This window comes from Diadema antillarum, unplaced genomic scaffold (genome assembly GCF_040938485.1).
Source record: "Diadema antillarum isolate AM-2024a unplaced genomic scaffold, OU_Dant_1.0 seq00000998_RagTag, whole genome shotgun sequence".
Lineage (NCBI taxonomy): Eukaryota > Metazoa > Echinodermata > Echinoidea > Diadematoida > Diadematidae > Diadema > Diadema antillarum.
Genome location: NW_027271836.1, coordinates 2,288,217 through 2,432,395, shown reverse-complemented (window position 1 = coordinate 2,432,395; position 144,179 = coordinate 2,288,217). Strand labels below are relative to the sequence as shown.

Sequence of the window (144,179 nt, the reverse complement as noted above, 5' to 3'; positions counted from 1 at the left end):
TCCCTCAAAAAACCAGGTGGGTGTAGGGTTAAAGTTCTTTAACAGTCAATAATGAATATGCAAACAATGAAGTGATGTTGCCATACCATCACAACTTGCCATACAATTCAAATTTTGAATTTTCAGTTATTCATTCAAAGGCAAACATGCATCAGTCTAAAATCCTGATAGATCGACCTGATCATTGAAGTTATTTAATCAGGAATAACATCACTTCAATAACAGAAAATTGAATCTTTAATCACTTCAATAACAGAAAATTGAATCTTATCATTTCTTTGGACATGATCAATAGAGAATTGTAAGGTTATAGACAACATCAGCTCACTCATTTGCATATTCATGTCAAATACATGTACATAAAAATGTATAAAAACTGTTCTGCAGTCAACAGTTCTGCTTTCAAATGTTTGAAAACTGTTCTGCAAAAATTAGCAAAACTTCACAATTTCATAACTTCCCTATTTCACTATTTATCCAATTCTGATAAAAAAATTGTCACTGTTCTCCTCCCAAGTTTTTACTCTTATCATACTATACAGGTTGATTATACTGAGCATGTGAACCATTTGCAAAGGATGTAAATGTCAAAAAATGGCAAAGTCCAACATTCTGAAATTTTCACTTTCTTTTTTTATTTGTTGCGACAATGGCACTGAAAATAATTCTCATCATGTGTAACACACAGCTAAACATTTGTAAGTAGAAAAGCACTCTGAGAGCGCAGACCTCCGTCAAGCAGCTCCCATTTTCCACCGTGATCTTGCTCTTCCATAGAGATCAGTGATTTCCATCCACTGAAAAAATCGCCCGATTTCACAATATAGAAGCTTTTTTAACGTCGTAAACCCTCAGATGCGCGGCACGCCTCGCCCTAGCAAAGATTAGAGCGTGCACTTAAGTGCCTGCATGCAAACTTCAAATATGCGCAGCCTGACCTCCCAAGTTCATCGACCCTTCCTGCCAAAATATCAATAATCCTTCATAAATTCCCCCAAAATTCTTGGATCACTACAAAAAGTTAATTGTTTATTACTTGTGTCGTTCTCAACCTTTCCTGCAAGTTAATCCGTTAATCCCAATCCCAATCCGTTAACTACTTTTTGAGTTATTTTGCGCATGGACAAACTAACTACGTAACAAACAAACCAATGGTATAATGAAAACATAACCTCCTCCCTTGGCGGAGAGGTAGTGTAATAATGCCTCAAAAGGTATGTGAATAATTTGCAGATATGTTGTAAATGATCAGAAAAACTTCACAGATTTTGCTATTGACATACACGAGATATTCTACAAACTGTTGAGTTCCATAATATAGAAGTTCACGAAGTTTTCCAGAGCATTATGCACGTCTTGTGAAGGTTATATATGCACACATATGACAAGGCTTTAACACCCTTTTTCAGAGCAAATTATGAGCAGATCACAAACAAATGTGCAAATGCACAAGAAATTGTCCTATTTTTTTTTCAAAAACTAAAAGTGACACCCACAAATATTTCACAACACTTTCAATTCCCTGCTTAGGTTTTGCAATCATTTGCAAACTATTAAAAATGTGAATGTTGAAGTTTGCTAGTTTTTCATCCACATCCTTTGCCAGGTTTACAAGCTCTGAAATCAGCCCTTAATTTGCTTGAACCTGGAATGGAATTCCTGCTTAATAGCAAATGTTACAAAACAGTGTAACAAGGCACCAATATGTCATATGTGGTAGACTTACCATTATTATGTAGGACTTAAAGATTTGAATAGAAATAATATTGTAATTAATTAAGGATACTTGTAGAAAACTTCTCAAACAATTAGGAATCTAAGGAGCAAGCATTTTGTATTTTGTTTGTTTACATCTTTGTTTAGTCTCTGGCATCAGAGCAATGTTAAGCTTTAAGGGAAGAAATGAAAATGAAAATTAATGTAAGAATATGTTGCAGTACATTATTGTAAGCTTTACAGAGCAGCACACTGTTGCTTTGTGAAAGAATACATGCTGCAGTTTTTGCAGAACTCTCCTCCATACAAATTTTAACTCTTCCGATTTGTTCATTTCATTTGTAGGGTATCAGTTTGATGGATTCCAGCTTCACGCAACATCACCAACAAGCAGCATCAGTCCAAAGTTTGATGTAAATCCAGGGGCATAATGGTTGCACCTTCAAGTATCTGGTAGTTCAACAGATGCATCAGTTATCACAGAATGCATACTGGTGTGCCAAATGATTTAGGGTAGTACAGATCATTATAACATAAGAGTTTAAAAAATCTATGACTGTAACTTAAAGGACAAGTTCACCTTCATGGACATGTGGGTTGAGTGAATGCAGCAAAATAAAATAAGTAGAACATATCAGTGAGAGTTGGACGAAAATCAGACAATCCATTCAAAAGTTATGAATTTTGAAGTTTCTGCTCAGCCACAGCTGGATGAAAAAACAATAGCTTGTGATGTCACATGTGTACAACGATATAAAGAAAGAATAAAGAAAATTAAACATATTCCCATTTTTCTTGCATAACACAAGAACACTCAACTTCTCTCTTTCAGAAGACAGGGGGAATGATATTACCTTTAACATACTTCAGTAACAGGTCGAAGAAATGCGCACTTTATTCAAAAAGTCAAGTTTTGTGAAATTCTCTTTTTTATTTTCCTTCAATCGTTGTATGCAAGTGACATCATACACTGTAGCAGTCTTAACATCCAGCAGTGACTGTGCAGATACTTAAAAAATTTCATAACTTTTAAACAGATTGTCTGATTTTCCTCAAACTTTGTGTTCTACTAATACTGCTGCATTCTCTCAATCCTTATGAACATGAAGGAGACTTGTCCTTAATTGCCTTATCACAGAATGATACAAAGTGTGATTTATAAATCCAAGTAGGTTAAAAAGAATGGAGTCACGACCATCTCTAATATCCTTTGCCAGATGTTCGATGCTGCCACTCAAAAATATTTGAACCATGTGCCAAACAGGGTCTGCCGCGCAGATAGGTATACAATGGACTCGTGTCTCATTGTATCACCAGCCACTCTCTGGGGAAGATGTGTACATCTCTGTGATGGTAATTACTTTTTGCTATCCCTTCTTATTAAAGACAGGTGATATAATTATGATGGTTAAGACACAGGGATGCGCAAATAGAAATTAAAAAAAAAAGAAGAAAAGAAATAAAGATGAAAATTACCAGACTGCACAAGTGTCATCGAAACCAGATATAAAACTTTTTGTTAACATGTAACAGCGATTTTTAACGCCATACCCTAAATCCTAACTGTACTTGGTCTCGTTTTATGAAGAGTTAGAATTTATTACAGAATTGACTTCTATCATAAGTCTGTGGCAGCAATTTAAAATCAATTATATCTTTTGATTAAACAGGGTCCTAGACTATTTTGACCCATGGAGATACAAAGGTAGATGTACAAGACACCGTTTTTGTTAGTATCGCATAATGTGTTGCCATGGCAACGGCAAATTTTCATGAAAAATTATTGATTGACCTGACTTTCATTCTTTGAGCAATTAACCCCAAATGTGGCATGTGTAACTCCTATCAAAAGAAGATGTGCAAGACACTTTCTTCATTGGTATCGCCTGGTGCATTGCCATGACAACAGCAAATTTAAAAAAAGAATACAGAATGTTGTGGATGGAAGTACTCTTTCATTTTTTGAGTAATTGACCCGAAATTTGGCATGTGAGACCACTTTCAAAGGAAGATGTGCAAACGCTTTTTGTTAGTGTTGCATAATGCATTGCCATGGCAACAGCAAATTTTGACAAAATCTTATACATTGTGGTTGATCAAACTACTCATCAGTTTTACAGCAATTCAGTTGAAATTTTGGATATAAGATGCAGTCAATGTAAGGTGTAGTTGTGCAAGATGCTATTTATGTATGTGTGAACAAATATGTTGCCATGGCAACAGCAGTTTTTTGTACCAATCATACAAAAAAAGAGTGGATTGACCTAACTCCCTGTGTTTTTGGAGTACTTGACTTGAATTTCGGCACATTTATGACTACTGTGTGTAGAAGTGCAGAACACATCTGCTATCTAGACGTTTATCAATACGTTGCCATGGTAACAGCATTTTTTCACTAAAAGCATTACCTTTATATGCTTTTTAGCTAACTCCCTAAATCTTAAAGCATTTAGCTCGAAATTTTTAGCCCATGTGACTGCTATGATAGATGTGAAAACTTCATCTTTGGTTATTGTTGAATGATGCATTGCCATGGTAACAGCATATTTTGAATGAAAATCGTCCAAAATTAGTGTGGATTCAGTCAACTTCCTCAGTCTTTGAGCACTTGGCTTGAAATTTTGCATATGTGACCACTATACAGGCCCGTAGCCAGGATTTTTCAAGGGGGGGTGCGGTCACTAAAAAAACGGACCTTCGGTACCAATACCAATGATGACACACACACACACACACACACACACACAATTATATATATATATATATATATATATATATATATATATATATATATGTATATATATTCTTTGGACGACCGAACTACAAAAGTTGTATAAGAATTTGCGCGCGAAGCGCGCCGCAAATTGTGAATTTTGACTGTTTTAATGACGTTTTAAAGTCTCGAGGAAATTTGTATTTTTGTCTGTTGCATGCAATCGCGTTACGGTATTTCATCTAGGAAATAGTAAAAACTCATTTTGCCAGGAAGTTGCAAAGTTTAATTGTGTTCGAGACTCTGCGCGCGTAGCGCGCCGCAAAATTGAGAATAGTGATTTTCCTGGTGTTGTTTTAACTTTTATTTTTTCTATTGTATATACCCGCGTTAGCAGGCCTGAAGCCAGGATTTTTAAAGGAAGGGGGATTGCGTTAATTAACAAAACGGTCCTTTGATACTGTCCCGGGAGGGTAGCGACAATTAAAAGTTGGACACCATGCTCATACATGGACTTTCAAAATGGCCCCTAAACGAGTAATGATCATATGATTTTTTGGGGCCTTAAAAACAAGTATTCCTTAAATGTTTCCTTCACCCTAAAGAAGTACTTCATCATGATTGAACAATATACCATTTTCCCAAATTTCGGCCTTTTTGATACCCTTTGATTATATACGCTCGTACATCACACTTTCCATCTAATCCGTGAGAAAAAACGACCCCTATTACGCGTTTTCTTTAGCGAGTATGGTCACGGTGTCCACCTTTCAGTTGGAGTTTTCCATCCCATTGGATGCTGTTTGGAAGATGAAACATTCACTTTACTATACAGTATATCAGCCGTTGGTATGCGAGTTTGTCAAAAACGAAAATAAATAAGAAAATTTGTAAAACAAAATGAATTGTAAATGTGAACCATTTATATTTTGCCTCCTTGTGGTAGGATATTTCCAGCATTTCCGAACTTTCAAATAATCATTTTAGATTTAATAATATTAAAGGTAGTAGATCCGATTCGCAAACATCTCCAATATCAGTCAAATGTCATATTAACCATGCTAAGAAGGTTTTCTTTGTGAAATTTGGAGGTCAGTGAAATTCAAAAATTAAACATCCATTAGCCATTGGAAGAAGTATATAAGCGCCCGATTGCAGACAGCAGGTGGCAAGGTGACCGTTGCAACTACGTACATTATTACCACCTCCGAAGGAAATGCACCAGTCCGACTACAGCCATCATCGAAAAATGAGATGGAATGCGGAATGTATTTGGTCGTTTTTGCTCCCAAACTTAACAGTTATGTTGTCAATAAGGCTGCTACGTATCTAGATAATGTCTCACATATAACTGTATCTGGATATTGCGTTGAAAATGATATTTGGCGAGAAACAAAAGCTTGAAATCACAGGAATTCACACTGCTGACAACGGCAGACAGTGAAGGTCAACGGCTCAAATTTTCGTAGGTAGTCTCGTCACGTGATAGTTCTGTATGGATTGTACACGTTCCCTATGACAGCAATTGTGAATGGGTAGTCTAGCTTTACTGCAAATTTGCGTCAGGACTGCTCAACCAATGGACAAGATTCTTATGTCACAAAAATGGGCAGAACCTCTACTTTCTGAAACCGTGCGCCCCAAGTTTGTGCGATCTTCCGTTCTGGAGATATCCCGTCTGGAAGAATTGCAAGACGGCAAAATATGCTCAAATTCGTCAAATTTGGACTGTTCGCCATAGACAATTCTACTCATAAGGTACTTTTCTGATCTAATTTGCGTCACTGCTACAAATGTTACAATAAAGATATATACACATAAATAATCCCTAAAGTGTCCACTTTCAGAATCCGGGCGCCCCAAGTTTGCTTCTTAAACAGTTTAAAAGTTATGGCAGATTTTGTGGAAAAATGCGTCGATTTTTGACCCGTTTTACGTGTTGTAGCGTTCGCGCGGAAGCGCGGCTTCGCAGATGACCGAAAGTTTTCAATATGTAATAGCTCGCACAAATTGATACATAACATTTGTGTTTGTGTGCATGGGGACGATCCGATGGTTCATACAACAAAAGGGTTTCGTACAATTATTTTTAACATTGTTAAACGTACTCTTCCACATTTACGTAGCATATAATGTGTCTTTATATTTATTTGGATTGTTATCTTGAGAATTGCTAAAAACCGTTATTATGAAAAAGTGGACCTTTCAGAATTTGGGGGGGTGCGTACGCACCCGACGCACCCCCCCTGGCTACGGGCCTGCTATAGTACGTAGATATACAAACTTAATCTTTCATCATTGTTGAGCTATGCGTTGCCATGCTTACAACATTTTTTCATTAAAAAGCATACAAAAATACTGTGGATTCAGCCAACTCCCTCAGTCGTCTTTTAGCATTTAGTTTGAAATTTGGCCCATGTGACCACTGTGGTATGTACAAAATGTGGATGTGCAAACTTAATCTTTTGCTATTGTTGAACAATGAATTGCCACGGTAACAGCATATCTTGAATAAAAGTCCTACGAAAATACGAAAATACTGTGGAAACAGTTAACCGTAACTTCCCTAGTCTTAGAGCATTTAGCTTGAAATTTGGCACATGTGATTGCTGTAGTACAAAAATGTGCAAATTTAATCTTTTGTCATTGTTGAACTATGCATTACTAAGGTAAAAACATTTTCCCCTATAAAGCATACAAAATACTGTGGATTCAGCTTACTCCCTCAGTCTTTGAGCATTTAGATTGGAATTTGGCACATATGACTGCCATGCTACACAGATGTGCAAACTCAATCTTTGGTCATTGTTGAATAATGCGATGCCAATGGTAACAGCATAATATTTTCAATGGAAATCATGCAAAAATACTGTGGAAACCTCCCTGAGTCTTGAGCATTTAGGTTGAAATTTGGCACACGTGACTGCTATGTTATGTAGATGTGTGAACTTACAGGTGTTTTAAAGGTGAGTGAAATAATATTTCTACAGGGTCATTGGCACCTCCATGCCTTCAATTGTCCCTGATGTTGGGAACTTAATTAATAATTTCATGAATTTTTACATGCAAAAATAGATAAATAAATGAATAAAATGAATAAAACACTTAAAATATGAGAGAGAGCAAAGAAATCATTTGCAAAACTCATCAAATATTTTTGAATGAAAAAAAATGTATTCATTTTCCTCCATTTTTATTTGTTTTTGAGTGGTTCCCTTCTGTGTTTTATTGTTTTTCTATAAGTTTGTTGAGTAAGTCTCATAACCATGTGAAAGTATAAAAACAGCTAATTATCTCTATTTAGAAAGACTTACCACCTTTCTCAGAAGGAAACTTTTGTGAGGTAATTTTTTGTTTTGTTTTATCTGTTCAATCAATCAATGGGAGCAGTTTTATAAAATTTGTACAATTATTATTCATAAGGCCTGACTGTTAGTCATTGAAGCTATTTGAAAATTAACAATATGACATAATTTTGAATGAAATTGTGTATGTCTTTTATTTATCCTAAGTTTGTATCATCTGAGCGATTCATATCCAAGATGCCATAATGATTGCAGTGTTTTTGAAATGATGAGAAAGCACATGAAGCATCCTAGTATTTTGCATGAGTTCTGCCTGTAAATGTACATGTATATTGCCTAGATTTAACAACTGTCAGTATTCTTCTTTTCTGATACAGCATTTTTTTTTTTGTACGAATTCCCATGTGTATTACAAACACCACATATCAAGTACCAAACTGTAACACCCCCCCCCCCAAAAAAAAATGGAAATAAAGAAATTTATTTCAACAATAAACACAAATCTTACTATATCATTTATAATTACTTGGTATCTGTTGATAGATGTACTGAGATATGTTTTGTGGAGTAAAAAGGAGATAGAATGAAAGACAAAAAATTGAGTTGATGAGTGACTTGTCTTACCTTTGTCAGAAATCATGGAGAGTGAAAGCCTAAACATGTTTGAAATCCATCATATGAGACAAATTCATCGCATTTAGTTGACAATTACACACTAATATTGTCAATTTCAACAAACCAGAACATACGCATCATAAAAAAAATCATAAACATGATAATAGGTCCTACAATATGCACTCCAGCATCTGTCCAAAGGCCTACACTGTTGTATATAATTTTGCTGAAATTACAGCAAAATTTGGTCTGCATGGAAAGACCTGCACATACATCATGTTTCCTGAGCATTTGTGATGGTCCAAGAAATTTGCTGTAATTACAGCAAAACTTGTTCTGCTGATATCAGTACTCCAGAAGTACCCTCCTAGATGCACTCACCAAGTTTTGCTGAAATTGCAGCAAAACTGTTGATGCAAGTGGATTGTTGAGAATTGTGGAAAATCAAGGGGATTGTCATGTTTTGCTGTGTAATTTCAGCACTTTTCACCTCTTGGACAACCTGTAGCCATGTGGAGGATTCATGTGGTTTTTAAGGGAATTATGGGAAAACTTGACAATGCTTGCATTTGTCATTTCCAACCACACTCTGTTTTTTGTTGTTGTTGTTCTATGCATATTTTTTTCATTGCTATGCTGTATCTTGAGTGTATTTTTAATGTATTCATGGTCCTTTGTTAACAATGTCTGGTATTCAGCCTCCAGGTTGTGATGGATATTGATGAACAAAATTTCAATTAAATTCAATTCAAAGATATATAACATACATATGACTGCAAACGCCTGTCTATGTCATATTTTGCATGTACACCAATATTTACATTACTCATATTTCATAGGCACACGATTATTTTTGTGGAGGTGTAATGCATTCAAAGTTGAGAAAAATATCTGCTAGACTACTTACAAGTAAGATGCAGAGCTTTTAACTCTTTATGTGCCATGGTGGAAACCCCCTGAGTGCCACGTTATTCTGAGACACGAAGGTAGTCATTCTTTGAGAAAGAATTCTGTTTTTCCAATTTGTATAACTTCTACAAATTTCTGTTAAGATGGACATAATGGTAGGCAAAGTTAAAGAGGAATGCCAAGCTTTGTTTCGATATAAATTGTATGACGAATCTATTTTCAATTTTTCTTTTGAATCACTAGTTGCTCCATTACTGTAAAGACATGACTTTTGGACATAAAACCGTAACAGAAACTTAGATTATATGAGCAAATCTAGTTGGGAACACCACTTGATAGTCAATCACCACATAGAATGCAAGCCGTATATGAGAGGAACAAAAGCACGAGAAACGCTTTCATTGTGCCGCAGGATTAGCAGTGATTAGCGATTTATCGATCGGTTTTGGCGGCTTTGTTTGTTGAGCAGAATATGCGAAGTTGGCACGCCGTCGACTGAGTCGGACGTGCGAACGTGGCACATAAAGAGTTAAGATCGTCGGGTGCCCGTGCATTGGCCGCTAACGCAATACAAATTGTATTGCGTTAGCGGCCAATGCACGGGCACCCGACGAGATGGTGTAGCTGTATGAGTTCTCTGAACAAATGCAGACTAGCTATGGTAGATATGCCTAGCTCAGAGAGAAACTAAGTGTGAGATTATGTAATCATGTGTACTGCCAGAGGGAACAAAGCAACCAAGCAGGGAAGTAGGAGTAACCCCTCCACAGTAAGGACCTGAACATCTTTAAGGTCTAAATTGTGCAATCTGGTAAATACTAAATATGATTTTGGCTCATTTTGAAAGAAAAAAAAATATATCCCTCAAAATAAGTTCTGCAATAACAGTTTTATTCATCATATTTCTCTTATACCCACATCATCTTCATTAAATAAGACATCATAGACACCTCATTTGCTATGACTGGGTGTTCCTTGAATGTGCATAACAGCTGAGTCACAACAATTCTGCTATTGATGATGTCCTGTTTTGATGAAAAGAAGCCCCTGGAATAAGCAATGCTGAAATGTGAGCACTTTAAAAAACAAAAACATTAGACGATTGTTTGCGCAACCTACGAAGTTTATGATTAATTTCAGTCCATAGATACTACAGCAGTTTTTAATTCAGATACAAAGCCTGGAATCTAATGATATTCTCACAATGCATTCTCTTCTAGCACACACCTTCCCTGTAAATACAAAACAAAATAATGGGGATTATACTCTTTGACAAAACATATTTGCTTCATTTTGCAACATCTCATATTTTATCTTTCCTCACACTCAGTAGTACTGTGCATTCCAGGAATGCATTATGTATACAAGTGAGTTGTCATTGTAAAGAAAATTTATCAGGCTTTCTTTAATCTGATGTCACATTTAAATGAAATTATGTATCTATAAGAGAAATCTAATATATTAAGCTGGAATTGCATAACTTTTCTGAGGCCTGAAGTGTTTAATATTATTTCACAAAATGTGACTTTTATGGAATATTCACTTGTGTAATTCATATTGAAATCAAATCAGAAAAAAAAAGAGGAAAAGATGAAAAGAATCATACTAACTGGAGCAGTGCCTGCAAAGCCATCCTCTGCTGTGTTGACTGTAGGGAATTCCCCTTGCCAGATGTTGACTCTGTGCTTGTCGTTTGGCATCAACTTGTTGCCCCATGGAAAGAGCCTGAGATGGACATGGAAGTTAACTCTGTGAGCCCCTCAGGCAACAGACTTGTTTTAAAAGTCAACTGCACTTTGAGTTCTGGTCCAGAGGGGGTTAACAGCAGAGTAATTCAGCAACAGATGAAGAATTCAGAGTCTCTGATTCCATGTATATAGAGAATGTGAATTGTCTTATACTCAAACGAACAGCTGGAAAGAGGTTATACCATGATGCTGATAAACAAATACATGTATGTGCCTGTTGCTCCTGAATTCCATTATATTAGTTTGACATTTTTTATCTTATTTTATTATGATTTCCACTTCTATCTAATATGGAATACAGTGTATGCATTCCAGAGCCGACAGTGTCAAGATGATTATTCTCTAAAAGTTAATTCTTGCAAATGCACTCCCAAAAAGTTTAACGCAGCAAATGGCAATCAGATTCATAAATGTGTACAAATTGGAATGACTGATCGAACAATACCCAACTGGTTGTGACAATTTTTTCAACCAAGAATAGATTGAAAAAATATTTGCAGCCTTCTCTTGCATAATTGTGAAAGTGTACATCTGAATGTATAATTAAGTCCACTTATTCAGAAGTACATTGTATTTGACTTTCAAGAGGGTGTTATACTTCATAATTACCTGTTTTTCAATCCACCCCTGGCAGCATTCTCCCACTCGGCTTCAGTTGGTAGTCTCTTTCCAGCCCACTGGCAATAAGCTGTGGCATCATTCCAGGACACATGCACAACAGGATGATCCATTCTGGGGAACATGAGCAATATTTGGTATCGTTTAGATACTTCAGCTGAACTTCTAACAACAACAGAATTATACACTTCAAACAGGTCCACCTCTCCCCTCCCCCACCCCTCCAAAAAGAAGAAGAAGAAGAAGAAAAAGAAGAAGAAGAAGAAGAAGAAGAAGAAGAAGAAGAAATAGATAATTCAGGTATGATATATAGATAAATATAGATAAGCACAAATATCATATATTCAGATTTAATTCAGATACATCAAGTTACAGTATCATTACACTATGCATCCTGTGAAGCGCTGAGATTGGCAGTGAGTCACTGTGTCATTCACTATCAAAATTCCCAAAGAGCAGCATGAAAAATCAAATGAAGATATTATTTTTCACATCCCAAGCCACAGACATATGACTTTCAGCTTGTTTGATGACACACAGACATTGAGCAGTTTGAGTTTACACAGCTCTGCCATATGAAATTGCAATAAATTCTGCAAATGTGGCATTTTTAGTGCTTTAATTTATTGACTGACATAACAACCATAAAAAATAAGCAAACTTCTAAAGAAAGAGAAAAATATTCCCTACAGACTGATAAAAAAAATGAGAGAAATTGGATGAAAATAAGGAAGACATAACATTTTTAAATTTCACCTTTTTTCAGAAAACATTTCTTGACCAGTCTTTGGTCCCAGCACTCCCTTGCCCTGTGACCCCCATTACAGAATTCATGGATCCACCCCCCTGAATGGCACTAGTTGTTGGGACACTCTGAAGGTCCACAAGGGGAAAATTGTTGGGGGAAAAAAATAAAAGAGAGATTTTGGGAATATAGCTCCAGTTTTTCCCCTACCTGGAAAGAATTTCAGAATCTGGTCCCTCAGGATGTCTCCAGTCTGCACCTTTGACTGGAAGCCACCATGGGGCTGCTGCAACCTGTTGTGATATAAATTTGCTGTTTAGGGCAATCCAATCAAGTAAAGTGCAGGAATGTGCTGTGCATGGACACTGACCCCAACTACAAATGAAAAGTACCCTCCTGGGTTAGCTTTCTGAGACCACAAACCAGTCACTTGTGAATTGTTCACACATGAGCTTCAGGTCAGCGAGAGAAAAATAAGCAGTTCTCTCAGACCATTATGCATAAGAAGTCCTCACATTACCTTTCGAAGCTCTGCTGCCAGAACACCATTAATCAAGAAAAAAATAAAGCCTTGATCATCATCATTGCTACAATCATTGTGCTAATTTTATGTTATTTCTAGCTGTAGAGCTGAGCCCGCTCCATTGATCTAGGACATCCCTGTGTAACAGAAGAAATATCTATGAGAATGTGTCGTGGCCAAATTAAATACCCTTGGACTAAACAGTCAGAAAACTTATTTTTTTCTTCCCTTTCCTCCCCTGTTTTCGAGTGCTTGGTATCTCATTTTCAATTTAGCACAAAATTACCATTAACAGCACAGTGAGTATTAGAGTACAGAAGGAGCATTATCATAGATTACTGCCTAGAGAAATATAAATATCAATTGCACACAAAAAAACTCACCCAAACATACAAAGTGCATGAATACATAGCACTGCGCATAATTTCATCTTTTATCTGCATTGAATGACTTTCTGAATATTGTTAACTAAATATTCATTAATGATTCAAAATACTCACTGCTTGTTCAATTTCTTTTTTCACTTCTTCACTTATTCTTGCTTCCAATACAAACGAATCTCCAAATGTCTCTGCCTGGAAGGAAAATGTTATCATTCAAGACAATATTAAGTCATTTATCTCCTGGAAAGACACCACTTTTGGCTGCGTGAACGATGTCATTATATGCAGACTAACATGAACACTAAAATGCACCCATCAAGTCTTCTGACAAATTCTTGGGAACAATTCCCTAGATTCCCCGCCTCCTAATTTTGATATACCACTCTACACTACCCTACCTTCGTTAGAGTACACACACCGTATACAATACCCTAACACTCGTCAAAATAATGTGTATGCGTGTTACATGTACCCATTTTAATATGGGTAGGGTAGTGTAGAGTGGTATGGGAAATTAGTGAGGGGGATAAGGAACTCTTTCCACTTTTTTTGCTGGTTTCTCAAAATTCATAATGTAATGACAAAATTGCACTCTGCACTACACTCTAGGTTCACCAGTCCCATTATTATCAGTCTATGACCCGTGTCACACTATAGATGTAGGAATAGCAACCTTGAACCTTGAAGAGATACGTATTGTATTAAATCCCTGAAGCAGCTCTTTCCGAACTACACTGGGATGTGAACCATGAACAATTGCAGGGATGTGTGAAAGTAGCCAAAGTGAGAACCAAGTGGGAATTAGTTTCTCAACATACAAAAGACAAAAATGATGGTGCCAGAGAGATGAGCCCCAAGGGTGACGATAGCTATGTGCCGGAAAAGCTAGTGGTTGATAGTGATGTTGTGGAGGAGGTGGACTCGTGCTTTCAATTACTTAGGGGTGATAATTAACGATGAGAGCTATGCTAAGTTGCAAAGGCAGCATCTATCAGCCTGGTTCTTCTTTGGAACGATATAGGAGTATCCACCAGCAGACAAAGATACATCTTCTCTGGTCACAGGTGTATCCGACTACCACAGGGCTGCCAACACTTGAAACTGGTTGAGAGTGAGACTCCAATGGGCCAATGCTATAATTTAGGAGTCAAAATGCATGAGATCAATAGAAATGCATGCAAATGAAATAAAGTTTTAGAGTGAGAAAGGACCAAAATGCGTGAGTCTCACGCTCAATGCGTGAGAGTTGGCAGCCCTGCTACCACTTACCGGGAAGAGCCATGAGCACTAAAAATATCTGAATTGGAGAAACAATACAGAATTTTGAAAACTGGTCGTACCACAGAATGCTGGGAATCAGCTGGATAGAGAAGAAGACCAACAACTGAATGCAAAATATATTACAGATTGGCCACAGCAGGAAACCGATGAATTTCTGCAACAAACTGAAGCTGCAGTACTTTGGCCATGTCATGAGACTGAGAGTGGAGGGATTTGTGGCCGATTTCATCACAGGGGTGCTTTGGGGGACACAACACTACGGGCAAAGTCTATCAAAGATCTTTCTGAAGAACAACTCAAAACTCAATCCTGCCCCTGTGGAAGCCACAAAGTACCTCAGCACCACAATATGTAATATCCGATCAGAACTGGAATTGGAAGAAGCACGTTGACAATATTTGCAGAAAGGCTAACCGCAGCAGCGACCCCAACACGTACCGTATAGGGTGTTACTGGTTACAGCGCCCCGCACTGGGGTTACTGAAAGGCTAACAACACCTTGGCCTTCCTGAGAAGAAAATCTACAAACTGTGTACCTCGACTCACCAAAACTCACAGCCATCGCAGCATACAGAACACTGGTCAGACATCTAGTGTTGAATGGGGAACCCATTGACCAACAAATATGTCTAATTCCGCGAAAAACTTCTCATTTATAGTAATGACGTCGAGGATCTGCTGGGTCAGTTTTCGCAAAAACTGACCAAACAAATGTCATTTACTATAAATAAGAAGTTTTTCGCGGAATTAGACAATTGTCGGTCAAGGGAACCCACTCAAATCAATGAAGATCTATGATTGATTCTAAGTCCTATTTCTTGCGTATGTTCTCGCCTAGTCGCAGAGTGACCAACTCAGTAAATAATTTACAAATTTAGTCCACAACTTACTTACTTACTAATACTATTACTAGTAACTACTGGGCCCCGTCTTATAAAGCCTTCAAATCAATCACAAGTCCCCAAATCAATCGCAACTTGCACTGAAGCTCACATGAAACATGTGATTGATTTCTATCACAAGTCTTTATAAGACAGGCCCCTGGTAGTTTTCAAGGTTTATGTCTAAGTTCTACAAAACTCAAGCAATCAGCGCTGCGCGCTGGGGGTCGGGGAGAAACTTACCTCTGTCGCGTAACCAGTTGCATTAACAAATTTCGCGAATTCAGAGTTGCTCACTTCGAATACATCGAAGTAGTACGGTCTAAGAGTTACTCGCCTGGCCGGACCTTCCCCGTCTAGATAGATCTTCACCTCGTCCGTTCCCATTTGAAAAGTCCCGCCTTCAATGTAAATCATCTGGTTAGTCCGTGGGACAGAATCAGAAGCTAGTGGCTCAATCGGTTGGTTTGCCTCTCGAGAATACTTTGAAGCTGGTTTTTCTGCGTGACCGTCATCGTCGTGGTCGTAATCATGATGCAAAGTTGCTTGGTTGTCGTGATCGTGCTGCCTGTTCAACGCAGACGAACCGCAGCCGCAGCCTTCCTCGCTATCAGTAGTGTCATCAGCTTTTTCGCCGGGAGCGCTGCCGTATACAGTTGCTGAAGAGTCGATACGGTCTTCCCCTGAGCTCGGGCTTGTCGATTTATCCATTTCAGCACTGTTTGCATGGATAACCAGAACCACGATAAAAAATATCGATCCTGTAATGACATTCATAATGGGTATTTATTGAGCATTTAAAACTCTAACTTGGTAGTGTCGTCAAGAAGGCAGATATGTCACACTGGTACAGAACTTGCACTCTCTCTGGCCGCCTTCCTCGGCTCGAAACTCACATCGTAGACGCTGCTAGTCATGCGTACTTCCGTACACCTGGGAACGAGTACGTGTGCTGTGTTGACTGGATGGATGCGGTGTGTGTACGTGTGCATGCGATATACTGAGTAGTTTGCGGGCACAAACCCTTGTTTGTCGTAAAGGAGTCTGCGCCAAGATACTACATGTACCTCTCCAGCACTGTCCCATAATAGACCCTGTGTTGTAGCTTCTCGGAGAAGAGGCATGCAGTTTGAAGTTTGAAGTTTGATTTATTACTCAACGACCCTCATGGGGTATGGGAGTACAATGTCAATTGAAAATACACAAAATAGAAAAATTTCAAATAAGAATTAACACAATCATGTATAATACAAATATATACAAGATATCAACATACTTTTCAAATATAATTTGCATAAAAGTATGTTATAAATAATATACTATACAAAATGTAATAAATCACATGAATTACGAACGATGCAGGCACTGCCTGATGCAAATAATCATGCAAAGGTTATATAGAATAAACTAAATCAAACGAAATAATAAAGTGCAGTAACTAACTAAAAAAGGACATTATTACCTTACAAAACCTCGAAATGTTTGACAAAGTCTTTTTCTTAGTGGAATTGAACAATTGGTCATATTTAAATGTGTTAGGATACTTCCTATAATATTTTTCGAGAAATCTTTTACGTTCTGTCTTAAAGAAGGGACATACAAACAAATAATGAAATTCATCACCAATATCATTTTGAGAACAATAGGTACACAAACGTTCAATTCTTGGAATGTCTTTGTATTATAACGCCCAGACATAACACTATTGGAAGCTTATGATTAAGGCAACGAAAACGCCGGGTGTTAAAAATTTCCTATCATTTTCATTAAGACGAATCAGATACTTTTCAAAGCATTTTTGCTGCTTAAAAATTCTATAAACAGTGCATTGATTGTTTAACTCAACATCGCTGTGTCACTCCTGTTGACTCATATCTTTAATTTTTGTATCTATTATTCTTTTGAATGAAGATAAAGATAGATTACTTGCTTGACTCTTCCACACGTCACAAAGGCCTATGATAAGCTATCAAGAGTATGCTTTACTTTGAAAATCCAACCCATCTGATTTTTCCCCTTCAAAAAGAAGAAAAATTCAAAGCTATAAATGATGCTTGATAATTTAGCTGATTTCCCATTTACGAGACGATACCAGAACATTAGCATTCGACTAGTAACAATTTTTTTTTCTAATTTGTAGTGCCCAAGTTCACCGTAAGTCATGCAATTAGGAGTTCTCTTGTTCAGACCAAGCAATTCTTTACAGAACTTCAAATAAAACGTTTCAATTTGAATTACATTTTCAAAACCCCAAACCTCACATCCATAACAGAATTGGTAATATCAATTGATTAAATAGCTCAAGTTGAATATCAACGGGTAGACAAAGAGATGCAATTTTGCTCTTCATGGAGTACATAGCTCTTTGTGCTTGAGTTACTTGTTTATTTATAGCTTTTTTGAAGCTATTGTTATAGTTGAAAATTGTTCCTAAATACACATACTCATCAATTACACTTAAAAGTTCATTGGCAAAATAAAACTTTGGAATATTTTTAACTTTTCCTCTAGAAAAAATAACAACCTTCGTCTTTGTGGTATTAACAGTAAGATGCCACAATTGGAAATAATCAGAAAGAGCGTTAAGAGCATTTTGTAAATCATTCGCACTTTCAGCAAGTACAATAGTATCGTCAGCGTACAAAAGAGTGAATAAATTTATATAAACATCCATTTCATTCTCATAAAAGCAATCGTGAATTGATGTAGATAGAGAGCTCAGATCATTGTATCTCTCTTGTAAAAAAGATTCAAAATCATTCAGATACAGTGCAAATAAGATTGGAGACAAATTTTCACCTTGTCTTATACTCCTACGTTACTCTGAAAAAAAAATCGGATTTCTTACCACCATATGAAATACAAGATTTAGCGTTGTCGTATATTTTGACTATTATACACGCAATAATTTTCCATCAATCCCGTCCTTCAATAATTCAATCCAAAGCGAACTTCGATCAACTAAATCAAAAGCTTTTTTATAATCCACAAAAGCACAATACAATTTTTTCTTTTTTTTTTTGTAAATGCTAATCAACAATTGCGTGCAATGAAAAAATATGATCCATCGTAGAATAACCTGACCGGAAACCGGCTTGAACTTCACCAAGTAGATCATAAGAGTCAATGAACAAAGTAAAGCGTTCATTTAGAATAGCAGTGAATAGCTTACCAACACAACTTAAGAGGGTGATACCCCTGTAGTTATCAGCAGCATCAGGTGAGCCTTTTATACCTTACTGAACAAAGGTTTAATCAAGCCTACCACCCAGCTTGAGGGTATTATACCTGTGTCAAGCACTACATTAAACACTTTGGTAACAAGTTTCAAAAGAGATTTAGAACTATTCTTTAACAATTCGTTTAGAATCATATCATCCCCATCACAGGAGCCTTGTCGTGGACGTTTAAGCTGCTGTATCACTTCAGACTCCTCAATTCTTCGATTCAATTCATAATTCATATCAATGCCATAATCAAGTTCTACGACATCAGTATTCGAAGCTTGATTGTTTAAGCTTTTAAAGTGTTCAAAGAAATCTTCTATTGAAATGTTCGAAGGCGCTGTAGTTCCTTTTTTGTTTCTACTTATAATATTCCAGTAATCTTTGGGGTTTTTATTTTTCAAACTCCTTATGTTAGTATGTAAGTCAGCAAAGTATTTTCTTCTCTTTGATCGTACAAAGTTTTTATAACTCTTGCCAATTGTTCTATTTTCATCCATATAATCTGATCTATTTTCTCGACATTTGTTCTTAATTTGCATGAATTTTTTCCTATGTTCTTTGCACTCTTTATCAAACCATGGCTGTGAGCTAGAAAGAGTCGTTTTGCTAATATGCGATTTACTCTTCATCTCGTGCAGCATTCCAGATGAAGAAGCCGCATTAACATACACTTCTTGCAATAGATTGATCGCTTTGTCGATGTCCTCTTGACCAACATTATCAACATTAAATGGACTCGATAAAGGAATCTAATTCGGATATAGCAAAAGCGTTCAAACCATTTTACAAACTCAGACTTCCTATCGTTATTCCATTTAATCCTTCACATTTTTGTGTTATAATTGTTATCATCCTTTTCGGAATTACTGGCCGTTTTGTCAACACTTTTCAAACAAGGAACAGCTGATGACGTTTTTGCATGGATACTTAAGACGATCGGGCAATGTTGGTCGGACAAGAGTTCATCAAACATAGGGCCTATCCACATAAAATTTACTGAGGTTCATAAATAGTTCAGATGAGGCTATTGCGCAGTCAATGGTGCTAACATCTGCACATGTAACGCTACCTTTACCTTTATCATCACCAACTCTACCGTTAACAATATGCATATCTAAACATTTACACAGTTCTATCAATTTAAATCCCTTGTTATTGGTTATGTGGTCCATATTGTATCTGCCGGTGCAAATACCAAGAGACTCAAGCTCATTTCTTGCATTAAAAATCGAATCATTCATAAAATGCAAACCAGTTTCATTTTGAATTTCATCCTCAATAGTAACAAAATCTTGGAGACAAGCCGTCCTAGAATTAAAATCACCAACCAACAGCAAAGGAATGTCGTACTTCGCTTGGATATTGATGCAATCTCGTACTTCGCTTGGATATTGATGCAATCATTTCTAATGGTATCAAATGAAGGGGTCGGTGCATTATAGTGTTAACCCACACTTTGGTGAAAAATGAGTTACATGCATTTACACCATCCTGAATCACTGCTCTATAATCCCTAAAAATATCATTTTGAAATTTAAGCAATAAATGGGTTTTTAATGCAGGCATCTTTTTGCCCCGAAAATTAATCACATCTTAGGCAGGAATATAATGCTAAGCCACACTTTTCAAGATGGCGACCTCCATGGTAGCAGACGGAAGGGTGTCATAAAAATTTCTAAATCTGAACAGTGAGGAAACTTTTTTCATCTACTAAAATGAGTGATTCTGATTCATATCATAACTTGTACTCTTCTGCCAGTTATGAAAATGGAGATGAGATAAACATTAATGAAATTTTAAGCATTTAATGAGTATTTTTTTTTGTACTGTTGGGGTTAGCACTATTTTCATGCTAATTCTACTAATCATGACATTTTTCGCCAGTTTTTTTTTAACTTATCAGGAAAATACCACAATCACTGGTTTTAGGAGTATTTTAGCATTGTGCATTATGACCTATAAGAAAATTAATCAACATTCATGGTCTGTCCCAGCACCTTAAAGTTTCATTTGTGGGTTAGCACTTTATTCATGCTGACATTTCGCTTCAAAAGGAAAGCTTCCTCAAAATTAATCAGTAGTTAAATAACTGATGAAATATATTCAAAATATAAATCTTCATTTGCTATGTGTGTTTTTTTCATCGAAATGGCTTACCAGTGTATTGTCTCTAAATAAAGGTTATGATTTTTTTCCCGATGCAAGTGTGATCTGAAAACGTTCATATGGGTAAAAAAAATGTACGGATAGCTGGATGTTTGGACATGTGCCTTAGGCCTATAGTATAATTCTTACAGAGTTAGATCACTAGTGAAACAACATTTGAAATTGTCATTGATTAATTTGTAACTTCTTTTGAATAAATTGCAATTTTGCTATGCTTTCATATAGGAGATTAGCTATAGACAGTAGAAAATGGATGAAAACAAAATGCATTTTTAATATCGATTATTTTACCTCAAATTTTAAAAAAAAATTCCTGCCGCTGTCAATACAGCTGTGCTTCCCTGTAGTTTCTTACATGTAACAATAACCGAGACACGATACTTACATGTATAACATCCTTGGAAAGGATGTTACATCACCGCTTTGAGAGCTTTCAGCGTTTATTGATTTAAATTGAGAAACCGTATAGAGGTATCAACAACGTGGAACTATGAATTTTATACGACAGCGTTAGATTTGAAAAATAATGTTTGCAGTTATATCATAAATTTTATGATATAACTGCAAACATCATTTTTCAAATCTAACGCTGTCGTATAAAATTCGTAGTTCCACGCTGTTGATACCTCTATACGGTTTCTCAATTTAAATCAATAAACGCTGAAAGCAATCAAAGCGGAATTTAAAGCATCAATGCTGATACTGAGTAGTATAGTGTTTTTTTTTTAACGTAATTTAATTGTGAGTCAATAGCTCCCTTTTTTCCACTACTGAATTTACCCTTTAAACTCGGTATTTATCATGCATTTTTATGAAGAAGTCTCCATGTTGGAAAGAAAATGTATTTGCTGTATTCTGTTACAAATTTCACAGTTATTTTTTTTCACAGGGTTGTTTTCAAGATTAATTTGCAGAAAAGTTTCCTTCAAATTAATTTGGAGATTTGTGATTGATAAAACTATTGAAAGCATATAGATTTTTCACTTTTTCGTGTATGTTTTTGTCACCGTAACAGCTTTTACATGAGAACATTTTTTTCTTGTTCCTATCAAAATGATATTCATGATCCAAATGTAGTCTGAAAACGTGCATATAGGGTAAAATGTATGTGCATAAACACACCAACTCGGTATGATACGTAAACTATTTTAGTCTTATTCGGTACATTGTATTTCAGCGTGTATGGTCTATCCGAATATACGAAATCTATAAGTGTTTAGACTTCCAAAGAGATTTTTTCCCAGTTTTTTAAAATGTTCTTTTCATGGATTTTTGGCCATTAAGAGTTAGTCATTCATTTTGTGATAAGAACTTTCCTGCATAATTTCACACAGCCTGCATTTACCAACGAACATGGAGGAGGAGGATTCATTGAGGCATGTACAGTCATAATTCTCATGCAACACTATTTTTTGGTAAATTCGTTGTCATACAAAGAAGGATTTTAGAGTACTATTGGTGATTTTGATACCCTAAACAAGAAAACCAATATAGCTAAACAAGGCCTTAATATCTACTTTATGGTATTTTATTCCCTTTAACAAAAGACATGATAATCTCTGGAATAATGTTGATATGTACCATTTTACTTTATTTTCTCTGATCTAGATACTCTAAATCTAAAATGCGTTATTTATGCATAATGCTGAAGAAGGGACTCTTTCCCTGCGCATGCTTTTAGGTACACAGATGTATAAAAATCCTCAATGAGATATAACCCCCCCCCCACAAATCATATTATTACTTTGTATGACACTGAATGCTTTGTCTTTTAAAACTTGAATTGTTGAAATTGTTTAATATCCACATTTCAAGATGTCTTTATGCGTAAAAAAATGACAGACCGATTGATTCTGTGCGCGTGTGTGCGTCTGAAATATATGCAAAGTTTGTCTTCATAATTCACACAGATTATACAATATACAGACAGTTAAAAACAAGTATATCTTATTTTAATTTCACGTCACAAAGGAGGGAAACTCAAATATTACATTAATTTTCCATTTTCCAAGAGATATTGATATTTTGTGAGTTTTCAAAATATAAAGAGTATTTGTATACACGACGGATTGGCTGCAAATAAAATGCTAAGCCAAAAATACAAAATGTGACTTGAAAAATCCTCTTGAATCCACCAAAATATCAGTGTAGTAAATTTCCCCAAGACACTGTTTAATCTTGAGTATGTAAAGGTCCATATACGAAAAAATTGGCCTTCTCGAGTCATTAACCTGATTTATGGATTTTTTTCAAACTTTCAAAAGCGATTATCTCAAAATGAACATTGTGTGGGTTAGCACTATAATGCACCGACCCCTTCAAATGCATCACTATCAAAATATTTTGAACCTTCATGCGGAACATAAACTGCCCCTATTAGAGCTGAAAAAACAGGTAAAACAAGTTTTATCCATAAAACTGAATCTGAATTTGTTTCATCCAATATCTCATAATTACTTTTATACTTATCTGAAATGATTATTGCGAGACCATGAACACCACCAAGAGCATGGGAACTTTTCAAATTCTTTTTCTTTGCAGTTATACAGTGAAAGTCGGGGAAGTACAAACCGGATCAATGGAGTCAGTTTTAGTTTCGGATAAACACACTATATCAAAATTCTTGATGTATTCTGTAAAAATTCCGTGATCACACTTTTTCTTGAGACCGCATAAGTTCAGGCCTATATTTTAAGATTGATTTTGCAGTGAGGTGTGATGCGTGTAATAGTCTTGGTGCACGCAGACTCTATTACGACTAACAAGGGTTTGTGCCTAGCCTGCAAACTCCTGTGTGACGAGTGCGATCTTTGATCGAGCAGGAGATTACGGTCGTGCAGCTAGCTAGCTGGCCGGCTGGGCATGCACTGCTGGCTACATGTGGCTTATGTGCCGGTACTTCGTTTCGAAAGGTAGGAAGTCATTTTAGTTTTCCTTAATCCTAACTCGTAACGTCACAATTTGAACAAGACTTTCAGGGCATTTTAATGTTTAGCAGGGCTCTCATAGTCTGTAACGTCATTCATGCGTTGTTGTTGCAGCTGCAGTGTGTGTACTATTAAAATGTAACGTTAGAATTCTTCGCTCGTGACCGGTGTGGTCCCATGCATTGGAATAAGAGTAGGCCCTAACATATACAGAGCGTATCAAAAAAAAAAGGTAATCCAACTTCGGAGGGCTGCCATTTCTTAATTGTCAGTTATGAAGAGCACAATGTTGGTTGTAAGGAAAGAGGAACTTTTCCTCTTTCCATTGATAAATAATTATGTTGACAATTGTCATGCATGACCAAGCACATGGACTTTATTAGACAACAATGTAATGACAAATTGCACTTTTTCCAAGTTTGCGCGTTATTGTGAAGGAGCAATGCATGTCTGATTGCATGGATTAGATCTGTCAATGAAAGTGGTCAAATCATCAGGCCAGCCTGCACGACTGCAGATTTGAGTTTTAGGGTTTCTTCTAACGTTTTATGGTTAATAACCCTCAACATGGCCACATTGTCGATATTTGGTCCTTCCCATCAAGGCGAAACCATTTAAAGTTTATCCATTTTAGTCTCTGACTCTTCATATCCATGACATGGTTTTCCACTGGGAGGCAGTGGGAGCTATGTGTTGAATTAATCCCGTCGCGGGGCGTTATACGTATTTGTCCGTATGGGGTCGCTGCTGCGGTTAGTGTTGAATGTGAACAGAGAAAAATGGATTGTGTGGGTTGGCCTCTGTGGGAGCTACCAAGTTTTCAGACAAAAGGCCATGTTAAAGGATATGGACCATCAAAAATGTTTATAGGAGAAAACCTAAACAACCCCTAAACACAAAACCTAAACACAAACCAGCATTTGTACAGGCTGGCCTATTTGGCAACTTTCATTGACAGATCTCATCCATGCTAAGAGACATGCATTGTTCCTTCACAATAACACGCAAACTTGGAAAAAGTGCAATTCATCATTGTTGTCTTTAAAGTCCATGTGCTCAGTCATGCATGACAATTGTCAACATAATTAGGTATCAATTTAAAGAGGAAGAGTTCCCCTTTCATTACAACCAACATTGTGCTCTTCATAACTGACAATTAAGAAATGGCAGCCCTCCAAATTTGGATTACCTTTTTTTGATACGCTCTGTATTAATACTTTAATAAATAGGCCTAAAACCTCTCGTAGTAGGCCTATATACTATAGACTCTAGTACGGTATATTTGGCATTCGTGTGGTTGAGTGTAAATTACACTACAATTTACACTGCACTTTACTTAACTACACTGTACTATTTGACAAGTGTTTCTTTCGTTGCTTGATTAGCAGTACACTAGCAGACAGACGGAGTTGGATAGAACTTAAATTTACAGGATAATTTTACTAATACTAACTGTTACTAAGGCCTATTATATTTTGGATCAAAAATTTGTCTTCCATTGATTGGTTAAAAGAGCTTCACGTGATTATAGGTATTTTGAACTATTTTAGAGTGTTGGTGTGTTTGACACTCCATGAAGTACTATTGGCAAAATGACGTCACTTTTATGAACACATTTTGCAATTAGTATACTATTTGCAAAATGATGTCACAATCACCCTTCTTTACAATCAAGTGTACCTGTCCGCATCTGGTCCTGAATTCTAGTGTTCACTAGTTTGCAGCGGCCATAAGAGCGCTTGGATACATGCGACGGGCAACTCTGGTGGTGCCACGGCTAAACTACGTTTTTCAATTTCCGATCTCTCGCACTGTTGCGTATTGCAGGCGCGCTGCCGCCGCAGTGCGGCTAAGCCTATAGACGGTCTAATGATTTTCACTTTTTATTCAAATTTTTGATCCAAAATATAAAACAAATATACTTTGCCTAGTTTCGAGTTTCTTGTTAAAACTATGGGCCTCGGTGACTCCAAACTAAACTTACTATTCACTTCGGGGCGCACAAGAAACTCTCAAGGCCAAGTATATTTGTATACTATACATAATAACCGCAGGTGCAGCAGTGACCCCAACACGTACCATACTTCTAATAGGGTTACATCCAGCACCCCATGCGGGGGTTAGATACTACATCGACCGAAAGATCGGTCTGTATCTGGTCGTCAGGGAATGTTCCGCAGAGACTGCGTCTGGCTTCACGGATCCCCTCCTTATACATGTCTACGGAGGAGAGCGATAATGTCAAAAAAATAAAAGACTCTTCCCCTCCGGACAGACGGATCTTTCTGTCTAGATACTACATAGCCATATACCCCCATAGGTCGAGAATGACACAAGTAACACTAACTAGAACAGATAATTTTTGGTAATGATGCGGGGATATTTTTGGATTTTATAAAGGATTTTTGATATTTTGTCAGGTAGGGCAGGGGCAATGTCAATGACAATGAACATGGAAGTTCAAGGCAAGCTGCGCATATTGCCTGCACGCACGATATAAAGTACAGTTTTCTAGTTTCTACTAGGGCTGTGAAGGGCGAGGCGCCACACATTTAGCTGAAGTTGATGACATAGCAAAAGGCTTTTATTTTGGGAAAATGAGCTATTTTTAAGCATGCATGACATTGTAAATATTTGTATGACTATATGTGACCCACTACAACAAAAAGGTCCTAAAGTCACGCACGGTCAAAGCCGTGAAAATCGAGTTTGAAGTCAGAGCATTAAAATTGGTCAAAACTTACGATTTTCTGATTTTGAAATATTATTGGAGTCTAACATGTCTTCTATCATCTGTCGAAATTTTGAAGCAAAATGATCAAAGGAAAGACCAAAAAAATAGCGTTTTTCTGAGCCATGTTTTCTTGGCGTTTCAACGAAGCAGAAACTGGTTCAAAAATTTGGATTGAGCGCCACAGATAGATTCCGCCCCTGACAACGACCAGAGTGATCTCATTGGTCAGTTTGCTGCTTGCTGTTAACTGAAGCGTGAAGCTCGCACACTGCCCAGTCGACTGGTGCGTGCGGGCGGGGTGCGCTATGCTCAGCCGCTTCTCACATCCTGGTCACTGATTGGTTGGTGAGGAGACCGCCGACGCTGATGTGCTTGAATGAACTCTTCGGGGTTGCTAGGGCTTACCTTCTATTGTCCAGAGGTGAAAACTGACTTACATGTCCCTTGATCGCGATTGCGTCGAAAGGAAGACTTTTAGGGCGCTTTTCTCGAAACAGTGATTTTCCAGACGTCTCGACATGCTCTCTTTTAAACATCGATATCTCCGCGGCCGATTATCTTTATAAAATGTGTTATATATCAATTTAAAGCAGAAAGATGAGGGGATTATATCATGCAATTTTCAAGTAATCGACCTTGCCCGACTTTAGGATCATTTTGTTGTAGCGGGTCACATATAATACACTTTGAATATAGGCGCGGTCAGACTGGCAAAGATCAACAAGTTTAACATCACAATCTTTCAGATCTTGAAGTTTTGCCAGTGTCACCACAAACTTCCTGCGAAATTTCCCACAAAACTTCTCACAAAACTTCCCACTACAACTAGTCTAGATCTAGGGATATTTCCCTCACTCAGCTCTGTCAAACTTCTCAATCTGTTTGCGGGTGGTGTCTCCGAAACGCAAAGCCATTGTCATGTACAGATGTGCATATAATACATCACAATCACTAGCCGTCGGACCACATGTTTTTTTTTCTTTCTTTCTTGCGGGCGCGTACAGGTAACAATGACCAAACTTGATCCAAGTTTGGCTGCCAGTGTGATGACATGACAAAAGATTGCGATGTTCAACTTCTCAGTCTGACCACGGCTTATGAATGGAAATCACTGATCTCTATGGAAGAGCATGATCAGCAGTGGAAATATCTGCTTGGTGGAGGTCTGCGCTCTCAGAGTGCTTTTCTCTTTTTTTTCCTTTTTTTTGTACAGCAAATAAACCTATATTTTCGACAATATTGATAGACAAAAAGGTACATGTAGATCTGGGATCATGGTAATACTATGCAATCCCTGACATCCATAAGATTTCATTCCATTTATGTGCTTGTCGGTGCCTTTTCTTTGTCTCTGGCAGATTTGTCCAAGGGTTGCTCCCCTGTGCAATACCATCCCCAGGTCACCTCTCATGTGCAATGCTACTGATCACCAAGGACTGGGCTGCATACATGGTCATCGGCTGAAAAGAATCACCTTCATCACGGACTGTGTCTTTCGACTGCTTCAAGCACAACCATGGCATACAGTATCACTGTCTACCTGGCCATGGCCGCAGTGTTTGTGGGCTGTGGGGCCAACGTCTTCTTCCTGGAACTTATTGTCAAGTGAGAATTGGGGAGCGGCTGATAGCTAGGAATGGAAGCACTAGTAATGGAATTTTTATATTTATGCAACTTATATTTTGCCAAATCCATTCAATGAGATACTCCAGGTGCACTCAAAGTTGTTCAAAGGGACCACAAGCATAGCAGAGTCAGATGACTGAAGAGATTGAATGGGGCTGTGTTCATTTTTAATGATGCATTCTGCTGAGGGGCATGGTCTGAAATACACATTGGAAAACAGAACATAAGATTTTGAATTTAGTTTGTGATTCTGTATTGAATAATCTAATGATTTAATTCATAAATTCTGGTATTCATTGTAATTCATTGTAAATTTTTAGTTTAGTTCACCTTGGCAAGTCGGATTGTAGGTAACTGTATTCCCCGAACAGAGTTGGGAGGATACTATGGATTTGGCCTCGTTGCGCCGCGTCCGCATCCGCCGCAGAGATTTTCTTGTGAGCGCTCTACTGGCTGCAGTTCTTCTTCGATCATCTTCAAATTTGGCATGAAGGTGTATTATGGTAAGATGAAGAAGCCTATTGTTTTTGGTGATGGCGCCCTCGCTTCTTCCGTCTTTATACATGAAAAGGTAAATTTAACAGAGTCTGCTTGTGTGTGCGACGCTGGCCTTTTTCTTGACCGATTTTTTCAAATTTGGTATGTAAATGTATCATAGTCAAATCTATACATCTATACTTATTGATAATGCTGCCCTCACTGTTCCACCTTTTACAGGGTCAAAGGTCACCCTGATCATCAAAATTTGCAGAAGTGCTTATTTATGCAATAACTTGATTGTTACTCAATGGATTTTATTAAGACTTGCTAAAGAGATGTAGAGTGGTCATTCTACGTGAAGGACACAACAGTTTGTGATGACGGCGCCCTCAGTGTTCCGACTAGGATGCCAATGCACATTTCTTGTTCGTGCTGTATCAGCCACATTTCTTATCATATTTTCTTCAAATTTGGCAGAAAGGTGCATTATAGTGAAATGAAGATGTCTTTATTATTTTTAGTGGTGGTGCCCTTGCTTGTTCCATCTTTATACATGAAAAGGTAAATTTAACAGGGTCTGCTTGTGTGTGTGAAACTGGCCTTGTTTCTCGACCGATTTTTTTTTTTCAAATTTGGTATGTAAATGTATCATAGTCAAATCTATACACATTTACCTATTGATAATGCTGCCCTCACTGTTCCACCTTTTACAGGGTCAAAGGTCACCCTGATCATGTCAAAATTTGCAAAAATGCATGCTCTTTAAGGCAATAACTTGATTGTTACTGGATTTTACTCAGACTTGCTTGTATGGGTGGTCATTCTACATGAAGGACACAACAGTTTGTGGTGACGGCGCCCTCAGTGTTCCGACTTGGAGGCCATGTCACATTTCTTGTATATGCTGTATACTTGTAAGCCACTTTTCTTGTCAGATTTTATTCAAACTTGCTATGGAGGTTTATGGGGAGTTATTCTAGGTAACAAAAGTTTTCATTGCCAGCGCTCTCATTGTTCAAACTTTTGTAGGATGACATGTCATATTCCTTGTATGTGCTATAAACTAGCCTCATTTCTCGTCGGATTTTATTGTATCCTGCAACAGTTGCCATATTATACAACATTCTGGCCTAAAAAGTAATCAAGATGGGGTATGGGAGATGAGTTCGGGGGATACATGTGCTCGATTGCGAGTGCTCTTCTAGTTACATTATATATTTAAACTGAGGTAGCCTGAACTGGCTTTATATTCTCTTATTTGCAGAGATTTTCCTGGCAGTGGAAATATCATCACATTTACACAGTTTCTGTTCATCGCAGTGGAAGGTTTCATCTTCACAACTCAATTTGGGACCAAGAAGAATGTAATTCCCATTAAGTAAGTAGTTCTGCAATATAAATGAATATAAAAAACACTTTGTGATAAAAAAGAAAACACACACACACACACACACACACACATACACACACATACACACAGACAAACCAAACACTGCCTGGCAACAAAAAGTTGCCAGACATGGATTTTAAGCAAAATGCAGATTTCTGAAAGAGCAGGCTTTAAAATGACATAAGGTAACTCAATACAGTGGACTTTAAACCCATCCAAATAGTGGAAAGAAAGTACACTCTCTTGAAAAGTGTTTCCTGAGGAAAGAAGCTTTGATGTATAGGGACTATCAATGAATGGGACAAAAACAGGATATAAAATGCCACAATCACCACAATGAAGGGATTAAAGGATTTTGGATGCAGGGTCACAAATGCTGTAGGCCCTACAGGTCTGCTTGTGTCACACAGAATCGTGTGATGTGCATGATGGAACTATGGAATGTTTAATCCACAGGGCAAAGCCAAATAGGTTTAAACTAGATTCCATGATTACTGCATGCACTCTCTTCCACCTGATGTATGAAAAGACATTGATGTTCAGCATCTGTTTTATAGCACTGTGGACAAATTTTTGCAGCAATCCATATTTTGTTTGTGTCTCAATCGCCAGTGTAGCCCCACTCATTACATTCCTGGGTTGTCCATCCATCAGTAAAATTTTGTGGACAAAGTAACATAAAAATCATTTGAGGTATCCAAATAAATCTTAGCATAAATTTATGAGTGCCTATCACTTTTGGACGCACACACTCAAGATTATAGGTCAAGTCCATAATAATGCTAAAATTTCATTTTTCTCCCTGTATCTCTGCAATGTGTGAATGTGTACTTATCATGTAAACTCTGAGCATACTTGATGTTTTTATTCCAATTGGAATTCTCTTAGGAGAGTTTTAGGCCAAAATTACGGGTTGTAAGAGGTCAAAGACCAACTGAAAATGCTTAAATGTCACATTTCGTCTATGTCTGTGAAATGGTTCAAAGTACTGACTACAGGCATCTCCATGAAACTTAGTACATGCACAGTACAAGACTTATCTGACATTGATTCTCGTTTGAAGTTTTTGGTCACTAGCTCAAAGGTCCAGATGAAATGCTGAAATAACACTACTTTCTCCGTATCATGGAAATGACTGAATGTATGTAGTGTAATTAAACATGGTATCACTGCACTGTGATTACTGCTGTGTAGGAAAAGTTTGGGGTATTGGGATCAAAGGTCAAGTGAAAATGCAAAAATTTCACTTGTCTTCCATATTCAGAAAGTGACTCAAAATGTCATGAAAATCAGTGTATAATTACCATGATAATTTGCCACTCATGTGAGATTTTCTTTTCACATTGGCAATATGTCCTATAGACCTATTTGGTGAAGGACAGAGGCATGCCAGTCACCATCGTGACATTTCTAGTTTAATCATTTTACTCATTTCTCTAATGATTAACCCTAAAAAGACTGGGGGGAGCTTTTTGGGCCCCCCCCCTCATCATTTTTCACAATTAATCTGTAACGCAAAAAATCTCGCGCGCAACGTTGTATGACTTTTTTCTTTTATGTCTTGGGCAACTTTTGAGACCAAATTCGTGACGCCCGGGTATGCGGTTCTGAAGTTACGCACTATTTTGTAGGTGCATGTCAGACCCGAAATTGCTCAAAAACGTGATTTCATGTGCAAATCCAATGCAAATTCCGTTTCTGACCAAAATTCATAAATGTATCATTATTTTTACTTTTACTCTTCAAAATCAATTAATTTCATGTTGTGTATGATCGGAAAAGTGTTGCCAATGATGTCCATCAAAAAAAAAAATGAAAAAACAAGTAAAAAAACAACTAAATACATAATAAATGTTAAAAACAATAAAATACATCATAAGAAAACAATTTTGATACTGCCGTTTTTTTAATGTACATTCAATTAGAATCCTACAAAGAGTACCTAGACCAAAGATTAGCAGTTTTGGACCATTAATTACAGATTTACAGCTAATTTTTTTAAAATTTCATGCATAAATTAGCATAATTAATTTATTAAAAATAAATTTGAATAGTTTTGAAATAATTACTGAAACATCCAAAAACAAAGTAAAACAAAGCGATCGTAATAAAAGGTGCGTCCCACACTTCATTAGAATCGCTCTGTTTTGAATATCTCAGCCATTTCAAAACCAATTTTCATCAAATAAATGTTGAATTCCTCATGGAATTACATGCTCTTTCATATTTCATAAGAGGTTTCTCAGTATCTCACCAAAAAATGTTAGAAACTTGAAATTAGGTCTCAACCAAAACTATACGATCCCTTTAAGTAATGCACATTTCTTGACCACACCAATTCATTTGTTCACGTATTATGTGATTAATTCAATGCCTCAACATGTGGTAGTTACAATAGCAATGTATGGTTTTCTCTTTTGTTTTTGAGAGCCTTCTATGCATATGTATGGATCTGTTTCTTTGTACGGGGAGGGGATTATGTTAAGTGTGAATAGCTTGTCAATGACAATAAAAGTTGAAAACACATCAGAGTTTGTAATTAAGAGTTTGAGTGTCATACAGCAAGTGAATATTCATAGAAAATGTTAACTTTTGCTTGCAAAAGTGTAGTACTGTATAACAGTTGTTATTTTTGTGCCTTGCAAAAAGTCTCATTTTTAAAATGTAATTTCTTGTTTGTTTAAGTGTAATACTGTATATTCGTAATTTTCATGCCAAAAGTAGAACTAACACAAAATGTGGTAATTTCTTAAATGCAAAACTACATGGCATGGCTGTGTTGATTTGTAATTTGCATACATGTAATTACATTGTACACTCATGCTCTGCACATTTCTCTTTTGTCTCCAGGAACTATGTCGTCATGGTGCTGTTCTTTTTCACAACCAGTGTAGTCAACAACTATGCTCTGAACTTCAAGATATCTGTCCCTCTTCATACCATCTTCAGAAGTGTAAGATACAGAATATTGATTTGTTTTATTTACATGATAAGTGTGTTATCATATGGTTTGCATGTGGATATTCATGACATCTTTTTCATTCTGAATGCATTCAGGAATAAACTTACTTTTACTGCATACAGTAATATGATTTGACTTTCTTCCTCCTAGGGGCACTGTTTAAAGACCCAGTAGTGTGGGAATTCATGGATTGGCTGATTCATTTGTTGCTTACGGTGATAAGTTAGATAACCAATAGCACCAGTCAGCGAATATGTGCATCGAAGTGTACGCTCGTCGGTGACAGTCGACTCCCATCAAGAATCTTCAGCTGTGTGTGTACCTATTGACCGATTCTGTGACGCGCTATGTGTATTTTTGGCATGGGCAGCGCCATTACGCGGTGTCTCAGCCGACTCAGCCGGCTGGGACACCGCATGGCTGCGCCCAGTGCCACAAATTGTCTGCCGCCCTCAACGAACCCGAATCGGTCAATACAGAGATCAGTGATAAAGCTGTGCACAATATATGAAAAGGATTCTTGAATATAATACCTGAGCTGGGCCAGCCTTCTCACTCCATGGTATCCCCAGGCTCAACATTGTTTTGCAATAATAGGCATATCAATGATGGTTTAAATGCATTTAGAGAAATATTAAAGGGTGTGTACAGTTCTGGTCGAGGTGAGGATTTAGCTTTTAACGTTTTGTGAGATATTCAGAAACCACTCTTTGAAATGTCAAAGAGCATGTAATTCTAAGGGGTATCAACAGTTTATTTGATGAAATCGGTTTTGAAATGGCTGAGATTTTCAAAAACAATGTGAAACAAAGAGATCCTTTTAAAAGGCGTGGCCTGTCGCCTTTTATTATTATCACTTTTTGGTATATCTCAGCCATTTGAAAACCAATTTTCATCAAATAAACGTTGAATCCTTCTTTCATATTTCATAAGAGTTTTCATAAGAGGTTTCTCATTATCTCACTTTGGAATGTTCAAAACATGAATTCCCACCTCAACCAGTACTGTACAGTCCCTTTAAGTGATATTAAGGAATGTGAGCAAAATTTACTTTTAGGGCTTCATGTGGTGCTGAATAAAATCCAAAGTGATCTTAAATTTTGTTGAGTGAAGTGGAGTGTATGAAAAAAGAGGGCCATTGGCAGATGAGAAAATGGAAGCCATGCAGCATAATGGAAGAGAAAAAGAAAAGCTTCATCTTTCAATCTACAGTGCTTCAATATCTGGATTGAATGGAAACTATGTATGTACACTTGAGAGAAAAACAATGAGGCATAAAGAAAGAAAAGAAAAGAAGAGAAATGAGAGAGTCTAAATTAGATACAATACTAGTCAATTTCTGTTTTGGTTGTGAAATTTTGTGTAATATTGTAGAGACTGCAATTATTAGAATTATCATCTTTTCATTGTTTTGCAATGAGAAACTGTTTTTAGTAATTTTCATTACCTTTTTGTTCTTTTAGTTCTTTGTTTTGTGCTGTTTTCTTTGCTGTTACTCGCCATTTGTAAGGGGTTATGCTCAGTCTACATTATCATGAGCACCAATTGACAATAATAGTGGTGCATAATAGTACAGATCGAGCACACAGTCTTATTCATGGAGGGCAACAGAAAAAAAGAAACTCTATAACTTCTTACTACACTCATGCTGCAAAATAAAACAAAAATTCCTTTCATTCTGATAAGTGTTTTTTTAATTATCATTATTATTTTCATACATTTAGGGATCACTTATAGCAAACATGGCCTTGGGTATCATCCTTTTGCATAAAACGTAAGTATTTCTTTCCAAGTCATGAAAATGTTGGATATCTCACAGTAAAGTCTACAATCTCATAGCCCACCTTCGCTTTGCCCTTCCGCTGAAACCATCCTTTTGCAAAATGGCAGATGGGCTGTAAGATCTCATGCCATAGATACTTCTGTGTGTGATTGCTAAAAATTGTTTGTAACCATATTTGGTCCAGTGTATCGAAATATTTTTTTTTTTCCTGGGGGTTTGGAAGTACCCCCAGGTTTGCACAAGCAGTCATGGGTTCTCCATGCATCAAAACTGGCACATGTCTGGATTGATAATGAGGAGAAAGTTTGTGGCATGCTTACTTCAATGTTATGTTTTGTTTTGTACCAATTTATTGATCATGCAATATGTACAGTTTCTTTGTTTGTTTTGGGAAATTTTTGCAATGCATCAAAATTTTCTATTTTTAATCTCATTTCACACAAGTGCATGCAATTTGGTTTTCTTTCAAAAAGTGACAAATTATGTAAAAGAAATCGTACTTGTTGATGTGAAACACTTACTCATCACATTGTTTATCTTTTTACCAAGAAATGTAGATTGATAAAGGTTTCATTCCACAAACATCAAGAGAGTTAAGCTATCATAAAGCATTAAATATCTTGTCTTCCTAGAACTGTGATATTCTTCAAAGCCACATGCATTGCAATTAGATTAGATGATAATCTCCTGCATGTCTTGCTTCTGCATTAAAATCTTCACAAGTTTTTCTCTTTTTTTTTTTTTTTACCTGCATCCAACAACAAGAAATAACACCCTTTAGATTAAATTGTTAGAAGGTTGTAACTACTCATCAGTCATGACTCTGAAAAGATTAGAGGGGAAGGGGATGTACAAAAGTTATTGTATTTTGGTGTATATACACATATTTGTAAGTCACAGTGGCAGTGACGTCACATTTTCAGACTTATATTAAAAATACTACTGAATAAATTTTAGTGGGTTTTTTTTTCTTGTTTTGTTTACCTGATTCTACTTTTCATTGTAAAGCCAACAATAACACAGGATGGAGTCTTCTTCTAGGTAATTACAACACACATCCATTGAACAATGTATAACTTGTCACACAGACATTTAAACCATGTTGATTGTGGTACTTGTTTTCATTTCCTGCAAGCTTTTATATCTCTTTTATTGCACAGATTGTAATCCCAATATTTTTGTCATTGAAAATCAAAAGGCCTTTAAAGTGCAAACCATACTTGTACTTGTAGATTATGTGTTCAAACTGTAGGGCATTTTAATTGAGAATAAAGTATCTTTTAAATATCTAATGATAGTAGTCTAGAATTTTTGCATACAGAGCAAAATGATTTGAAAATGTGAACATCTGAAATTGCCAGTTCAGTTATTTTCATGCCTTTTTACTTTCCATAGATACACACCGTCAAAGTACCTTGGAGTTTTCTCGATATCTGTTGGTATCTGTCTTTGCACATTAATGTCCGCCAAGGCTGTGGTAAGCTATTGATGCAATACTGACACATCCTAATTGAGAGCATCTAAATCGCTAAAAGAGCGTCCAACTTTAGTCCTTTAACGTGGTGATTGTACCACTTCTGTAATTTTTATTGATATTGCTTTAGTTGTCCTAGAGGCTCAATTGTTTGTTGAACATTTCTTTTATTTAGTCTAATTTTTTGTAATATGTCAAGCCTAATTATGCAAATATGTGCATCTAAGTCTTTTGCTCCTGTAAATGATTGTGCAGTGTATATGTGTATTTATATGTATTTGCAACCTAGATGATTTAGGGGGGAACTGAACTTTTGTGAATACTTCTGAAAACACAGAAATTTGGTGTGTTCATAATTTCACTGTTTGATTTATATTTGCTAGCTGTAATGCAATATTGACATAAATGTGTGCTGCTATTTTCTGTGCATGTGTTACATATCTGTAGTTCTACAGTTTCTTGCTGGTATAAATCATTTACTTCAGTGTACACCATGGCCCTGTCACCTTTGTCTTTTGTAACATCATCTCTACTTCTTTTTTATTCTTCTTTTTTTCCCCCATTCAGGGTGATGAAAATCAACCAAAGACAGAAGGATTTGACTCAATGTCAGACTTCATGCTGTGGGTGATAGGTAAGAAATCAATTCTTTCCATGGACTGGTAAACAAGAAAGTAGTCAAGTGATGAAGGCATTATTCTTACAAAGAGTGTGCTGCTGTATGCTACAGTTGTTCCGTTTATTCCGTCTTTCCATGATGTATCTTGATCATTGATAGTTTCAGGGGTAAAAATGTGATCAAGGGTATGACATCCATAACATGGATAAGATAACAAATACCTTCGGCCTTTTGTTATTTGCAGGTGTATGTATGTTGACCTTTGCCCTCTTCATGTCGGCTCGCATGGGCATCTTCCAGGAGACATTGTATAAGAAGTTTGGCAAGCATCCCAGAGAAGCTCTCTTCTACTCGGTGAGAACCCATGGTTTTTTCTTTCTTTCTTTCTTTCTTTTTTATTTACTCCATGTTGTTTGTTTGTTCTTCTTTTTTTTTTTGGTGTTTTTTGTGTTATAATTGAATTTCTTGAGAACTTATTGACATTGCTGCAGTGTGACAATTGTGTTTTACTTTTACATTAAGTGACTGAATATTTAACTTCATTTAAATAATGCTGCTTGATTTGTATACATGCAGGGAATTTGTACCAATAACAATGACAAAAATATTAATGACCAGTAACATCTTGTGCCAGTACCTCGCCCGTATGTAAAGTGTGGCATTGAAACAACTGTTGACTATTTCTTTTGTACTTTGTTTTTGTGTTTGTTACATTCAGCATGCGTTACCTCTACCGGCCTTTCTATTGTTTGCCAGCGACATCTACAACCACTGTGTCATGTACAGTGCAACAGGTAGGAGTTGTCTCTGATAGCAGGCAATATTTATATTCTTATTGGATGGCAATGAATGGCATACCGGGGAATATTGCTCAATTTAGTGTGTTTGAGGGGATGGAGTGTAGTGTAATTGTTTCATCTGATGAAAGTAGATGTGGTAATGAAGACATGTGAACAGAATTTTGTTGTTCATGAATTGCACTGATGGGCACTTTTATATTAATAAAAACTTACAACAAATTATTCATGTTTGTATACCATACCAGACTCAAGTCCATCATTCTTGTTTTCTTATTTTCACCTTTATCATTGGTTTCATTTACTAAAGCCTTGCTTGGCATTTTTTTTTTTCTTTTTCATATTCTCGGAGAGGGGTATCTTTCTCAAGACTCTGTGTAGTTTTAAAACATGATCACAGAAAAAAAAAAATCTCTGCTGAAGTTATTCCTCTGGAAGACAGTTAAAACATGGAAGAATCTGTAAGCTTCCTGCTAGTGTCATTATTATCCATAGGCAATTGTGTGATTGTGTGTGTTGCATGATCTTATTGCTTATTTTTACTTATTTTATTTTTACATTTTTATGCCTCCGCCACGAAGTGGTGCCGGAGGCATTATGTTTTCGGGTTGTCCGTCCGTCCGTCCGACCGTCCGTCCGTCCGTCCTTCCGTCCATCCGTAATGAATTTTGTGGACAGCGTAACTAAAAAACCTTTGGAGGTATCCTAATGAAATTTGGCATGTGAGTGTATTAGGGGGTGAAGTTGTGCCTATCAACTTTTGAGTGCACATGCTCAAGGTCAAAGGTCGAAAGGTCAAGGTCAAATGCTTAATAAAATTTCACAATTTTCCCCATATCTGTGCAGTGCCTGAAGATATTTTCTTGAAACTTAGTGTATACATGTATTACCCGATTAAGATTCTCTGATGAAAGTTTGGGGTCATGAGGTCAAAGGTCAAGTAAAATGTTACAATTTCACTTTTTTCTCTGTATCTTGGAAATTGTTCAAGGTATCTCCATGGAACATAGTATATATGCATGTACTGACTAGCAGTGGTTATCTAGGGAATTTGGGGTTCATGGGGTCAAAGGTCAAGGGCAATACTTCAAAATTTTACTATTTTCCTTATATTTATGCAATGCCAGCAAGATTATTTTTTTTAACTTGATGTATGCATGTATAACCCAATAGAGATTCTCTGGATTTTTTTTTTTGCCAAGAAGGTCAAAGGTCAAAAGGTCAAAGATCAAGTGAAAGTGCTGAACTTATTTCTTTCTCCATATCTTGGAAGTGGCTCAAGTTATCTTGAAACTTAGTACATATTATGTATGTTCTGCCTGACAGTGATTCTCTTATAAATCAAAGGCCAGATGAAAATGATAACAATTAACTGTTCAATACAGAAATTGCAATTTTTCTCCATACCTTGAAAATTACTCAGTGCATAAACTTATGACAGGGTCAAAGTCAAGTTAAAGTTCTTAAATCCCCAAATACATGCTCTCCTATTCATCCAATTAAACATAGGTCAAGGAAGGTGAACATTCAATACATTTGTGACAAACATGTCATTTTAATATTTTGCCAATTTTGTGAAAATGTAGTCACACATTGTCCACATGTACTATAGACCTATTAGGAGAATCATGCATTATGGCGGAGGCATACCAGTCGCCATAGCGTCATTTCTAGTTTTATCTGATTTGATGGCATTTTCTCAATTTCAGAACCTGTGGCCATTGGTCTGGGCATCACCCTGCCTAAGATGTGGCTCTATCTGCTGGGCAACCTTCTTACGCAATATCCTTTACTGTGAACGGGCATTGTGAGAAATGAGATAGTGGCCTGCAACATTTGCTAATGCTGCATGTACACCATGTTCCCAGCAGCCATGTGACTGCCGTGGACAAAACAGGATGGACGGGAGATGATGCGATGGGGCGGGACGGGCAAATTTGACAGGTCATGATTGTCGTGGATGCTGCGTCAGATTTTTTAACTGTCAAAAAATTTGCCACAGCAGTCCTAGTGCTATTGAGAAATCTCATAAGCCATGATAAAATGGGATAAACTCAACATGACAGAACATACTCCAATACTAGTACACCTGAACAAAACTTAGAAGTGGTCTGTGGTGCAACGCAGCAGAAATTATTGTATAGTCTAGCCTGACCAGATGCCATGAAAACGTCATCTGATAGCTACATGTTCATCATAATGAGAACTGGAAGAAACGAGACTAGAATGTTGGAGGGGAAATATAGGAGAATATCCCATCTACCCATTGTGTGCCATGTTTCGGCAAACAGGGCTGCAGTGGTCACTGGGAACGTGGTGTAAACGTTGCATAAAGTCTGATTCTTCACCATGTTCAAGTTGGCCCTTCTGAATACCAAAAATCTCGATGGAAGGTTCGAAGTTTGACACAAATTTTGACTTCTCTATGTTTTTCATGAATCTGGTTTCATATACTTGGTAGATGTTGACCAAAGTTATCATTTTCCCCATGTTTTAATGAATTTTTGGAAGGAATGGTATGTGTTTCATTAAAATTTTGAGTTTGCCGTGTCTTCATGAATCTGTAATGTATTTTTGACTGCTTATTGAGGCTCAAAGAGATGATGATGTTATCACCTTGCAAGTTCCAATTAAACTGACATTAATGTGCGGTGAAAACATGAGAAAATGTAAAGTTCCATGAATTTCTTGCTGGAACAAATGGAAGGGATAGAAATTGTCCTGTATTGTATACACTGTATTGTATACAGGTGAAGTGGGATATCTATGGTTTATTTAACTGTGGATGCTCATCCTGAACACTAAAAATACAGCAAAGGAAAAAAACAGGAGAACAGGTATTTCACAATTGGATTTATATCCCTTACACTGACGACAGATACACTAGAAAATATGAAAGTCTGTGTACAATATATTTGCAAGAAATTGTGTTGCAAAAGTATAAAGATTGCAATGTAGCATTATCTTTTAATTTGTGGTTGTAATATTGTACCTTGACCAATGGTCTGCCATGCACATTTGTCTGCATCCGAAGCGTCTTCGTGTTGACCACGGAGTGCCCGTCACTGGTGGTCACGCTGGTGGTCACGCTGCGTAAGTTCCTCAGCCTCGTGCTTTCCATCTTCTACTTCAAGAACCCCTTCACCACCTGGCACTGGCTGGGCACTGCCATGGTCTTCGGCGGCACGCTCCTCTTCACTGGCGTCCTCCACCAGCTGTGGGGCGCCCTCGTGGGTCCTCCGGTGTCCAGGGAAAAAAAGGCGGAGTAGATTTGGGGGAGTATCATGATGCACAGCTCCGAGTTCTGGTCATGTTTTTCATTTCTTGATACTGAGCTGTCATGGTTCCTCTGGCGTTTAGGAAGATTTGCGTATAAATTGCGCACAAAATTTGTTTATATTCACTAAACATCCACAATATTTGTGAAACATGTTTATATGAGTTGGACAACATCCACACACGTCCACAATTATCCAGAGAGGCACTTTGTCTGTTGCCAGGATTTTTGAACTGCAAAAGATTTCGGTTGCGGATGTTAGCGAATATAAACAATTTTGTGCGCAGTTCATACGCAAATCTTCCTAAACGCCAGTGGGACCGGGCCCTAGAAATTATTTGCCACATTTAAGACTTTAACTCCTAGCAATTGTAGTGTCTCACTCGAAAATTACCTACCAACAGGGATAAGTATATATGGGCATGCACATTTAGGCTCTAAATGTGTGAAAATGTGTTTTTCTTTGTCTGGCTCATAAGTTTCTTGTATTACCCATCTGTGGCATTAATCGACGCTGATGTGCAAACAATTTTCTGAACTGGAATTATTATGTACAATTGAAGGGATGATCCATGATCAGATTATGAGCAGAGACATTAGTCTTGGCTCAGCCAATACAGCCTCTTATCCCTAGAGGGTGCAGTGGATCATATGCTAGTATCAGGATAAAACAAATTGATAAATTCCACACTGCAATGCTGACAATAATTACTATCATAATACATGAGTGTTTGTAAATGCAGCTCAATTATGTTTCTGATTGCTGTAGATACTGAAATTTCTGAATGCCATGAAATTAAGTGCAAATAATTCAAACAAAGCATGTTTACCTCAGATCTTGGTAAGTATGGTAAACTCATGGGTCAACTCAACAGATGGGTTTGACATCTTGATAGTCAACTGTAATAGGTGCTGAAGTGTAGCAGTATTTTCAAGAGAACTTCTTGTGTTTTGACATTAAAGGACAAGTTCACCTTCATAAACATAAGGATTGAGAGAATGTAGCAATATTAGTACAACACATCATTGAAAGTTTGAGGAAAATTGGACAGTCCGTTCAAAAGTTATGAATTTTTGAAGTTTTTGTGCAGTAACCGCTGGATGAGAAGACTACTGCAGTGTGTGAATAACTTAGATGTCACATGCGTACAACAATATAAGGAAAATATAAAGAGAATTTCAAAAATTTCATCTTTTGCAAAAAGTACACATTCCCCCGACTCGTTACCGACAAATGTTATGGGTAATATTATTCCCCCTGCCTTTAGAAAGAGTCAAGTCAAGTGCTCTTTTATTATGCGAAAAAAGTGAAAATATGTTGAATTTTCTTTACATTTTCTTTATACTGTTGTACGCATATGACTCACAAGCTGTAGTAGTCTCCTCATCCAGCGGTTCCAAAACAAAAATTTTAAAAATTCATAACTTTTGCATCGATTGTCCAATTTTCCTCAAACTTTCACTGATGTGTTCTACTAATATTGTTGCATTCTCTCAATCCTTATGTTTATGAAGGTGAACTTGTCCTTTAATATGAGTATTGTATCTTTGAAGGGTTGCTTGTTTGTGCTTCTTACTTTGTGCAAGTGGGGTGCAGGTGCAAGCAAGCTAAATCAGGGCATTTGTAATTTAAATCATATGGTAGTAGCAGAGGCAAAGCAGTGTGTATACTTAGGATATGAGAATATCTGATGAAAGATTTTCTATAACTGAAAAGTGATAATCACTTGATTGTACTCCATCCCTTACTAAGAAATGTGTGTACAGATATTTCTTTTCTAGTTTTATATTGAGAAGCATAGTGGAGTCAACCTTGAGTTGTGTGTAATGACATCATTTCAAGTTATAGACTGAGAAAGTCTGGGCATTGTGGCTCATGGTTTGTTCTGATAGATAACAAATCAAATGTAACGTTGGTGTATACACTGTGTCCTTGATCTTTTACCTCAGATCATTACAATATGTCACCTTAGATCAAAACCTTGCAGTTACAGAGTCTTGATTGAAATAAATACATTGTATGTGGGGGGGGGGGGGTATAAACATGAGGCAGTGCAGTGTTGTGACTTTGACCTTATATTACAATTTTGTAATGTATTTAGATGTTATATGTCGTGCAGGCACAAATTTGCTTGATGTACTGCAGTACACAGCATGAACCAATTGAACTACCTATTTGTAGGCATCGTCACTATCTGTTGGGGGTTACTGTTTGCTTGCATTTCCCCTTTTTTGTTTCATTCAAAGGGCTGCAGCCCTTTCAGCCTTTCGGTTTACTACACTCAGTCAAGAACTGACAATCATCTCATGCTATTTGTGGCTGTCACACTGATTAAAGGAGATTATTATGTAAAATGGAGAGAGGACATGGAGAAATTGAAGTCTCTTATTTCTCGAGCACCAATTAATGCACATTTGCTGGACATGGTAGCAAGTTTACCTACATTTAATGTGAATGGTCACTTGTCTCAACTTGCCATGGAGCAAAGTGTTGAGTGCAATGTGCAGGATGATGCATCTTTACAAAAATTAATGTATAATTCGGATTCAAGTTGAAATTGATGCGAGCACACCATAGACAGTCAATGTGTATTCAGATACCCCGGTGTGGTTCTTTCTCTTTGCAAAGAGAGATTGAGTGAGGTATCTTCAAGATCCCTGCACATCTTGATGCTCAAAGATTAATATGTAATCATTAGTAATCAACTGTAAATGATGTTGTATATGTTTGAGTTGAGTTTATTTGACCACAGAAAGCACATGAATACAGTGAAAACAATACATAATTAATCATGACCCTGTAAGAAGCAAATCTGCTATTGATTTTGGCCTTGTTACAATAAAGATAACTTGCCACAATGACTGCTGTCTGATCCAAATGCACAGTTGGCTGGAGAGCTTACGTAGAACCTGCAGGGAGGGTCATCTCTCTTTGTTGCTTTTTCCATCCATTTTTTTTTTTTTTTTTTTGGTTTATTTTTGGTGGGTTCCTCATGTTTTCTGTGGTGGTTCATTAATTGATGACTGTATGTGTCAATCTACCAATTAATGCTGCACTCAAAGAAAGTCATTAAAGGAAAGTGTCTACTTAATCAGTTCACCATTATTATCTTGGTGTATGGGTATGAGTGAAAATGACTATTCATTTGATATGATGTGTGCACTTAACTGTGCCAAACAAATTTGCAATTGAATGCCACCTCCTCTCAAAAATGTAGTAACGTATTATACATAAATATATATAATATGTTATACCCAGCCATGTTCAGAGAGGTTGCACTGCCCTTCATCAACAAGATGCAACCTCCTGCTGGGTTCCACATGCTGTAGAAAGGGACCAATGTTTTTAATTGCACAGACACTCTCGCTTTTATTGTACATAAGAGAGACTCAGAGACATGCACAACCTTGTCACTTTGGCACATGACACGATTTGCATCCCAGTATAGCTTCTTTGGAGCTGCGATTGGGATTACTGCAACAAGTAACAAGTAACAAGTGTGTCCCATGAGGAGGGATTTATCCTGCCTAGGAACTGTGGAACTTTACTGGTGATGATTTACATTGTTCAAAATTTGTTTCTGGTACATATGTATGTGATGGAAGAGGAAAATAACTGGTAATCTTCATGATGGAGGGTATCGTTTTTCTTCAGTCTTGAGAGGCAATGGAGATGTCTCATCTATAAATCAAGTTTCCTTTCTAATGGGTTGCACTGCACATTAAACCGTGCCATTTTTTTTTTTTGCTTTGTATATTACAGGTGTTGTACATGTATGTACTTCTCGATCTCACCTGGCTGGCCGTGGGATTTGCTTATTCTTGGGACTCTGCGTGGTTGTTGGATATTTTTTATAATTACATGTATGTATACGTGTTATGGGTCTCTTTGCTGGTCAGCTGGGATCGAGAAGTCCATTCATAATGGGCCCCACTCACAAGCTCTGCTTCTTTGGGACTCGTATCCATTTGCTTTGTGTTCATTCATTACTGTGACTATGTCTGATTTTCAATAAATTGAAATTGAATTGAATTGAAAAATACATTACACTTAAAAATCTTTAGTACCAACATCACATACAGGGTACTGTGTGCCAAAGTATAGCCAGTACATTGCATAGGGACTTCTGCTGTAAGTCAGACTAAATTAATGGTGAAAGGTAACTGTACTGCACCTAGACACTTTAAAGTACAATAATATGGTAGATTGAGCCTGAGGAATACATGTACTTTCACAAGTTATAGAACAGTAATCTCAAACTCATTATACATTTAAGACAAGTCGCACTTTGGCTCATGGTTATGGAAATGATACTTTAGAAAGCAAACTCCAGAACAAATGGTACAGTATTAGGTGGGTGTAAATTGCCATTAATGAATGTAAGTGTGTGTGCATATATTCTTGTACATGTATTGGGGTAAATTTAGCGCCCCAGCGGTATTTTAACTTTATTAAAGTGCCTTTACTGGATCTTGTCTTCACCAGTCAACATCTGTGGCAAGTCTCCGTGAATCTAAAAGCATTGAAGTATATTTTGACTTTGATATGATATTTAGAGTAACTAACTGCTTTAATAACTACATTGTTGATTGATATGCTGATATTAGTAGAAATAAATATTGTGGCAGGTACATCTGCATTGTCATCATTAACTGCAAGTAGAATGTTTGTACTCCTTTGTTATTGCACAGATCTTCTTTTTTTTTCTCCGAAAAGCTGCCATCAGCGTATTTCACAACATGGCCAAAGAGAAGACAACATGGAATAAAAACTCATTAACGGGATGGTACCGGTATACAATGTATTTTCTGTTTAGATGGGACTTGAGATTTCCAGCGTTAATTGTTTGTTTGTTTTGTTTTGTGTTGGTTTTTGTTTGTTTGTTTGTTGATGATTCTTTTGAGATAATGAGAAACTCTTATGAAATATGACAAAACATATAATTCTTAGAGAAATTCAAGGTTTATTTGATGAAAATTTGTTTTGAATGGTCGATATATCCAAAGTTTTAGTTTTCTTTTTGACATATTAGCCATTTCAATTCTCACCTCATCCAAGACTTTCCTGTCCATTTGTGCATGATATCACGGTTATTTGACGTGGTTGGTTGTAATTTACATCTGAAAAAGGATAGATTGTAAACCTTCGTGTAGTAAGTCATAAATATTCCAGTTAGAGTTCTTATTTAACCTAATATATGTGTATATTTATACTACTATTATATCAAGGCTTGACATTAGCTGTGGCCCAGGGCAACCAAAATTAGATGTTTTGTTATATTATGATGTTATATTTTTAGTGTCCCAATGTGGGCTACCAAAAATTTGTGATGTCTACATTATTTTTTATGTCTTTGTGTGTGTGTGTGTGTGTGTGTGTGTTTGTAGTTGTTTTTATCATCCAGAAAAGCAAAGAATTACTTGCAGTACATCACAGTAGGCCTACATGGTATTTCACACTCTTTATGATACATCCCCAATTTCATGTAACTACTAGTATTATGGCATATGATTGTTTTGATGTTTTATATTCCGTTTTAACAGGGGTTTTTTTTTTTCTCTCTCTCTCTCTCTCTCTCTCACCGCAACGGTAGTTGGTATCTGAAGCACTTTTTCTTGCCTGCCATTTTTCACATAATTGTAATATGGTTTATTGAATTCATGTTATACATGTATTACATGATTTAATTTCCCTGTTTCTCAGGCCTCCAAATTTCATTTGCCAGACTACTATAAGTGATACAGTACTTGATGATTTTGTTGGTCTGTAAGGGCTGCCAAGAAGAAATTAGTATTGAGCCTTGTACATATGTATACAATAAGATTACTAATAATGAGAATGGAATTAGCTTTGCTTACTCACTTTTCAGTGTCATTCTTATATGGAGCAATAAATAATGAGATGGTATAGCGATTGTCTTGGATATACTCTTATTGGCTTCATGTCTTGTTGACTTGTCCTTTTCTTTGTAATTGACTCACATATAATAAATCCAAACAAAGTCCTACTGCATTCTATCAAGATATTAGTAGATAGGCAATAATTCATAATTCACCATATTCTATGCAAGAAAAGAACAGAACTGGGGGACGTTAATCACTTAGAAAGTAACTTGTAAGCGATAGTGTGAGCAATAGTTATAATAACATTGTTTCTGCAATAAACCATCAACAGTTGTGGTTTATTGAGAAAAATAGTAATATCTCCTTTCATTGTAGGCTTTTTCGCTAAATTTTTATATGGTAGGATGTTTGTGATACAACTGACCTACACATATGCATCAAATTGATAACTCCCAACATTTTTATGAATCACTGCTACGAATGATAAAACTAACATTTTATAAGGTTACGAGGAGATTCTTCCCGCCAGAACAAAAAGAAAGGGGGGGGGGGGGGGGGGTGAGGGATGGGGTTTACAGGTTTTGTGCCATATGGACCCTTGACCCATCATCGGTGCGCAGCAGCCCCCCCCCCCCCCATCACACACACACACACACACACACACACACACACACACACGCACACACACACAATGTACTGCAGCCCCTGTTGCATAAGTAGCTAGGTCCTATACGTATAAGTTATTGTACTGAGCGTAACCCAATTATTTAACCGTTTAATTACCATTATTATTATTATTATTATTACTATTATTACTATCATCATCACCATCATTATTATCATCATTATTATAATTATTATTATTATTATTATTACAGTACTCTCCGCATAATCGGGTAGGCTTGAACAGAGCGTTTCTTACCCGATTAAGCGGAGTACCCGTTTAACAGAAGAACACATCTCATTCACAATTGACACACACAATGTGTATGTATGCATTGTACACTGCACCAAACACCTACACTATATGCTTGCTCTGCACATTATACATACGTGTTGTACCTTACACTTGCTCAGTCACGAGCAATAATTTACACTCTTTTTATGGACATACAATCTTCAGAAAACTTTGTCGTTTGACTATAGACTCCTCGCCTTTATGCAGGCGTTTTCCGAAATGAACACGCCTCTTTGTGTGCACTAGTCACGTGGAACGTCGGGTTACTTTTCGAGAAGTTACTGGAGAAAAGCAAAATTATGGATCTGGTGCATGGCCTGATTTTCGTTGCAAACTTCTCGTAAAGTGAATGTTGTTAGGAGCAAGGGAGGTAGCGCAAGTGTGTTCAACTCCAGCCTGTCTACGCAATTGTGAGTGCCAGCTACATGTTTAATGTTCGTTTACGTGAGGCAAGTTTGTAATGGTACATGTGTTTTCATGTTTAATCACTCTTTGCAAATTAAGCAGAGAATGCGATTAGCCGTGGAAAATTTAGCATTCATAATTTCTTAAAGTGTTATTTGCGATAAAATGTGGGTAAAAATTAGATTAGAAGAAAATTATTTCCCCATTTATGTGGAGAGGCAACCCGATTATCAGGTAATTTTAATGTGCATTGGAACTGATTTTGACATTACTACCCAATTCAACGGAGTACCAGTTTAAGCGATACCCGATTACGCGGAGAGTACTGTATTATTATTGAAAGGGGATTTTCAAGAAATCTCCAGTTGTAAGTCCATGCTTGTAAGAACTATTTGCTCACTCTTGGTTTATGCGTGGTGTTTTGAATGACACATGTCAATAGTCAGGTGAGGTACCCAACAGGTCACAGAAAATCTATTGTGTCTTATTCAACACTAACGTGATCACTGCAGTTAATCAGTTAAATAATCGACCATACGCATTAATATTTTGCATTTACTTATTGACTATCCCTCAAACTACGACGAAAAAGAAAAAAAAATAGGAGCACTTGAGTTAAAGGACAAGTTCACCCTTATAAACATAAGGATTGAGAGAATGCAGCAATATTAGTAGAACACATCAGTGAAAGTTTGAGGAAAATTGGACAATCGATGCAAAAGTTATGAATTTTTCAAATGTTTGTGTTGGAACCGCTGTATGAGGAGACTACTATAGCTTATGAGTCATATGCGTACAACAGTATAAAGAAAATGTAAAGAAAATTTAACATATTTTCACTTTTTTCGCATAATAAAAGAGCACTTGACTTGCCCTTTTCTAAAGGGCAGGGGGAATAATATTACCCATAACATATGTCGGTAACGAGTCAAGGGAATGTGTACTTTTTTCAAAAGAAGAAATTTTGTGAAAATCTCTTTATATTTTCCTTATATTGTTGTACGCATGTGACATCTAAGTTATCCAGCGGTTACTGCACAAAAACTTCAAAAATTCATAACTTTTGAACGGATTGTCCGATTTTCCTCAAACTTTCAATGATGTGTTCTACTAATATTGCTACATTCTCTCAATCCTTATGTTTATGAAGGTGAACTTGTCCTTTAAAGATGTAATACAACCGCGTTTTACAGACTTGAATCAAATAATGTACAGTGTATATGGTAATCATGTATAGCGTGTGTGTGTGTTTGTGTGTCTGTGTGTCGGTGGCTGCCGCTCTGTTGTCGCCACGAATCTCCTGCCTTGCTGGCCTCGATCGGGGACATCACCGTCAATCATCACGATCATCTCGTTCGCGATGTAGGCCTAGTTGTAGTTTCAGACTTTCTCTCTGATCTCTCAGCCGTCCTAAGTTTATACACCAGTATCAATCATATTAATCATCTATGCGTAAGCCGAGTATCAGGTCTATTTTGATATATATTTAATTTGTTATTAATATCTGATGATATGCAAGATTAATGCATAACACGTGGGGGGGGGGGGGTACATGGACTGCGGAATGTTTTTAGCGCGTGCATGTGTGTTTGTGTGGATAGGTGGGGGGGGGGGGGTTCAAGAGGAAGTAGTATTCGAGTATAGGTGGTACTTTGCATAGGGCCAACACCCCTACCACCTCACCCCCAACCCCACCCCCCTCCCCGGGTTTTAGTCAAGTGAAGTTTTGTTCCTGTCTTTTATTTTTCTTTTGTCCTTATCTTTTTTTTTACATTAATTCATTTGTATATAGGGCCAACACCTCTACCACCACCCCCAAACCCACCCCCCTCCCCGGGTTTTAGTCAAGCGAAGTTTTGTTCCTGTCTTTTATTTTTCTTTTGTACTTTAACAAACTGTGATATTAAAGAGATTTTTTGTAGGTTTGTTTGTTTGTTTGTTTGTTTGCTTGCTTCCTTGGTTGTTATTATTTGCTATATGTGTATGTGTACACGTATGTGTTTGCGTGCTTTCCGCTCTCGTGTTTGTGTAAAAATCTATTGTTCTTGTAAACTTTGGAGCCATAGAGAAGCACTCACCACTGAAACTGTAATGAAATCGGTGATAGTGCTTTACATCTTAAACGACTCAAATGAGTCCCGGGCTGTTGATATACAATATTGAAGAACACACAAGCAGTCACAGAGAGTGATTTTTTTTTTCGCCGTTCTTCGTTACGGGAGGCGTATGATAGAGGAGTTGCCACGAGCTTATACAGTTCATCAAAGTACCACCAATGTATAATAACACCCGCACTCCCTTCTTTATCAATTGGTTACTGGTACTTATTTGTTCAAGTAGCTTTTGAGTTTTGTCATCCAATTTACATAATGCAATTACACAAACTGAATTATACCTACTGTATTTTGTCTGATAGAGAACAGAGAATAAATCAGTCAATCAGCAATCAACTGAGTAATTCAAGAGAATTGATGTAGGCCTATACATTCCTCGCATCAATGCGAAATGTACATCGAATAGAATAATGTTATAAAACAACAACAACCCCTCCACCTCTCCCTGCATGATAATCATTCCTTACACTGCCCCTTTCTTCTTAGAAACCCGTATCGCATGATTCTTAAATCATCCCCATCCCCATCCCCAATCCCCATGTTTCCGTGCTCGCTTCAAAATATGTAATACACACACACATACACACACACAAATAAAACACTCTTTGAAAATATCTTGTGCTGCGATGAATATAATTTTGATCGATTGCAAGAGGGGTCTGCTCACTCTACCACAATGTATAAATATCTAGGAAATACCTTGAGATTTAAAAAAAAAAATAAATACCAATTTTTGATGTTTTAACGGTCTTCACCGACGAAACAACATATCTGCCACATATAGAAAAAAAAAGTCAAAACTAAGTCTATATCCCTACTTTGAATATTTGCATTTCATTACAGTTCATGTAATTTCCCCAGCGCTTTAGCTAATTAATATAGCCTATATGTTAATATATTAATATGTAATTACGTTAAAGGGATGGTACAGTATTGGTGGGGATTATAATTTGGCTCTTAACTTTTTGTGAGATACCAAGAAAACAGTTATGAAATAGTACAGAGCAGACCATTTTAAGAGGAATTCAAAGTTTATTTGATGAAAATCAGGTTTGGCATGACTGAAACATCCAAAAACAAAGTAAAGCAAAGCGATGTTAAAAAAATCTGTGGGTCCCACACTTATTAGAATCACTCTGTTTTGGATATCTCCGCCTTTTCGAAACCAATTTTCATGTTGAATTTCTCATAGAATTACATGTTCTTTCATATTTCATAAGAGGTTTCTCATCATCTCACCAAAAAATGTTAGAAACCTAAGATTACGTCTCAATCAAAACTATACGCTCCCTTTAATATATAATTTTGGTTAATTTATCGAAAAATGACAAAAGAATAAGAAAATCTGTACTTGATTATCATGATGTATTTAAACATCAAAGAATTGACAAATATCGTTCGTAATGAAGTTAGCTGTATACCAAGATTGTGTAATATATCAAATTCATATTTCTAATTTTGTCACATCATAACAAACATCAAAAGCATGTGATTATCTTTAATTTCCTTGCATTACAAAAAAAAGTTTAAATACAAAATATTATTTGATATTCTCGGCAAAAGGAGCAAAGCATTACAACAAAGTTGAAATACAGCATATTGATATTCTCGGCAAATATAACTTAGAGCAAAACTTCTATTCGATAAAACCAAAATTTCAAAATTGTATTTTGGTGCAAATGACACCATGCAATAATAAACGTTGAAATCAACACATTGCATGCACATCCATTTAATTCATACATATGCTACACAATATACAGTTAATGGTCCTTGTCTCTTGCCTCTCTTCTGTCTTTGCTTCCCTTTTTCACCCTTTTTGCATCACCTCGCCGCTCCCTTTACACGACCTTGACTTTCTCCGTAGGTTCTTTCATGGGGAATGGTAGAGTGAATACAAGTAAGGCCTATAAACGAGGAGCTGTGTGACGCCACAGTTTAGACTATCGGCTGAGCTACCAGGCCAGCTGTCAGGGTAGGATTTCACGTCGAGAATTCCATGGATGCGCGAGATTGGTAACCATTTCTCGGCTTTAAGCGACGGGCTGTAGTTGTATACCAGACGGTACAGGTCTATATTTTTTCGCCTACGTCTCCCTTTGTCGCGATAGTGAGGATTATCAAAATCTGAATAGAGTCAAATATGAATGTTCACATCTTTACTCTGACGGCATAGGTCCTACATGCACAGACACACACACAAAAAAAAAAAAATCTCACGCTGTGATACTTATGTGCTGAGAAATTGACTTTTCGTGCGAGTTTGTTTTGTATGTGGTTGTGATTTATGAATACGTGGGGTCGATTTGTGTGTGAATGTGTGTGCGTGCGCATTTGTGTGTGTGTTGTGTGTGTATGTTAGTGTTTTGTGTACTTATGAAAGTAGCCCCGTCGCTCGATGGCATACATCACGGAAGTTGCATTGGAGGGCGCGGCTGTTCCCATACCGACCCATCAGTTGGACGGAAACGACTTCCGTCCCCATCGTTATGCATGTCAAAGCCAGACGCCTAATGCTCCCCACAGCCAATGAAGAAGTCAACAGTAACGACATCCACACGCTCATCTGCCTGCCAAGCGAACGTTACCATAGATACGCATCTTCCTACTTTTTTGTTTCCCGTTGGACATTAATGCTCTGTTGTTGTTATTGAGGATGCTTCTCTTGGCTGATTCACTCTCTTGAAACCACGTTGAGATCATTTCTTCGCGGTGCTTCTTCTATTTCTTCTTTCTACTCATATATAGATTTTTATTTGAGGAAACAATATGGCTATTATGCAAAAGTGTTGTTGCTGGAGCCTGAGAAGTGGATCAGTGTTAAGCGCAGTTTACAGCCTGGTAAGTCTTTTCTTCTCTCCCGGACCCGCCGGCCCTCCCTCTAACACACACACACACACACACACACACACACACACACACGCATTTTTTGTTTTATGATATTCTTTAGTTGAATTTCATTCAATATCAGGCCCATGTTAACAAAGAAATTAAAATGAACAAAAATATGCAGCTGCATTCTTCTCTCTTGTGCTGCTAAAACACATAATAATACACACGCACACACACACACACACACACACACACACACATACACAAACACAGACACAATCACACACACACACTTTTATTTTGGATCTTGACATGTTATCCAGTAGCGTTATCGTTTCGTCAAACTACCATAATAATGTAAACTTAAATACTTTAGATATAGCTTCGTCAGTGATCGCCAGTTATTGATTGTCCCGCAAATACCACGACGCATTTTCCGTACACTGGGGAAAATTGGTACAAAGAGAAGAGCTATCACTCGCAATGACCTTGAAGTATTACTGTTTTTTCATTAGATATGCATCATACACGGGAGTAAATAAACAAACATATCGACACATAAGTGCGCCTATACGTAACAACTATGTGGGTTAGAATGTGAATGATTGTGCTTGTACGTATTGTGTCCTTATACACACACGTATGTTTGTATGCATTGCAGAAATTTAAAGTTATTAACCATTTTCTCTCCACTCCCGTATTAGCGACAAGTGAATATGTCACATGGCTATATGATGGCCTGACTGCCACTCACATTTTAGTCTAACTTTCATCAGGGCGTACATTGTTATTTTTGCTGCTGATAATGAGAGCTTTTGAAATAAGATTATTCTTAAAGGGAATGGCTAGTAACTGATCAGTGGGAATCAGTGGATATGCTGGAAGATGATTGTTCCAATCCTTGTGGGATTCATTTAAGAGTACATTATATATCTATTGTTGTGTGAAAATTATTTGCTTCAGAATGGTCTCATATTCAAGAAATATGCAGTTTAATGTTTCCAGGTTAGTGTGCCTGGTCAGTGACGGGGCATTAATCTGCACATTACTTGAATATGAGACCGTTCTGAAGCGAATAATTTTCACACAACAGTAGATATATAATGTACTCTTAAATGAATCCCACAAGGATTGGAACAATCATCCCTCAGCATTCCCACTGATCGGTTACTAGCCATCCCCTTTAATGACGGAAAGATGACGAGGTTGACTGAGATAGAGATGTTGTGATGGGGGGGGGGGGGGGGGGCTAGAAATGCTATTAAGGGGGATTAGCCGCCACACCAAGTATGCCCAAACAATCGTATGATTTGAGGGTGGGAGGAGTAGGCCTAGCAAAATTAATTCGTTTCGGCGACTGGTTTGACGAGGACAATGTGAAAACGATATGGTAGAGCTGGACGGTAGAATCACAAGACAGACGAAGATCTGAAACGAGTGGGTGGATATCTGGACAAGAACAGGTCAAGGATAAATCGGGAGACAAGAATGACGCGCAAATACACACGCACACACACTTTATCATATATGTATATATATTGCATATATACATGTATGTGCGTACATACATATATACATACATACATACATACATACACATACATAAATGTGTGCATGTGTGTAGTGTATATGTTTTGGTGTCTATTACGAAAATACATTCAGCAAAAAAAGAAGTAAAAACTTTTTCAAGTTCATGATTTTCATAGAATATTTTGATGAAAATCAATGTATTATATATCATATTAAGGGTAATTTAATTGGCTATCAAACTAGTAGGTCAATATAAAGGAAGATTTAATGCGTGATTTGTTTTTGTCCTCCAAGGCACAAAAGTAAACATTGCACAAATTGACATATTGTCTTTTATTTGTAAATGCCCTTTAAGATAACAATGATAACAAAAAACCAGTTTAACACAATGAGAGACATGAATGAAATAGCAAAAATAAGTTTTCGTTCTCTTCATCTCTTTATAACCTCAAACAAAATCAAAGTGGGAAAATTAAGGGGGGAAAAAGAATTTTGTGTCAGCTCAAACTTCAAATGAAATATGGAATAAAGGCACAAAAATGATTGAATGAACAGAATATCTTCATTCATTCATTCATTCATTCATTCATTTAGTTTAGTAATGTAAGAATTCATTAGAAAAATCAAGAACCAAATATAATTTACAATTTTCTCTGATTTGAGGAATCAATTCAAACTTCCTATAATATTGCTTCTTCTCTCGTTTTATTTGGATGTGACAGAAAATTCTTCATTTTCCTCCATTATTTCAGCCTTTATTGATCATTTGATCTTTAAAGATATAATAGGGATCATAGGTATATATTTGCCTCTGACTTTGTTAAATTTGTCTTTCGTTCTTATTGTTACACGGAAGAGCATTTACGCATGAATGACAACTTGTTCATTTTTGCACTTTTTACTATTATGCCTTGGACAAATGTTGGAAGAGAAAAACAAAAATGTTCACTTATTTGTTAGGTCCCCCTTTGTATTGACTTACCAAGTTGATAAAATTACCTTTCATAACTATGGTATCGATACTTTTGATATTTAGCCCCCCAAAAATCTATGAGAAATATAAACTTGAAAAAGTGTTTATTTTCTTTTTTTTTCTTTTTTTTTTCCTGAGTGTAGATAGGCCTAAAATATTATGTCCGACCAAAAAAAAAAAAAAAGTACTTGTCCTCGTCATGTTCATATCTGACGAAGACTACAGTGTATAGGGCCTACCGCTCCGCTGTAGCACAGTTGAGTACAGTGCAGTACTTGGACTTGTACCAAGGGCACATTGGCCAAATTCCTGGGCGATGTTTGTTCAGCCTCCCGCGCGAAAATAGCAGCTCTGTTGCTGACTTGATTTTTGTTGGGGCACATGGGCGGGACTGATAAAAGAACGGAAATGGGGAAGTGAGGAAACGATAGGGTAGTACAAATTGTACATTTCATGTGCACTCGCGCAACTGATGTATGTGTGTGTGTGTGTGTGTGTGTGTGTGTGTGTGTGTGTGTGTGTGTGTGTGTGTGTTTGTGCGTATTGTGTGTATACATATTTATAAGCGTAGATCATGGCAGATGACAAGGCGGAATTAAAGGGACACTCGTCTTTATGTTTTACAACCATTAATAAAACGAGCAAAGTCAAATTGAACAATGAATTCAAAGTTTGATTAACATGAATGAAAATATGAGAAAGTTATTCAATCTTGAAATTGGATTTCAAATTTTTCTCACATTTCACAACAATCAGATACATATCACTGCAGGATAGAACAATATCAATAATACAAAATACAATTCCAAACAGAATCTAGCCACAAAAGTAAATGCAGTGATATATGAGCAGGTAAATAATACAAGGCTATCATACTTCTAAATGCATGAGGAACCAAAGCTCGAGTTCATAATGATTATATGACTGTGAAATATATATATATATATATATATATATATATATATATATATATATATTTATATTTATATATATATACATTACTAATATATAGCTAAATAATACAATGCTACGTGTAAATGCATGAGGAACCAAAGCTCAAGTTCAGAATTATTATAGGACTGTGAAATATGACGGAAACAACTACAAGCAATGATTGAAGTAGACCTATTAGTGGTTCGAAAGATGCAATTAATTTGTTTTTGTTGGTTTGCTTTCAGAGTATATAATTTTGTGACTACTTTCCCGTTGTCAGCGGGAGACTATTGGGGAAGTGATATATATATATATATATATATAGAGGGTGTATATGTATATATATATATATATATATATATATATGTGTGTGTGTGTGTGTGTGTGTGTGTGTATGTATATATATATATATATATATATATATATATATATATATATGTGTGTGTGTGTGTGTGTATATGTATATATATATATATATATATATATATATATATATATGTGTGTGTGTGTGTGTGTGTGTGTATATATAAGTCATTTCATGAAATTGTATGACTAATGATATCGTCTTGATTGTGAAAACACCGACATAATAATCCAGAAACCCATGTGTATTGTCCTACTCTAATAAATCCTCCGCAATTGGGACTGATTAAATTGTGCCTTTCTATTAAGTTGGAATTGTGTTTCGGACGGCTTTGTTTTGTATTGATGCGATTGCCTTCTGTTGATTGGTTTCTGTATCTTAATAACTACTCCAGGAATACCGGAACAATAATGACGTGAAATACCGAGCCATTAGATAACTTAGAAGGCCTACATAGTTAAAGCAGAACTTCGCGTGCCTGCAACCCTTATTAATGTTGAACTATACGCGTTCGAAGTGAGAAGTTTCCCTTTAAATTCATCGACTCATGCGGCGACCGAAATTTGAGGCGACTCAGCCGAAGGGCAGGCAGGGGTAGGCGAGGAATCTTCCAGTGACGGAGTGGGAACTGGAGAGGGAGTTTATAGAAAAGATAGAGCGCTAAGTGGATCCGTCCCAGGCCGAATGTCAAAACGTCAGATGTCACAAACTGTCACGATAATGAAGGAGAGAGGGACCTGATGTAGACAAAACTGGGCGAGGGGCGGGAGGGGAGAGAGAAAGATGAGGAGGAGAGAAAAGGTGAGGAAAGGATCGCTGGGAAGGGGAGAGAACAGGGAGGAAGGCGAAGTGGCGAAAATAATTGAGAGAGGGGGAGATCGAGACAAAGACCACAAGCAGTGGCGCACACAGAGGGGGGCGCAACCGGCGTATACCTCCCCCTTTATTTTTCGTTAAAAACAAAAGAAATGAAAAGGAAATATATGAAATCCCGGAAGTGTCTTTGGAAATGTTAGTTGCGTTCCCCCCCCCCCTTTTTTTTGTTGTTGTTGTTGTTGTTGTTGTTGTTGTACAGAATTCCTGGATCCGCCCCTGATGAGGGATAATGAGGGACAGGCCAGAGACTTAGGGATGCGGGGGACGGAGAGTGTGTGTGTGCGTGCGTGTGAGCTGTGTGTGTGTGTGTGTGTGTGTGTGTGTGTGTGTGTGTGCGATTTCATATCCAAATCAATGTCTACGTTTAACAAAGCCTACATTGTGGACATGATGATGGTATCAGTAACAGGGACACGCAAATTAGTAACGAAAAAGTCGTCACATTTTACTCAAAATCTAACAATTAAATTTAGGTTAAGCATTTAATTTGCAGTCCATAATGAGACTGATGAGGATAATGATGTAGGTGGTGGTGATGATGATGATGATGGAGATGATGTTAATAGTGTAAATTGTCGATGGAGAGCTGAAATTGAATTGACTTGAGTCGATGTGTTTTACGTGGCTGACAAGGAGTCAATGGAAGCCCAGTAGTAAATGGACTGACCATTTTAATTTCTCTCCGAGGAATAGGCGATGAAGTGATTTGCCAATAGGAGAGTAAAGCAATGCGATAAAGCGTGTTTATGTATTATATGATACGAGGGTTGTGGTTAAAACGATGATGACGTTGAAAATGTTGTATTGATAATGATAATATATACCAAGAACAGTAACAACACAACTTTTTACAGTGGTGATGGAAGTGAATCAAAAGAATCACAGTGCCGAATAATGTACATTATTTTACTGCGCGCCATACTATCAAATGCCGATCTCATAAAACTTCACTATTTAGTTATAGCTGGTCATAAACGGAGCTGCTCTTCGATGTCTCGGCAAACTACGACCCTACCTCACGAAGAAGATCACTCACACTTTAGTTCACGCTTTTGTTATTAGTGGGTTAGATAATTGTAACAGTCTGTTGATTAATCTTCCCAAATCGGATTGTTATCATCTTCAAATGATTCAGAACACTGCTGCCCGCATCATTGAAAAGCTCCCCAAGTATAGTGAAATCTCACATACTTTTACTCAACTTCACTGGCTCCCCATTGAAAAGCGTCTCATATTCAAGATTCTCCTGTTAGTTCACAAATTTCAAAATGAAATTAGTCCACAATATCTTAAGGAATTGATCATATCACCTGTTTCCACACGTAGTCGGAGATCACAACATCAATCCCTTCTCCGCATACCTAAAGTTAAAGGGTGTGTACAGTTCTGGTCGAGGTGTAGATTTAGCTGTTAACATTTTGCGAGATATTCAGAAACCACTCTATGAGATGTCAAAGAGCATGCAGTTCTAAGGGGTATCGAAAGTTTATTTGATGAAAATCGGTTTTGAAATGGCTGAGATATCAAAAAACAAGGTGAAACAAAAAGATCCTAATAAAGTTGGGGCATGTCGCCTTTTATTATTAGCACTTTTTTGTATATCTCAGCCATTTGAAAACCAATTTTCATCAAATAAACGTTGAATCCTTCTTAGAATTACATGCTCTTTCATATTTCATGAGAGGCTTTTCATTATCTCACTTAGGAATGTTCAAAACATGAATCCCTACCTCAACCAGTACTGTACAGTCCCTTTAATACAAAGTTTTATGGTGACAGGTCTTTTTCAGTTGTTGCCCCAAGATTGTGGAATTCACTACCACAACATATCTGTCAGTCAGCTTCATTGGTCTCATTCAAATCTTCTTTGAAGACTTATCTATTTGTGAGTTGATATTTTCTTTTTTCTTTGTAAATGTATGTTTGTATTGAAAGTAAATTGTTAAGTACAGTATGTTTTGTGATGAGATTGTAAAGCGCATAGGGAACATTCATTTGTTATATGCGCTAGAAAAATGTCATTATTATTATTATTATTGTCTGTCTTCACTTTTTTTGGGGGGGTGGGGGTGGGGGGAATCACGTGGATACATTATCACAATCCTACTTAGGATTATTTACTAATGTTCGGTCCAGCACGTTTTTCGCTTGGGTTTTTTTTTTTTTTTTTTTTTTAAATTTAACCCTGTCTTCCCAGATTCGAATATATTCACATGATTGAGTATCGTGTTTCTTTAAACTTCCTTAACTAACGATATAAGTGTCCCACTTAATACTCGACCGTCACGTAGATATTTTCTGACTCCTCGCATTGTATACAGCATACATTGTACCCATGATACTGGGGGCCCCAACTGTGGAATGTATGCACTTGTATGCGATACAAAATACATGATGACTATAGTAAATGTTGATAATATATCATTCACTTACAACAACAAAAAAGAAAAAGAAAAGAAGAACCTGATACTTGAGGAAGAGCACTAAATATTCTGGATGGCATCCGGGGATCTTTGTCGGCCAATGAAGGATGAATAATGTTCGTGACATTTATGTTGACATTTATGTTAGCTTGTTAGCTGCTGCTTGTACACCCAAGGTGTCATCAATATGTTCCTGCTGGCGGGGCCACAGTTTACATAAAGGGACCGAACAATGCTGTTCAAGTGAACTACTACAATCATAATTCATCCTCAAATTCCACAATGGGCACGTATGTTCGTGACTCGTTATCTTCTATTAAAAAGTCAATGCATGGCACATGCGCTTTTGTAGCATGTATTATCATAATGGTTTCACATTCAATAATGAAAACTAGCCCTGGGCTGAGTGTTCCACTTCATTAGTGGAAAATAAAACTCGAATCTAATTTAATTTGATTTAATTCAATTTAATTTAATTTAATTTAATTTGATTTAATTTAATTCAATTTAATTTGATTTAATTTAATTTAATTTGATTACTCCTCCTCCTCCTCCTCCTCCTCCTTCTTTTTCTTCTTCAGATATACGCGGCTATCTCTCTTGCACTGGCGGCCTACATGCTCTACATTGAGGACAATGTAGGTGAGTGTACTGACAATGGCTTCTGTAGTGGTGATTATGTCTTTTATAGTCGTTACTGCCCGTTTTCATTTTCGAAATATGGACTGCATCTTCAAGTTGATGCACAAATTTCGTCATTTTGATCTTCCCACTTTACCCTAGACTGACTTACATACAAGTCTTGCTAAATTTCCTCGTTCGAACATAAATTGCATCATTTGCCTGTTTGGATCACATCATACGAAAGTCGAACAAAGTGTCCAATTACATGGAGCAAGAAAGACCTAAATTTCTTGTGTATTATACCAATCGGATTTTTATCAAGACTAAGACAAAATTTGACATCAACGTATCTCATGTCCACATTTATATGGAATTATATATAATGAACATTAAAGTTACACTTCTCTTAAAGTTATTCATCTGATTTCAATGAAACTTTCAATGTTGTTGTGCTTGACTTGGCGTTTAATCTACGTCCTCATGAACACTGAGTGGCATCTTCCTTTTAACTCTTTGTGTACATTAAGTTCCGATTGGCACAGGAAAGTTCATGGCATTGTACACACTGTCCAAAGTCCCTGTCAGGGGAAGGGTTAAGCTGACAGTAAGTGACGTAATCATTGCAGTCTTACTTTGGCCTATATTCTCATCTATCATTATTTTGGGCCTACACTAAGTCTTGTATAAACGAGCTTTCTCCGTGATAGACATTTATAATATATAATAATAAGGCCTTATTTACCCAGGGTAGCCTCTTCAGTGTTGCCACTGTTCTACCAGAGGGCCCTACCATTATTATTACCCTATAGCGTTGCCAGGTACCCATTTATACACCTGGGTCGAGAGGGACATGGTGGGCAAAATATCTTGTCCAAGGACGTCAGGACTGGGCGGGATTCGAACTCGGGTCCTCCGATCGGGAGTCGAGAGTCTTATCCACTGTGCCACAGCGCCCCCATTTCATAACTTCTTTGAAAACATCACCTGACATGCAGTATAGTCATCATCAAATTCTGATGGGGGAAAAGAGACAGAAAACGTATACAATTTTTGTCATATTTTCTTTCTGATATGGTCATGCTTATAGGCAAGGTCGAAGTCAGTGTACATGGATATCAAGTAATCGGTGCGTGATCAGCTCGGTTATCCTGGATGTAAAATCCTGGGGGCATTTCATGAAGCCTTTTGTCCAACAAGGATTATTGTGGGACAAAGTGTTGTGGGACAATTTTGCTCTCAGCCAATCACATGCAAGGATTTCAGTAGCTTAGCATAACAGTTTGTCAGAAATAATATCTGACAAAACACTTCATGAAATGCTCCCCTGAGTATCGCAAGGAGTCTTCTTTGTACATAATTATTAGTTAACGACCCTTCAATATTCTTCTGTTGGCTCGTTGTTTGTTTGTTTGTTTGTTTATTTGTTTGTTTGTTTGTTTTTCCTAGTTGCAAGCAAGAACAGAATCATATTCGTGTCTAGCGCCATCGTCATACTGGTGTTCGTCGCTATTCTGATCTGTTCCATCATCCTCCTCTTCTCCATACCTCGGGTGAGTTCATCCGAAGGACATCCAAGGCCCCAATACTTGACGCTATAATAATATAATTGTTTTGGGGTTAAAGCCACTGTTTACAACAGAGAGCAGTGATTTCAAAGATATAATTGAGCTATCACATTTGATGTATATGTGTAGGTCAGTTGCATCAAAACATCGTACCGTATAAAGATTTTTGCACACAAAAAACACATAAATTATAAAGAGATATTTCTATAACTGTAGACGGTTTATTAGAGAAACAATTTCAATCAAACTATATTGTTCACATTTTTTATATTATTTTAACAATACTTAACATTGATTATACTGTAAGCTTTCTGTCAGCAATCGGTCAGACATGATCGGCATTAGCTTTAAAAGGGTATCAACAGAGGTGGTAGTGAGATAAGCAAAGATATGCATTTTATAATAGAATATACAAATGCTCAATATTACTCGGCTTCCGTAATATATATTATCATCACAAGTATAGACACGCAGATAGAGTCGGGGAATTACTATCAAAGGTGAAGTAAAACGGAATTCGAAAAGATCGAAAGTGATGCGTTATTTTATGGTAGATAAACGACACATTTTCATGCGATTCTGACAAATAGTGTTGCATTATACATTGTGATGTCTGCCACATACGAGTATCTCACCGCGACGCTAATGTGGATGTCTCGCCCTCTTGCTGCACTCGATTTACTTTGCAGACAAAGCAAAGAATTCAAGTGTATTTGATATTTTCCTTGTGCTCTGAAGCATTCATGGGAATTATCTCTAAAATTAATTAACATCTGAATCACTCTGCCTTTTCCTCTCACACAAAATTTCTTTCTTCTCTTCCTTTCTCTATTACATTTTTGTTTATCTATAATGTAGGAAAAGCACCGTCTGTTTGTGCCGTATATTATCGTCATGGCTATCTATGTTATGATCGAGATATTCATGCTCATCGCTTCTCTGGTCCAGCTGGTAAGCTAGAATCACTCTTTTTTTCACTTCCTTCTTTAACATTCCACATTTCATACAATTTTACATCCCACGTAATTTCAAGTGAGAAGTACTGTTCAAAAAAGTAAATTTCAGATAGAAATAAACAAGCAAATACGAATAATGTGTAATAATAATGAGAAATTTACAAAGGAAAGCAGAAGCTTGTAGAATGTAGACTCCATAGAAATGATATAAGCGTTTAGTACAATGTATCAATGACGAAAAGTGACGAAAAAATACGAGGAAGCAAAATGTCGATAATGCAATAAAGCTACGTACAAAGTCAAGCACAAAAGTAACATACAGTGTTTTTAAAATTAACCCTTAGAGTAACAACGCTTAGTAACAATTTAGTCAAACAAATTTAGTCACCCAGGCGAGACTTCGGTGTGAGAATACAAAGATATTTCCAGGTGATCAGGATAGAACAATCGTGGGATTTTAAGAAATTATCGTTTAGATTTAGCTTAAAGGAACTTAAACAACTTGATTGGAACACAACGGCATATAAATTCCAAGAAGTTATCAACACCTTGATAGTTTGTTCCAAATAAAGGGTTTGTATGTGAAACTGTACTAACTTAATCGTTTGATATGGGTACATGCCGACCAGAGATCGGTTCGATGGTGTGTACAGCCATGATGACAAATAAAGGTCACTGCAAGACACGCCAGTCGCTTGTCTTAGGTTGGCTTGAGATTTTGCGCAATCTACTTCTGCATATGAAGTTCACTAATTAATGATGATGATAACACCAATAATAATGATAAGATTGTACTTAACGGGGATAGCACCCACCAGAATGGAGAACTGCATTCCCTACTTGTGAGGGCGCTATCAGGATCGCTAACACAGCTCTGATGATGACAGGCACAATTTAAAATACGTGGGCAAAGATCAATGCAGAGGGGCAAAATCTTGCCAAAGGACGTTAATATATTTGTTGTTGTTTTAAAAGAAAAGAAGAGAAAAAAAAACGTTACCCTGTTAAAATATTATATGATATATGCTGAAATAATAAATACCCCGGGCAAGCTTGACAGAGAGGAAAATCTGTTTGTATCACTGTAATGATTGTCAGAGTGTATTTGATTGTCTACAGATACGGACGTTCACCGGAATGGGATTTTTCTACGTATTGTTCAACATACTCTGCGTAGCATTGAACGTAAGTTACAGTTGCTTTCTTTCTTTATTATTTTTTTTTTTGCTTACTTTCATTTTTCTGTTTCACCTACATTTCAATTCGTTTATTTCATTTCCAACAAACTATAATTACAGCATAACATTTGCAAATAAAAATTATACGTAATCGAAGATGCTTTTGATATGGGCATGGATTCCTCGTGTAGCAGTGTAACAAAAAGAGTTTTTCAATCCCAAGTCTTATTCGCTTCACTTAATTTGATAAAGGAAAAGAATATTTCTTGGAGACAGGTTGTCAGTCATGGTGACTGATTTAGGTTGAAATTAGCTGACTGAGCTGGATAACATCTGGATTAAAGGTATTAGCCCACATTTGCAAACCCACGAAAATCAAAACTGCATAAAACAGGTCCAAGATGACTTCAAGTACAAGTTATAACAGTAACATACCTCACCTGTTGCTCTTTGTCTATACCATTCGATAAAAGAGAGAAAATCATCGTCTTAAAATCAATTTTCAAACCGGGTCAACCCGACCCAAAATCGAATTACGAGCGCGGGCTAGCTACGTACATGTAACTTACACATGTATCGCATGCATGTAGTACGTACGTGGACCGGAGCTAGCGAGCGTTATACGCATGCATACGGTGCATTTTCATTTATTTTTATGAAAGTAGTGGACTAATTGGAACGAAATTTTGCACAGGTGTTACTGCAATCATACCCAAACTCCATGCTAACTATGAGACCAATTGCTGCAGGTTTAGAAATGTGGGCTAATACCTTTAAAAAATAATAATCAAGTAAACAAACGTTTTGAATTAATGTTGTCACTATCATCACCATGCAAATGGTGTATTCTGTAAAACACTATCAAGATTCATGATTCAAATCTATTTTCATTTCCATCAAATAAACAGAGAAATTACATACAATGTATGAGCTATAAATATGGTTATGGGGACAATCAAACAGGGTAAAAAAATCAAACATGGTACAAAATCGCTCATTTGCATAGTATACATTTACCGTTTTTGAAGCATGTAAAAATCACTTCTCAACTACATTCCCTTATATTTTCACTCTATAAGAGGGACACTGGTATCATGTAGAATCATACAGTTCATGCAGCCTATAGGCCATGCTATTCAGTTCCAGTTTTTTTTTTTTGTGTGTTTTTTTTTTAGTGAGATTTGTTACACCTTATTACATTCTCTAGTTATCACTTAGATCTCTTCATAACAATATTCATTTCTTAATTGGGAATAGAAATGTGTCATCCCGCATACAGTCTTAATAATTTAAACACGTGCTATCAATTCTTGCGACTGCAATAACAACTCAAGCAGAATGTTAAAAAAAATGCTACAATGAAGCAATGTTAATTTAACAACATTCAAAACCGAAGTGCAATTAAAACAAAAATAGACATGTGTTTAGTTCTCCTGGTCACGGTGGTGGTCAGCTACCCCCTCCCCCTCCCCACATTTCTCTCCTTACGTAACATTTTTACTTGATAAAAAATATGTCTTTATTCTCTATTTCTTTGGCGGGAACAGAGAGTATGTAGAAATTACAAATCATAGATTACATGACCATCACCTGACCTTCGTTTTTCTTCCTCTCAAAAAAACAAGAATGAAAATTAATGTAAAATCCGCGTTTCGTTTGCGTGTTATCCGTTTGTTTTCCTGTAGGGTGGATGGAAGTTTCAATAAACTTCCTATTACTTATCCCAAACTTCCCTCAAGCTAGTCCGGAATAGTAAAATTGAATATAGTATGTTATCTAGTCCTCCTCAGAGGAATGATAATGTCAAATGGGACAGGTTTATTATGATCACGTGTTGCAAAACACGTTAAAAGAGAAAAGAGATATTTGTCTTTATCCTGCGGTCTAAGTAAGATATGAAAGTCACGATGAGAAGCATGTCTAAGCACGTGGCCATGTTTCTAAAATTCTTGCTATGGCGCCTCCTCTTCCAGATCACGTGCATTCTGTGTGTGACGTCATACTACCAGGTTATTCGAGACAGCCTGGACACAACCGCGCCGGCAACAAACTACGCCTGAAATTAGCACCGAATATTATGAAATATATATCTTGACAAGGTTATCATAATAATAATGTAATCATGCTATGATATCAACAAAGTACTGAGTGTAATCATTTATAATGAATGTTTGTGTATTTTTCAATGTATAAGGAAGGTAGAAAAATTAAATAAAACTATACATTGGTACATGAAAGCAAGTAGGCCCCTGTAAGATACCGCTGGATTTTCCAGTATTGGGATATGAGGCCACAGGGCCCCGTTTTATCAAAAGATAAAATTAATTTTAAGTCAAGATAATCAATGATTAACCTCTCAAATCAACTCTAAGTCCATACACCTGACATGCCTGATGCTGTGTAAACATAATGTGTGACTGCTCAGGTTTACCTTCACTGACGCCTTGTTTGATTATGTAATGTAATTATGTGAATTGCTACCAAAAACACTTGGATATATTATAAATCAAGAAAAATCGCATCGGGCTTACTGTCGACTACTGTATCAACACTGTCACCATTTTAGGCCTTCTCTTCTGCAATAAATGTCTCATGAGATTTATCGAATCGACAAAATGATGATTAGATATATCAATACTTTGAAACCGTAACCAGTGTGGCTAGGAAAGCAGGGGACTACATGCAATTCCCGTGAAGTGCAAGTCTGATTTTCCCAGAATATCCTCCCCGCACGGTGTATGGAAAGCGCGATAGTCTTGTAGAGGGCACTGCTGCCATTTTATAATTGAGGCAACTATGCCACGCACCCTGATTATGTCATCTTATATATGGTTATGTGTAACATGTTCAGTCACTATATGAGATGATGGCATCACATCATGAACTGCGAACGACTTTCCATTGCTTTGTTCCAAATTTATTCTTCTAGCTTGCTTGAGTGATGCTGTGTGTCCGATGTGACAATACATGTAAAAGCCATACAATTATACACACCAAGTTGCAGTACTTCCTTTGAGAATGACCTCTCTTTATAAGCAAACTGTTGTGTCCCTTGGTTGGTTAGACATTCTATCTATTAATTTCTAGTGAAGTTAGTTTTACACTTCACTTCGCGTTACTTCACTTCACTTAACTTCACTTCACTTCACTTCACTTCACTTCACTTCTGAGCGTGAACAAGTTTATCAAAACAAGAAAATGTACAAAGAGAATACGATTTCAAAAACTGCTAAAAGAACCAGTGTGATTATAAAAAACACACTACTGAGAGAGAATATAGGAATTAACCGTATAGACATTTTAGAGATGTGGAATGGATGAATATGAAGAAAACCCCGTGCTTTTAAGGCATCAGATTGCTTGTTTTCAAATGAAAATAATATTTTCTCATATACTGCAATAGTGTTTACACCGTACGTACTGGCACTAAATCATCAGATCTCAGTAAATGAAGGCAATCGATTTATTATCTTACTTCATCTTCATTAGTGGTCACGCGACTTTTTCATGAACAGAAGATTTAAAGAGAAAATTTATGCTCGATATGGCAGTATGAGGGCAGATTTTGACATCATGATACAACATGAGATAGGCAATATAAATTGTGCTTTCCGGTGTTTTTTATGTTTGACGGGGAATACATGGGTTGACGTCTGTGCATTCTTGATTTTTTTCTCTCATTTTTTATTCCAATGTTCTTTCATGGCTGTAGGTTAACTCATAGTTCCAAAATGTTGTCTTCCAGCTAAATGTTAACATATCTTACAATATAATGTTCTGAAAAAGTACTTCTTTCATGCTCTGTCATAAGTGTCCTTGAATAAGCTGATTGCCTTTAATGCTACCAGCGCTAATTATATACCTTCACGTTCTTAACCATTTATTACCGCCCAACTATACATCTTGCTAATAAAATCATCTATAAACCAAAAGATGGCTATATGTCTATATGGCTAGACTGGTCCTATACGTATTTTGTTGTTGTTTCCTCCTTATTTTGTTCATTGTAAGTCACATTTTGATTGACAATTGTGAGACTTTGCAAAGTACTGTATTTGCATTATCAAAATATTATGATATATATGTATAATATATTATATGTTATCATATATATATATATATATGTATATATATATATATATATATATATATATATAATACACTCTACAAATTCATTACTGTATACATGACTCATGAGTGTGTTCATTCTTGAATATTCGCCTACATACTATATACGTGTTAGTTTTTTGTGTGGCAGCGTCATGGTACGAATGCATTAACCTTTTTTTAAAGATGAAGAATGTTGATGATGATAGAAATTAACATTTTTCAGGAAAGGGGTTTGATTTGTTGTGTCATTTCAAAAGTCTGTGGAAGAATGTCCACATTATTTTGTTTGTCTGCTAATGTCTTTGCTGGTCTTCAACATTTTTTTTTTCCACTGAGTAATCAATTTTCTCGCTTGCGTTACGAACAAGAGTTTTCACACATGTTCCCCTACACCTTCATATAATTCCAAGATAGACATTAATCTATTAACGACTGTTAACTTCATAGTAGATTGCCTCGACCTAGAAATTCGGAATCTTGCTTTCATAGGTTATAATTTTAAAGAGCTAAAAATTGACGATATATATAATATTCAGGTACATGCATCTATATGCAATAACTCTTTTGGAAGCCCTCGTTACCTCTCAGTGAATATTACCACACGCTGGATATACATTATACAGATCTTTGCCAAACAAAATTACTGTCCATGATATTGTCAACCTGAATTTCTGAATGCCTTCATGATTAAAGATAATGAAAAAAAGCTTCATGGTCCTCCATTTCTCACCACACAGTTTTCCAGCTACTAGTATTCGGCATGTCATTGAAAATAACCAGAGACAAAGTTGTCCAAGAACTTTATACAGCAATGCAAGAAGAGCCTTTTAGCCTGTATCGCATACCTCCCTCATAACAAAACATAAATAAACAATAACAAGGAAATCCAAGGCCATTAGCTATACCCCTCAAACAAAGTGGTATAGGTGGTGGTACAAAAGGCGCCGGGAAGTTTTCGTAAACTGCATGGCACTCTGTTCATCAAGAAGATTAGGTCTATACAGCTTCGACGCCATGTCTGCGTGTTGTTATCTGTCTGCTGACGTAATTTGCATATTACGAGCCTTATCCAACTCCACCGAAAGAACTCCTCTCCTCATCTGACCACTGATCCGTTCTTCCACAACAATGGTGCCAAAGACCTATTCACTATAGAACGATACGCAGTGCGGTCACCACACTTGTATTTACAGCATAGAGATCAGTGGGTCACCTCAAGGGAGGGGTACATAGGGTTCGTGGGCTACAGGTAGGATTAGTCTTTTACAGCTGTAGATCAACTAGACCAATACAAATCATGGGGGAAAGGACAGGCTGATTTTCTCCTCACATTCTCAACATCCCGTGCGTAGATGACGTCATCCGAGGAAATCTACAGCGCTGTAAACATTTCGCCGTTACGGTTCATGTATTCATCTAAAAAACATATAGCTTATTGCGTTGCAAACTTCAAATCAAGATTGTCAAGCCCTTGGGACATCACTTCTGACATTATACTGCCCTAGTCGATACCCAACGACACGTTTCAACAGGGAATGATGGTGGTAAGGATATTACTTGCCATCCTCGTTGTCTGCCTGTGGGGCCGTGAAGCTGCGTCGTCACATTCGTCTGAATCAGGTAAAGCTTTCTATATTGTGACAAATCCGGTGGGTACACGTGACAGTTGTCACTAAGTCATATTCTAATATACCTTGTATTTATTTATATACACATGTAGTAAGGTCAATTTTCAGGCGTGGTGTGGTGCTTACAGATCTATACAGTGCAAAATACCGTATGCCCACCCCACTTCCCCCCCCCCCACCCCCACCCCAAAAAAATACAACGGGACCCTCCGCAACTATTACTTAAAAAGATAGTGAATCAATGCAAATACAATTTCAGGTTATGAAACTATAGTGAAAACTTACATTGTATTACCCACGTCTTACAGTAAACCCCATCGCATTTGCTTCAGTGGTCGAATAAAAATGAGGATTTTTGTAGAGCATTACAGGAATCCCTTCCCTCCAAGTTTTGTCTATTGTGTTCACACATTGATAGGTAGTTCCAAGACTATCTAAGCACTAAACTTGTAAGAAACAGACCCATGACAAGCTTTCTGTGACTACTTAACCGAATTGAATTGAGTTTTCTGCCGTTATAGGTGAGATATTATGTTTTTAGACATTGCATTAGCATTCAGGTTGTTTAATCATTTTGAAAGTTTTTTGGGGGGGACATATTGCACACTGAATGGTCTAGCGATCTGAACTTGATAGTGACAAAAAAACAGAATTATTGATGTTGATCATAAGTACACGTACCTCAGCATAGGCATGATAAGAGAGCAAGACATGTACATTTGCAACTTATAAATGCAAGACAAGGAGACTGATATCTGGTATGGAAGGATTCCAATATGAAACATGCATTAGGCACTATCTGAATGATTACATGTTTATTATTTTCTATTTTATGCTGACTAGTAGGCCTATCACCATCAAATCTGTGATCATCAATTCATTCTCAAAGTAGTAAATCATCATACAATGTAATATACTAGAAGACAGCAAGTGATTCAAGATGGTTAAATCAATTTCTCATTCGGGAAAAATCTGTCACGCCTTTCTCATGCGCAGCGTGTGTGAGTGCACAAAAGAGTAATGCATTTATGCAGGAAGGTGAGTGGCGCCTCCCTGATGTGCCAAGAAAAAAATGTATATGCATTATTATCTTGACTCCGGAAAATAAAGGCTGAAGTTGACTACAGTAATTCATCACAATTACAACAATATTTGTTCTCTCTCTGTCTGTATAACATCATATTTAAATTACATAATGATTAGGGGCGTCCGTACATGTACATAGCGTTTGTACAAGTATCATTTGGCTCGGAAAAATATGTTCCTAGAAAACTGTGTTTTCAATGGCCTACAAAGCGATGACCAAATAATCACATGTTAAATATGCGAAAAAAAGTTATGTACGTGTACTTTCATCATGCGACTTCGACGCTCCATGCACACTGATACCTCATAACTACAAATTATGTTTGTAGTTAAAACACAAGAAAGGCGTTTTGTCATTTTGCATACATAGATTTATTTTTCTTTAATCTAATACGTTAGGTAATTAATGAAAGTAATTACAAGTGTATGTTAATTCCCATGAATATCATGAATATCTCTGTTTCAAAGCCATAAACTGCTTTATGATCTATTCTGTCATTTTGTAGGTTATCATGATTCATGGCCCTCAGACAACTCATTTTCGTCCATATCACATCATTCGGATAGTGACTCAAGCTGGTGGAGTAGTCAAGATAGTAGCTATTTCCAAGAGTGTCCAGAGCGAGAAAACCCGTGTGAAAACGACGCCCATTGCTACCAATTCATGGGAGAAGTATGGTGCGTCTGTCCTATAGATACAACCGGTGAATTCTGCGAAACAGGTAAATGAAATGTTTGTTTTTTCAAAACAATTTTCACCTTTTGTGATCAATGAGATTATTAGTGTATACACAATTTTGAAAATGATGACCACGCATTATTGTCACTGTATGTAGTTGAAAATGGCATCCATTGCAATTTACAATTACAGCTGAACATGCTCCCGAAAACATTATATCTTAGCAGGGGGCATTTTCATGTTCTAAATACTATTCTATCATTTGTTGGGATGGAACCTGAAACTAACTATGAAAACGTAAGTCAAGAGCGCCGTCATTAAACTGAGATTTGTGTATCTTAAATATGACATGATTCGTATGGTTGCTGATGTATTAGACACAAATTGAAGGGTCTGTATAGGTTAGGTTGAGACCTAACTTTAGGTTTCTAACATTGTGTGTGTGTGTGTGTGTGTGTGTGTGTGTGCGTGTGTGTGTGTGTGCGTGCGTGTGTGTGTGTGATAATGGGAAACCTCTTATGAAATATATGAAAGAGCATGTAAATTGTAATTTCAAGACGGATTCAACGTTTACTTGATATAGTTTTTTAAAGATTGATTTTCAAGTGGTTGAGATTTCCAAAACTGAGCAGTCCTAAATAGGTGGAACCCACATTTGATTAGGATCGCAGCGACTTCGTTTTGCTTGTTCTTAGATGTCTTAGCCATTCCAAAACCGATTTTCATCATATGATTATAAACTTTGAATTCCTCTTAAGGATGTCGGAATGCTCTGTATTATTTCATGTGGTTTCTTGGTATCTCGCTGAAAGTTAAAGCTCCACTAATACTATGCCATCTTTTTAACATATGAGTTGAATTTCTTTATATTCAGGCATCTCTCTTTACTGCAGAAGGTAACCAGAAAGACTCATGTCCGTATTCATCAACTTGGATCTTATTCTTTTTTCGCCCTACTTCAAATGTTTTTCTCTCTATTTCTTGAAGCCGTATTTTTTTTACCATAAAAGAAATACGTAAAAAGATATTGATACACTTTTATTTAAACAGTATATCAGCACAATGCATTTCCTTTTTTTTAATCCCGCCTTGATCTCCATTCAGCCAAACTGAAACTGCAACTTTAAGTCAAAATCTCCTGATATTCTTCCCACTGTCTAATGTAGAGTACGATTTCTGTATCGAGGAGGAGCCGTGCCTTAATGGAGGAACGTGTGTCACCACGTACGACTTTTACGAATGCGAGTGCCCAGATGGTTTTCACGGATACAGCTGTGGTAGGTAAAGTTTGTGAATTTCGGAAAATAAGTGAAGGACGACTAGTATTTTTTTGTCTTTTGTCGCCGTTCTACCATCGAAGCTGACCATTAAGTGAGTGCATTTTGCTTCGTCAGTGTGCAAGCAAATACCTCATATGGTTCTGTTACTCGTTCATGATGCTCGTTCTGGGGGAAAATTAGGTTTGCTTGCAGTAACACTATGAGTGCAATAAGTGCAATACCCAGTGACGGATCCAGAGGGGGGCGCAACCGGCGCACGCCCCCTTTATTTTTCGTGAAAAACAAAAGAAATAAAAAGAAAAAAATATGAAATGAACCCCGGAAGTGCCACCAGAAATATTAGTCACGCCCCCCCCCCCCCCCCCCCTTTGCAGAATTCCTGGATCCGCCCCTGATACCTCATATAGTTCTGTGATTTCATGATACTCGTTCTTGGGGCAAATTAGGTTTGCTTGCAACAGCACTAAAAGTGCAAAAACGTATTTTAAAAATATAGTAGAAACGGGTGGTGGGAGCCATGTTGGAAAATGTATGTTACTTGTTTTCAATAACACCAAATTGTTTCCACACTTTTAGTGTCATACTGTAGTAACGAATGATAAAATACAAATGTGTATTAGTGACTGATGTATGAAGCACATACTCAAGCGCGGACACAACACCGACTGTGCTAAACCTGTAAGCTCACACGCACGCATGCATGCAATTGAATAAGCTTGTTGGCATAGCAGCTCTGGGCATGATTGCCGTTTCCATTTCTGTCAATGTTTTCCCGCTGCAGAGTTTGAAGACTGTCCTGAGGAAGTATGTGAGAACGATGGCTACTGCGAAGTCAATAGCTACGGCGAGAAGTTTTGCGAGTGTCAGATTGGTTACAGCGGCTCTTACTGTGGTAACTGATTCTTCATTCATGTTTTCACGCCGTATCATTGTACACGCCCATTTTTGTGAATTCATAAAATAGATTAGAATCATTAATGGAATAATGTAAAACTCCTTGCCAAAATAAAGCTTACTGCCATGTCATTAAATGTTCTGTTTTTACCACGAAATGTCAATAATTCAATAATATTTGGCATGTGACGGTGAGGTAAACTAGTGTTCTTTTCTTTTTCTATGTTAGCAAAGAGTTAACATCCTTTCAATACGGTTAGCACGTAGGTTCAATGTTTATGAATATTGATTATATATATATTTATTTATTTATTTATTTATTTATTTATTTATTCATTTATTCATTTATTCATTTATTATATAAACAATATATATATATATATATATATATATATATATATATATATACTGTTCACAAAGGCTACTCTTTTCCCAACCACCATTCCATTCAATTAAAAACCTCATGGAGTCGATGATTAATGCCTTCATCTTTGGCGAACTCAGACGATTTCGTTCGATTCCCTAGATTTGCTTCACAAGTCAACAAGATGTACAACTGTATGACAGACGTGCATCTTTTTCTCGCATGTTGTATATGATATGCTTCTTCAAATCTACTATATTACCTTCAGAGATTGAAGCTTGTCCAAACATTGGCGACGAGTGTGGGGTGCACGGCTACTGTGAAGAAGATAACAATGGCGAACTCTACTGCGAGTGCGACGCTGGCTATACTGGAACATATTGTGGTAAATACAGTGCGGAAGTTTGAATCATTCTAATCGTTTCAACCCCCTTGCCGTTTTAAAATTTGATCATAATTATTCTGTCCTCTGTAACGTATCTTAATGATCAGAATAGACAATTCTGCCACTGGAAAGGTATATGTAACTGTTATCTATGGTCCATTTTAAAAAAGGACATTTCTACAAGTCATTTTGATCATATTTCTTGATGAAAATTAATGGTTATGCCGCATTCCTTGTGTAGATGTCTGCTTTCGCGTGATTTTTGTTTGTCAGGACAGTGTGATCACTGTATCATCATGACAATTTCACTCTGTCTTAGGTTCTGATAAAGTATTTATTGCTCCACCAATCGATTTGCTATCATAATGTGCAATAACAGGCGAACAAGTAAGACAGTACAGTACTAACCAATACAAGTATTTAACAGAAAAAATAGATTTTATAGTGCTATATGAAAAAAATTAATTCGCTAATGACCCACACATTTCCAACCTTATAGATAAGTCTTAAGATAATGTCTCTTTTTATTAAGTTTAGGTAGGTTTGAACTCTAAGAACAAGGGAGACACAAGTTGGTCGGACATGATTGGCAGCATAGTATTTCACATTGGCAATGAATCTTTCATTTTTTATCTCTCTTGCGAGTTCTGTCTCCACAGTAATAGTGATCGGTTATATTTCAAAGCCTTCTCGAATGACTTTGAGAAAACTTTTGTTCTTTCGTTGCGTACTTCTTTCCAAGATGAAGTCGACGTATGTTCTGACAACATCTGCAATAACGGTGACTGCATAACATCAATCTCGGACCAGTCTGCAGCGTCCTACTGCCTGTGCGACGTTGGATGGTCTGGCGCCTTCTGCGGTATAATGTGACACAAGTTTTATGAAACTTTTGTGAAACTTTTAACGAATAATGGGACGTGATTGCGGAATTTATCATCAAGCCCCCCCCCCCCCCCCGTCTGTCAGTCTTTATGTTTGTCTGTCTGTCTCTCCCTCCCAGCCTAGCTCTCTCTTCTCTCTCTCTCTCTCTCTCTCTCTCTTTCTTTCTCTCGTAATAGTACTTCATAAATAAGTCTGTAGAGATCATGGTTTCTTTTTCTTTTATCTTGAAACTTTTTGAAGGCCATTTAAACTCATCCTATGTTTAGCCTAGTACAAAAGGAGAGATCTTATCAAACGCATTACCAAGCACTAAATTTTTCAATCACAAGATCTTTAACATAATACCTCTAATTCCTTTAGTTATTAAGGCTATAAAGTCATCATTGGTGTTACTTTTATATATGTACGTATGTATGTATGTATAGTACCTGAAAGAGAAGAGAAAAAAATACTGTGATGAAAAGAAAAGTATATGCATAAAGAAAAGTAGCTGAAAGTAACAAAGTGCTCTCAAAAGCTCCCAGTTCACTGTTTCATACTACGGGAAATTACAATTTCTTGAATCTCACCACCTTTTCATTCACAGATATATCCATTGGTCTTCAGATCTGTTACAACACAACTTGTGAACTGTCTGGCAGTTGCCTGATGGATTACAGCGAACCTTTATTGTACTACTGCCTATGTGACAACGGTTGGACGGGCGAGCATTGTGGTAAGTCACACCTCTTCCAACCCCCCCCCCCCCGCTCCCTTCCTCTCAATGTATGTATGTATGTATGTATGTATGTATGTATGTATGTATGTATGTATCTATCTATCTATCTATCTACTAGTATTTCTCCCTCACGCGCTCTCTCCCTCTTTCTTTTATCCTATCTCTATCTACTCCCTTCTCCCATCTTTACTATCTCCTTCCCTCACTCGACACCCCTCCCCATCCAACCTCTCTCCCTCCTTCCCAGCCCTTTTCTATTATTTTCCTCTCTTTCTTTCTGTTTGTTTGTTTCGATGTTGTCGTTATATTTTGCAGGGAAGGTCTCTTTGTGACGTTTGTTGAAAGTAAAATACTACATACTGTAGTGGTTGAAAATTCCGACCTGAATCTCACAGTCATGAGAACTGGATCATTTTGCAGAAACTTTGACGTATTCACAGGAACTTTATATTCCTTAACTGGAGTTACATGAATTGTTGAACCTGGGCAGCCTAGCAAAACTTGACAGACATAAACGATATAGTTGTAGTTGATTTGGCGTTCTTCTTTTTTCTATTGTAGAATTAAGCTGATGCGGGAAATAAATAATGCCTATAACACAAAGAAACTGGAAAAATGAAGTTTACATTTATGCTCATGTAGGGAAATGAACAATGGAAAACTGCTGACTTCATGTGATTACACAAAAAGTGACATTTATATAGACGTATGGAATGTCACAAGCTCTTCTTTTTAAACGAGATATCACCCAAAAAAATGCAAACTTTAAGCTAAATCATGAGTAATTGTGCTTTATATTCACCTATGTCTTAGAGTTATACCTGTTAACCATGTCATCATCATTGACAACTTTATTGTTATCGATGTCTATGGAAATATATAGAGGGGTAAGTTGAGAATTTATTTGACACACATGAACAGCTGTGCCACGGGCACAGCAAGGTGGCTTTCTATTTGTAAGACTAATCGCTTGGCAAGACACAAGCGATATAGTTTCCCTTGCCCTGCTGCATTCTCAACCACTATCGAATAAGTCCATGGCGCGTTGTATAATCTAAAACCTTACCCCGGAGGCTATGTCAAAGGCTACAAGAAAAGCGAGGTTAATTATTATTAAGTAATCACAAACATACATCAATGTTTGCAAATACAGTCTAAGTACTCCGAGGTTGTAGGACTTTGTTTCTATTTTTTTTTTCTTCGGATTTCTAGGAAACAAGTAATTCACGTTCCTTAATTCTGTCAAATATTGTATTTTCGTCGATAAAAGTGGGGAACTCATTTTTTATTTCCTTTCATCTACAAAGTATGCCATGCTGTTTGTTAGTATATCTTTGTTTGTCTGATGCGCTAATGACAACAGAAACGGCGATATCTACAGTGTGCGACACACAAGACCCGTGTCTGAATGGGGGCTCATGTGTTAACGTTGGCGTGAGTGATTTCTTCTGCTCATGTCCTTCCGTATGGTCTGGAGAACGCTGTGATATATCTTGTGAGTATCATTCAACCCTCCCTTTCAACCTTTCAAGTTCTGGGAGGGGGTAATTTTTGCTGCAAATATCGCCATCTTGTCCTAATTAAGCTGAGAACCCTTGAATAATTATCATTGCATATCTTATTTGAGAAATAGACTGCAGGAACTAAATACATTGTACCTTAAATCTGTACAAAGTCAGACACCACTCCCGCCCTCTCCCTCCTAAAAAAAGGGAATAAGATTGCGTGTATTTTTGTCAATTCGAGAAAGACAGGAACTTACATTTTCTCAGATCTGTTAGCAATTTGAAGGGATGGTATAGAATTGGTTGAGGTGAGGATTGGCCTTTTTACTTATTTGTGAGATACCAAGAAACTACTCTATATGAAATAGAACAGAGCATACCATTCTAAGAGGAATTCAAAGTTTCTTTGATGCAAATCGGTTTTGGAATGGCTGAGACGTCCAAAAACGAAGTAAAACAAAATCATCATAATAAAAAGTGGGTCCCACCTTTTATTCAGATCACTCTGTTTTGGGTATCTCAGAACCAATTTTCATCAAGTAAACTTTATTTCTTTTTTAGAATTGCAGGCTCTTTCATATTTCATAAGAGGGTTCTCATTATCTCACACACACCAAAAAAAAAAATGTTAGAAACCTGAAGTTAGGTCTTAACCAAACTATGCGATCCCTTTAAGTACCAGTGAGCTATGAATTAATCACTTGAGAGAATTTCGAAAAATAAGTTTGCATAGCAGTAAAGGGCTCCGAATGATTTTTTTTTAACTAATGAAACTTTAGAAATGAATCATCAGATTCACAATGAAAGACACTGTACCAAATCGATTAAAAATGATTTCTGAGACTTTATGCGTTAGAATAACAGTATACATAGATTCAGTTACTTGCAATAACAAACTCGGCTCACGCTAACTGCTAATTAACCGTTGCCACAAATCATCCTAAGAAAGCAAAAGAAACTGCTTTATTTGCTGACGTTATTAACAGAATCATATCAACAGGTTCAGTAGCTCTTAATGTTCCTGCTACCTAATACTCCCACCAATTCACTCTGAAAATCATTACAGAGCCTGATCATTTTTTTTTCTGGTGAAAAAGCAACTATACGGAGCCAGATCTGAAAATATTAAACTGCGATTTTTGTTCTATTTTTGTTTTGTTTTTTGTTTTGTTTTTTGAGAGGAGGAGATGGAAAATGCATCATGAAACGATTTTTTCTTCAAACGTTTAATTTCATTTGCAGTAATAAACGACCCATGCGACCAGGACCCTTGTGAAAATGGAGGCACTTGTGTATATCTTGGCGCCTCGTATAATTCAAACTTCGTGTGCTACTGCCTAGACGGGTTTACGGGATCCCAATGTGAATCAGGTATTACTATATTTTGGGTTCGACTTTTAGCTTAAGCATCATATTGGGTTATCATGCAGAAATGAAAATCTGTAGAGACATTCTGTATGAAATTACTCTTTTCTCCAAAGGAGAGAAACGTTTATTATTTTATTATTTATTATCCCTTTCCTGTTGTTTCCCAACAGGAACTCACCTGGGGTAAAGCAATGGTTATGGGAGCAAAGTAATGAACCCTGACATTTTGCAGTAAAAAAAACTGCAGTAATACGCCAGAATGATAAGAAATAATCTTCCCTACACCTGCTTTTCTTTCCCTTTTATACGAAGTGATTGTAGATCTGTGTCAGATATGAAATGACCTTCCACAAATCGATCGTCTCCAAAAAAAAGTATCTTTTTAAGAAGTCCCTAGACGAGTTCTATGAGCTGCATTTTTCCTCAGCATGATTGTGTGTGACAAGGAATCACGAACTTCCGATCGTGTGTGTGTGTGCGTGGGTTTCTTGTTTTGTTTTGTTTTGTTTTATTACAAATTGCTGGTCACTCTAAATCGACTCTTATCTAATTTTATGAAGTCTAATACTATTGTAGGGCCTACAAATATTAGTTGAAATCAAACTACGCTTTAGGCTATTGTTTTTATTCCCCTTTACATACTACGATACATCTCTCAGAGGTCCAGAACCCGTGTTCACAGCATTATTGCCTTAACGACGGAACGTGCATCGAGAGTGGAGGTACCGCCTTTTGCATCTGCACAGACTATTTCACTGGAGAATTCTGTAATATCTGTGAGTAAAAATGAAATGTAATTATATGTAAATTGGGTGAAATTGCGCAGCTACAATGATTTATCTTCTAAGGAAAGATGCAAGTATTTTCCTGCAAGTGATGAACATAATGATAAACGACCATGGTTCTGATTCACTTAGCAATGTTCACGCTGGTGATGTTGAATGCCTTCTATTCTGATGCCATTGATGGAAGAAACTTGCTGTCTTTTTCACCTACTGTATTATCTTAATAGTAAACATCAGTCTTGTAGCCTTGATCTGCCATTTACGAATTTAATCATCTGCATGGGGGCATTGTATCAAACTTTCCTTTGTGACCATGCAACAACAATGACTGAAGGAACTTATAAGGAAGAGATCCACAATCAAACGTATGTTTGGATTGAATATTATTTAGTGCATCAAAATCAAACAAAATTGCATGTGACTTTCAAATCATTGTGACGGACTTGAGTTTTGTTATTAGACACACGATTAAAGCGTTCTGATGCTTGATTTCCTTGCTCTGATTGTTCGGTAGTTTAATTCGGAAGCAAACATTTATAAGTAATATCTTACATGCGTGCATGCATATTAAGTCCAAAAAAAATATTATGTATAACCATATGTCACCACTATCCCTTTAACAAAGTTGCAGTCATTGGAGCCGAGAAAATCTCAAAATTACAGTGCTAATGACTTTCTCCCCTCTTCATTGGCAAGCTTTTTGGGAAACAGAATTTGCCAAATCATAAAATAAGAAAATTCAGTGTGTGGAAAGTCGAAAAGTGACAAATTCACAAACTTGACGTTGTTTTAAACAAATGAATATATGCACAGTACTAGTATCATGCACGCATATTCATTTAATTCAATGTGTTTATATGTGACACTTTACCAGCTTCAAGCTCTTCGAACAATTTGTGTGCCAGCAATCCATGCCTAAACAACGGTGTCTGCGTATCAACGGAAAATGCCTTCTACTGCGTCTGCCTATCCGACTGGACCGGCGATCTTTGCGGTGAGAATGGCGGTCTCAGTTTTTTTTTCCCCGCAAGAGCTCCTTTGTACAAGTACTTATATATATATATATATATATATATATATATATATATATATATATATATATATATATATATATATTCATACACTCAATTCCATTTCGAAAATAAGACAAAAATAGCTATTGGCTGTCCGAAAGCCCGCCCAGCCCACCCGACATAGCAACGACGAGTGCAAACACGCCAAATAAGTACCGCATGATCATTGCAATGTACAGGCTGATAAAAGAAAATTCGTCAATACTAATAGGCCCTATAGGAAGAAACATTTAAAAATTAGCCTACCACATGTACCTGCCATCTTCACGTCCGGGTAGGCCTCCAGCAAGCCATCGGGTCGTCAAGGATATACCCTGCCCGACAAGCATACATAAATTTATTTACACCATAAAAGAAAAAGAAAACTACAGTAACGATTGCATATAGACCCGCTTAATAAATTCATGCATACAGTTCCAACAAAGGTTGCCGGCGGTAACCCCCACTCCCCCCCCCCAAAAAAAAAAAAAAAAAATCCTCCTTTGTCCGCCCGTTGTAGCAATCAATAATGCATGCAAGGCGGAATCTAAGGTTTGAATTCAAGATGCACTGTCATTATCTAAACGTGAATTTGAGTGTGTTTTTCTCCAGTATTTAATTTATCTGTCATACTTTTTTTTTCTAATATTATCAATCCTTAAAAATTTCTCGTCACAAATAACGGCATGGATAGATAAAACAAACAGATGACAAAGACATTATAGTAAGACGAGAAAAAAATAAGGTATTAGAATATTTTAACGTTTTCGTAAGTGTATTTCGTATGATACGTAGTGCTTTTTTGTTTTGACTCTCACACCAACTTTGAATCAAAGTCCCTCAACGCATTTAATGGATGAATCCTCTCTACAGATAAACTGAGTTACACTGTAAAGTTTTATTTATTCGTCAGAAAGAACTTTATATATATATATATATATATATATATATATATATATATATGTATATATATATATATATATATATATATATATATATATGTTGTTATAGCTACTTTCTATATTTTGCATGTACTTTGAAACTCCATCCTCATGACACCTTGCCCTCTTTTCCTTGATGTAAAAAAAAAAGCAGATAAGGAAGCGGTGAATTTCTGCGTCACCGATCCCTGTCAGAATGAGGCGGTCTGTATGTCGTACCCAAACGGGCACGTCTGCGTGTGCAAAGTCGGCTGGATTGGTGACTATTGTGGTAAGAAAGGAAATGAAGGAACTAGGTCCAGCAAAGTTGGCAGAGCACTGCGGAATGTTGGGCAGTGTGTTGGGAGGACCCCTTTTCAGTCTAGCAGGCATTGCCGACCTACCAACAAATCAGAATGCTCCTTTATAGCGTAGGCGACTGATGGCTAAGTCAGTGCTCACAAGATTTCTCACATCCATTGTGATGTCTACAGACTTTGGTGTTTATCGAACATAAGGCTATCAAATGTAAAAACTATGTTTTGTAATGCACACTTTGTATCAAAATCATCTCAAGGAGCTATTACAATTCTTAGAGTAATGGATTGACATATGTAAAAAGATGAATTTTATGATGAAATCACAATGTATGATAATGGTTTTGTTTGTAACAAAGAGAGTAATCAGGTGCAAGTTTCTTCACTTTGTCTCCCTCTACAACTTAATATATATGAATAATATCTTTCTTTCAGACAGGGTAATATTGGGAAGGCGTAATACGTTCTCCAGATTGGTACTATTATTTTCTCATGATTGGACACAATGTATGCATGCGAGTTTGAGAGTTAGTTTTATAGAAATATAATAATATACCTTGTCATCTGCACTCCACATTCGTATGTTTACACAGAAATAGCACTGTCTCAGGCGTGCGAGAATCTGGATCCCTGTGACAACGGGGCCGAGTGTCACAACTACGGGCTCGATGGCTACTGGTGTGAATGCACGGACGACTGGGAGGGCACCAATTGCGAAACCGGTGACTAATTTCTGGCTTTTGTTTCTGTCGAGAACAGGTCTAATGTTTTCTAAAAACAGGTTTCACGTATTAATAACGATTATGACAAGAACGCTACAGGTGTAACAATGCAATGAATGTTACCTTCTAAAGAGACAGCGGACGTAGTATTCCTTTTGAATGGATACAGTCAGAGCTAGTTTACAGAATTCTCAAGAGAAGTCTAAGCCATTTTCTTAAGTTAAATGAAACAGAACATTCTCATGCTTGCCTGCATGTGAGTCAGCACATTGCCTATCCATATTTCCGAGGTTCGGTGCTGAATCTGTTATAATGATTTATTGTAAGTCAAACCTGTCTATAGCGGCCACCCAAGGGAAAGAAAAAAAGATGGCTATCATAAACATGGTCGTTGACACGTTATTTTTTTTTCTCTCGGAGGGAATCGTTTTTAGTGGCCGTTTACGGCAGGTGGCCGCTATGGCAGGTTTGACTGTAGTTATTATCATTCTTTCATAAGGCTGCCACGTTAGCTCCAGAGTCTTCCTGTAAATCATTTGTTTCGGTTGCAGATTTTCAAACGCCTCGTTTTTGATAGAGTGACACGACAATAATTGCTCCTGCGATAATTGCCCTGGTCTCATTTTCTCCGAGGACGAAGGGTTCTGGTTTTGGGTTGGAGAGGATTACAGGTTTAGTTTGATGTGAGAGTTAGGATTAGGGAGATATTAATGTTTGTTGGTATAGAATCTACGTTTGGTTTTATAGCGTGCAGATACGGGAGCAATAGTCGCCAAGAGCAAATGTCGTGGAACCATTTGTTAGATGTTTAATAGATACAGATTCACTTATTTCGTACACATCGTGTATCAGGTTAAAGGAACATGGTCGGAATAGATTTCATTGTAAGTTGCCACGACTGAAAAAAAATGAAAAATGACATTTAGACATTCAACTTCCTCTTAACAATTTATCATGCAGATTTTGACGAATGCCTGTATGACGATATCGACTGTAACGAAGGAGATTGTGTCAACACTGAGGGTTCCTTCTACTGCGATTGTCCACGAAACTGGGCAGGCTACCACTGCGGTATGAATGTGACTGGAGTACACGGTCCTTTCGTCGTCATATTCTAAAAGCACGCCCTTTTAAACACTCTTCACGAGCAATTGCATATGGCCATTTTTACAATCAGTGGTGTAAAACACGGTTTTGGCACTAATTGGTGTATAACTTTCTTATACACAGACAGATATGCATTATTTTTTCTCATAAACTTACCACCCACAGTGTCTACCTTGGGTACCTTAATGAACTTTCCTCTCTTTTTCTTTCAGATGTGGCATGCACTTACATGCTTGAAATCCAACACTTTTGGTGTATGCACTCTGACATGGCTTTTTTGTCAGACCTAGCATATTAAATTGTTTATTCCTTTTCATTATTTTTGTTGTTGTGGTGATAGACAGGTATCCAACATTAAGAACTATTATGTTTACCAGGTTCTGCTTTGTCTTCTTTAAAGACTGAAATTGTCCAAACTTTATGTTTCGGAGGTGACATTTTCCGTTAACAATTAACCCCTCTTTTGAGTTAGCTCTTGCTCACAATTATAAAATTCAACTTTGCTAATTTCCATCAAAACAGAATAGTAATCAATCTGACTTAACTTCGATCCAAAGATTATTTGATTCAAATAGCTTATCATTTTTTGGTGAGTGTTTATAAATTTAGGCAACTTTTCCGTTAACTTTTCTGTCACCTCCGAGACAACAGATTTATGTATTTGATTTTTTTATTCTTGACATCAGTTAAACATTACATCTACAAAAATGTAACATATCCCCTCACATTATCTCTGAAGGAAGGTAGTAGAAATATAGCCTGTTGTTTTCATTTCGGAGCAATTTACAATTTTCCGTTAACACTTGTCACCTCCGAAACAATCGTCACCTCCGAAACACCAAGCGTATTATATTTGATAATTTCTCAAAGACAAAGCAATTTTGTTTGATTCTGTCCAATTGACAGGAATCTCTTTTGGATGAAAATAGTAATATGGCAACAGGAAGTAAGAATTTTCTAGATATTAATAAAAGATCTAATAAAAACTAAAAATTACTGTTTCGGAGGTGATAAAACACTGTTAACAAGAGTTTTTGCTCATTTCTATTGAAGAGAAACCATATTATGTACACCAATGGTTTCATTTATTTTAGTAACGTAAGTCTCAAAGTGGAGAAATCAACTAACACACTCTCACTCTTATCTTTATTACTATACTGTACGTTTTAGGGCAAATTTACATTTTTTCACTGTTTTAACAAAGAGAATGCACAAAATACACCCATCTGTTGTATATATAATATTGTAATCAAGATCAATTCTCCTGCTTTAGTTAAGTAAACATATACATGCTTTCATCTTAGAAGCTTGCTTTCCAATTTAAGCAATTTAGTTGTGAAGATTTACCAATCACAGCTTTCCATGTAGGTTGCTTTTTCTTGTGTTTCGGAGGTGATATTGTTTGTTAACATTGTTTGTTATCACCATATTGTTATGATAGTGAAAGGCAAGACTTCAGTTCCTTTTCACTATCTATCAACATTTTCAAATACATTTAATATCTACAAAATCATCACAATAGAAGTGACTTTTGTATACCTAGCTCACCAGAATTCCCTTGATACCAAAGTGATACATGTGGCAGTTCATGCATGCCCTAGTCCACAATCTTAAAAAAATCATAAAATAATCAAACTCCACAAAAAGGCCACATGCCTATAGCTGGTGTACAACTTGTTCTTGAATTCTTAGTTGTTGTTTTTCCATGTACAACGTGGTAATCATAAACAAAATTATGTGATTTTTTTTTTTTAATATGACAATAATTATTACATTTTCCAAGTTGAGCCAACTGTTTATGACATTGTATTTTTTAAGATTATTAAAGTTATCTGACAACTAAAGTGATCAGAGGAACAAGTGACCAGGACTGGAAAGGGAAAGATCCAAAAACAAGATTTGTAGTTCTATCTCAATATAATTTTAATGACGTGTTAACCTTGTTTTGTTATTATGTTTTATCTTAGAATTTGGCTTTAAGTACTGGAATTTCAAGGAAAAGAAAATGGTTTCTTAAAGGACAAGTCCACCTTCATATACATGTGGATTGAGTAAATGCAACAACATTAGTAGAACACATCATTGAAAGTTTGGGAAATTGGACAAGCCATTCAAAAGTTATGGGTTTTTTTAAGTATCTATGCAATCACTGCTGGATGAGACGACTACGACAGTGTATGATGTCACGTGCATACAACGATATAAAGAAAATATAAGTGAATTTCACAAAACTTTACTTTTTGAAAAAAGTGCACATTTCTTCAACTTGCTACTGATGTATGTTAGGGCAATATTATTCACCCTGCCTTCCAAAAGAGAGAAGTCAAGTGTTCTTTTGTTATGCAAGAAAAGTGAAAATATGTTGAATTTTCTTGATACTTTCTCTATATCCTTGTACACGTGTGACATCACAAGCTATAGAAGTCTTCTCATTCAGCTTTGACTGAGCAGAAACTTCAAAAATCCATAACTCTGGAACGGATTGCCTTATTTTCCACAAACTCTCACTGATGTGTTTTACTACTATTGCCGTATTTACTCAACCCTCATGTCTATTGAGGTGAACTTGTCCTTTTTCGGTCCCTTATAGGGTTATTTGAGACCAGTTTGTGTCCGGGACTTTCTGTGAAGTTGATGGGGAAAATTATTGAACAAAAAAAAAATCCCCATAAGTTCACACAAAAGCATTATGCTGCTCTCTTCAGCTGGGAAACACAAATTGTTGTCTTAACCAAACTGTAAAAACTTGCTAAAGATTAGTATGAATTACAATCTAAAACAAAATATGAGCTGGTATCCACTTTCATGAAAGAGAATAACTAAACAAAATAACAAGTAAGAACTGAAAGAAAGAGCTTATATTTGAAAATCAAAGCCATGAGGAAAGACATGAATGTTCACAATATATTATTTAAATAGTTAACACCTGAGAAGTTGGGTTGTCTCTGTGTTGTGTCACCTCCAAAACAATAAAATAATTTTTTCTTATCTTATACTTTTTACTCTCAAAAGTGACTAATATATATGATTTGTAGGTAATTTTCAATCAATTCAGAAAGATACATAAAATATATTTTGGTAATGTCAACAGTTTAAATGAATCTGGTATATAGAAAATTTATCCCAGATGAACCAAACACCTTTCACCAGTATTATAACATTTGTATGGTGGCTATCAAGAATGATGAAGAATTCATGAACATCCTTGAATTAATCTATTTATCATACTATGTGCAAACAAAAACATAATACAAGTCAAATAAGAATTTTTGCTTTTGGCATTCATAACCTATGTCCCCACCAAAAAATTACAATGGTACCCTCCGCAACGATAACTTTAAAGATAGTGAATCAAGGATCTAAAATACAATTTGAGGGATTGAAACTATAACTCATTGCCCACACCTTACAGAAAACCCCATTCAATTTGCTTCAGAGGTCAAAGAGAAATAAGGATGTTTGTAGAGCATGTCAGGAATCCCTTCCCTCCTAGTTCTGTGTGTTCACACATTAATATGCAGTTCCAAGAGCATCCAAGTGCTAAACTTGGAAGAATCAGACTCCTGACATCCTTTATAACAATCCACATTTCTTTGAGACCACTTAACCAAATTGACTGGGGCTTTCTGCAAAATAGAGCTATGATGTTATGATTTAAGACCCCAAAGTAGATTTTAGCTGATTTAATCATATTTGATGCTATCAATGAAAAAGTCTAATTGTAATTTTTTTTTTTTTGGGGGGGGGGGGACATACTATATGAATACTTGAACACAATGTTAACATTGAATGTCACCTCCGAAACAAAGTTATTCTTCCCTGGTGTTGTGGAATAAAATGTTCTGAGAGCAAAGAAACATTACTAAAATGATCTTACACCCTCATTTCAGTTTAAGGTAGAAAATGGAATGCCATGTTTCTTCAGATTACAATATCTAGCTTATGTCCGTCATATTCTTACTGTAAATGAATATTTCAACACAATGTTAACATTGAATGTCACCTCCGAAACGAAGTGATTCTTCCCTGGTGATGTGGAATAAAATGTTCTGAGAGCAAAGAAACATTACTAAAATGATCTCACACCCTTATCTCAATTTAAGGTAGAAAATGGAATGCCATGTTTCTTCAGATTACAATATTTAGCTTACCACCTTCGTCCAAATGGATGGCAAACTAGCGGTACCCATGCTAATTAATGAAGTGTAAAAAAACACTTGTTCTGTGTGGTTTATCTGCTTGAAACAGGAGTTAATTTCTTGTTCTCGAGTTATAATTATTAAAAACATTGATAAAAAGAAGAAGTTTTGTGTTATTGTCACTTATTCTACAAAAAACTGAGTGTTAATATTAATGTCACCTCCGAAACATTCTATTATGTTAACTGTCACCTCCGAAACATCCATGTGTGAAAAATCCAAGATTTAAAGAAATGATTGGAATTTCATTTAACCTACATAGGAAGGTAGCCCTTCTTAAAGACTTGTTATAGTATAGAGTTTGACCTGGCTTGCCCTCCAATAAATAGTTAAAATCTTAAAAATTGCATGTCAATTGGTATTTTTACCAAAAATTTATAAATCTCATGTATTTTTTTTTAAATTCACTTTATTTTCAACCCCCAAATAGTTTTGATTCACAAACTATATATTGTTGTTAACCATATAAACTTTGCATGGTGAAGTTTGACTACAGAGTTTTGTCATTGTGGTGCAATTCATGAAAACAAAATTTTGCTTAAATTTACTTCAGGTGCCAGGGTTTTCCTTAAATTACACCAATAACTCTTCAGCTTTAAGGTCTGAAATGTTATTTTTTTTTAAATTTGAATACTTTCTAACAGGAATCAAACAGAATAATGAAAAAATATTTTGTTTGAAATTTTGACCCTCCGAGTACAAAAGTTACACCACTGATCGTAAAAAAGGCCATATATCTTGTTGTACTTAAATACTCACAACTATATTGTCATGCAAGGAAATCGGTATTATGATCGTATTGGTCATGCATTACGTAGCGCATGGTATGCTTCTGTGCTGCATATTGACAGTATCTTGAAAGTGAGCGTTATTCCGAAATTCATTGTTAACCACCACAACTCTGCTACTGCTTCTACGTTTTCAACTGTTTACTCTCATTAGCCGCAAATATGATAGTAGCATCACTTCCACTGTCTCTCCTCTGATTATTTACACCTTTTCCAAAAGTATTTATATGCATTGCCCTGATATTGCCGTTGTAATTTCGGCCGTTATTGTTATAGTTAACCCTCCTTCTTATAGTACTTTCACTGCCACTAGAAGGATTCGCAGGATTTCCACCATATTACAACTATTTTAATGTTATTGCTTTCAACGATTTTTCTTTCTTAGAACCTTCATAGTACCTTCGAAAAAACAAAAGGATATATATATATATATATAATATATATATATATATATATAATTTTTATTTTATTTTTTTTTTTTGGCTATCCACTTTTTTCTTCAGAACACCAGTTACCATTCTGCTTGACGAATCCCTGCCTTAATGGAGGCATATGCACAGATGAGCCCGGGAACTTGACCGAGTACAGCTGCGACTGTCCACAGCAGTGGGAAGGTTTCGACTGCCAAATCGGTACGATTGAGATAGACGTAAGGTCGTTATGCTAATTGTCACATCTGCGGCACACACGTAAATCAAATGGTTTGCTTTACTAAAAATGGGACTATCAACATTTTGGAGTCACTCTTCTGTGTGATGTTTTTTTCTTATTCCTTTCTCAGATGTAGATGAATGCATGCAATCAAAGATATGTGGAGAAAATGGAGTCTGTGAAAATACTGAGGGATCGTTCAGCTGCGCGTGCATAGATGGCTGGGTGGGAGATTCGTGCGACACTGAAGGTAAATTTCTTTGATCGCATAGAATACTTTTCTCCACAGGAATGTAGTATGATTTGTCTCACTTGGAAGTTTTTGTGGTGCTCAGATTCGGTTCTGCCAAGATTTATCAATTGCTTGCAGGAGTTATGATGATATGAGGCATTTTCTTTGCAGTTCAAATCAATGCATTGATCAATTTGTGCGCAACAATTCCCTCATGTGTTTGAATTTCTCAACTCTAGTCCTACTGTTGTGCCCAGATCATAGTGTTGTAATGATGGACGAATATTTTGATGCTCCGTAGACTAAAGTGTGTCTTGTTTGATTTCGATGACGTACCACAAGAAAAGTTCCGTTCTGACACACAAGAATGGTCTGTATCGAATATTACCAGATACCTATATGCCGAATTAAAGTTCTTTCCGAAATAAATTGAATCCATTCAGTTGTCCTCCGAGATATTTATATTAATCAACCTGCGGTACGCAGAGGAATAGTGTGAGGCTGTTTTGCTTCTTCGTTGCATGCATATTTTCATTCATGGTTTTGAAGGTGTTTTTTTAATTCTAATACGATTTATCATATTCATTTCATCACTTCAATTTCTCTTATTTAAGTGTTATCTTAATTTCTGATGTTCGCTGTCTTCATTCATTATTTACTTGGTGCCTATGGAAGAACTGTTATGAACTGAGAAGCAGCTAATGATTGGCTATATGACGATATGTATTTTTTGGTTGTTTTGTTTTATCCGGAGATTGAATACAAATTCACATATACCTAGAGTAAATAAAGGTTAAACACAGTCATAGGTAATCAATGGTTAGCTAAAGAGTTTTGAAATGCATGAAATATAATGTCTGTACAGACCACAGCTGCCCAGGTGCTGGGTTATTTGTTTGCTTCTTTCTATTTAATTCCCCTGAAATATTTCATTCATTCTGTTTTCCTTTTTACCTTATGCAGTTGTGGCTTCAAATGCTGCTCTCAGCACAGGTAGGCTATGCATCATCCAGCATCTTTGTATTCGAGTATTTCCTGTCAGTATGCACTATTTTCGAGAATTCGCATTACCAATGATGATTATAGTGGCATTTATTACTTGCCATCATTTCTTATTTTCTAGAGATTTTTTTCATGCTTTTGCAGATTCTCGAGTGTCCCTTTAGTAACAAATCTCTATATATTTGAAGAGTTTAATCCTCAAAAGAATAACTGCAATATTTGGCAATTTGAGATATTTGAGATTAAAGCTGCTAACAAACAAAGATCTGATAATAAAATATGGGTTATTTATTTACATATAACTTCAAGAATATTCCTTGTTGTGTAACAAATGAGTTATCACCGGAAAAGTTTGTTTGATATAGTTTGTTTGGGGGGGGGGGGGGTTGGCTCTATTTGATGATGGACTAATACTCAAATTGTTTTGTTTTGTTTTATTTTGTTTTGTTTTTTGCAATCAGAATCTGGTATTCCGTGAGTTCAGCAACGACTAGTGTACTAGTTTACTGTCAATGAAATGATCACAGCTATTAACTCAGCTAGTTGTGGTTATGTACGCCAAATATGGATTCACTCCAGTGATATGACAGTACATGTATTATCAAAAACCTAATATCTACTTGAAATCAGTACATTTTATCAGATGATTACTTTTTATCTCGTTCGAACAACTCATTATTATATTAGCATGTACACGATGCCTATTCTATGATTATTTCAGAATGTAAGCAATAAAAAACAACAACAATATCGCCATCATTTTCTATGCATGCAGAAACCATAATCATCATTGGTGCGAGTGCTGGAGGGGTGTTTGTCGTGATCGTCTTTTTCATAGCAATCTCCGTCTGTATCTGCGCGAGGTAAGTCACAAGGAGTACTTCAAGAAAGAATTTTTCTGTGGTAACGGAATGCATGAATTCCCAACTGTTTGGGAGGGGAGGAGAGGGAGTGATTGTATTACTTTTGCTACATTTAAGTATTACAACACGTTTATACACGTTTGCATTGGTAAAATGTGTTTGACTTAAATAAATTTCGCATTTATCTATGAAATACGAGTATCAACATATGAAATAAAAACATTGTACAAGGTGGCACTCAAATGCTTTGCTTCCTTTTATGAATGAAGTCCTATTAGAAAACCGGTCAGTCGTCGTTCATAGCTCTCAGTGCATAGCCATGTTGTAGATATGTTTTGGTGTAATAATGCATGGAATGTGATGCAAAAAAAAAAAAAAAAATCAGTCCCAAATTCGACATTGCAAAACGATTAGCATCAATCCTGTTTGGAACATTGACTCATTATTTGTATGAAGGCATAATTCTTCCAAGTCGCCTGCCGGCACTGTCCAAGTCGCCCAGAACAGCTACCAAAATCCGCAACCGTACCACACCAACCCTTCCTTCGTGGCGGATCGCCTCGACGTACCCCCTCCTTACCAACCACCGTCTCCAAAGCCGCCATCGAAGATCGTGACAAACAACGTCGACTCGACCGCATATGCGTACGAAGTGCCGCTGCCGTCTCCTACTCCGCCGCAGTACATGTCGATGCGTACGTCGCAGCCTCCCGCCCCGCCGGCGCCTGCTGACCAAGAGTACTTGGAACCCAACTCTCAGACGCCAGTCGCCACAGGGTCCACGGCACCTGGCGTATCTGGCTATATATCATTGGATCATAACAACGATCACCTCTATGAAGCACTGAATGACATATCCCAGCCTCCCGGAGAAAATAGCTATATAAACATAGAACAATAGAAAAGTTTCATTTTACCAACCTCAGAAACATGTTGTTAAGTTCAGTCTGTATCTTTACAAACAAAATATTTTATGGTGCTGTGACAGAAAGTGTCTTCTACATTTAAAAAAAAAGGCAAACAAACGATGAATCTTAACGATGCATCATAAAAGCGATAACAGTTATGAACGTAACCACAAATGTATCACTTCACTATAATATGGCTTAACCTAGGTCACACTAGTACCAGATCAGTGGTCGTATCGGTCACCATTGAATTCAGGAACATCTGGGATTGTGTGATGGCCTTTGCTCAAGACGTAGGTTATCAGTTTCGCAACAATGTCATAATATTTCTGATCAAGGCTGTTCCACTTTTTTTTTTTGTTAGTAGGCAGTGACTGTCACAACTTTGTCCCATGTGTATTCTTCCACGACCTTGCGAATACATTTTGGCAGAGGGTTGCATGAATGTTTAGATATATAATAGAGGGGGAAAGCATTGTGCGTGTGTGTTTGTGTGTGTTTGTGTGTGTTTGTGTGTGTTTGAGATGTGCTTCAGACTAGGAGGATCTGAATCGGGTACGAAACAATATAAGGACAATTCGTCAGCCAACATTACAAACAACTGCTGAGAAAACAGCCGTTAACTTTCATTTTCGAAGCAGTGGCCCTGAAACTTGAAACTAAGTAACCGCCACAAAAAGGAAAGTCAGTTTTAACATTATTATTATTATATTTACCACTGACTTTCATTATTTCATGTGACTAACGAAAGCAGTTAAGCTTATGGTTGATGTTTCAGTGAAAGCTTAACGTCTGATATATAGCTATTTATGTATAAAGCGCCTTACCCTTTTGAAAAGGTGCTATAAAGTTATTACAATGTATGTTATGTATGTGTTCATTGGATTCTATCGCGAAAGCTGTCACAATAGGCGGCTGTCACATGTGTATGGTTTTTCTTTGATTAATTTACAATACAAACCAAACTTTACGATATCTGCCGGTTATCCAAAAAAAAAAAAAACGCACATTAATCACTGTACGATACTAAACTAGAATTTTCTCAATTTCCGTTTCACTCTGGCTATCAGATGTCGAGCTGTGCGAAGATACAGCCAAAGCGCATTTTTAAAGGGGCATTGCAGACGAGTTTCATAATTGCACATCATGTAGTACATAAATCGACAGCTCCATGTATAGATTTGTGGAATTTATTGTGGTCCTTGAGCAGAGAAACCAATACACTGAAAATCTTAAACAAATTACACTGAACAGTGTTGATGACATCAGAGCCTCACATATTTCAGAAATGTAAGGAGCAGTGTAATTCCATTACAATACCACTTACTCAAGAAGTTCACCTGTGAAGAATCCATGCATGCCTTCTTCTTTTGTTCTGCTTCCTTGAGCCCCAACTCGTGCATTCTTATGGTGAGGCTGCCATGTCATCATCCTTGTTCATTGCAATTTGTTATAAATTTTGAAAGCATTCTTATTCCTCATCCCAATCACTATAAATTCTGAAACTCTGTACTCAGTTTAACTAATTTATAATTGTTCAAAATAATGTATAAGTATGAAAATCATCTGGAGGTCCCCATCAAAGACCTACCTTGTATAAAGCCACATGGAGAAGAGTTGCACGAGGAAGGAGACACTTTTTTCTTTCCACCCAGGCTTAGTCATCCTTCATTGAATTCTTTTACCGCCGTCCAGCAGCAATATGTTTGATATATTTTTTATTTTTTTGTCCGGTGATATGTTTACGATTTCATTTTCGTTTAAAATCGTGTCATTACGCAAAGGGTTGATATGAATATTACATGATTGCCACTAACAAAAAGTCTATGATATGCGAAGAATACTTGTCTATTTATAGTGTACAGGATTTACTACTTTGTTGTAGTTTTCGAATGTAAATTGGAAAAAATAAAACCTTATGATGGAACGACAGTACGGTATAACGTAACCGCCTCTCTGGCTGTACTCAGGAAACTTACACATGCACACACACACACACACACACACACACACACACACAAACGCATGCGTGCGCGCACATTTACACACGTACATTGTATACATTGACCATTGACCATTGTATACATGTATATGATCTGTACAATAATTATGTATAATATATATACATATATATATATATATATATATATATGCGTATGTCATATATTATAGATTTCATATTATAAATATGAAAATACTAACCTGTGAGGGCATTAATTTTGTATTCATGTATCTTTTGACATACGTATGCAGAGAGAACTTTGGACAGCTACACTGCTTGTCTGTACCTGTTTATTAAATTACAAGTAATGCAAGCCTACATGCATCACAAACTTGTTCGATCTTAAAAGGACAAGGCAAAAAAAGAGAAAAACAAACAAATACATGAGAAAAATGCACAAAAGGCTTGGCTTCAACAATAATACACCCAGGAAGGTTTTGAAACAATTACGGAAACACGGCAGTTCAAAAACGTCATATCTACCACGTCCCGAGAGCCTAAGGTAACATCCCCGGGGTAATATCATAGAGATGTATTATACAGAAGTACAACCTATTACATGTAAGATGCATGGCGCATAGATTTCTGTAAACTAGTTGTGCTATTCTGAAACAACACAGTTCGTGAAATGCCAAACGCCATTGCTGAAATTAATCAACTGGGTTTATTATACTCGTGGAGAAGATTTTGAACACAAGCTGCATCGAATGGCGAAAGAACAAGAACCTTTCGCATTCCATGTATAAAGTATATCTCAAAATTATTGTATGCACGTCGTTGCTTTCAGTGGAGATCTGTTCAAACCCTAGTAATAGTGAAGGGTGATCCACGCAGAGCCTTTGTAATGAGAGCGTATTGAGATCTCTGTGGGTAATCCTTTAAAATTAAGTAAGCCCCGATAGACAAGCTCTCAAAGGTGGCGCTGTTGAATATGTCACTCCACTGCCGTCGTCACTGTGTGTGTCTGTCGCAGCTACAGATAAAACCAGCAGAAAACGACTTGCAAACTCATTTCCTTGCTGTGGTAAGCAGGCACATTTTTTTTTTTTTTTTTTTTTTTTTTTCGCGTTTCCGGACGGTTCGTTGGGACTACGCTCTCTTCAGATTCTCTGCGGCAGAGATGCGCATGTGCCGTGTGTGATTCCAAACCAGATACATATTTTCTGCACATTTCATTCCGTTTTCAATTGGAAAATACTGTCTCTTTTAGTTTGTGAATAGAAGAACAGCGCTCCTCGAATGTTGATGTTATCTTATGCGGTCTCTAAAATCATCACGGAGTCCTATCCCGCCGTGCTCACTCGGCTCTCATGATCACACTTTCCTTTCCATCATCGCAAAATCTGCTTTTGAGGGGCTTGATTCGCCGTGAACAAAAAGCTGCTGTCTTGCGTCGTAGACCGCCATTAGTCATACTGATGTTAATTTGGAACATGTCCGTGTCCTTTACAATTCTATTCCACCTTGTTGTTTGGGGGCTTGCTTTTCCCCCAAGCGTTTTGCAAGCAAAATTTCCGAGCATTGCCGTACTTCTTAGCTTTCTTCCACAAGATCCGCCGATCTACAAAGTATGGTACGCGACAGTGGGAGTTCGACGTCTGACTCACTTACAATTGGTCTTTTTACGACGAATAATTACTGGTCTCATCTTTGGTTAGGTCCACGTCAAAATCGTTTAGACTATCACCGTTGTAGCCTTTTGCCTTGTGGGTCTTGTTGAGAACTTCCCGGTTGCCCTTCTCCTTCACGCCCGGGGCGGCTGAAGACAGAATTAAGGATGATGAGATGATGATAATAAAGATAACAGGGGGGCATTTCATGAAACATTTTGTCCGACAAAATTGTCAGACAAATTTGCTCTCAGCCAATCAGATGCAAGGATTTCAGTAGCTTGTAACAGTTTGTCAGGAAAATATCCGACCAAAACGCTTCATGAAATGCCCCCCTATATGTCGAGTTGGGCAGGAAGCCAGGTGAGGTCGAAAAGAACAAAATTTGGCACTTGTAACAAAACTTATGTAATGTTTTAGTGTCAGAGATCAAGTGGAGCCATTATTTCAAACTTTTCCCATAAATTTTGATAATGAGCTTAAAGGGATAATTCTTTTGGAGCCAGGGCGCTGTCAATGAAATGATTGCAGAATGCATAAACTATAAATTCAATGATGACAGCTTATTCCATTTTATTTGATAACATAAATGACAGAAGACAGATTTTGCTATTTAATCCAGTCAATTTATAATAAACTCTAATACATTTCTACGAACTAAACACACAATATTGATCAGTTCGCAAAACATACGAAAGACAGGTACATAACACAGCCACTTACTCTGAGGACAAGAATGTCATTATCTTCCATAATTTGACATCGCATAAGATAAATGAGGTACAGAAGCTGGTATATTGCTATACACAAGAAATATCTGTATATTCGATTATTTCATATTCATAAGTATAATAATAAAGAAATAAAAGAAGAAAGGACAAACAAGGGGAACGACAGAAAAAGTGTATCCTGACAAAGTACAGTCACGCTTGAGATAAGCAGCTCTGAAACGAACAGGTTAAAATACATTTTGTGGCATTCGTTGTTCACATCATACGTTTCCTCTCAGCTATGGACTTCATAACGTACTTACGGTGCTGGCAAATGTCCCCGACCCAGTTCCTGAAGCATTTGCATTTCCCCGGAGCTACGCAGCGGCCGTGATTGTAGCAGTTATCCTTACACGAAGCTATACATGACATAAAACACATACACATTCAAGAGGAGACGGTAAAAAGGAAGAAGACATATTTATAGAAATGTGTAGGTGGTCATGTGTAGGTGGTCTGTGTGTATGTATTTCCCCTTCCTTAGGCTCGAAATAAAATTTGCGGTGATATAACACAGATTCTGACTCCTCTCTCCATTCTACAAACAATATTGCCACAGGCAAACAAAAAGAAAAACAAAAGCACCTCCCCCCCCCCCAAAAAAAAGGAGAGATTCCATGGTAATCTGACTGCATAAGTTAAATGATACTTCTCACCCAGACTAATGCAATCCACAGTCCTTAGATCAATTCAAGCTGTAACATTTCTTTTAAAATAATGTGCGAAGGGTTAATATCAAAAGTGTAATGAATCGTTACTGAATATCAAAATTCATTCACTTCTCACGTCTCTAGCAAAGACATTCAATGTCTTGGCAAGAGCTACTTTGCAATAAACGAAACATTTCCATCACCACAAAGGCTGGACGAAGCAAAGATCAGCACTTCACAACGAATGAGTTACACAACTATCTTGCTCATAATGTTTTACATGAGTTCACACTTATTATTCTTTTTTAATTACCACGCTGGTATATTTCAACAGTCTACGGAACAAACGACGAATGTCCACATTGGTGGCACTGTGTCCTTACCGAGATGACAAAACTTTCCGCTGAATCCCTTTGTGCATGCGCAGACCCCTGGAGAAACGCACGTACCTCCGTTATAACAATGGGGATTACAGAGCACTGTAATGATAAGAAAATAAAGTCAGTTGAAATTATATAACACCGCAGATAATATCATCTTATTAACGCGAGTCACAACAGATATTATTCTCCGTAATCTACGGGAGAAGCAATAATATTACAGAAGTGCAGTGTAGTAGAAACAATGATAACACTGAAACATCAAGATTAAGAATAATGACGATCTAAAATGCTAATAACGTATAAGGTATGGTACAATATATCGATGACAGATATTTTCCTGATATAAATAAAAAAAAAGTGAAAGGAATAGAAAGAAAACAGAAAGAAAAAGTTCCTCCGTGAATCTCTTATCTCGATATTCAACCTAAATAATAACGTAAATCCACTCGAGGCGGTGGCTTTAATGTGAGAATTTATTGATCGTTGCGGTGAAGTCAAGATTTTTTTTGTGAATACCAGTGAATACCCAAAACGAACCGCTTCCTGTCCTAACCGACGTCGTGAGTGTAAGGACAATAAAAGAAAGAAGCGTCTACCTCCTAGCACGCAAGCACTGATTGCTTTCTATCAAAACACATTAATGTGGCTATAACCAACCAAGCTACATTGATGTCCTGGCTCCGAAACTGCCTCGGTTGAAGGTAAAAAGAGAAAGAGAATGGGGGGGGGGCACTCGAAAGATCCACCTATTCGTTCAGCGTTTTTACAGGAAAATTAATTAAGTTCACTATACGTTGCATCTATGCAACTATCCGTACACTCGTTTGTTTTGGCTTCAGAGACGTGGTCGTGGTTTGACAGTAAAGCCCTTGACTCGTGATAGTGATTGTACGTGGGGTTCACAGATCGGCCATATTCCCAAAGTGTGGGGGGGGGACAAAAATCGTGTGAATGTGTCAATTACCACATACACAGGTCATTGACTACGCTATATTTTATTCACCAGCATTTAGAAGTTTGCAAATCATACCGTGGAACGCAGGGTGTATAATGAGGAGGGGGTGTCTCAGAAAGAAAAGAGGATATTCTGACTGAAAAGGAGAGCACTCGTTATATAGCTCACATTAACGCTACACTCAATTTTCTTTCATTGTGACACGATGAATGAGTTCTCTCGCATTGACGCCTGCTCCCATTTAGCTTGAATACAAACGAATTCTCGTAAAATTGGACGACCTTCCTACCGCATGAATTCGGAGGGAACAACAATTCTTGCTTCCAACTCATCCCGTTCCCATATTTCCATGGGAAAAGAATAGGTATTTCCTATGATATTACATTCTGACCCAAAAGCGAAAGCAATTATATGTTAACTGCATTAACCATCTCACGTCATCAGACCAATGGGACCGTTTTCTTTTTTTTTTTCTGAGACCACCTCGACGATAAACAGATGAGGAAATATCTCCACAAAGAAAAAAAGGTCTTTCGACTTATTCACGTAACATCAATGCCGATGATGATTAGAGGTGGAAGTGTATGTGGGAAAAGAAAAAAAAAGTGCAATTGTATTACCTTGGCGACATTGCGGGCCGTAGTAACCATCTTTGCAGTCACATCTCCCGGACGGGTTGCATTCTCCTCCTTGGGCGCAAGGTGGGTTGCACACCGAATCTTTCCAGCGAGAGAGGGACGAAACAACAGCATTTTAATGAGATGACGATTACTTGGAGTAATTGGACTGCATTTATTTTGCAATAAATGCACAATTCAAATTAACTATATGGGCTGAACTTATAGATCAGGTCAGATGAAGTAGAGTATGCTGAGGCAATAATTTGATACACAGTACATGAAGAAGATACACGCCGGAAGCTGAAGAAAAAACAAAACAAAACAAAAAACAAAACAAAACAATGATCCGTCAGAAGCTGATGTAAAACAGAGAATAATCACTATTAATTGAAAGGCAGTGTACATACCTGTCATTAGTTTTAGTAAACATTAATAACCCAATCACGTTCATGAATTTAAACGACGTCGTGTATCGTATCTAAATTGGATGCAGCTTTCACGATTCTTTTCCTTTGTTTGTGCGGTGCATGCAATAAAGTCTTTGTACACATGGAGTGAAGCTTTCGCTTTAATAACGGAGCATTGACAACACGCAGACAATGATTCATAATCACATCAACACCTCCCCCTTTCTCACCCGCCCAACCAATCAACATCAATTTCCTCACTGGGAGAAATGGACCAAAAAGAGACGTTTTCCCTCCGCTCTAAAATATCAAGTTTCCGATAACTGGAGCAGTAAGACCTCTTCACTATCACATTGAATTCATAGGCCTTCCTTCTATCTTTCCAGAGATCACTGAAATTAAGTCTGGGCGGTATACTCTTTTAGGCAGCGTCGTTTGCAATTCTATTTTCTTAATCATGTACACATACTCGCTGGCTTTATCAAAGAAAAAATGGGAACAGTTCATACACAGTGTCAAATACTACTCAGAAAACCGCTTAAAAGGAAAGACAACACAATGTCATTTCCCCGAGGCATTTTGCTTTAAATTTGTCATCCGGTTCCCATGTAATGAAGGTAATGAAAGCAGCTGCATGTTGGAGCCATTGTTTCTGTTGGTAACATACTAGTCTAATTGAAATAAACAAACATAGCATCAGAATCATCCAATAGAATCCACACGGCAATGTATAAAATTTGTGGATAATAAACCGCGCACATCCCTACTCATGTGGCTATACATCGAATAGCGCCCTCTGTTAGCTTAGAGTATGGATGACTTGCATGTGGCGGACAGGTGGGCCGCTATGCATGAAATTTAATGGTACGTATGATTATTTTCCCAGCATTATAGCATTTAGGTTTAATCATGGACCCTACCACAAAATGGTTGGGTCCATGGTAAGACCTTAGAATAATTTCATACTTTTAAACATTCCCGGCATTATGACATTTGAATGTAACGCCTTAAAACCTTTTATGCATTCTTTTTCAATCTGGAAGAAGAGTGGCGATGCTTTGATGTCCTGTCCGTCGTAGTTCTCCGTCTGGAATCGAATGCGAAAACTGACGAGGGTGGTTCCCGACTCACGCCCGTTGCATGGAAACTCAACACTGAACTCTGCAACAGCACCAACAACATACAAAAAGCAATTAACAAACATTAATAAATATCAGTAGACACGTAGAAAAGCGGGTTCGTGATACTGTCGTTTAACGTGAATACGTTTAGGCAAACCCAATCGTTTCACTGTTGCTCAAAATTGTTGAAATGAATGGAAATATAGACACTAAGGTGAATAACAATCAGGGGATTCTTGCAAGAGAGACATACAGCGTCCCCCCCCCCCCCCAGAAAAAAACATAGATAAATTAAATTTGCCTCTTACCAGAGTTTTTCGTCGGGACTCTGCCAGTAGTTGGAATGCTGAAAAGTGGATAGCCAAGGAGATCTGGGTTGCTGGTTGTCACGTCCTCTATCGAGTAACGATACTGCCAAAATGAGAAATGAAACGTTACCATGACAACGGGTGAGACATATTGGACAAATTGGAACCGCAAATTGGCTTATCAAAAAACATAAATGAATATTAGTAGATACGTAGAGAAGTGGACTCGTGATTCTATCGTTTAATGTAAATACGTGGTAGGCAAACTCAATTTTGAGACATGAGTATTATTTCTGGGTCTGAATAATATCACTCTAATAATTAATAATTGCATAAGCTCCTTTTTGGAGTTGTTTAGTATGAGCTCTCTCGTGAAGACTTTATGAGCTCCTTCGTGGAGCCTTCATTATGGTATATCTAATATTCTTGTTTGATACTTTTATTATGTTTGATTTATGTCAGTATTGTCTGGGGCAAATTATGTGTAGTAAAGGGCCCCATTTTTTTCTCTCTCTTCTTTCTTTAAACACAACAACAACAAACCCAATCGTTTTGTTGTTGCTCAAAGTGGCGGTCAGACAATGCGATTATAGGTATAGATAATAAAACAGGCAATAAGGACTGGATTATGACTTGGATTTTGATAGTGCTGTTCGGTTCGTTTGATGTCTTGTTAGGACTGCTCTTCTTATTAAATCGATTTGAATATGGGGTGGAGTTTCTCTTTAGGAGCGGGCATGTCTCAAGACCTTGGGAAAACCCGATTTCCATATACCGAATAACGACAATAAAATAACAACGACAAGATGAAAAAAAAAATAACTGAAACATCGCCTGACTTTCATCTGACCCAGACGACGTCTTCACCCAACTGGGGGGAAGCTGTCAATGGCGGCAAGTCTGTAGCGGGAAATGAGACGCTTCCATGTGTCAAGTTTAGGATTTTGTTCCTCCCTCCCACTTCCCTTCCAAAACAACTACTCTTTTTCTTCCCTCGCCCCGAGAATTTCTTGCTACTTATAGCTCAAGTGCTAAGGTTCTGTGACACCCGAATAGAAGGGGGAAAGATAACAAAACGAAAACAACAACAAGCAAGTTGAGAAAATAATACGAAATGGAATAAACTGTAGCCGGTATTTAGACACAGCTTCTACCACCAGACAAATCTTGAATTGTAAACATGTGTTAGGTTTTGCGTGTTTTTTTTTAATTCCATTTTACTGCAATTAACTTCATTAATATACTTGGTAATATCCGTTCGACGGGTGTTTATTTTTTCTTCATCTATACACGACTACATAATATTTCCTTAGCCCCTTTCAGTCCTAGACTCATAAAGCTAATTCCCTTTCATTCCATGTCTTCTCTTTACCACCTTCCCAGGCACATCAGATGACTAAATATGACAACTGACTATTAAACGGTGATGACTCCGATACCAAAAGAGCGTCTCTCGACAACCCGTCTTCCCTAGTCAGATTTGCTTCAATCCTCGACTGTAATAGGCGTCTAGACGGAGCTATTGAGTATACATTTTCGCACACGACCCCTCGGATCCTCTCATAGGGTGTACTTATTATTTCGCGAATTCCGCGAGAGCCATAATAAGATTCATAATTTCACGCCGCGAAGAAGACCGTCGACTCCAATTCGCGAAAATTTCATGCCGCGAAAATATCTTGCTTTAGTGTAGATGACTTTCCCCGTCCTCTGCCCAGGTTCTCTTAAGCTAGCCTTTTAAAACCATGGGGTCTTGTGCTATCATTGAATAAATGTATTTCACTAAAATTTCAAAACTATACGACCGGCATTACTCTGAATGTACCCAACTATCATAGTGTGGGCCTACTTTTTGACAGATGATATGTCACATTGGGCATATTGACAGAGCATAGTGATTTATTTTTGATGCAACAGGACCACATTCGATGAAACCTCTGCTATTCTCTTCGTATGACTTTACTCTACCACTATATCAGAGTCAACTTGAACACGGCTAGGCATGGCGCTTGAGACATCCCATACCTCCATGATTCGAGAATATTATTTGATTCATTCCTTTAAATTAGACGAGAGATACGCCGCGCAGAGTTGCTTGCTCATTTCTGGGGGCGCCTGAAACTCCCGAAGTCTTGCATGCACGTGAGCAAGAACGCGATGTTGATATATCACGATGATTTATCATTCTTGAACTCCCCCTGTCAGTCAAGATAGAAACGGTTGACGTAGATAGATAGGACACGTGCACCTATGCCGGTTTTTAGGACGTAGACGGAAAGGGGTGAAATAGGCTACGCACCGACTCCAAGCCTCCTTTCAGACTTTGACTGTTTGACGGATGGTTTGTTGTATCAGAAATCAAGGAGTGGGAATGGTTATTTACAGTAATACTCATAACAACAAAATATTTTAAGACGGCAATGTCAACCTTACGGTGATTGACAAAGATGGATTGTTTCATATTTTCCAGTTTGCACACCTAACGTAAAGATTATTTTCGACGTGCGTAGATATCAGATATGATAGGACAAATTGCTACAGGAGAGGTGCGATACACAAAACTTAAAGATTTAAGAAAAACAAATTATGATCTGTTTTAATAGCGAACACACGCAATACACGCAAGAATCAACTTGGTAGCAATTCGGTTTTCCTCTTTTCATAGGAGAAGGGAAGGCTTTTTCTTTGCTATTATTTTTATGCCTCCGCCACGAAGTGGTGCCGGAGGCATTATCTCTTCATGGAATTACAGAGTGTCTCATTCTCTAAAAATCTTCTATTTCCTATCAGTAAAGCTCTTGAAGTAAAGGGATTTCCTTTAAAAATGGTCAGGCCTACATCAATTTGAAGTTAAGATATTTAGCCCATTACGCGATACGTGTCAAATAATAAAACAGAAAAATCAGCGATACCCTATTTTTCATGGTACATTGACATAAAACACGTAACCAATGCATTTTGAATGGAATTAAAGTGATTCGACTTGATTTTCGTGACCGATATGGAAGCAATGACTGCTTTAAAGCAACAAAAAATAAACAAAACAAAACACGGGATCATTGGCTTAAAGTTCTCTCCGAAGGACTAGATAATGAGGATAAAGTGTTTTGCCTAATTACAAAAGAGGAACAACCACTGTAGCCAGGGGACTTGAACCTGGGATCTCGTGATTGATAGTCCTATGTCTTATCCATTGAACCACAACAACTCAATTTGGGAAGAGTATGCAACGAGTCTGGAAGGGTGCCGTCTACTCTGCGATTCCTAAAATTAATATGAACCACTCAAGTGTATCCAAGACAACAGCTAGAAATTCCATAACACCCCTAACCCTCTTTTGAGTTTTTCACCAACGATTTATTAGGGGTTTGTTCGTTGGCCCTCCTTCACCAATATTTGTTGTATAACCAGTGGACGATGTAAGTAGGCCTATCTCAGGTAGCCCCGCCTCTCAACTATTCGCTCCTTCCGCTTCTTATGTTCTTGCTGGGGAGACAAGGCAGAGAAGAAAAAAAAATGAAAAAGAGGCGAACAAGGATGGACCTGCCAAAATGGTTATTACTTTCATAACTGAATGCTCTGTTTTGTCTCAAGAAAGAGAACGTAAATTAGGTATGCATATATCATTCTTCTCTCCATTCTTCTCTCATTTTACAGTTCCGAAATCAGTGAAATCTGTCTTTCCCCAACCCACCCACCTCCGTTTCTAATGCTACGAGCTACAGCCCAATCAGAATCGCCACATGGGGTTAGCTGATTGATCGTACGAGTTCACACCTCACCTGCATCGTGTTTCCATAGTGACGTCGAAAAACCCATTGGCGAGTGTGTCATAACAGCATGCTGTACTTCCTTCCCATCGTAATGCTGCCCACAGATTTCCCGTGTTTCCTTGCCCATAAATTTCCCTTGTTCACTCATTAAGTTTTTCCCAACTTAAATGTATTTGTATGGGCTTAAATGTATTCCGTTTATTTGTAAATACGCGTTGAAACCACAGCACAAGGGAACTGTTCATTGTGGCCATTTCTGGGCATATTATAATTATCTATCTAGAAGATAAAATATTATGACCCTTTTTGCTAGTATCAATCGATAGAAATACATTATGTCTATTATTTATGGCATCGCACAGGGAGCACAGAGAACAAATCATCACTTTCCATGTCTCTCTTCCACCTCCCTGCTTTCCATCTTCCCTTGCTAGAAAAGCAGCTTGCTGTGAAATTTGGCACATTTGTATCGCATGCACGTCATCATCTACCGCTAGATGGTTAGGTAAAGCGCTTTTCAGATTGAAAAAGGATATATAGATGTATATTTAAAAACACATACAAGACATACACACATTTTCACACACAGATAAAACATTCATTCACTTTTTAGTTCTTTTTTTTTTGCTACAATTTCTTCCTTCGTCTGGGATACTGCTCACTGTGCAAGGTTGTTGCCAAGACGACCTCCCGTCGCGAGATCTAATCTCATTGGCTAAAGATACTTTGTTGTGATCCGTTATGTTGCTACTCTTCCTTAGTAGTCTTTGTTGTTGGTATTGTCGGTATGGATAAGTCTATTTCCCTTCGCTCTTTGTTTTTCATTTCAACTATACTTGTCCTAGAAATAGGAAGTCAAGTCGAACGTTGGGTTTCAAGTTTGTCTCAAATCACGTACGAAGATCAAGAGAACAGGCACCGACAGGGAACAGAATTTAGGAAAGAGAGAGAGAGAAAGGGGTAAGAGTGAAAGAAGGAAAGGAAGACAGAAAGAAAGACGGAAAGAAAAGAAAAATCTAACAAAGAGAAATGAAAGGAGAATCCTTGTGGGGTGGGTCACTATCTACTAATTAGACGACCACTGTGCCGCGGCAGGGTCTCAATCTCGTCGCAGTTGCGATCGTTTAATGCGGTTACTATCGATGCAGGTAGCTAATTGTTGGAAGAATAGCACGGACATGTCAGCTCGGAGTTCGATATTCGGCGAACGGAATATCACGGGCTCTGGGCCAGAAATGTTCAGTAACGTAGGAAACATGAATGCAATGCTCTTTCAGCTATGATGGGTAACACGCCTAGACAATGCTGCGCAGTTTATTTCAGATGACTTGACTCTCGCGGAAAAATTGAACAGAATAATTAGTGATGATAGTGTTCGTACGCACGCGTGTGATGTGTGCGTGTGAGCATGGGTGTGCTTCATTGTGTTTCATTGAATTGAACTGAATTGAATTGAATTGAATTGAATTGAACTGAATTGAATTGAATTGAATTGAATTGAATTGAATTGAATTGTATTGAATTGAATTGAATTGAATTGAATTGAATTGAATTGAATTACTAGTAGCACAAATGAAGGTGCATAATTATGAAAAACAATTTATTGATGAAAACACAAGCAGACAGACAAGTAGACAGGCAGACAAGATAGGCAAGAGAGTTAGGTAGACAAACAGAGAGAGAAAGAGATGGAGAGGGAGAGAGATAGAAGAGCTTATAGTGGGGTTGAAGGAGAGAAAGATGATGCTGTGTTGGATTCAGCGGATGGACGTTCTAGAAGTCTGTAGATAAGAGAGAACAGGGACAAAGAACAAAGAGGAGGAGGAGAGGTCAGAGGCTGGACAGAGCGAATAGGAGGATCAGCAAAAGGAAGAGGGGAAAGAAACAGAATTGTGATGATGATAATGATGAGAAACTAAAGCTAGAGAGGGAGAGAAAGCGGTGCGAGCAAAAGACAGGAAAGGAAGATAGAGTGAGTGGAGAAGTGGGAAAAGCAATTTCGACTTATGTGAAATCTATTTGAGGGGTTTGCCTTCGGCGTGTGAGGTATGTTGTTTCAATAGGACGGTAAATCCCGGAAGCCTTTCTTGAGATTCTTGCTCAAGACGGCCTCACATGCCTGGAAGGGCGAGTCAACACCATCGACAAGCTGGGGTAATCAATCCGGCTGCGTGGAATTGATTCCGACTAGCCTCTGAGGGAACTGGCGGGAAGAGAGAGGGGGGATGGCCATGATGGCGGAGGGGGAAGAGATGATGGAGGGTGGGGTGGTGGAAGACAGAAGGATGGTGGCAGAGTGAGTAGGGTAGAGGAGATTGCAGAGGGAGGAGGTGATGGCAAAGGGCAGGGCGATTGCAGAAATAGGCCCACATAGATGGAGATGACAGAAGAGATGGTGGTGAAAGTGGGAGGGGTGAGGATGGGTGGGGGATTGATGGCAGTTAGAGGGATGGTGGTAGAGGGTGGAGTCATGTGAAAGGGGTGAGGCATGGGGAGGGATACTGGCAGAGAAACGGGAGCTGACAGGAGGGGTGGTGATAGGGAGGGGTGATTGCAGAGGGAGAGATGATGACCAAGGGAAGGGATGATGGCAGAGTGAGGGGTAATGACAGAGGGAAGGGCGAGGGCAGAGGGAGGGGTGACGGCAGAGGGAGGGATGATGGCAGAGGGAGGGGCAATGACAGTGGGAGGAGCTGTTGGCAGAGCGATGAATGATAGCAGAGAGGTGATGGCAGAGAGAGGGCGATGACAGAGGGGGGTGACGACAGAGGGAGGTGAGACAGAGGGAGGGGAAGTGACAGTGAGATGGGTAATGGCAGTGAGAAGGGGTGGCAGAGGGGGTTGATGGCAAAGAGAGGATGGTGATGACAGAGGAGACTTTGATATCGGATTTATAAATTGATAGTAATGTTTGCTAATCAGATGCAGAAGTCAGACCTTGTTAAGAAGTGGTAAAGCCTTGGCATACGTCAGTATTTATCAAATATGTATACATCAAATCATCATCATTTAATCAACTTAGTACGCTTTACGTTGCCAACCTCAATTGACCAACGACAGAAGCAATGTTCAGTTTCACATACTATGTTGCAGAGCATAGTGTTGATCACAAGTGCCTTAGATTTAATTTAAAAATCAGAGTGACTTAGCGACGAGATAAGCTGGAATTGAATCTTTTCAACGCACATAATACATGACGAGAATACAAATTGTGACTTCAAATATTTCACACTGAAAACTTAATGAAGGGCACTCAACGGATGCTTGCAAAACGCTGCGAGTGCCATAACATTGGCCTGATGACAAGTGTTTGCTCTTTCGCTGCTATTAATATGTTGATCGGATGTGCAAAGTGGGACCTGTGATTTCACCGTAGTCTCTAGGAGGGGTGGGGCGATGAACGAGTTGAGCCGGTGAAACCATGGAGCAGAGTGGAAGGGGTAGGGGAGAACGATTCTATGCAGGAAATATGAAATACATCCCAAGTAATTTCCGGGGCTAAACTGAGAATTCTGCTCAGGTGGCATTGGCTTCTATCATCCAGGGTGTGAGAGTGGATGTGTACACAAAGGCAGAGTTGCCAGAAATGTGTGTGTGTGTGTGTGTGTGTGTGTGTATGTGTGTGTGTGTGTTTTTGTGTGTGTGTGTGTGCGTGTGTGTGTGTGTGTGTGAGTGTGTGTGTGTGTGTGTGTGTGTGTGAGAGAGTGTGTGTGTGCGGTTGTGTGCGTGTGTGTTTGAAAAAAAAAGTGTTAAAAAACGTGAGTTTGTCAACATGTGAAAGTGTTCTGATTAAGAATTAAGTGCATTGCTTCAACTTGTGAAGAGACATAAACGTTTCATTTTGTTTTGGTTTTCGTTTGCTTGTTTGTGTGGGTTTGAGTTGGTTTCGTCATTCTTCACACTTTAGTCGTTCATTTAGATATAAGCCAAGTGTTACTTATGAATAGATAAGTAAGAATTGGATTATATTTAAATGAACGAATAAAGGTGTGAAATGTGACGGAACCAACTTAAAGCACTGCTTGTAAACACTCGTCGGTTCCTTCTGTTTAGTGTGCTCTAAGTTGTGTAATGTTATGTAATGAATGACAAAATTCTCAAAAACAAGAACCATTCATAAATTAATTACAAAACCATATCTGATTCATGCTTATATCATCATTACTGATAAACAGCGATAATAGGGAGAAGGGTGCAAAGTTTAAAGAGAAATATTAACAAATTTCACAAGGTAGGAAGGACTTTGGGAGTGTGTAGCAACGTGAAAATAGTAGTTTCGTGTGTAATTATAATAGACACTTGCGGGAGACCGATCTCCAAAACAAAACACGATGAAGTTCTAGCACGATATGACTTGCTTGTCAGTTCCAAGGTCGGCTTGGAAAAGGAAGGATCTCCCGGCGCCCGTCAGGGAAGGGGAAGGCGGGGGCGGTGGGGATTTCACGCAGCCAGGCGTTATTGGGAGTGCAGACTATTATAGCTTCCCTGACATGGGCAAGTGAACCAGGGGGGCGTTTCATCAACGAGTTCGTCGGAGTTTTCACCGACGAATTTGCTATCAGCCAATCAGACGCAAGGATTTATACTGACAACTGTCAAAAGCTAATGAAATCCTTGGTCTGATTGGCTGATAGCAAATTCGTCGGTGAAAACTCCGACGAACTCGTTGATGAAACGCCCCCCTGATAGACTAGATTCCAACTCCCTCGCTTTGAAGCCATTTTCTCGAAATCTCCCGCTCGAGTTTGAATTTCTCCCGCTCTAGCTGTGTGTCCCCCGCTTAATATTTAGCAGTTTCCCGCCCAATCATTTTTTTTTCATATCATGTTTTAAAAGAAGGCTAAGATAGGACCAGAGAGAAAATACAGCCCTAGCTAGAGCTTCCAGGGACAGCGAGGGACGTTGCGCTTCGCGGCGCTCGTGATGTGCGCTACGCGCACTTGATAGTGTGCCCATGTTTCCCTAATCAGCATTTTAATCAGAGTCCCCAGGAGATTGCCAGAGGGTTTAGGCGGGAAAATATCCCGTTTAAATGATGCTTTGGGTTTGAGTCTCTGCAGATGTGACAGTAATATAATGTAAGACTGGCAGGGAGGTGTTTCTTCTCAACTCCCTGGACTGACGAAGGTTCATCTCAGTATTAAACTAACAACAAGGCCACAGGAAGAACGACCAGTGCATGTGACAAAAATACAACAACAACAAGTATCGCAGTGAAATAGTCAAGTCAGTCATACGGGGATTGTATGGAGGCAAAATTAATAAACCCTCATGAGAGACAGATAAATAGAAGAAAGGAAGAGAGTGGAGGGAGAGAAGGAAAAGAGTAAAAGAGAGGGGTAAAAGAGGGTCAGACAATATGAAAGAAAGAGAGAGAGAAGAGATCATGATAGAGAGCATCAGTGAGGGGGAGAAGAGAATGAGTGACGAAAGGGAAGAGAAGACATGGTAGTAGAAAGAAGAGGAGCAAAAGAAGAATGAATTTGGCGAAATAAAGTGCTGGGGAGGGAAAGAACTGTCTGTGCGTGTATAGGAGGGGTGTGAAGACAGAGAAAGGGGGAAGACAGTAAGGGGGTCGAAATAAACATGACTGCACTGAGGAGCTGGGGAGCCAAATCAGAAACGATCCAGGAAATCAATAATGTTAACGAGGATGAGTCCCCCGCCAGAGCCGTCAGGGGAGATCAAAGTTATGAGAGATATATTTATTCCTCCGGGGGAGACACACGTCACCGACAACGAGGGAGGATGAGATTGAGTCGGGTGAAAGATCTTTATTGGTAGAAGATGGCAAACAAACAGGAGTCGTGGATCAGGGTCGCAACAAAAATGGCGGGATGATAGATGGGTCTAGAAAGGACATGGAAGCCAGACGTGATGCGATGATGAGCGTCGTTGAAAAATGAATTTCCTGCGAATTGCTTCGCATTATAAGCGATAAGACTGTATAGTAGATAAAGTGTGTAGTCATCTGTGAACATGATGATAATCTAACATTGGGCATTTTTCTTTATCGTCGTTTTGGGGCTTGTTTAAATAACAGCATTGAGCGTATCGCCTCAGTTAATATTGGATGACAGAATAGCTAGATACGTTCTGCTCACAGTGAGAAAACAAATGACGTTAATAAATAATGACAATAAATCCATGATTTTAATCCAATAACTCTCTTCATCATATGAGAAGCTTTGTAATACATGAGGAAATAATTTCAATGATGAAGAATATCTTGCGGCCAATTACGTGCGCTGTCCAATATCTTTTACATCACACAAAGATTTAGTTTTGACAAATGTTACGTTTCTTCTGCATTTGGTACCAGCATTTTATTACGTGTGCAAGGAAGACTGCCAGGCCCCTAGGATATGAATTCAAGAAGTGGGTTGAAAACACCAACTCAATTCAGGTGGCACTGGTTGTGTCTTCACGTGTGCCCATTTCGATATTCTAAGGCCGTTAACTCCATCACTACCACGGGTAATATTTTTGCATGCAATGTCAATGGAATAGCGAGATGGCGGTCCTGCCGGGAACCTCTCTATGTTGCAGAGATTGAGGTTAACCTGAACAAATTTTCGATGACCGAAAGGTTAAGAACCCAGTAGCGTTGCATCTTTAGACTTGATGCAAGTTATTTAATTTCTATCTCACTAGATTGATAGTCACATATCGACGAAGGGCAGGTGCTTTGGGTCTTAATTAATTTACCTTTTCTTTCTGCGGCCTGTTGTTTTTTTCTGTTTCAATTCTTGTTTGTTGTCAACTTGTTTTCCCCTCGGCGGACCAGGCACTTTACTCTTCGCATTAGGTTACAACATAATTCAACGTGGCCCTGCATCACAAACCAACAAAAAGTCGCCAGGTATGGATTCTGAGAGAGCACATTCTCAGTTTTAAAATTATGTCTAACTCAATATATATGGATAAATAAACAAATGAAGAGATGACTAAATTCTATGATCCCAAACTTTATATCTATGTAGAAGAAGAAAGGTCTCTCAGACAGGATAAGAATTAAAGATTGACTAAGTTGAAACATGTCACCTATTTTGAGTCCCAACATGAAATCGGGTCATGCGACTTTCTATTGGTTTTGTGATGCACGGTCGCATTACATGTAGGACCTATGCCAATTAACATTACCTCCATCATGTCGTTCAACAATTTATGTATTTCACAATGTTTTTTTCGCTTTCTTTTTTAAACTTGTTACTGCTTTGATAATTCATCAGTAAACATTCCTCGTTAGACAAGGTATCGTTTCACTCCTTCATCATTCTTGCAGTTGTTTAACGATATATAGGCCTACTTATTTGAATGTTGCCTTCCACGTCTTTGGTGTCTCAATAATGCTTGGTAACTATATTCTTCTGGGGGGGGGGGGTTCCTGCCAATTTTCTGTTCTACCTTTCCGACTGTCCCCTTCAACAACAACAACAACAACACCAACAACAACAAACCACCCATAATTCCTTCTTGCTGTTATGATATCTATTTGGCTAGTTGCGACTGCCTTTTTCTGTCCCTCTCCCCACCCCTTCCAGTACCACTCCTTTTCCCTCCCTTAATCTCCCTACTCGAGTTACTCATCAAATTCCTTTGAATCATATTTGTGTACGTCTGCCGTCATGAGCTTCGGGACCGTAAGAAGAGAACCATTTTGTCTCAAAAGCCCCGCTTCTAAGAGTTGAAATATAGTTCAGACTGATCATACAGATATTTCACCCCGGGGCAACAGATCGTCTGGGATGAGGATAGGTGATTTACCTGTCACAGTTAGACATGCTGGCATGGCGAACGAAGTCATCTTGGTTGATCGTCGTATGGCAACCATCAAGGTAAAGGCGACCGCCACATTCACGCACAAATATGCACAACGCACACGCACACACACACACGTACACACATAATCATGCATACGCGGGTGTACGCACAAATCCCTACCTCGACAACGTACACCCACAAGAGTTAGCGTTTTCTACGTATCTCGCGTACACACCACACACACACACACACACACACACACACACACACACACACACACACACACACACACACACACACACACACACACGCACGCACACACACACACACACACACACACACACACACACACACACACACAAGCACACACACTTATCATACAGGAATCTCATAAAAATTATGTTTGATGTCTTTTTAGATCGCGATGTCAGATACGGGCTAAGGATGTATGACCCGCCCTTGTTGACCCCTTTGCAAGGAACATCATTAACGCGACTCCCCGCGGCGTACTTAGGCCTTATAAAAGTTGATAAAATTGCCGTCAGAGACTAACGGGGCAAAAAACATATTTTGCGGTTCTGCATCGGCATTAAAATCTAATTGGGAAACGCAACCGAGACTTTATCATCTCAGTTTAGCATCTGTGCGAAAGCGTCAAGCTTGTGTTTCTAGTTAAGAACAACAGATGACATCCCAAGACTGCAATATTGTGACAACTGTGATCGTCGTTGACCGTGGAATTTACAGAGTCCAACCCTTTCCCCTAACTTAATTCCAATGCATCTACTGTAGTATTCCCTTTCATTTTTCGTTCGCGATCACACATGCAAATTAGATGACGCGAATCCATCCCCTCACAGACTTCCCCCTTTCAGCTTGCACATAAATATTTATGAATATCTTTATTTCAAACGAATTCAGCACAAAAGATGTATAGTACGTCGAATTGACAGAGCTATATGATTTCCCCGTCAGGTGGTTATTTCAAAGGGAATATCATTCTTGCATTTTCCACAAAACTGATAAGTATCTTTTATAGAATTATATATATATATGTATATATTAATATAAGTTATTCAGATTCTGTGCAATATAAAACTTAGCAATGCTGACTTTAAAGGGCGGTAGTTGTAGTTGCTATAAAACTGTCGATTAACAGCTGATAAACACAATCATTACTGTGATACTTGCATGTAAATTCCAAAGAGAGAATAGCGAGGCAATGAATGATGTTAGCACTTCATGTATTTTGTAGCCTACATGTGGTTGTAGCGACTTGCCGTCTTTGTATGGACTCAGGCACTTTAGCCCTTTTTACAGTTGTGTTTCTTAACCCCGTACTTTCTCTGACCCAGGACTGTCGTTAGTCCCGTACCAATTTTTTCAGCTTTTTACACTCGCCAATTAGTCCCGTACTAAGCTCTTGTCCGGGGCTAAGGAGAAAATTGACCTTTTTACACTCGTATTTCTTAGTCCGGTACTTTCCAAACCACATGAATATTCATGATTACGCTGTGTACTGTACACGTACACGCACGCACCGGCAGCACTTGATTACCTCGTTTCTGATTGGTCAGTGAGGGTCGGACTTCGTCTCCGTCGCTTAGCCCAGGATTATTTTTTCGTTCTGTTTACACTCACTTGCTTGGCACCGCAATTGCGGTGCTAACCCTGCTATTTTGCAGGGCCAGATAGTACGGGATTATCGGAGGGGCTTACCCACTTTGGCAAAAACGAGTGTAAACAGAAAGTGAGCTAAGGATAGTCCCGTACCAACGGTGGGGCTAAGGCCCCCCCCCCCCCCCCCTTAGCCCCACCGTTGGTACGGGATTAAGCAAAAATTTACAAGTGTAAAAAGCCCTTTATAGGGCCTACTACTTTCTTCTTGCGTGTGTGTGTTTGATAAAATTAAAGGGATGGTACAGTATTGGTGGAGATGAGAATTGGGCTTTTAACTTTTTGCGAGATACCAAGAAAAGACTTATGATATAGTACAGAGCATACCATTTTAAAAGGAATTCAAAGTTTATTTGATGAAAATCGGGTTTGGAATGAGTGAAACATCCAAAAACAAAGTAAAACAAAGCGATCGTCATAAAGTGTGGGTCCCACACTTTATTAGAATTGCTCTTTTTTTGGATATCTCAGCCATTTCAAAACCAATTTTCATCAAATAAACGTTGAATTCCTCATAGAATTAAATGTTCTTTCATGTTTCTCAAGAGGTTTCTCATTATCTCACAAAAAAAAAAAGTTAGAAACCTGAAATGAGGTCTCAACCAGAACTATATGATCCCTTTAAATTGGTGTTTGATATGACACATTCAAGTTTATTTGAAAGTCAATGCGAATATATAGGGTGGGATTTCACTCATAAAGCACGAGAGGAGAATAGGGGGAGGGGGTCGAGGCGGAGCCCAGAAATGGGACGAGCTGATTATGGAGGTGACGTGTCCTGATGAGGCCGTGTTTGTCCGTCTCTCGTCTCATCACCGATACATGTCGAGCCGATTAGGGCTAATTGCTCAGACATGTGGCAGGTGGGTGGTAAAAAGGAACAGTTAGGAGAGGGAGTGGGAGGAGGGGGGGGGGGGGGAGAAGACAGAGAGAAAGAAGGGGGAGAGGAAGTTTGGAGATGTCGAAAGCTTTCAATGCTTTTCTCGTGCCTCGTTTGCCTTCTCATAATTCTTTGAAAGAGCGACCATGCAAATTTGTTATTCCGCCCCCTATGTTGGAAGTTTTAACATTCCCTTAATTCTTCGCTTAGTTTACAATGCCAAAGAAACGGGAACAACAACACATGAATGCCAGAAGCAGGGAACATCAGACAGAATAGGCGTTTTGGTGACCGTGATATCACCTCTCATGAAATGCTTTTGACCAGATTCTAAACTTTCTAGCTCATGGGATCCTTGAAAGTTCATGCATCATTTGAGTGCTGATAATGAGAACGTTGAACACAATTAACCCGGAACTGGTGGCTTTGTTGAAATTATTAAACAGGTGTGACGAAAAAGCGCGCAACTCGCATTTGATTGCTTCGGACAAAACAAAAGCGTGCATAACCCCTTTAGCACCGCCACATCAAAATTCTGACGGCATTCTGTGCATGCAAAGTTCCCAAAGGTAAAGACAGAGTTAATACTACCTTCTTCGCCTGGAGCCAAGCCTTAAGCAATCTCACCTGAATCCATATTGATATGGCGCATAAGGATCGTTGGGCAACAAAGGGATTTCTTTTACCCCCTTTCGTCAACAATTTTCACCTGCAGCTATTTGTCAAGATTGAATATCATTGCTGGCTCACTCGAAAGTCTAAAGCTTGCCCCAAATTCCTTTTTATTTCACTTTCTAAAGGATTCCAATTACAAAAGAATAATCAGTCATTTTTTTTCTTATAACTTGCACTTTGCCCTCGTTCAGTCAGTTGTTTTGTTTTGATTTGGGTTTTTTTTTTTCTTCTTTTGCGCTCATATAATCTCAACACTGGATTATTTATCTGCGGCAAAGAGAGAGAAAGTTTCCGTCGAAGGCGAAGTGTTTGATTTCCGCCATTGGGAATGAAAGTGTTCTCTTTAACACAAAGTAATCGGGGACAACTATTCACACTACATTCCTAAAACTCTTACACCCAGAAAGCCCGGGAACCGATCTCTTCAGATCTCGTAAAGCCGGTACGATCCTCACTCGACAGCCAGTTCGTTCTTGAACTAAACACTCCAGCTACTAGAAGTAGTTCCATGACTTTAGGTTTCAAGTTGACTCAGATATGGATAAAAACCAAACACTGCTGAATGAGCAAGATTTCAATTAAACAGGACAAAAACAAACAAACAAACAAACAAACAAGCAAACAAACTTGGGAACATCATCAAATGTGACTGTTTTAACAGGGATGTCAGCGAGAATCACACACGCACATCCCACTGTAGCCCATAGAGAGAAATATGAGGTCATCATCTCACAAAACCCTCCGAATAGTGTAATCACTTTTTGAATTTTTGGTACATGATTTAGCTGATCATACAACCTATAGGCCTATTGCTTGTAATGATTAGTATTTAGTGCGAAGGACATAATCTCTTCCGTTTCCCCTTTATTCAAATTTTAATCAACGAAAAATTAGGATTTTGTGCAGATTTGTATGAAGGGATTGCATCATCTCATGATTCATATGCATTTATGCCATTGAGACTCACATCACTTCTTACCGGGAAACTTGTGGACGTTTAATACACCTGTTTTTATTTCTCGTCAGAATGAAATGAATACGGACTGTGTGTTTCTTAGGTTTTACTCTTTTAATCAAAGTCAACTTAAACTTGCAACCCTTTTTCGTGCTTGATCTCTGGGAAGAAACGCCAGTATGATTTTTTTTTCCTTTTTTCGTTTTACTGAGTTTCTCGGTTCAACGCACATTACGCAGTCCAGTGAGTTTAGATGAATGATCATAACGGCAGAATACTTCCGTTGAGACAGAACAACTGAAGCGCCCACTGAGTACAACAGTCATATTTATGGCAGAAATACGTCTTATTTCAAAAAGTTTGACGTATTATGCTGTTTGTGGATCTGCGTGTCCGTGAAACCATACATTCACCGCGTTCACTGTGGCACAGTAAACTTCTGTCTCGTTATTCAAAAGGAGAAAGATCTATGCCCCGTGATCTTCTGTCCACGATGCAGAGAATATTACTGCGATGATATTACGCGGGTAAGAGAATAAGAACATCAGCCAGCAAACAAGGAGAGGCCCTGTGGGTTTACTATAAACCACGAACAATACGGGCGCTGTTCGGTGACATTCTTAATTCCTTCTCTTTTCTCTTTCCCTAACCGTTGCTCGGATATCACATGTTGTGAACAAATCGCTACATTATTTGCCTCAGCAGTCACGACCACAAACATACAATTGCAAAATCGTTCAGTGCAGTTTTAAGTTCATGTGTAGCGTCATGCCCCAGTTTCCTGAATACAAATTCGTGACAGCAGTGTGAGATGTACGTCCCATGTCCAACGGTTGACATTACTTCGATATTGCTTCACAACAGTAGAATATATCCCCGTTAGTGTGAATTCATAATCACGAATGAAACAGGAGAGTATAAGAGAGTCGATCTGTTTCCCGTATTGGTTTCGAAGTGAATGAACCTCTTCATTTCTATCCTACACTGGTTCACCCATGCTTGGCTAAAACTGAAGCAAAGATGTTCCGAGAGAGAAGAAGTCGGCCGAAGGCATCTAAAATCTTACGTTTTATGAGTATTTATGCCACATTTAAATGCAAAAAAAAAAAATGGTTCCTCGAAATCCTGAGGGAAGCATCTCAGCATTTCAGACCACTAGCTATTCAAAATGTGTGATGCAGAAGCTATATGACTCCACATCCCTCAGTCAACTAGAGTCTGCAGTAGAGTAATGATTTCCAGTTTGCTAGATTGATTGATTAACTGAATTGAATTGAATTAATTTCCACTTTTTGTTCCCCAAAGGAAAGAAACAAATATTACTGAGTTACAATAACATTTTGTCAGAATTTATGTTTCTTTTGTTTAAGTGTTATTTTGTTTTGTTTGTTTGTTCTTTGTTTGTATGTTGCTTTCTATAGGAATCCGCTTTTGAACATTGTATGAGAAAGTAAGGACTTTGTATTTACAGGTGTCAAATCTATGATGGATGCCACTATATGTTGACAGGTGAAACTCACCCCCGCTGGAGCAGAAAATGAGATGTTCAGATGCCTCGTCTCGTGGGAGAGCTGGAGTTTGGACCGCGTCGAAAGGTGTCGAGTCTGGCCGCTGCTGAGGAGCGAGGAGGGACTGTCGTTCTGAATGAAGTAGTACGGACCGCTCACACCTTTATTTCATGCAAAACGAGAAAATTCATCTTAATCTTTATTTCATGAGGAACGAGAAAATTAATCTTAAAACAATACAGGAAGGGGGTAATGTTTTCTACACCGCTGCTTAATTTCGTCGTATTGACTGATGAAAACGAGAAAAGCTTAAAATTTGTGATCTGATTAATATTGATTGTACAAGCAGTATTGATACTGTCTTGTCTATCGAGTCCCGCGTATATCATCAAGTGTCTCCTCAACAGTATTCCATGGCATTCCAAGCCCACTTCAAACCCTAATATCACCTCATATACGTCCGACATGCCTCTGACAATAAGTTTATTTTTAGTTAGCATCACAAGCACATGACGAAAAATAAATTGGCTGTTTGTTGAATGCATTTTACTGATTTCTTTTATGGAGTACTGAGTGGACAGAACTCAGAATTGATAAATATCTGCATTCTCATCTCGTTTTCCACCTTTCGGCGTGGCAACCAAACCTGCATATACTGTGTCACAAGTTTTAAATCGTGTCGCCTCCGTATTTATTTGGTTAGCTAGGGAATATGCATACTCTGTCAAGCGAAGTAGGAAGATGGATTGAGTAAGTGTGGGAGGGGGCGAGACACTAGACATCAATCACTGTGAGAGAAGGAATTCGGCTACAAAGTGTAGACACTATACATTCTTGGCTGGTCGACTAGCAGCAGCTTTTGTTGAAACAGGGTTGAACTTGAGAAAATCAAGTTTCGTGTCAATTCAAAATATATGCCAATGAAGCACTATAATGATAGTACGACATGTGCAACTGCAAGGATAAAGATTTCTGAAAATCTTAGACCAATAGTATGCAGCCACTGAATCATTTTGTGTAAATCATGTGTTTCTTTGTTTATCTATTTTTTTTTTTTGGGGGGGAGGGGTCACCCTTTACCCTTGACGCCCCAATCGGCCCTCAGCACCCCCCCCCCCCTTCAAAAACATTCCGCTACCCTGTGATCATGGTGTTGCATATACTCCTTACCAACTTTTGCCGTCTTATTTGCACAGGGAGTCAACAGAAATTCTGGCAGGAATTATACCTAAAAGCTGTCTAGCTTGGTCGTGGTCGAGCCAGACGTCGAGCCCTTTGAACGACCTCGTCTCGTGTGATCGAAGGGTCAACCAGAGCAGGAAGACAACGCTGACGAACCCGACGCGGTAGCACCGAGACCAGCTCCGACACTGTAGAAATGACGACATGAATGAAACACGTTAGCGTCATTATAGGTGCCTTTACTCTCCAGACTGCTTGTTGTGATTACAGATATTTACGTATGATATGAAGAAATAAACAACAAAAGAAAGACAAGATAAGAAATTTAAAGAGCAGCTCGTGCGTGATATCGTCCTTTGTTGAAGATCTCCTCGTCAAATTACTTACCTTTTAACTGTCATCACGACTATTCACATGAATATTGTAATGCATAACTGCTCTGATATGGTTGAAAAGCTTTTTTACGGACTTTGACGTATTAGACCGTCATGCTCTGATTCCATAGATTTTAAAGATAGTAGTTTATGCAGACATCTTTTGAAAGCCTCCCTAAACTCCATTCATTTTCTTTTAATTATAAATCTAGGCAAACGCAAAGAAGCATCAAGTTAAGGTCGAACTGTAGGAATAAGTTAATACAATTGTAATTCAGGTAGTAGAATGGGCGGAGTTCTGCGGCGCGTAATGTTGGCCACAGCTAGTGTAAAGGGAGAGAATTTCAACGCTGGAATAGAACGACAAAACCTAACCTGCTCTGAAGGTCTTAACTGTTTGGGGAGAGGGTTAAATATTTTATTTACTGGCGTGAAATGGATTCATAGTTTTAAGTATAATGTTGGGGGTAAAGGAGGGTCTCGAGCTTTGATGCTAAAGGGTCTTAGACATGATGTACACCAAAACTGATGTGTACGGCTTCGGTTGAGTCGCCTGTCATCAGTTCGTCGTGAAAGAGTAGTATAATGAGTTTGAAGGGAATTTGTCTTTTGCGGAGAGATAGTATAGTGCATTGTATCAGAGGCTGTCTGCTTTGATGTTATTCTCCGTGAATAGTGCTGGATCCGTATGATCCAGCATGAAGCAGAAGTGAGGTATTGGGTATTTGTTTAAAACATCGTCGTGCCATGAACCGGCTTCAATTCAGAGGTATAGTGCCCGGTAAGCAGTGGGTGACGCGGGTTCAAACCCCAAGCTAATCCCTTCTTTTTCACTTGATGTTCACTATAAGATCAAACATAGGATCTTTGATATTCATGGATAGCATCGGCAAAAGAAAAACCAAACAAACATACACACAAACAAAAAAATTACAAAGCAAAACAAAACAAAACATAAATCTCTGTAATATGATGAGATATCACATCTACCAAACCCAAAGTTGCAGGAGTCCTTATATCTGCTCGATAAACTTTGCCATGAGGGTACATCCAAGGGCTTGCCATGAATTTTAAGAATTTATTTGCAATGTCATAATGACGTATAATGTCTTTGTACTGATTTGTTCTTCGTCACAGAGAGTCCAATTATCCGAGTGTTAAGATTATACTAGCTCAAATGATGTCCCACATGTCACAATAATATGTAGCACTGGGGTGTTATAAACAGCGTTGAAGGTACCGTTGGAAATATTGTGCAAGGGACAACACGAGCGTAAAGCAGAAAATGGCTTTTAAAGTGTGTGTTGACTGGATTGAGCTGCAACCAAAATTAATATCTCTTGAAGATGCAGCAGAGGAAATATAGTGACATGTGGGAGGGCTTTGTGCCTTCACGATCTGCAGTTACAGTGGCAGAGCTGGGATGTAGTCTGCAAAATAATCTGAAAGATTGTGACATCTCTGACGGGAACTGTTAGGGCAAAGGGATTGGTTCAGTCATGATATCCAAGTACATTGTTGCTACTGTGCGAATTCCTTTGAGGGATGAAAAATGGAGGCTTTCCGGTATGACCTTCTTCTTCTGGTTGTAGGCCTACCCTTTGACTTTGAGCAAAGCAATAAAGGAAAATGAAATTCCCGACGAGAATGGCTAGATGCAAAACACTGGCAAGCTGTAGGATCTTCAAATGGCTGTAAAATTGTGAGGAAATCTCGCCTTTCCTTGGTCAAAGACCGCCACCATCCAACCACTTCGAAATTTCACCGCTCTTTGGTCGATCTGTCAGCCTATTAATTTTCGGAACCACCCCTTCGTGACCTTATCGGGTCAAGCAGCGAAGAAGCGGTATTGACCTTCCTCTACTAGTCTCGCATTCAGACACCGGCTCATGCTTGCTTAACTAGCTTCGATGTCATTCCGAGTTACATATAGCCACTAATTTTCCCCAGTTTGGCCATCCCATATACAAGGAGTTAAAACTGACCATCATTCAGAAATATAAAGGAATACATAATGCGATCAACGGCTCTCCCTTTTCTCCTCATTTTAAAAGTCAATTATAGTTTGCTTGAGTGTTCGCTGGTTGCCTTCCAACAATATCTGCTTGATATAGGCTCCTCATACTACTCAGACGGATAGGAAGATTTATTGGATATTACTGTCATTGTAAATGACATTTGCTCGGATGTTTTCTTGTACAAAACAACAACAACAACAACAACAAATTACCATCTGAAAAAGACCAACAAAAAGAATAGATAAGCAAACTAATGTTTGGAAGAGGTCGCGTCTTAAAAGAAGCCCGTACAAACTCTCAATTTTGAAGGTCAGGAGTCGAAAGCTACCGAACTGTTTTGGGAGGTGGAAATGGGATTAATCGTGGCTCTTTCTGCCAGTGAAGAATCTGCCATGAAACGATTTCACCCTTGCATTATCGCCTAACGAAAATGGTGGAAAAATTGACGGTAACTGACGGACAACAAGCAACACATGGGGATCAGCGATAAGAGAAAGAAAGGGGGCAGGAAAACAATGGATTAGTCTGCTTCCCGCGCTGCTTATGATGTCCGTCGCCCAAACGACAATCCTTCGCACATTAATATTGGCGCGAAAGGGCGGGGAGAAGATTCTGTCACAACAGTTAACCCAATATACAAGATGATCGCAAAAGTACGTCACTGAGATAGCTGTTTCGTATTGGAGTTTGACAGTGTCCGCGAAATGACTGTCTCCCAAGCTCATACGATTTTCTTCTTTTTCTTAAATCTGGAACTAGGCCTATTTCTTTCACGTGAAGATTTGTCGTAAAGTCTGACATAATCCGGTGCATTAAAGGTCAATGTGAATCTCTGCAATAGATGTTTCAACACAGCAACGATCAAACCAATTTGATGTTTTTAATAGCGTCATTCAATGTCATAGGTCCTACAGTACAGTCTGTCACATTAAGATCATCAACGAAGGTGTCAGGGGATAAGACTAACACTTGCAAGGAACACAATCAATCTTTTGTTCTAAATTTTGCCCGGGAATACCAGGTCTTTTACCTCAATTCATCGCGAGTTCATAATCACGCTCTTGATTTGGCTAAAAACAAGAGTCCTGGAAATGACGGTATTCCAGTGGAATTCTACCAGACCTTTTGGAATGATTTAGAAGATATTTTTATGGACTCGGTATTAGATAGTTTTGATAAAGGAGAAATGTCTACCTCACAAAGGCAAGCAATTCTCATTCTGATTAAAAAAGAAGGGAAAGATGAAAGGGAGTTGAAGAATTGGAGACCGATATCTCTGTTGAATGTGGATGTGAAAATTGTAACTAAAGTTTTTGCTAAACGAATGTGTAAGTTTATAGATAAATTGATTAGTGTTTGTCAGACCGGTTTTGTCAAGGGAAGATATATAGGTGAATCCATTAGAGTTATTATAGACATTATGTTTTATACTAAAATGCATAATATACCAGGATTATTATTTTTTCTAGATTATGAAAAAGCCTTTGATTCTTTAGAGTGGGATTTTATGATGAAAGTATTAGGCAAATTTGGGTTTGGACCCAAGTTCCAGAGTTATATTCAGACATTCTACAAGAATATAAGCAGTTGCGTTTGCAGTAATGGTCATACTTCTGGTTATTTTGGTCTGAGTCGAGGAGTAAGACAGGGAGACCCTATATCTCCATACTTGTTTATACTTTGTGTAGAAATACTTTCAAGTGCTATACGTCAAAATAAACAAATTAGAGGTATAGAAATTGATGGGCATGCAGTAAACATAGTACAATATGCAGATGATACCACTTTGGTTTTGGCTGATTTAGAATCCGCAAAGGAAGCGTTTGGTATAATTGAAGATTTTGCTTTTTTTTTCAGGTCTTAGAATTAATAAAAGCAAAACGAATGCTATGTGGTTGGGATCAAAAAGAAATTGTAAACTTAAACCTCGTGATATTAATTTGTCATCTGAACCATTTCGGGTATTGGGCATATTATTGTCTTCCGATATGGAACAGATGATATCATTAAATTTTGAGAAATGTTTAGTAGATGTGAAAGTTATACTTAATGTTTGGAGAAAAAGGAATTTGAGTTTGATAGGGAAAATACAAATAGTAAAAACATTTGCTATATCAAAATTTGTTTATTGTGGGTCCGTTTTGCCAATACCAGGTCATATACTGAAACAATTAGAGAGTGTTATTAAAGATTTTGTATGGAATGGGAAAAATAGATATGTTAAAAAATTAACCCTAATTGGTTCGTATGAACAAGGTGGTTTAAATATGATACATATCCCTTCCTTTTTCAATGCATTGAAGGTAAAATGGATTTCAAGGTTTTTGAATGAAAGTAGCTCTCTGTGGTCAGTTATCTTTAGATATTTCATGAAGAAATTTGGAGGTCATTTTATTTTATTTTGCAACATGTCCAAAAAGAGTTGTAAAACAATGGGCCAGTGCCCAAGTTTTTACAGGGATATACTGAGTGCCTATTTTGATTTTCGACTTTTAGATTTAAAACATACAGAAAAAAGTGAGATTATTGTATGGAATAATGAATATGTTAGAGTAAATGGTAGAACGGTGTTTTTTGCAGAATTTTTTAGGGCTGGTTTATGGTATATTTCAGATCTGTTTGATGGAGAAGGCAGATTGATAGATTTCAACACATGGGTGAGGAGGGGAGTTGAAAAGCAAATGTATTTGAAATGGTGCTCGATTGTTTCTGCTATTCCAAAAGAATTGAAGTTGAGATGCCTTTCCAATCGGGAAACAATACCAGCCTTAAAACTCAGTTGTGTTTTTAAGGGCAATGAAGTAGACTTTGAGAAGCTAACAACGCAGATTATTAATTGTATTTTGAAAGGCAAACATTTTGAGACTCCAACATCGGAAATCTACTGGAGTAATAAATATGCGATAGATGATATTACATGGAAGCTTATATACAAAATGCCTTTTGTGTGTTTAGTTGATACTAAGAGCAGAACATTTCAGTATAAAATTAATACAAGAACACTTCTTTTGAACAAAAGATTACACAAAATGAAAATTGTTGACTCTGAATTGTGTACCTTTTGTAAGCAAGTGGAGGAAACGCCAGAACATATATTCGCTGAATGTCAACATGCATGTGATTTTTGGGAAGAGTTTTTGAAATGGTGGCATACAAAGTTTGACATAAATCTACAATTGAAGGAAGAAGAGATCTTGTTCGGTGTATTTGGTGGAAGCCAGCATAGGCCCCTTTTGAATCACTGTATAGTTATAGCCAAACAGATGATATATGTATGTAGACATTTGGGTATTTTGCCAACATTTAAACTGTTCTGGTCAAAGTTAAAAATTATATATATGACTGAGAGGCAAATTGGTTTTCAAAATAGACAACTAAGTAAATTTGAAAGGAAGTGGATAAATCTGCATGCCTCCTTGATATGACATTCTGGCCGTTACTTTACTTTTCTGTGGTACATGTATGAGATATTGATAGCATAATTCAATATGTTATCTATGCGAAATTTAAATAAGTGCAAGCTTGTGTGCACCTGCTAATTTTTCCTCTTTTTTGTTTGTTTTTGGTTTTTGGTATGTATAATTATGTACGATGATTATTATTGTTTTTGTGAAAGGATGGAAATAAAAAAAAATGAAAGATAAAAAAAAAAATAATCACGCTCTTGACGATGTCAAAAAACTCTCTACGATCTGTTGCCCCTGACAACAAGCCTTGGGCAGGTCGTTTACACCACACATTTATGTCGAAATACTTTTCAGAAACGTAAGACCACAAACTTGACCCACGTTTTTATCCGGGGGTAATTGGAGCGACATGCCGAACAAGATGGCGTGAGGCTCTGAGTGCCGAGCCTCAAGCTGTCATAAACCCCTTTCTCCTATTCTCTCTTCCCCTCCCTCCCCCTCTTCTTTTTTCCTCCCTCTCTCTCTCTCACACACACACTCTTTCTCTCTCTCTCTCTCTCTCTCTATAATATATATATATATATATATATATATATATATATATATATATATATATATATATATAATGTATACAGCTGTATATAATCTTCCATAGACTTCATAGAATGATGCATACACACAAATGCATGAAATTATACACAGAGAGCGAGAGAGAGACAGATCGACAGATAAAGGGAGGAAGACAGTAGGTTTTACCTGCATGTGATTACAATCCTCGTCAAATGAAGTTTCATTGCTGACAGGAAAGTAAACATGTTTTGAAGCACTGGGATTTGTAGGTTCAAATGTTGTCACGGCGTGCTAACAGACTTGCAAACTATCATGGTAATGATAGCTTCCCAGCAACACCTAATAAAGCTCTTGAAAAGACGCAAAACGTCTATTTCTAAGAAAGCTAACAATCTGTGTATCCTACAAAAGCACATGCAACCCCAAACTCGTTTGTTTCCATCAAAACAAGACAACGATCCAAGAAGCCATTTACTTTCGTACAACAAGTTGGCCTTTAACGAGCGATTGGGAATGACACTCACTTTGATGGCGAGGAAGAAAGTAAGGAAGGCCAAGGCGGAACATGCGGCACTGATTCTTGATGGGGTACGTACTGTCACATTATCATGACCTCATTGATACTGTTCCAGTTACGCCAGTTCTTGGCACAAAACCCTGTCGACATGATTTGCCGCCGACAATTCCACATCTCTTATACCCGCCTCCTTCTTGATCCGGCAGGGGGTTTAAAACATGAACCCAATTTCTACATTCCCTATAGAGAAAATCAATTTTGACAAGCAAAAGTCTTCTGCCAACAGTGGCCAAAGGCACTATAAGAGAACGTGATTGCCGCGGAGTACTTGGATCTTGAAAAGTTAAGAACGCAATTTGAAATGAAGTCATCGACTCATACCTTCCAAAAGGCTCTCCTTCAGCGTACTTTTGTGAAGATAACATTGGCAAGTGCTGAACTCTCCTGTTGCAAATTTCTCGTAGATCTTCTTGTCGGTTTGTGAACAACGATATTCGAAGAAAACGATCGTGAATTCATAATAGACAAGACAAAATAGACAGTAAACATAATGGACAAATAGATAAAATTGAATTGAATAAAAAACGAATACTTGTGTAGGCTTTAACTTTTTAGTTATCAATAATTTAAAGTATTGCGTCTGTTCTGGGACATCGTCCTGATTCGATTAGAATAAAGGGTATTATGAGAGCTTACGTTGAAACGTGTGTAAATGGGTACTAACAGGCCTACATCAGTGAATACATCAACGAGAAACAGTCATATTGCAGAGTAACTGTCGAGACCCTTCTAATTTGGCTGCATGCCTATTGCCTTGGAGACACCTGTGCATCTACTTCAGCTGTTTCTATGCCGAAGGAAAAGAATGAGTCATGCAACGATTTAGAATCTCATCGCTCTGGAGAATGCTCGGACAACATCCGAGAAGATTCTGTTGAAGGAGAAATCCTAAACGGCACGACAGTCTTATCAAACAGATACCAAGAGCTACCTGTACCTTGCAAGGGTAAATGAACTGAAGGCTACCTGAAGGGTGATACATTATTCTTGTTTCAACCCGGTCGGAATCGAAACACAAGATAGATAATAAATCCATCGGATTTACCTACTCCAAACCCGTCAGTCAAATTTGTTAAACATGAAGCCAAGTAGCCTTATGAGAGGATAGACAGTAGGCATCTCTTGGAGTTACTATAGTAATATTATTCGGAAGAGCCCCTAGGGAAGTTTTTTTTTTCTTTAATGTTCGCATTAGGTTGTCTCTCAAATCGGCTATTTTTAGTACGCAATTAACTGTTCTAAATCAATCGTTGTATTTACACTGTCCCATAATCCGTTGCTTACACAAGAAATTGGTTATCGTGATGATGATTATGATGTGAACAAAACTGTGAGTGAGAATCGCAGTGCTCAGCTGAAATTCAGTGGGAATAGCTGGCTCTCTCACACTAAGAGGATACCCCTTTAAAGGAAACCAAAACCCAAATTGCCGAAGAGAAATGTGGATTGAGTGAAAGCAGCACTATTAGCAGAACTCATCAGTGAAAGTTTGAGGAAAATTGGACAATCGATGCAAAAGTTATGAATTTTTAAAGTTTTGGTGTTGGAACCGCTGGATGAGAAGAGTACTTGAGGTTATGATGTCAAGTGTGGACAACAATATAAAGAAAATATAAAGGGAATTTTACGAAAATTCACTTTTCTAGCATAATGCAAGAGCACTTGACTTACCGCGCTTTCAGAAAGCAGGGGGAATAATATCGCTACCCTTAACATACATTTATGTCAGTATCAAGTTGATGGAATGTGTAATTTTCATAAAAATGAATCTTTGAGGAATTCCTTTATATTTTCTTTATTAAGCTTGTCCACACATGACGCCATAACCTCTAGTTGTCTCCTCATCCAGCGATTCAAACACCAAAACTTTAAAAATTCATAACTTTTTCATCAATTTTGTCCGATTTTCCTCAAACTTTCACTGATGTGTTCTACTAATAATGCTGCTTTCACTCACTCAATATTGCTCTTTGGGGTTTTGGTTTCCTTTAACAACATAATTGAACGCCAACATCTCTCACCTTGGATACTTAGTACTTCCTTCCACTTATGGAAGCTTCCTCATTTTACCTCACTGCAAACAGGAAGGTGCAGCTTACAGCTAGCCGCCCGTCAAGGCAGCTCATTCAACGAATTACAAGTGGATCAGTACAACGCAAGCATCCATAGGTCTTCATGGGATTTAAAGTCTCACCTACACCTGTGTATACACAGCAATTCTCTTTTGAAGGCACATGTTTAAAGAGAAATTATAGAGAATTTCTTCAGTTCAGTTCAGTTCAGTTCAGTTTTTATTTCTGCATTTCAAAATCAATACAAATCAACAAATCAACAAAATACTTACATAGTCATTTACACAGCTAATATTCGTAACGTTTGGATCTTACATACATTTTCTTTTTTTCAAGAACGTTTCTATTAATGAAACCTGAATATTTCCACGTCTTTCAAAGCGATTTGTTTCACCCCAGCCCTAATAATCTGCAAGGGAAGAGGTTACTCAAATTGTAATTCACTGGTCCTTCAGTGTTACCATTCGGAAATTAATAGTGTTTTGTGAATCTGATACACCAAACGGTAATATAACACACATAATAAGTAAACGAACACTGTCACTATAAGGTTGAAGGAAGACGTGTGGAGTCCAAAACGGATGTGCTTTAAAGGAAAAATCCTGTCCAAATATAAGTTAGTCTGATGGAAAAGAATATAATCTTACAAGTTCAACGGCAAAAATTTGACTGAAATCGGATGAAAAATAAGGAATTTATGACATTTTGAAGTTTTGCTAATTTCTGCAAAACAGTTCTTGTACAGGGGATATAAATATGCAAATGAGTGAGCTAACCATGTCATAACCTCACAATTTTCCATTGATCGTGTACAAAAGAAAAATGACGAAAATTCAATGTTTCTGTCATTAAAATCTGAAACATGATGTTATTCCTGCTTGGATAACTTCAGAATAGTGATCAGTTAGATATACCAGGATTTAAGCCTTGGGCATAAGTGTGTTTGAATGAAAAACTGGAAATTTCCTAATTTTATGTACAAACAATATGTAGCAAGTGGTGAAAGATTTATATGCTCACTTTGCCATTTGCATATTCATATTGCCCGTTCAAGAACTGTTTGATTTCCTGAAAAATAAGCGAAACTTCAAACTGTCAAAACTTCCTTATTTTTCACCCGATTTTGATCAAAATTTTACTGTTGAACTCGTAATATTTTACACTTTCTTATCAGACTAATGTTTGGACTGGATTTCCTCTTTAAAAGATGAATTTATTCTTATTGATAATCCTATCAATCTGACATTTATATATCTTTGCAGATTTATTTGAGTATAATTTGGAACGATAAAGTAATGGGACACGGGATGGTCCAATCCACCATGTATTTACGGAAGGTGGCTTTTAGAAAGAGACCTAAAACCAAAACTAGCCTGCGATCAAGAGAGCTTGTTCAGTCGACTACATACTATTGAATACGCTGATTTGAGCTACTCATAAGTGAAGTGGTATTGAAAATGATATCCGTGAGAAATATTTTCTGTTTACTTGTGCAAAGAATTACGAGCATCAGGCCATCGCACTGAAATATTCGTAAATCACCCGGTGACATTTTGTTCATCGTCTCGTAATTTAACTATTTCCTTGATCATGTAACTAGATCACTTCATTTTATTCTGTCTCCCATGCAAAGATAGGTTCAAACTAAAAGATATATATTCTTATGAATCTACTCTTCAGCTATCGACTCATCATCGTCACCATCATCACCATTATCATCATCACCATTATCATAATCACCATCATCGTCATCATATGCATCATTTCTTGCAAGTTGTTCAAATGAATTTATTCATTAGTTTCTAATCCTAAACCTGACAGATCATTATTTTGTGGTTATTCAGCTACGAATAACAGGATATTTTTCACTTTAATAGAAGATTTTTTGCGTCATCTTTTTTTCCACAAGATCACAGAAAAACTGTGAGGTGACGGCATCAACATCCGGAGCTCATCCATTTGTACATTCATATTAACTGTTTGAGAACTGTTTCGAAAGCATTAGCGAATCTGTCAAGTTTTATTTATAACTTCTTTATCTTTAATCCGATTGTGAGTACAATATCATCGATGTGGTTGTAGTTATGTCTTTGTTTTTCATATCATGTTATTTGTGATCCGGAATACCAACACGCTATACGCACATAATACTATAAAATGCAAATATAATTATACGTATGATGTATAAATTAAAAAAAAAAAGGAGAAAGGGTGATTTTTCACGTCATCTACAGTATATGGACATGAGCAACGTTAATAGGGGGAAAGCAGAGAGCAAAGAAGTTCTACAAGTAAAAAGACATGGACGTAACAAAAACGACAAACTCTGTAATCTGGTATGAATTAACCCCATCAACAAAAGTTATTGTTGGTTGTTGAGTAGGTAACAGACGGTATTTGAGCGGGGCCATTCTTATCCCAATGGGAGTTGCTCGAGTCGAAACGGGATCCCGATTTTGATCTCACTCGTCGACTATTTTCCCTTTTAATAATCACAGCTCCAATCCTGTCCCGAGGCGATGCTTCTTTTTGCGCAACAAAAGTGTCGCCTGGATTCGTGATTAAGCTGTCCGATTGCGTAAACTTGTACGCATGTTTTGCTGAGGAAATTTTTCATTTATACGAAACCTGGCTCGATTATCGAGATAAGCGACGTATTGCTGAGCTTTTATTTACTCCGCCCCCCCCCCCCCCTATATTCAGGGTGCTTTGTGCCTTTAGGCTCCTCTCTTGTGATAACCTTGCTTTGTGCTTGTAGCGACTTTTATTGGTTTTCCGGTGAGAATTGCAGCTTGTCATAACGGCTTCAGTTTCTGCAAAGCTGGCACAGGTTAGAGTCTATACAAAGAGCTGTGTTGTAACATGAATGTACGTGTAGTTTGAACGAGTAACAGATGACTCCATTTGCTACCTTATGGCTAACATGATGATGTGGTAGGCCTGGCTGTATCTATACCTCTGGGAAAGACACAGATTCTGTTTAAACAGTAGATCCACTTTTCCGCATTCAGACTCAGAAAGTCATAACCTAGACAACAGTAATTGTAAATGAAGCCTTTTGACACATCGTATGAGGCGTGCGCCTCATAACACAATTTGTCTCCACGCATGACACTTATTATATTTACCGGCTCATCTAAATCGCATGATTACAGTGTATGTTGCAAATGTTACTGTTTAATGGACAGTCAACTATCTTGACTTCTTTTTATATTCGTCAGAAATTGATAAAACTTTCGCTGCTCTCTTTGATCGAGAGTTTATTGTTTATCAAATTGAACTTGAACATGACAAGAGTTTTCTCTCTATAGGGTAGTAGCTCACTGTATGTCACATGATTGTAATCAACGTAACACACACCTTAGGAACTTGACTGCTTTTGAACCCGTGTCCAGATATAGTCAATCATATATATTGATACCTTACTTCTTCTATATTATGTTACTTCCCCCCCCCCCCCCCCCCCCGGCCTTTGATCGTTTTATCGCGATCGTGCTTTGAATCCTTATCGGTGCTTCAGTAGTAACAAAAGTCGGACTGTATCGAAAGTTTGCATGACAGTGGAAATCAAATTCCCCCTTGGAGAATACAACGATCCATGTATACTGAAATTTTGCATATTAAGGAATTAAGATAAGAAATCAACGACAATAACACAAGAAATGGACTACATCGCGGGACTAGGTTATCTCGATCAGACATGAATTATCCAAAGCTCATTCACCACAGGTTTCCATTTCGATGGGTCTTTTCATGTCTCCACAGATTTGGATGGTCTCCATACAGAATTGCTGCAAGCGCCTTTTTTTTAAAAAATCAAAATAAGTAATAGCAGTTCTCAGTAGGAGATATAATCCACTGAACCTTCAAGATGGCCATGTCGATCAGTTTCTCGCCTGACATTAAACAGCGGGAAACTTTCAGATCCATATCTCTGACCACTATTCCCTTGCAAAGTCATCGTCCATGGGAAAAAAAAAAAGAGAGAGAGAGAGAGAAGAAATTCTAAAGTAACTGAAGGAAAAACTTTCATCCTCCGTGACATTTCGCGTGCGATATTTTGGCGCCACTGCTGGGGCTGATTTAATCAATTTCCGATCATTTGGCAGATCTCGGTGGGTGTGTGTGTGTTTGGGGCTCTCTCCAGAAAGTCCCCAAACACTTTACGACTTTCATCAACAAAACGATTGCCAAAAAAAAAAAGGAGGAAAAAAAAAAAAAAAAAAACTTCTTTAAGTCCTCAGGGTCTGGCTTGGCACCTCCACCTGTCATGTGAACTCACATGCTCATCTGCTCTTAGCAACCTGTTCCCCCGCCTCCCGATTTATACCTGGGAGGAAGGAATTCTGGTGAGGGAGCCAGGGAGGTCCATGGAAGTGAATGGAGAAAGGTGTCGTAAGAAGGAGAGGAGACTTGCCGTGAAAAAGTCACTGCGACGTCGAAAAGACCAGGGAGAATTTCCACCTCCTTGCATAAGACTATCACTCACGGGTATAGTGCGTTTTAAAGGGGGAAGTCCTTTTCCATGTTCAGTTTGACTCAACTAAATATACATAGAGTGAAAATAAACACACAGATATGCAGAAGTTTTATTTAAAGAAAAATATTACCGAATTGGATTCATGAATTTGTACGAAAAAAAAAAAGACGCTCTCGCGAACCATTGGCATCAGTCACAATCACATTTTCAAATTTAGCAAGTATTGGTCTATATTTGGAAATGATGTAGGATTCATTCAAATCCGTCATCAACAGAGACATTCAAAAAATGACTGAAGACTTACTTGTTTAATGATTTTGTATGAACTTTTCCTGTTTCTTCATTTTATCTGTATCTTTTCATCTTTGAGAGCGCCTTTAGCACTTTCTTTAATGGATTTGGAGCGATAAAGATTGCAACTATTAGCAATTTTTATATTACATATTTAGAATACCTACTTATAGGCCTAAAAACTAAATGTGTAAGAATACTTTGTAAATATTTTTCTTTTTTTAGGAGTCCGTTAACCGGTACTCCCTTTACATATCATACAAAATTATCATTACTGATTCACTGAACATTTTGATTCACGGATATGTAAGAGAGCGTTGTATTTTTTTTTTCATTTCATGTCTCAAATAGGATATTTTGTGATTAAGTCTTGCGTAAAAATGAGGCAATCATATTATCACTTCATGCACCTGAGTCGAATAATGTGTCCGTTGTGACCAGTATGACTATTTTGTAAAAGTATACTTTGTGCAAGTTTGAGCATTCATCACTCCTCATCTTTATTTCGAGTTTGATGTCCTTATCAGACGGTTCAGAGTTCAGAGTTCAAAGTTCAAAGTTCAAATTCATTTTCATTTCCATCAAATAAACAGAGAAAATTATATACAATGTATGAGCAGAACACACATGGTGAAGCAGTCCGTGTCCCCCATTTCATGATTATACGCCTACATAAATATTGTCCAAAATTATTTCACTTCGATGAATGTGATGGGGAAATAATTCATTGCATTAGTTATTACGTATACAAATTTTTGTGTTTTCCTGCTTCATTTGCTGTTCCTATGTAGCATGTCTACACAGTAATTAATTGTATAAAGAGCCTATGTTTCCTTTCCTCAAAAAGAAGAACACGCAGATTGTTCGATCTTTTTACCTTTATAGTCGTCTCTTACAGAGGAAATCCACTCCACAAATGAATAAACTCTAAAAGAAAGAGAAATAGATCCCTGTAGAACGTTCTAAAATGCCAAAAATCGGTTAAGAAATAAGGAAGATTTTAGGTTTTTTTTTTCGGAAAACATTCCTTGACCAGTCATTGTGAATATTCAAATGAGCGAGTTCATGATTAATGTCGCTTTGTTTTAAATGAAATTTGGAAAAATATTATTTTGAGCTAATACAGGTAATTTCATATCCCCATACCAAACTATATCAGAGTTAATATTTGTTCCTTTTTATTTTGGGTGGTTTAAAGGCAATTTTATATCTATACAGATGTCACTTATCATTTTGTCATTTCTGTATATGAAATAAATAAGAAATCATGAGAGTATGTCATTATCAACTTGTTGGTTTGAATATTCATAATGACTGGTCAAGAAGTGTTTCCGAAAAAAAAAATGAAATTTCAAAATGTCATAAATTTCTTATTTCTCATCTAATTTTGATCATTTTTGCTCACTTCTGCACGGAATTGTTTTCTCTTTCTTATGAAATTGATAAACCTCTGAAGTGGATTTCTTCTGTATGTGTTTGATGCAAGACATAGCACTGCGATGCCCTATCTTAACTTCTCTTTTCTTTTTGTGTTCATCACTCAACCAGCTTCACAGTATGACAACAAACTTTGACGCCTCCCATCCATTCTCTTCAATCAAGCGCGGAGGATGGAACCCATTTGGACTCGGATGCGTCTCCAAGGAACGCGTCCCCGCCTAGCAACGCCGGGCGACACGGGAGAAGCACAGAGTAAACAAACGTGACGGATAATGGCATTGGGCCCCAAGCTCCGGCCCGTCTTCAATTTCCCCTCTCCTTGAAGACGTCACGTGGTTAATTTCCTGTCCGATTCCTCCTTGTGCTGGCTCACAGGGGCGAACTTTTCTACAGACGTACGCCTACTTTCTTGTGATAACAACGAAGTAGGTCATCCGACACAAAATGCTGTGGTTTTTCTTTTTTTCTATATGAAATATCTTCGATTTATTAAAAAAAAAAATCATAAAATAAGTTTTGATTGGTCATTGGTATCATAGACCTACATATAAATGATGCATTTTCACAAATAAAACGTGGATTATTACGCCGATTTTTTCCCGAAAGACAATGAGAGTGGTATTAACATAATATTAGGTACAACCTGTATAGTTACTAGGCGAGTTCCCTTATACAGTATGTCCCCCCCCCCCCCCCCCAAAAAAAAAAAAAAAAAAATATATATATACATATACAACGGTACCCTCCGCAACGATAACTTTAAAAATAGTGAATCAATCAAAACACAATTTTAGGGGTAAGCAACTGTAACTCATTGCCCACACCTTACTGAAAACCCCATTCAAATTTGCTTCAGTGGTCAAAGAGAATGAGGATTTTTGTAGAGCATGTCAGGAATCCCTTCCCTCCAAGTTCTGTCTATTGCGTTGATACACATGCAGTTCCAAGAGCATCCAAGTGCTAAACTTGGAAGAATCAGACTCATGACATGCTTTACAACAATTCACATTTCTCTGTGACCGCTTAACCAAATTGAATGGGGTTTTCTGCAAAATAGAGCTAACATGTTATGTTTGAAGACCCTGAAGTAGTATTTAGATGGTTTAATCATATTGGGTGTTATCAATGCAAAAATTCGATTGTAATTTTTTTTTTTTGGACATACTGTATATTAGCTGTGATTGTGACATGCGATTGCGACTTCAGTTGTCATATTCTCGGGCCACAATAATGGTGGACGAAAGAGGAAAATATGCTTCGCAAGGTCGCTAACGGCACATTAAAAGAAGATCTGGAACGTGTTGAAAACAAAGAGTTATACATGTGCGTGTGTCCTCGAAGAGCAGTATATTTTGGTATAATAATGTGCAGTGGCATATACTAATACCATGGAGCTAAAGTAGCTCCATGCTAATACCTTGTACATAATGCAGATGACATACACACATACATACATACAGTATATACATACATACACACACACACACACACACACACATACACACACACACACACACACAGATAAACTTGGTGAGATATAACCATAGAGCTTGAAGAGAAGAGCTCCATGGTGTAAGAGAGGAAGGCATGAAAAGAGAACTTGTCATTGTCAAATGTCACAGCATGAGGCGAGTCAAGTCAAGCATTGTCTATTATCCCATATCACAGAACGCACGTCATTCACGGCTCGACTTTTTGTGACAGGTTTGATTTACGAACGCAGTGATTGCAGCAGTTGACAAGCAGACAAACATTTGTATTTCCCAGCCAGCTTGTTCTCCCTCTTTTCCTCCCTACCCCCCCCCCCCCCCCCCCCTCGCTCTCTCCCTTCATGCATTTCTGTCAAGTCTCTCTCTGAATATGTTTTATCACATCACAACTGTGCGTGGTACCGTTTGGGAACCTTGGGGCCATTTTAGAACGTTACATAACCATTCTTACGTCTGCTCTGAACTCAAAGGTATAGGTATAGAGTTGGCACATGACATCCGAATTGTGCATGCTTAAACGCTACACGCAGTAAGATTGGGAGAGTGCAGGACATTATGGGACTTCACCAAAAAAAAACACCACACATTTGTAATATTCTTCTTGACTTTTTATGAGGTTTTTTTTCTGATGTTTTTGAACACTTTGGATCGTTAACTTCTTGACAACGGCCTGGGCCACCCGGCCACGGCTAATGTCAAGCCCTGTCTTTATTAATCATGTTAATTAGTGACATATTTGATTTTCAAGTATCTCCAATCATTTCTCTGTTTTTTAATGACTCTCGGGATGCCTGTGTATTAGATGGTTTCATAATATCTTGTGACCATTATTAAAAATTACAAATATTTTATGTTTTTAATATTGCATTGGTTTGTTTCTGGTTTGGGGTCTCGTTTTTATTTTCATTTTTAAAGATGTTTATTGTTTTGATAGGGATTCAAGCAATGTTCTCATTTACGTAATCGAATTCAGCATTTTTGGTAAGGGGTCGCATTTAATTCGCTGTAATGATTTTAAAGGGTGTGTGCAGTTCTGGTTGAGGTGAGGATATATCTTTTAACGTTTTGCGAGATATTCAGAAACCACTCCATGAGATGTCAAAAAGCATGCAATTCTAAGGGGTATCAAAAGTTTATATGATGAAAATCGTTTTTGAAATGGCTGAGATATCCAAAAACAAGGTGAAACAAAGAGATCTTAATAAAAGGCGTGGCCTGTCGCCTTTTATTATTATCATTTTTCTTTTGGATATCTCAGCCATTTGGAAACCAATTTTCATCAAATAAACATTGAATCCTTCTTAAAATTACATGCTCTTTCATATTTCATATGAGGTTTCTCATTATCTCGCTTAGCAATGTTCAAAACATGAATCCCCACCTCAACCAGTACTGTGCAGTCCCTTTAACAAGATAATGTATAGTGAAATTTACAACAATGATGATGATTATCATCATAATTCTGAAAATTATGAAGGTTGTGTTAATAGTGATTTCATGATGATGGAAATCATTCTCTTGTTTCCGACGTAATGAAACGTCACGTGCAATGTAATGTTATGTGTTTTTTACAATTTTTTTTTTTTTTTTTGGGGGGGGGGGCATGTGGAATAAATGGATAAATTGAATTGAACTGAAATGAAATGAAATGAAACTCCGACAATTTTCAAGTGAAAATAAGACGAAATAGTATGCTTGGATTATCCTCAATGCCCAGACCATTCGCTCTCTGTCACTTACCAAACGTTTAATCTTGAACACCAGATGCATCATGGATTATTATTGACGTTCAGATATCAAAACTTCAGAGCACAGAAACTTGCACGTAGTTGTGTTAACACATCCTGCGTCCTCTCAGGCATCGGAATCCACACAGACCAAGAAGTTATCACAAGCTCATTTGCTCAAATGATCCTCCAGACGAGGTGAACCGAGACACGATTTACCGTTGAAAAAAAAATACCGTTTACTGCGTCCTTTGATAAGCAGTGGCAAGCGCGTACATTTCTATGTCGTCTGCTACATTCCGAGCAAGCATTCTTCAAATGCGTAGGTCCGCTGCTGGTTCTACTCGCACTGTTCTTGTCATCGATCTTTATCCTGGAAACATCGTCAGACAGCGTCTGCTAGACAGAGTCAGCAGCTAGGTTGAAAGTTTGTCCAGGCGAATGGTGTGGCAGAAGAGAATTATTCCAGACTGCGGTAGAACTCATGCAAATAGATATGAGGGTTTACCAGAGGAGGTCCTCCACTTTGCCCAACCAGTACATGGCACCTACTGTCGGGGCTCCCGTTTGTTGAGTGAATAGTCAGTCGGGCAGGGATCGGAACGTTGTGCCGAGTGCTGTGCAACCACTGAGAGCCCGAAACAGAATCGCTTTGCTGATGTGAGGGCGCACCAGGCCAGTGGGATCCTAAATCAATGATTCTGGCTTGTATTGGTGGTATGCAACTTTTGCTTTCCACCTCCCTGCTTGAACTGTTGATCCCAAGCATTCACAACATTCGTTCTCAGGTTGCTCGTGCATGTGTGCTGTGCCTTTTGAATCATTTCTTGAGGGCTAGATGTCACTGTCATTTCAGTCTCGAGAAAGCACGCCATCACGGGTAGCTGACAAGATTGCCTCTGACAGTCGAAATTATAAACGGCTGGCGCGGACCAGCAGTTGGCTCTTTCGAATCCAATAATCACTCAATTTAAAATACAAATCCAGTGATACCAAGCTCCCACATCGAGCGAGAATGGCTTCCCCTCCCCTCCTTCTCTCCCTTCCTGTCGCTTTCTCTCCCCTACCTGTATGCAAAATATGGTGATGTAGGTATATCTATCTAGGTGTCTGTGTGTGTGTGTCTGCGTGTCTGTCTATCTATCTGTCTATCTATCCATCTATCTTTTTATCTATTTATTTATCTATCTATCTATCTATCTATCTATCTATCTATCTATCTATCTATCGATCCATCTATCTTGAAGATTTATATTTCAATTTCTTCTATATATCTGTTCATATGTTTATCATCTCTATGAGAGAATCAGGTATAAGAGAATTAGGTATATAATTTATCTTGCTGTCTATTTTTCTAGCTAGCAAATGCAGTGAATACTCCATGGATGGTGACCACTGAAAACTGGAAAAACTGATCAAGATGGAACTAGACACGATGTATTCAACCCTCTTCGTTTCTAAACAAAGACAACGTCGAAATGTACCACTTCCATTGTCTGTTTATTGCCATTTTATTGACATAGTCCCCACTCAAAATGTTATTGACGAGTGGGTAAATTAGATTTTAGTTCGATTTGGGCTTGTACTTTCTTTTTTCCTCTAGTCCTCTTTCTCTCACTCTGTGCAGAATTCGGGTCATAGTTCCTAATGATGCGTGACGCTGCTGGAAGCTGAAAGAATAGGGATAAGAGAAGGGGAGAGGAGGAGGAGGAGAGAGAGGGAGGGGAAAGGAAAAGAGAGAGAAAGATAATAAGACAAACACAAAGGAAGAAAGAGACTGGTAAACACTGTGCATTCCCACGATATCCACGCACTGTGTGCTGTGCCGTTTTGCTCCGCTGAGCAATATAGTGGACACGAAAATTTATTATTTAAGTCTCACTTTAATACGTATACGTACGCTCTTCCACACTTAACATGGTCTATCAATGCAGGGAGGTGAGTCGAAAATACTTCCCTGATCAATGACATATCTGATAAGCAGAACATGCAGTAAGCTCCATCGCCTTCCCTCCCCTCCATCTCCTCCTCCTCCTCCTCCTCCTCCTCCTCCTCCTCCTCCTCCTCCTCCTCCTCCTTCCCCCCCTTCCTCCTCCTCAGCAGGGTGACCCACACCTGAGCTTTATGATTTCTATAACTTGAAGCATAAGATCCTCGAGAGTTTATGTCATGAGGTTGAACGGGTCCTGCTCGAAATCCCCTCATCAATAATAGCTACCTCTTTATGTCCTAGTGCTTATTATTTCTCTTTGCCTCCTCTTTGGGTATCCTCGTCGCCTACCTGCCTCCATTCTGAATAGAGAAAAGAATGCTGATGATGTTTGAAATTCACAGTATTTTAGCGCCCTCTATAGATTCCTGCCTCAGGGCGTTCAAGGGGAACCACGGGGATTTACAAATTTTTCCTATCATTATTACTTCTATTCTATCATCACTATTATCATAATCACCGTTATTATTGTTAGTTTATTCCATATTCCTTTTAAGTTTCATGAAAACATCTAATCATGCTATTTTCATCATATTATTTTCCGACAGAAGAAAAAAAAACTGTTGAAAACGCACACCTTCTCCTTCTTCATCTTCTCCTTCTTCTTCTTCTTCTTCTTCTTCTTCTTCTTCTTCTTCGTTTTTTCTTCTTTTTCTCCTTCTTATTCAATAAAAATTCGCAAATGTACAATGACCCTGGACGCAACTCGCTTTTATGCTGGCGAGATAGAAACGATTATTCTCCAGCGTCGCTACCATAATCGAGCCTGCTACTGTTACGGGATTGCTGCCCTCTCTTGTTTAAAACTCTAAAGTGTGTTTCACTTCAAGTGGCTGTTGCATTGTGACGTTTACTCTCGGCTTGTTGTTGTTTTTTCCCAGAAGGCTAATACGAAATGCACATATTGTAGACGACCGACATGAGAGGCTTTTTTTGGGGGGGGGAGGCTTGCTGTTGTTGTTGCTGGGTTGGTTGTTTGTTTGTTTTTTTGTTTGTTTGTTTGTTTGTTTGTTTTGTTGTTGTTGTTTTCTACAATGCCTGTATGTGCCTTTTCAACTAGTTTTCCTGTTACAGTCGCCCTTTCACAATAGAACATAATCCCTTTATTTTCGTCATCAGTTATGAGTCATTTCAGTTACTAATCACTCACACGCTTAACTTCCTCATTTTCTCACAGGTTTTTGATTATCCTTAGGTTTGTTTATACACAGTCGTTAAGAGGTATATTTTCCGAGTTTTTCCCCCTTGCTTATTATACGCCCTCTTAAGTAATTGGATGCATTTTGAGATGTAAATTATTGTTTTCTCTTTGTCTGTATGTTCAACGTAATACATAATTGGTATATGCTCTGACTGCGTTTTTTTTTTTTCAATTCAGTTCAATTCAATTCAATAGTGTATCTATTTAACCACTTCATTTCAATATCTTATGTAAGTTTGTAGATTATAATAACGCCATTGAGGAAAACATTTTGAAAAGAAGGTTGGGGTAACTCTCCACCTCTCACATCAAATCTATTAAGGTCAGAGTCTCGCTTCTTTCTTCAAGAGACACCAGAACACAAACCGAACCATCCACCTTGCCGAGATGACTTCCCTGAGAGTTAAATGTCTCCCCATAGCTGCTCTTCCCCCTGGGCCATAAAAGTGTGATTTCCATTAATGTACGCAACACTAAAATGGAATAATCATAGCGTATACAACATGCCGTGAAGAAGTCTAGGCCCTTGCTCGATTATGGTAATGACGACCAATCTCCCCATTTTGCACCGACATAAATTTTCGTATCGATATCATGTCTGCTTTCCATGCCACCACTTCTTTTGTCTTTTTTTTCTATTTTCTCACTTTATGATAAGGTGCCGTTGTGTGTAAGAGAGGAGAGAGAGAGAGAGAGAGAGCGAGAAGAAACCGGTTTTGTATGGCATGGCATTGTTTTCATGGATGTCGAGGCACTGTGAAAAAAAACAAACATTGGAAACAAAATGACGCTATACACACACACACACACACACACACACACACACTTTTTTTCCCTGATATTTTATTGATTTCATTCAAATCATTCATAAATCAACCCATTCTGGGTGTAGCATGAACATAAACGGTACAAATGCCATTCAAAGCACAACAAATCCATTTATCAACTTATACTGCAAATCATCTCTCTTCAACATAAACAACTCAATTATAAATCAATCCTACTGACAGTTTCTTCACGAGAAAGTATTGACATTTACAAAAACCGATATTCTTTGACTATATACTGAATCATGTATCTCACACTCACAAGGGTATATACATACTCACACACACACACACACACACACACACACAAACACACAGACAGCACGCACACATACACACAAACACACACACGTGCATACATACAAACAAACAAACAGACAAACAAACAAACAGAGAGAGAGGGAGGGAGAAACAAGCACAATCCAAGACTAAACGACAGGCTGACAACACCTGCTGGGGATTTTAACAACGTTGTAAAAGCGGTGAGTATAGCTAAGAATGGCATATTGGCATCAAATCTTTCCATGGAAATGCCCCCCCCCCCCCCCTCACATGACCAATATCAAACTTTGTTCGTTTCATGGGGACACAATGATCACGATCTTGCAGTTATGAGCGTGTTTGTTCTCTGGGGAAATGAATTTTAATAGAATTAATGAATAAAACCAGGAAAAACAGGGCAGGGTCAGATTGGTATCAAAGGCATATAATAAAAAGTGTTTGGGATTTTAGTAAATCCTAAAAAGGTTGTGTCAACATCAACACAAATCGAATTAACCTCTCCACGTCTCTGACTATGACGTCATTAATCATCACTGGAATGAAGAAAAGAAAAAATTGAATTAAGAATTCCTCATGGTATTTCACTTGTTGAGCAGTGTCACACACACAAAAAGTGTATATAAACTCTACTATATTTGTAGAAATTGTAATATTTCTCTCGACTGGAGACGCTCTCTATACGTGACTAATGCAACATGCTGCAGGTCTTCTTGTTCCAGTTGAGATTTTAGTTTGTTTTATTTTAAATTCTTATGGCAAAATCAACAACTGTCACGTGACATAAACAAGACGTTGGTTGAGAATGGTAAGGGCGTTAAGGTCCCGCGAAAACTATGGTTTAGTGGCAACTTGACGCCGTTATCATTCTCAACTTCTCACACAAACCTAGCTGCTCAAGTTAGCTGCTCTAACTCACTAGATATCGCTGGCAGCTTATGCACATGCCTTGTATCACACTACGGTGGTCTTCCACTTCTTCGGTCAAATTGATAATGTATTTCTCTTCCTCCATCCCCCCCCCCCCTCCATTTTCTCTTTCTCTCTGTCTGCCTGTTAATCGTCAACACACAAAAGCTCACAGAACTTTCCGAGATTGCCGCGGAAGTTCCATCATTGTGATTATTTACTATCTTTGTTGCCATGGCAAAGTGCATTGTTTCTTTTTTATGACATCATTCGTGCATATACTAAAAATTGTATTTGAAAAAAAAATCCTTTATCAGACGAGTGTAAGAAAAATGACAAAATTGTATCACTTTGGATTATGTCAA

The 144,179-nt window shown here is 37.7% G+C and overlaps 4 protein-coding genes and 1 long non-coding RNA gene across 5 annotated transcripts in view; 2 read left to right on the top strand and 3 right to left on the bottom strand.

The window, feature by feature from the left end:
• Positions 1-16,230, bottom strand: part of LOC139742403 (formylglycine-generating enzyme-like) — a 28,205-nt gene extending 11,975 nt beyond the window's left edge. Inside the window, exons 1-5 of the mRNA XM_071652975.1 lie at positions 15,681-16,230; positions 13,393-13,467; positions 12,580-12,662; positions 11,616-11,738; positions 10,869-10,983 (exon numbers count right to left, since the gene is read on the bottom strand). Of these exons, the coding sequence (XP_071509076.1) occupies positions 10,869-10,983; positions 11,616-11,738; positions 12,580-12,662; positions 13,393-13,467; positions 15,681-16,214 (930 nt within the window). The 5' untranslated portion in view covers positions 16,215-16,230. The remainder of the gene's footprint in view (positions 1-10,868; positions 10,984-11,615; positions 11,739-12,579; positions 12,663-13,392; positions 13,468-15,680) is intronic.
• Positions 16,231-27,853: 11,623 nt separating this feature from the next.
• On the top strand, positions 27,854-40,976 carry LOC139742402 (UDP-xylose and UDP-N-acetylglucosamine transporter-like). Its single transcript, XM_071652974.1, has 10 exons — positions 27,854-28,096; positions 29,862-29,975; positions 32,838-32,940; positions 34,674-34,723; positions 36,128-36,209; positions 36,774-36,840; positions 37,070-37,179; positions 37,544-37,619; positions 39,332-39,406; positions 40,641-40,976. Exons 1-10 carry the CDS (start codon positions 28,008-28,010, stop codon positions 40,889-40,891), a joined length of 1,017 nt encoding a protein of 338 aa, XP_071509075.1. The 5' UTR covers positions 27,854-28,007; the 3' UTR covers positions 40,892-40,976.
• Positions 40,977-52,716: 11,740 nt separating this feature from the next.
• LOC139742401 (uncharacterized) lies at positions 52,717-68,411 on the top strand. The gene is made up of 6 exons (XM_071652973.1): positions 52,717-53,061; positions 60,733-60,793; positions 62,222-62,325; positions 63,199-63,291; positions 64,416-64,481; positions 66,448-68,411. The coding sequence occupies exons 1-6, from the start codon at positions 52,990-52,992 to the stop codon at positions 66,532-66,534; spliced, it is 483 nt and encodes a 160-aa protein (XP_071509074.1). The 5' UTR covers positions 52,717-52,989; the 3' UTR covers positions 66,535-68,411.
• A 29,158-nt stretch (positions 68,412-97,569) lies between these two features.
• LOC139742400 (uncharacterized) lies at positions 97,570-99,973 on the bottom strand. The gene is made up of 3 exons (XR_011711676.1): positions 99,913-99,973; positions 98,338-98,433; positions 97,570-97,663 (listed from the first exon to the last, which is right to left on the bottom strand). It is a non-coding gene; the product is annotated as an uncharacterized lncRNA (long non-coding RNA).
• Positions 99,974-101,268: 1,295 nt separating this feature from the next.
• Positions 101,269-139,161, bottom strand: LOC139742383 (protein shifted-like). The gene is made up of 5 exons (XM_071652959.1): positions 138,622-139,161; positions 120,209-120,350; positions 118,993-119,141; positions 101,749-101,851; positions 101,269-101,480 (listed from the first exon to the last, which is right to left on the bottom strand). The coding sequence occupies exons 1-5, from the start codon at positions 138,652-138,654 to the stop codon at positions 101,269-101,271; spliced, it is 639 nt and encodes a 212-aa protein (XP_071509060.1). The 5' UTR covers positions 138,655-139,161.
• Between the last annotated feature and the right edge of the window lie 5,018 nt (positions 139,162-144,179).

Bases quoted from the DNA above. Each gene is read 5' to 3' on its own strand.
- LOC139742383 (XM_071652959.1), bottom strand. From the start codon at position 138,654: ATGATGCATCTGGTGTTCAAGATTAAACGTTTG. The intron at 120,351-138,621 runs GTAAGTGACAGA...TCATTTCTACAG, and splicing joins TGTTCAAGATTAAACGTTTG to TGTCGGAGCTGGTCTCGGTG. The intron at 101,481-101,748 runs GTAAGAGGCAAA...GTGCTGTTGCAG, and splicing joins AGTCCCGACGAAAAACTCTG to AGTTCAGTGTTGAGTTTCCA.
- LOC139742401 (XM_071652973.1), top strand. From the start codon at position 52,990: ATGGCTATTATGCAAAAGTGTTGTTGCTGGAGCCTGAGAAGTGGATCA. The intron at 53,062-60,732 runs GTAAGTCTTTTC...TTTCTTCTTCAG, and splicing joins TAAGCGCAGTTTACAGCCTG to ATATACGCGGCTATCTCTCT. The intron at 62,326-63,198 runs GTGAGTTCATCC...TCTATAATGTAG, and splicing joins TCCTCTTCTCCATACCTCGG to GAAAAGCACCGTCTGTTTGT.
- LOC139742402 (XM_071652974.1), top strand. From the start codon at position 28,008: ATGGCATACAGTATCACTGTCTACCTGGCCATGGCCGCAGTGTTTGTG. The intron at 32,941-34,673 runs GTAAGATACAGA...TCATACATTTAG, and splicing joins TTCATACCATCTTCAGAAGT to GGATCACTTATAGCAAACAT. The intron at 34,724-36,127 runs GTAAGTATTTCT...TACTTTCCATAG, and splicing joins ATCATCCTTTTGCATAAAAC to ATACACACCGTCAAAGTACC.